This window comes from Lonchura striata, chromosome 4A (genome assembly GCF_050655825.1).
Source record: "Lonchura striata isolate lonStrDom1 chromosome 4A, ASM5065582v1, whole genome shotgun sequence".
Taxonomy (NCBI): Eukaryota; Metazoa; Chordata; class Aves; order Passeriformes; family Estrildidae; genus Lonchura; species Lonchura striata.
In genome coordinates this window covers 7,889,433-8,033,611 of record NC_140742.1, presented here as the reverse complement: position 1 = coordinate 8,033,611, position 144,179 = coordinate 7,889,433, and the positions used below count along the sequence as shown (strand labels likewise).

General features: G+C 43.2%; 1 protein-coding gene, 1 long non-coding RNA gene and 1 pseudogene across 5 annotated transcripts; all 3 read right to left on the bottom strand.

The window, feature by feature from the left end:
* Positions 1-10,733: 10,733 nt before the first annotated feature.
* LOC146763279 (uncharacterized) lies at positions 10,734-21,489 on the bottom strand. Its single transcript, XR_014952435.1, has 2 exons — positions 16,349-21,489; positions 10,734-15,061 (listed from the first exon to the last, which is right to left on the bottom strand). It is a non-coding gene; the product is annotated as an uncharacterized LOC146763279 (long non-coding RNA).
* Positions 21,490-50,466: 28,977 nt separating this feature from the next.
* LOC144247123 (protein FAM162B-like) lies at positions 50,467-107,729 on the bottom strand (annotated as a pseudogene). Its single transcript, XR_014952434.1, has 5 exons — positions 107,582-107,729; positions 106,287-106,392; positions 104,959-105,067; positions 101,347-104,309; positions 50,467-55,118 (listed from the first exon to the last, which is right to left on the bottom strand). The product of XR_014952434.1 is annotated as a protein FAM162B-like (transcript).
* A 53-nt stretch (positions 107,730-107,782) lies between these two features.
* Positions 107,783-133,116, bottom strand: SLC6A14 (solute carrier family 6 member 14). 3 transcript variants are annotated; one of them, XM_085570600.1, is made up of 15 exons: positions 132,973-133,095; positions 131,901-131,965; positions 131,648-131,816; positions 129,759-129,890; positions 128,088-128,249; positions 126,608-126,743; positions 125,748-125,880; positions 123,800-123,940; positions 122,628-122,856; positions 122,418-122,543; positions 122,208-122,326; positions 120,309-120,408; positions 119,804-119,913; positions 118,689-118,856; positions 107,783-118,093 (listed from the first exon to the last, which is right to left on the bottom strand). In XM_085570600.1, exons 1-15 carry the CDS (start codon positions 133,016-133,018, stop codon positions 117,944-117,946), a joined length of 1,986 nt encoding a protein of 661 aa, XP_085426726.1. In that variant the 5' UTR covers positions 133,019-133,095; the 3' UTR covers positions 107,783-117,943. The 3 variants fall into 3 exon arrangements, with proteins under 3 accessions (XP_085426726.1, XP_085426727.1, XP_077642738.1); XM_085570601.1 differs by lacking the exon at positions 131,901-131,965 and having other exon boundaries at positions 132,973-133,116; XM_077786612.2 differs by lacking the exons at positions 131,901-131,965; positions 132,973-133,095 and adding an exon at positions 132,438-132,511 and having other exon boundaries at positions 107,784-118,093.
* Positions 133,117-144,179: the final 11,063 nt, after the last annotated feature.

Sequence of the window (144,179 nt, the reverse complement as noted above, 5' to 3'; positions counted from 1 at the left end):
TTTTCAAATGTTCTGCTGTCCAGATTAATTAATGGGTGGCAGGTTCCTGCTTACTATTTTCCTTTATTTGGCAATGGATGGGGAATAGAAAGGCAGATGAGAACAAAAAACCTCAAGTTAGATTAACATAAACATTAAAGCTTTTAAAGGAGAGCTGACACTGTATGCACATGGTAATTATTAGAAAATACATGCACAGATTAAAGAAAGCTGGATAAGAGTTGTAAAATCTAGGGAAGCAGCTCCAGTGTTTTTATTTATAGAGGAAAATACCTGGGGTGGCAAGGAGCAGCATTCCCTGAGTTGCTGTAGGTTAAGGACTGTGGAAGAGTTTGCTATTTAACCTTGTAGGCAGGGGAATGCTGGAGATATGAAAAGTCCACAGGGTGAAAGGTGCACAAGAAGACAGTAAAAACTGTCCAGAAGGAAATAGGTAATATGAGGGGAAACATGCTTAAACCTATTCTGGAATACTCTAGGCTGATTTGTATTGAATGCTCCCTTTTTCCTCCCCTCTTTTTGGCTTTTACTAGCTTCTGTCTATTTCAAGGTTTAAAAAATGTATATCTATTTATTTTCTAAGCACAAGAAGTCAAAGAGCTGAATTTTAGCTGTTAAGCTAAAGCAGCCTAAATAAATGATCACTGCTACATCAGGCAACAAGTGTGCACCCATCCATGCGGCCTTGAGAGGGGAAAATTGCTTTTTTTTCATAGGAGGACTGAGTTGGTTAAAATATTTAGTAGTTCCTTCTGTTCAGGTTTTATCATGAATATTGGCATTCTCCTCTCAGTAGGAAGGCAGCACAGATTCCCTTGGCAGCAATTTTAAAAACAGCCCCTTTCACCTGCACCCACCTTTGTCAGGCAGCCTGTGCTGTGCTTGTGGCCAGAGGTTCACGCAGATGTTCATGCCTGTCCACGGTTTCATTCTGTCTCTGTCCTGCAGCTGCTGTTTTGGCCAGGGCATCCATCTGTGGGGTTTAGCAAGGCTTCACCCCACACCTTCAGGAAGCCCCTGGATCCTCAGTTTGACAGGAAGGTCTCTTGAGCCACCCTCAGAGTGCTTGGCTCTGCTAGACATGAGTGCCTCTGGACAAAAGGTGTTTTCCATAGGTCTGTCTTGCTCCCACTGATAGATGAGGTTTAATTGAGACATTTTAGCGAGTCCCTCAAAGGACACACTCCTGGCTGCCTGCAGGGGAGGTGCAGGAGAGCCATTTCTTCAATTGTGAGTCAATTTGCCCAGTCAAAATTCCTTGGAAACATTCCTACCTTTTTGTCCTGGCAGACTTACAGCTCAAGTGCCCTAACAGATTCAAAACACCTGAATGATCACAGTATTAACAAAGTATAAAGAGTTCTATCCTTCTCTGTCATCTCATGGCAGCTAAGAGAAGTGTAATGCCAAATGTAGTGCCAGTGACAAATGCAGAATAGCTCCAGTTGCTGATGGTACAAATTGGATTCAGCTGCAGCTTCACACATGCTAAACAAGCTGGAGAAAATCAAAAGTCTGTTTAACATACTTGAGTGTTTGGGAGTAGTTATAAGGTAGATGGTGTTTCATGCTCATTAATCAAGGACTAGGGGAGAAATTCAATTGTTCAACACTCATTAAACCTGTCCTTGCTACTCTAACTAAAATACACTTTCACTTTGGAGCCTTCCTTAAAAAGATAATGCATCTAGGTTGTATTAAACAGAGTCATGTTTGGGTTTTGCTGGGTAATATTTTAATTTGCAAAATTGCAAGAAAGGCAACACTTGGCTCATACAAAGTGTGAGATGAAGTCTTTGGTTTGAAAAGTCCTCTCTTGAATTGACCCATCTGAGGTCAGTTCTTCCCCCTGGAAAGCCAGGAAATAAAGGAATCATGCCAGAGACAGGAGAGGGAGAGGCTCCCAGGCTGCTCCAGGGTCTGCAGAGACAGAGCCCATCCCTGGCAGTGCTGGGAGCTGGGAATCCAGCTTTGTCTGTGCTAAGAAATTTGGCCACTGTAGCAAAACACAAACACAGTTCCAAAGCTGTTTTAGTGAGCAGAATAGGCTCAGTTAGCAAATGGAATTAATGCTGGCACTATGTATCTCTGCTATTTTATTTTGCCAGCAGAGAAATGTGGCAGATAGAAGGAAGTGTATTTTTTTTTTAATTCCACCACCAGTAGAGCTTGGCAGAGCCTGGTGCAAGCCTGGTGTGAGTTGCCAACCCCATGGCTCCAGGCATGGAGGGAGGGATTGAAGCAAGCATCAGATCTTTCCTGGGCTCACTGATAAGCTGAATGTGGGCACTAAGCAGAGGAAAAACCTCTCTCAAACTCTCTGCCAAAGGACTCCTTGTTCCCAGAGGTATCTGGGAGAGGAAATATTATGCAAACTTCAATTCTCCAGTGTGGTTTTAGGAGTATATCTGCTAAATTCAGGGGTCTGGGGATGGGGGGGAAGATCTCCACAAGCAAAACATGCCAGAAGAGTGTCCAGAGCTGGTCACTGCAGGCTTGTGTCTCTGTTGGGTTCACGTGGCTGCTGTTGCTGTGTTGGTCCAGGTGCCTCAGATTCCCCAGAGTCATCCATTTCAAGGGGAAAGAAAGGCTCTTAAATATTTTTTTTTCCTAGATTTCTGCAGAGTGTGGTCTCCAAATCCCTTTGGAAAGGGAAATTGCATACTGGGTTTGTTGTTGGGCTTCATGAGTGGGGCATTTTTCTGCTCTATGGTGCAGCATGTTCTGTTTCTCACAGCTGTTAACCTTGTAAATGTGGGGATTTGAGACTCAGCCATTTAAGCAGTTTTAGCTCTTTCCTGGGGCTTGATATATTTTTCCTGAAAATGCATTATTACAAAATTTATTAAGAGAAACTGCCATTGGCAGAGGTCTCTTCCACCATAGCCCAGATCAGGTATGTGATGTGTTGAGGTTTATTCATCTCATTGCACATATTTTTAAAAGTCAGGCTCCTGGGCTGGAGAGGGAGAGATCTGCCCTCTTTTACCTGCTGAAATTAGTAATGACTAGAAGCTGTCAAGTGGTGATGGGATAGGGATGAATCTGAGTAAGGAATAGAAATCAGGAAAGGATTAGGAATAGGAATCAGGAAAGAAATGTCAATAAAGGAAGGCTGAAAAGAAAGGCAAAGAATCCATTTGCTTTATGAGACAGGAAAGACCTGTGGGATATTCACTGGAGTTTGTTGGGTGAGATGTCACCTCCATGGCTCAGGGTAGCTCACTTGCCTGAGGGCAGTGCTGTGCTCCTTGAGAGATCAAACCCATGGAGCAGTGGTGCAGCCTTTGCTGTTCCCATCCCACTCAAGAGGCAGGATTTTCTTTTCTCATTTTAATTTGTGCCACTGCTGACAGCAGCATTTGCCCAGGCAGAAGTTGCTCTTGCAAGAATTACGTTCCTTTTCTAAAATTGCTTCCACCACCGAGTGCTTAAAAAGAAATGGAATGGCTGCCATGCCAGCCCTTAAATGAGAGCTGCTCAGAGAGTAGCTCAAGAGGTCTCCAGACAAGCAGCAAATAAAAAGTATTTTCTGTTTCTGGATTCCTATCCTGATCTGAAGCAGGGCTGGGAGCCAGCAGGGTTGGGGGAGCCCTGTCTGTGGATATGGAGCTGAGGACTGGGCAGGCTGGCTGGGCTGGCTTGTATTGAGAGCTGACTTGCTCCTTCTCCCTCCATGCTTGGCTTTCCTTTTGATTTTAAAAATTCCATTTGGAGCCAGAGCAGCAAATTGGAGGCCAGTTGTGTGAAGACAGTGTGGGGAGAGACCTGGACCAGAGCAGGGCTGTGAGCCAGGATGTGACTGGTGGAGATGAAGCCTGCAGGGGAGGGAGAAAAAAAACAAATGCTTTGGGCTGGGAATAAGGTTGTTCTTTTCTGCCTTGGCTGCCAGAGGGATGCTGGGGGTTGAGCGCTACTGAAAAGCAGAGTTTTTCTGGCAGAGGGATGCAAGCCTCCTGACTACACCCCACTGCAAGGAGGATTTGGCACCCAAAGTAATGCTGTGCTGAGGCACTCTCTCCCAAAGACTTGTCTCAGGGGAGAAAAATAAAAGGAAGGGGAAAAAAAACAGCCAGAAGAAAACCCTTAGAAAGAGCAACTCCTGGTTAATGCTGCCCTGCAAGCTTTGAGAACCATGGTGACAATTGCAAGGAGCTGCACGAGGAGGCAGCGGGCACAGAGCTCCGGGTTACTTTGCAGACACTGGGCCAGGCTGCTGGGAGCTGGCTGAAAAGCCACGTCACCAAATGCAGAAGTAGAAATGTCACATTGCAAATCATGGGACAGGTGACAGCCCTCAAAATGTCACAGTGACACTGCTAAAGAGGAGGCCCAAAGTTGAAGGGTGCCCTGCAGAGGCGCTTGCTGCTGTTTGGTGACCGAGCACAGGGGCTGTCACAAGGGCAAGCAGTGACAGGACAAGGGGCAATGGCTTCAAGCTGAAGCATGGCAGGTTTAGATCAGATATTAGGAACAAATTAGGGAGATGTTGGCTAAAGAGACTCCAGAGAGCCCATTTTTCTGAAGGAAACTCTTTGAACAGCTCTTTTCCACATCCATGCAGATTGAAACACCATTTTTTTTCAGTAAGGGGGTAGAATTAGCAAAATTAAAATTTTTACTTTGAATCCATCACATTGTAGGAAATGGAAGCAAAAAATTAATATTAAAAAAGGTGTTTTCAAACATGATGCTTATTTAACATTATTTTCTATTCTCAAAACCAGTATGTTGACTTTATTATCAGCCAGGTGTCTGTAAGCCTAATAATGACTGCTGTACCCCCACTGTGTATCTCCCAAAATTTTTTGATTGCTGCTGAGAAGACATTGCTGGCAATTCAGGACTAGGATTTCAGAGAGCACCAATTTTTCAGCAGAATATTATGAAGTGTTGAAGAGTTACTGAGAGCCACCAGTCTAAGGCTGATGTTATTTATATCCTCCATGTCTGGTAAAAGTGATAAATCTGCAAAGACAGGGAGGATCATATCCTGCAGCCCATACTGTAAGGGCATTTCTTACCCATAAATTGAAAACTAATGTTTATTTCTCTTTAATTAAATACTCCATTAGCCAAAGACTGTGTTAAAATATTTAAAATGAAGTAATGTAATCAATGTACCAACTGTGCCACTGTAAACATATCTCACATGCAGTAAGTGCCAGGTTTTCTTTCCTTGGTGAATTATGACTGCTTTGAAAAAGACAGGTGGGACATTGTGGGTTGAGATGATCTGTAAATGCAAAAATAGAATTTTTTTCTTGCCTCTCATGAGGACACTTCATCAAGCTGGTGTCTTGGTAATACTCAGTGTATTAATTCATTCAATTTTTTTGGGGGTATAGGCAACATTTCTCCTAAAATCTTCATCTGCTTCTTAGGTATGTTTGTGTGTGTATACATAAAATTATTGTCCAAAGCAGAGGATTTTGTGCTCCCATTAGTTTTACTCTTCATGTTGATTACATTGCTCCTGTCCCTGCTCCTGTGTGGCCACTGATTGCCACTCAAGCAGAAGAGACTTCACATCTCAGAGGCACCAGGGCCTTTCCAAAATATGCCCAAAATAGAAGGGGAGGGAGCAGAAGCCTGGCAGTAACCAGGGGAAGGAATGCAGAGATTATTTTCTTCTTCAGTCTGGTTAAAATCAGGCTTTAAACCACTGAGGAAATAAATGCTTTTTTTCCCCCAATAAAAGAAATATTCTGCAGCCCTTCCTCTCCCTTACTGGTACCTGGAGGAGCTCAACCAGAATCATGAAGTGCCTGATTTATTGTCCACATGTTCTCAGCAGATACTTTCTCCCCTTGTGCTATTGTCTTGCAAAGCATCCATTGTACTGGGGTAATCAAGGGGAATTTTTGCAGCCACTTTCTTTCCTCAGAAAAATATTCCCAGTAGTGTGATGATAGGAAAAAAAAATGCCTTTTGTGAAGATAATCTATCAGATGATTCGTTTACATGTGATTTTAATGCCAAGAACCTCAGACTGCTTAAAAATAATAAAAAATGAAATGTCAAGCAAATAAAAGTTAATTAAACACACAGTGAGAGAGGCTTAATTTTAGCCCTAAAAGGAGCTGAAGCTTTTGCAGAACATCTCTACAAAGGTAACACAATCCCTCACTGCAAGGTGTAAAATATCCCCCACTCCCTGGCAAGAAATGAGCACAGCACCTGAAGAGCATCTGTACTCCAGACACCACCAGATGTGGAAGAGGACATTTGCTGGGGGGTTGGAGAAATAAAAAAGCAGTGAACTAACGCAGACCCTCCATGAATTGTTGTATATTACTAATATTCTTGAAAATTATCACACAGAAAAAGCTCTGAGTTACTCCAAGCCCAATGCAACACAAGATTTAAAGGTCAGTTCTTTTCCTATGGCAGTCCATGGAGGTGTGTGTTTCACAGGAAGCCAGGCTGAGCTCCAGGCTCTCCCCAGCATGCCTTTTTTTTTATTATTTATTCCAGCATATCAGCTGTGCTGAAGCAGAGGAGAGCCAGAAGAGCAAACGAGACAAGGCAGCATGGGCAGGTGGGTTTCTACTGAGACAAGTGTTTGCCTGGGCACAGCAGCAGAGGTTTTCATAGGAATGTTCACTTCCCTTGCTGAGACTCCTAAGAGAGGTAATAAATCAGTAATTAAAGGCTTCCTCATCACCACAGCTCAATCAAGGATGCAGCCAACAGGTTTGTGCTCTGGTCCAGGCAGCTCCTGGAGCTTTGGGGTTTGGGAGGGGGCAGAGCTGCAGGAAGGGGGGAAATCCAATATCTGGGTCTGTGCCTGGCCCTTCAGGACCACAGCTGGGATAGGGAATGTCCTAAAAAAAGAAAAAAAAAAAACAGAGGTATGAAAGCCACAGAGCAAGGGCTGTCAAACCAAAATGAAGGGATACCAAAGCAAAATAACAGTGGTGGGTGGGGCTCTTCTGGTGAGAAACCTCCTGCCCTGGCCAGGATCCCAAGCCTGCTTAAATGTCTCCAACCAGTGGAGAAGGCTTGAGACTATGGCCAAAATAAAGATGCCAGGACTTGTTCACAAACACCCCTAAAAGCCACCATGAGGGTTGTATCTTCAGGCAGCACAAATGCCAGGAAGAAATGGAGAGAGAAGAGAGATTTACTCCCCATTTTATTTATATTAAATGGCTGTGTGCTACATTTCCTGATTAATTTTGAAAATATATAAGTTAGCAGCAGAAGATATGAGACATGCTCTATTTAATCTTGGAGTCTACAAGGCTTTCCTCACCCTTGACCCATCACTGATTTATGTGTGCTGTGGAATGTGCTGACTTTCTTAATGGATGGGTAACATAATTTCATATCCCAGGAAGTGAGAAGCTGCCCAAAATGTCAGAGCTTCAGACTGGCGGGTTTCAGTCAGGCTCTTTTCTTTAGTCTTTCTCTGCATTCTGCATGCTTTTTCTTAGCACCATCTAGAAAACATTTGCACAAAGTGGATGGTATTTTGGTAAACACATGTAATCTTTAACAATATAACAACTTTGTTAATCACTGTAACACATAAAATGCTCCTTCTCTGTGCTGGCCTAGTTTGGAGGTTAAAATTACACAGCCTAAAAGAGAAAAAAATACGGGGGGGAAAAATGTGCTCGCATTCTGTTTGTATTATTTTGCAATACAAAAAAAAAAGAGAAGACCAGCATCATCGGGAAAGCAGAATTCATCTTGACAGGTAAGTTTATTTTGAAATGTAATTATTGGGTCAGACTCACAGCATGGGTAACCCCTAAGACTGTGTGTCCTTGGAGCATGGGAGAAGGAGCAGGGATGAGCAAGGGGATAATAATGCAATGGCTGTTTTCTTCATTTTGCTTTCTCTGCACTTACAAAGAAGTCGACCTTGTTGTCCTGTTGATGAGCTTGCAGTGCAATGCAAAGAAAAGCAGCCAACATTTGCTGTTAGATGCACAGTGCATTAAATCCATGAAGACATGAGCATACAGGTCCTTTGCTGGGTATGGCAGGCAGACAGCAAATACAGTCATATACCAAAACTTTTTTTTTGTGGGTGAGCTGTGGGATTACCTGTACAACTTTATATGATCACTCAGTTAAAGATAAGGAGCACTTTGGTGGCTTTCCCACCCATGACAGATGGCGTGGGCTGGCAGTGGGAGCGTGCAGTGAGCCAGGGGCAGCCCTGCTGTCCGTGCCATGCTCTCCTCTCCATGGCTGTCCTTTCTGGATGCCCTGACTGCCTGTGGCTCCCACTTGCAGGGAAGGACCTGCACAGAGCTGCCAGCCAGCCCAAGGCAGGCAGGGGTGGCACTGATTAAGTGCCTTTGCTAATGATGTGCTATTAGAGGGGGTTTAACCAATCCTGGAAAAGGACTTTTGTTTTGCTGTTGAACTAGTAAAGATTAGGTGGCATTTGAATTACTGTTTTCCCCTTTCATTTCCAAAGACTATGAACATGTTGGCATTAGTTTCACCACTCAAGAGGTTTGTGTACCCCATGCTTCATCTGGCAGGACTGGCCATCAATCTCTCCTGATGCTGTCTGTTGTCCCAGAATATCCACTGACTATGCAAAGTGCTGGATGCTGCATGCTCATTCCAGATTTATCAGTGCAATTTGCATAGACTTAATATTTGTGCCTCACTGATGTAAAACTTGAATATTATTGGTTTATTAACTTTTTCGGGGGGGAAGGTCATTACTTCTGCTTTATGGAGGTGTTTAAAATGTGCAGAACCTGATGTAGATGCTTTGATTGCATGCATAAAACTTGTAGGAAATACTGTAATAAAGCTAATAGAGCAGATAGTAAATGTCTTCATGTTTGGAAGGATGTGGATGTGCTTTGTGTTTCCTGATGAGTGGTTCATCAGTGTTAAGAAACAATTTTTCCATAATCAGGGTGTATTTCAGCTGCAACCTTCCTCACATGTCTGTGTGGGTTGGTAAAGGAGCAAGTGTCACTTTTTGTGAGGCTGGGTCTGCTTCTGGGAGCCTTCCACCACTGCCCCTTTCAAGCCATGGTCTCTCCTCTCACATACCATGCAATTCTTCAAATTTTCTCTTTCAGCAAGCAAGCAAACATTAAAACTGGCAAAGATTTAGTACTGAAGATGCTTTCATTTTACATGCTGGCAGGATGTGGTTGTGTCAAAAATATATATATTAAAAAAAAAAGAATTGTGCTTTTTGGAGTAAGAGAACAAATCAAAAAAGCATGAAGGGAAAATTCTCCTGCCAGATGAAATATATCCATCCAAACAAACCTTTGTGTTTGTGATCTTCTACAGCTGCTGAGGGTGCAAGGTGAGGAAGAATAGGACTGGACAAGGTTAAATAATCCTTCAATCCTCCTCTGATACTGAACTCTACAATATCCTAAAAGATATTGTAGTAATTTATCTTCCATATATAGAGGTTTGTAGTGACTTATTTTCAGTTTGTGTGTTCTGAAGTAGTGAAATTAATGAATGGTGCACAATTAATTAATTTATCAATCACATTCAGTAAATGGATTGTCTGATCTGAAACACAGAGGGAGAAATTAAACAGATTAATGTCTTTTCTCAGCTGAAGCAAAAGCAGTGATCAGAGCTGGATGAATTAACTTTGAAATGAATTGACATCATTTCTGCAGACACAAGTAGTTTCTGTCATGTTTGAGGTCATGTTATTCAATGTCCATGAAGCAGTCAGGCATGCTGGCAAAGCTGGGACTTTTCAGAACATCAGCCTGCGTGGTAATTCATGCCAGTCTGCCAACATCCATCTTTTATTGGCCTTTATCCTTTCAGAGGAGGAGGAATGACTTGGTGTTTTCATCCCTCTCTGTCCGTGCCCAGTCATTACAGGAGAAACGGATGATGGAGCCAGGGTGTTTAATTCACAGATCACAGGAGTGCAGCAGGGAAACCTCCCTCCCTCCCTCGCTCAGGAGGAGCCTCCATCTGCCTCCCAGCCAGGAGCCCAAGCAGTCCCTGCAGAGGCACCCCTCCAGCACTCAGGGGGGAGCAGGAGGGGAGCTGACACACTCTGCATCGACAGACGTGTTCAGGACTGGGGACTCCATAAGGAAGGTGTTTTCTGGGCAAGCTGAACCAGGTATGGTCCTAGAAATAAACACTGCTGGGGGTAGCAGACATTCCATGAGCCAGGCAGAGCGTGCCTTACCCTGTGTCCCATCACCTATTGGAAGGGGCTGTCACCCCACTGAGCTCACCTTCCTGGTGCCCTGCTGCTGGGAGAGGGGGGAAGACCTGCTCGAGGAGTGGAAAGCAGAGGGAGAATGGCTGAGAACTTGGGAGATGCAAACTGAAAGATTTGAGTTCTTGGTGAGCTCAGAAAACACATTGAAATAGGCCAGTGTATGCAGGCTGCCTGCTTGTTATCAGCTCCTGCGGTGGCAACCAAAATTTGTGGAGAGACCTGAAAGGTCTGGTTTTGGTTCTTCTGGGCCTCTGAACTGGTGAAAAACAGATCCACTCAGGAGAGAGAAGCCTGAACTGGCAGAGGCAGTGACTTCCCTGCCATGGGCAGTGGTGTTTGACTGCTGCCCAGAACTCTTGGGTCACCTCTGGGGAACCAGGCTGAGGGGAGAGGAGCAGCCAAGCTGGGCCATCACCTCCCTTTTCCTCCTGAGTGAGCTCACAGCAAGTGGAGCTCCTGTCATGATCTGCTGGTAACGGGGTGTCATGATGGTTTGTTAACTGATCCCAAAAATGCAAAAAAAAAAAGGCAAACAGCAGGGGACTATCAGTTTAATTACAACTAATTATTAGGGGCCAAAACAATAAATGCGATAGTGGGGCCAGAAAAGAAATAGAAGGATAGAGAGAGAGAGAAAAGAGCAGGATGGGAATAGCTACCAACACACAACACAGGCGAGGTCCTCACTGGTCCAGATGATGGGGATCCATCCTGTTGTGTCGGGGAGAGGCTCCAAAGTCCTGCTTAACCTAGTTATAGTCCACCAAGAAAAAAAAAGGGGGAACATACAGAACAATGAGGGTCTATTGAAATTGCTGCAGGGGAGTCCACTGAACCACCAAGGCAGGACAAACACAATGAAGAATAAGTCCATTTGAGTTACTGGAGAAGAACAGGTATTGTCATCAGTGGTGTGACCACCAGAGTCACCCCAACAGTTCATTGGGCTCGAGGATGGAGAGTGAAGCAGGCCCTGCAGCAGGCTGGGTCCATGCCAGGTCTTTGCCAAGTTCTTGCCAAGTTCTTGCTGGGCCTCGTTCGGAACCACCTGAGGGCACAGCAGCTGCCCCTCCACTGTCGCCTTCTCCAAGCCAGAGCTGCACTGGGGGAAGGGGTTTCCTCCTCGTGGCAGGGAAATGGGGAACGAGGGGGTTCAGACAGCCTCTTACAGCTCCCAAAGCAGGAGCCTGCCCAGAGCTGAGAGCAGCTCCCTGCCAGCCACGCTCCCCTCCCTGCCCAGCCCCTGGCAGGCTCTGCCAGCTGAGCTGCTCCTGCTGCCAGGCTCTGGCTTTACTTGTGTGCAAGCAAGTTGCTCTCTGAGAACACAGAACTGCGGAGCTAATCTCTGTTCTTAATTTGCCATTAAGGTTTATTTTCAGCAAATTATTCAAAAAATCCACAGCACAGCTGTTGCACATTAATCTCTTCCTTCTTGCAGTTCTTTTCCTTAGGCAGAAGGCAGTTTCTGTCTCTGTTTGTTGCAGAGCCATGTACAAGAGACAGGAGCCTGAGAGAGGTCTGTGGAGGTGGGTTTCACCTAACAGGAATTTGGAGAGGAGGTGGGGAAGGGTATCCCATCACCTGAGACATCCCTGCCCCAGTGCAGGTTAGGGCAGGGATTTCTGGAGCAGAGACACACCAGGCTGCTCTGAGGAGAGAGGACTCAATCTGAATTATCCTGCCAGCTTCATCACTAACAGCTGTAAAGGCAGTGCATGGGCCAGCTCATTTCCTTTACTGATGACAAGAGGAATTAAAACTGAATGCTTCCTGAAAATCAGATTAGTGCTGTGTTAGTCAGTGGGCAATAGAAGGTTGCCTCTGGGTAACAGTGTAAGCTCAGAAATTTAGGTTTAACTTTTGAAATCACCCTTTGGGCAGCTAAAAAATGATGATACAATAGCTCATTGATACTGTAATCTTGGAAGTAAGTTCTCTTTACATAGGTCCTTTAGACATTAAATAGGTGATTTGAATTAACCATTAACTATTATTGAATTTCATTATTTAATATGTGTATTAAATAATAATGATTTAAAATAATAATGATATATCATATTTATTTATTTAATTTTTCTATTGGATTAATTACTAACTGTAATGGAATATTATTAACTACTACTTGAATTGACTACTAACACAATACAAATTGATGCCTTTGAATAGCAAAGGCCCAATTTGTAATGCAAAGCCAATTTGTGTAGGTACTTTTAAGTACATGGTTTGCAGTTGTTGTCCCCTTTCTCAACCCAGTTACTCAGAAACATGCCTGCACTACTGTGATAGTTTTTAAAAAGTAATTTATTTTTCTGAGCAGCTCTATCTTTCCTTGTTAACAGACCCTGAAACAGTTCAAAGCAGAAGGTGAATGGGCATTCAAAGTGGGAAATGTAAAATGTGTGAGCTGGTAAATGTTGCATATCTCAAGATGGAGAGTTTAGCACAGACAAGAACTGGGAAATATGTACAGTATTATTTTTTGCTACAAATTTAAGACTGAACTCTTCTGACCCATCCATCCTGTATGCTGCCATATTATTTGATGCAGCATGACACTGGCAGTGCCAGAACTGGAAGGGAAATATGTGTATTATTAGAAAATGTACCTGGTTGGAAATCAGGTTAATCTATTGCATTTTTTAAAAAATCTTTAGATTCAATTTATATTTACCCCATTCAGTGGCCTAGAAGCCATGGGGGATATTTTCCTGTACATTGAATCCCACTGGAGTCTAAGACAGAACAGTGTGGCTTTCAACCAGAATTGTGTGGCAGTGCTGTTTGGGGAGTGGAAGCCATGTACAATAACATTGAATTAGGACCAGTCTAGGAAAAATACATTTGAGCAAATTTCATGTCTGCTAGTTCAGACTCCTCTTAGGGCCAAAACACTCACGAGGTACTTGGATAAGAAAAAGGAGATAGATCTTGATTTCTCCTGCCTCCTTTGGTTGGCACGATGCTGCACAGTAAAGGTTACATTTTCTTCAGTTGCTTTGAAAAAGATGCAGAAGGAGAAGTGAAAGGAAATGGCAGCTGATAAAGATATACAGCAGGTGGGGTAATGTGGTGCCTGGCAAATCAACTTTATAAAATAAATCTTAAATGGAGGAAGGATGAAGTTAGGAGGATGGCATGTAAAGAGTGATACTAGAGCAGGAAAGTGTCAGTGCAGGAAGGCAGAGATGTGGCCAATGTTTCAGGAGGAAGATCTGGCATCTCCTAAGTTTATGGGAACATTTTTGCTGATTCTATGGAACCAACATTCCCACCTTTTAGCTGGTGGTGCCATGTTTTGAATCTTGAGCAAGGTGCTTTTCTCCCTCTGAGCACAACTTGCAGTGAATAGTAACACACCTTCCAGGACCTTAGGTGCTAAAATTGTCTTTAATGTTTCTTACCTTCCCTTTAGTTCAAAGGTTTAATCTTGGCCTCTGAACCACCCACTCTCAGAAACATGTCCTCCAAGCAGACTTAATTCCTATTTAATTCCTATTTCCTTAATTCCTATTTCCTTATCCATTTAGGCCTGTGTGAATATCTACAGGAAGAGAAAACCCACCTGGTTCTCCCATCTGGCTGTATTTGATATGGAGCTAGGAAGAGTGGTTGGTAAGCATAATCTGGGATAAAAGTGCTCTAAAAATTTTCTTGTATTAAATCTTTTCCAAAGAGCAGAAAAAAACCTATCAGATGTCAATTTTGATAAAGTTAAGGAAAAATTGTGGTTTGGGTACTATTTAATGAAATATGTTTCTACATCTGTTAAATAGAATTAATTCTTTAATTAGCTGCAGTAAGAGAAGCTTTAAAAAAGACACAAAGTCCAATTTGAGCCACTGCAAATGAAAGAAACTTCAAAAATTTAAAATATGTTGCGTCCTTCCCGCAGTTTCACTTATAGCTTGGTATTTTTGATTCATCTTGTTATTCTGAGCTAAAGGGTTCATGGGCCTAGAAAGCTGTAAGCAAGGAGAGACCAGCTGGGGGAAAAGGAGGCTCTCCAGAGGATTTGTAGGAAGGTGGATTTTCTGACATCCAGGTTGTTGTGGAGAGCTGCTTTATCTCCCCACTGCACCCCCCTGACACCAGGGCTTTGTGTGCTAAGTCCAGCAACCAAATTTCTGCCCCAGTCACGAAGTGTTGCCTTCCTCTGGGGACACTTTGTGGCTTCTGCAAAAACACATCCTGAAAGCATTTTCCTTTCATTTTGCTGAGGAATGGGAATACTTTGAAATCTCAGAAAATGCTCAGGTTAAATCATACCCCACTGAGGTAGCACCTTATCAAACAGCACAGGAAGGACATGCCCTTTCTTTAGGCAAGTGGACTCTTTCCTGAGCTGTCCCTCTCTGTACATCAGAGCAGAGCTGAATCTCTCCAGGTAAAATGGAAATAATTTCCTCTTGACACAAGTTTATCCTGATGTAAGGCTTAATTGATAGCTTGCAGGGCACTTGTGTTTTCCAGGCTGTTGGTTTTGCTCTAAGCACAAATTTACTCAGTGATGTGAATATTTTGACAACTCTGCCTATCTGTGCTCAGGAACTGCAGTTTGGTGTGAATTTCCAGGGTGTGTTGACCCAGTTTTAAAGCCTAAAATGAGCATGCTCTAGACTGATATGGAAATACTGTAGTTGGCAAAATAAAACAAAGAAATGGTAAATAATCAGAAGTAGACTACATTCTGCACAAGAACTTTTAGAGGAGTTTTACTTAGCTGGCAGAGGTGTGTTTTTGTCCTTAGACTTTCTCCAGAAGGTAATTTTTTAAAAAATGGTGCAATTCAGCTTGAAGAAACTTGTCATTCTGACCCACTTGCATGTCCTCACGGATACCTCTCTTTAGCAAATCCCTGCCTAGCTGTAAACACATAAAAATCAACATGTCAAATCAAAGAGAATTAGTTTTCACATGTTACTTCCTTATTCTTTTGCCATCCCAAGTCTAATAAATGTCTCATATAGAATTCTCTCTCACTCATATTTGTGGTGTTTATTTTTATGTGCTTATGAAAGCTTATTTTTAGGCAACTCAAGGCTCATTCTTTAAGAATAAAGAAATCCTTTTTGATTTTATGTGGTGTTGTGTGAGCAGAGCTGGGAAGCCTGCGATTGTTTTCTTTAGATTATGTAACAAATTAGCTTCTTCCAAAATATTATGCTCTGGGGACTGATCACAGGAAGCATGGGAGAGCATTTGGGAAAATTACCAGATTTCTGCAATACATACGTGTGTTTTTTTGTATATAGAACAGGATTTTAAAGAAGGAGTGTTCAAACCATTTTGCTACAAATTCTCCTGACATTGTGTTTGTGCTATCCATACAGTCAGAAAAACATTTACATGCTGGAAGATAGTTGATTTTGGTACATGATTTGAATGTGGAAAAACATTTGTACTAATTATGCACACACACACACAAAAAAAATAGTAAGGAAGTTCTGTGTTCATCTCTTTTATTTTTGTGATCCAAAATCTGGCTATAAATAAGAGTGCATTTGCTTAATAAAGAAGTATTATCACTTTGCTTCACCATTTCCCTCTTAGGTAAAATTAGCTGTGTTGCTAAGCCATCAAAATGCAGCTGAGAGGGTAACAATGATGAGCCCAGCTGTGCCCCTCGTGCTCCCACAGAGCTGCTCCTGGCCCTTGGTTCATCACTGCCTTTTGTCTCTCCTCATCGAGGAGCACATAAATTATGGTATTGCCATTAAATGTAAATTCTCCTTGGCCACTTTTTATTCCAGCAGCTGCTGGGAAGGTGACATGGATACCTGCTCACTGCTCCTCCCCAGAGCCTTTTTGATGGGGTGGAATGAGGAATAATAACTAGATTATTGCTGCTGTTTGAAGGCAACCAATTACTGGTTGAAGCAGGTAATTATGATGCTGAACACAGCTAGGAAAGTTAAGATCTTGGCAACTAGTTGAAATTTGAAATAAAACCTCAGTCTGATTATGTTCTGTATGCAGAGGAACTGAGCAAATAGTGTTGGCTCAAGCCAAAATAACAAATTTGGATCAGACTTGCCTTGTACCGGGATAATAAGTGTGGGATTTCACATCTGGCCTTTCAGGCTGGGCTGGTTTAAAAAAAACATCATCAGTAAATTCCATTTTTTACTAAAGCCATCAGAAATTGCTTACCAGGGTTCTGCAGTGTGGTGAATAGCTTCTTGTGACTTCTGACTTTGGCTTGATGAGTTTCCTGTTCACCCTGATAGCTTTCAAAATGGGAGATTCTAAAATGACAAAAACATCAAGGAATAAAAATCCTGTTGGCAACTGCAAGCTGTGTGAGCATTCAGACCGCCCCAAATGTGGGTGTCTGCAGAGTTACTGCAGAGAACGGCAATGTTCATAAGCAGATTACTGAGTCATGAGCATGTTTTGAATGTGATTACAAGCAGAGAGACAGAATTAGTCTTTGATTTCCATAAAAAATTAATGAGAGAGACAGACAGGGACAGACAAATTGAAGAGTTCACTTGGTTAATTTTCTACCCAGCAGCTATTGTAAATGTTCCTCTTATTTAGCAAAGAAAGATATTAAGTCTATATTGGTTGTGCTGGCCAAGAAAAACTATTAGTGTGCTGGAGGTTTACCTGGGGGCAAACTGTCAGCAAATTATAAAAGCGATGATGTACTAATTTTGGGACATTTTGATGCATCTTTCACAAGTGCAGTCAATTAAGGGCTCCTCTGGAAATGATGTTTGGCTGCTGTGCTCCTGAACGACAGCTCTGTCGTTGTGTGGGCACCAGTGGACTGATTCCCTCCCTTGAAAGTAGAGTCTAGTTGTGTTTTAAAAGGGTGTTAGTGAAATTATGCCCTGCTACAGATGGGATAAGATGGGATGAAATCATCATTAATGCTATAAATGCAGCAAGTGCTACATCTCTAGGATGTAATTTTATTTTTTTTATTCATGGCTGCTGGGCAGCTTATAATTGAAATGATACAACCCTAGCAGTGGGTCTCTGAAGCAGGGCTGTGAGGTTCACACCCTTTCCCATGGATTCTGGTTTGAATCTTGCCAACGTCTAGCTACTGACTTTAGCCAGAATTTAAGTACACTTTACCTCAGCCATACTCCCTCAACTTTCACTCAAGGCAGCCAAAATGCCACCATTTGGCAGAAATATCAACTCTTCCAGATAATTTGTGAGGAACAAAGAGTTCTGATGTTGTCTACAAAATGGAGTTTGCTCCAATTTGCACTAAATACCAATGAACAAATTTGCAGAGATTTCTTATCCGGATCTAATGTCCTGTATTTAGACTATTTACAGATGGTTAAACGGTGAGATGATGAGTTCATTCCCTATTTAAATGCAACTCACAACAGAACATTGGAAGCTATACTTTAAAAGGAATAATTGCCCTGACTATAGAAGACTTTGTTCCCATGGAAAATGGCTAGGAAACTTGTGTTGTTTAATAGTTTTCAATTTCTTCTTTTTTCTCTATTTTTTTTCCCCTTTAAATCTTGCAAAATGCTGACTTTTCAGTGAGAGGCAATAAAACTCTCATAAAGCTTATGATGGAAATGGGCATATCTGTCTGGATGTAATCAACAGGTATTTTCTCTGTTTAATAACAATAATAAAGATTCAGCTTTGGAGTGGAAATATTTAGTATGAATATATAAGGTATTCTAGTTGACTTTGGGCTGAAATATGGAAAAACTCACATCCACTGTGTGTTGGGAGGAACAGCTCACTACAGTAAACAAGGTACTATTTCTTTAGATATCTCATAGAATTACTGGCAGGTAAGACACATGTTTAGTTTCTGCTTTTATGTTCCCTGTTATGATAGTGTCTGCATCAGCATCTTTGTGTTACAGAAGTGCCATAAATAATTCATATCTTTATTTAAATAAATGTGGGTTTATTTCCAATTGGCATGGAAAAGACCTTTATTTTCTGTATCATTGTGTACAGTTGTCATACCAGCCCCTTATTTCAAAATGTTTGTGAGTCACTCAGAACACATCAGTAAATCAAACTGCAGCAAACTTAGCCTGAAATTTAATTAGATGATCAACAATTGTAGTTCTGTACTTTCCTAATAAAATGTGTCTCATTTCAGACAGTTTACAAGGCATTGTCAACTCACCTAAACCCATTATTCTTGAAACAACATGGCAAAACATGAAGCAATTCTGTTGATTGTGCTCTGTTGAGTAACAGGGGTCCTTGAGAGTCATTCTAGATTAGTTGGTGATATGTAACCCAGCAAAGCAGGAAGGAACATAAAACTCTGGCAATCCTTGCTCCTGTGGGATGGGAACCACAATAAAAATAACCTCCACGGTCAGCAAGCATGGCCTGGGTAGAGAAAGGATTCACTTAATTATGTGAAGAGAAATCAAATGGGTAAATTAGAGAAATCAGATGTGGGAGGCAGCTCCTGCCACACACAGCAACATATATCTGGAATACAGACTGTTTGTATTCACATTAGTTTGTGCTAAGCTAGGAAGATGGACATCTACATGAGTTAGAAGATAATAAAAAAATTCCACAGATTAAAGCATGCCGGATAGGTTAGAGGAGAATAGAAGACGAGGCAGGAAAATCAGCACTGCCTAGAGGAATATAAATCAATGGAGATTGCAAAAAAATGTGAAGAGGAACACGTGCCTTGATTTCATACTGCAAAGCCCAAAAAGAGCAGAGGAAAAAGTAAAAAACCTGCTGACCAACCATAAGGAAACAAAGAGTCTTTCAGTATATTTAGTTTTTCTGTTTCTAGGGGGAAAGCATCACAGTAACTAGGATTTTCCCTAACTTTCTCTTCCGTTTTTATGATAATGGGAAATTGTTTCACAGTTTTTCTTATAGGATTTTCTGGACTTTTTGTTTAAGTCTCTTTGTCAGCGTGGATATGGAGTCATGGATAAGAGTGCTTCTAAAAAATTTATCTTTGGTGGAATTACTCACATCCAGATCTCAAGTCCTAACTCACTGATAAGAAGCAGTAAAACCTGGGTCTTGTTGTAAGTGGACCTGAAACCTGCTGGGAACAGGGTGTCAGAGAGGAGCCATGGCTTGGAGACCATTCCTGCAGCTGGGGTGGAGCCCAGGCTGCAGATAAATAAGGTATGGAAACAGGGAGCTGCTGCCTCTCACTGGGTGCCTCTGAACTCTTAATCTTTTAATTTATTGTGCACAGTCTGTCTGTTTCTCCTCTCCTAGAAATATTATAACTTGTCTTCCTCTGCTAAAATACCTAACCTATGTCAAATGGTCTAATATTATTGATTATATATGCCATCAACCTTGCTTATTTAGCAAAGAGTATCAGTGCCCCTTGTTTGTCTAACAAAGGTTAAGTTTAACCTTCAAGGCACACTGCAAAGAACATCTGTTTATTCAGACTTCTAGCCTGGGGTCTGAGAAGCACAGTTTGTATTTGGGACTTCTGGCTGACATTTGTTAACTCAGTTTGCATGCATTTTAATGTGGTTTCTTGTACCCCAAGGCAGTTGTTTAGAATATAATATGATGGGATATAAATATATATATATGACCAAATTATTATTTTCCAAGTTATTCCTGCTGGAATATGAAGGAGAAAATTAGTTTTTGAGATTTTAAAACTCTCAGAGTCACCAAGATTTTCATCAAGATTGGGAAGTGGCACTGGACACACTAGAATTCAGCAGCATACAAAGCAGAGAAAAAGAGGAAAAAGACCAAATCTGACTGGTCTGAGCCTTTTGCTTCTGTGGGGAGAAGCTGCTGTTGGGGAGCAAAGGATGGTGACTTTGTGCTGGGGCATGGAGGAGCTCAGACCTCTGGAAATGGAACCTCTCAGCCCCAAAGCTCTTCTGCCTGTGTGGCTCCGTGGCCTCACCAGTGTCACAGTGTCACAGCGTGGTGCCGTGCTGGCAGCAGTGCTGGGGTGGGACACGTGTCACATGCTGGGGGACACCTGGTCCCTCCAGGGTGACCAAATCCCTGTGAGACCTCTCAGCCCCATCCTCGCTGGGTGTGATTTCTTATCTGCCAACACACTTCTGCATGAAGATTGCAAGGAAATGTGGGTTTGCAAGAAAATCCCATTTCCAGTAGAAATCATGCTAAAAATGTAATTTTTAAAATTGTACTTATGATTGAACTTCTCTTAATGACATTTAAATATGGGGCCAAACTTGAGCTGATGGCATCTCATTAAAGCCAAGGGAATAGAAATTCAAATGTGCATCTTCCTCCAAGTGGTTTATCTAGCAGCAGGAGCTTATTATCTGGTGTGACACTGTTATCTGCCAGGAACTGTGTATCTGTACCAAGCTGAAGACAGATACATTTAAACACAGAGAGTTCTGAGTGTTTTTGATGACTGAGATAACAAAAAACTTGTTTAAGGGTTCAGTACAGTTTACTTAATGGCATCAAATATTCAAACAGGCCTCTTTGTTGGTAGGATTATGGCACTGCAGAAGTCAAATGGGGCGTCTTATAATGCCTTAAGAAACCTAGGAATGGAACAACACATACTTTTAGATAATATTAGTATAGGTGGTAATATAAAGCCTGGCCTTTATTGGAAGACTCCAGGGGCAAAACCAGAAAATGTCCACAAAAGCCCACTTCCCACAGGGGTGCATACAATTTTATAAGTTTATTAAATTAGTATAATTGACAAAAATCACTGATTAAGAACACAGGTGGCGATGCAATTCCCTTCCAGTTCAAGCCCCTGCTAAATCCTCTTCCCTCAGATGGAAACTGAACCTGTTGATGAAAATGTGTCTCTAAGAGCTGTTTTTTGACCTTGAGTCACAGGGAGAACAAAGATAGGATAGGGGCTTTGGAATATATTTTCTTTCTGCCTATCAGGGCAAGGAAAAGTACTGGGAAAACTAGCTCTGAGTGCAATAATAGGCTACAGAGCTACAAAAAAAGAAAACAAAAAAAATATATAAAAGGAAAAAAGGCAAAAGTCAGTATGGCATCACTTAATGCAATGATTTGTATGCAGAGGGCTCAGACAGAAATGGATGTGTGTGCAGAACTGTACCCTGCCTGTACTACCCCTCTTGGAGAACTTCACTTTTCTGTGGCAGCACTGCCCAAGGAAAAAAGGAAGCTATTGCTGTGCCCCTTTTCAGCTGTTTTCATTCACAAAGATTTAAACTACAAACTCTCAGTTCTGTTCCTTTGCAGGGTTTATCCCAGTGGCTCTGGCAGCCCCTCACTCCCTCTGTGCTGCCAGATTGGAGATGTGCCTGCAGCCCCTCATGTGCTGCTTACATTTCCCTGCACCCTCTCCTTAAACATCTCCCTGGCAGCAAAAGGGCTCTGTTCCCTTTTGCTCAGGCCCCAGGTGACTCTTTTGTTCTCCACTACCTTATGGGCAAAGAACTGTTTCCTTCTCTGGAGCTCACTCACAATCTTCCTCCACAGCATCACTCTGGGAAGAATCTCAGAAACAGGGAAGTCTTGTATTTCTTTCTGATGGAGCCACCTCATGAAGCCCCAAACCATTTGCAAGGTTGCCTCTAATTTCCATATTCTAATTTCTACCATAATATGCTGTAGGACAAGCAATCTGAATATTTCCCTTGGAGCAGTAGATGGAGATGTCTTTCAAGATATCCTCTGAACCTGTTACCATAAATGTCAAAAACTCCTGATGAATATGCCCTCCCTGGCAAGAAAGCAGTTTGCTTTCAGGTGTTACTAAACATTTTCCCCTGCAAGAAGGTCTTGTGCCTTCCTGGTCCCAGGCAAGCAAGAGCAAACTAATTCATCCTTGGCTTGGTATTTAAGCACATAAAATTATCACCTCCAGAGATGGAGTATTTGTGAACCTTTCTTGGGAAAAGCCATGTTATTGCTTGGAAATCACACGCCCACGTAAGGATGATCATCTGCAGTGGAGCTGTGTATCCTCCAGCAATAGATGCTTAGGGAAAAAAACAAACCCACCTCTTCAGAGGGGAACAGAGACAAAATATTCATCCCAATGTGAAAGGGACAGGAAGGATCTCCACAGAAGATATTTAGGTGCAGGAGGCATCACAGCTGAATGTCTCATCTGAGGTGGGTGCTCCACTGCAGGGAGGGAGCTCTGGGGGCTGCTCCAAATTGCAGGAGCACCATGGCTCCTCTCCATTGCCATTTCCCATTCCTCTGTGATGCTCCAGGAATAGGTCAGGGGCACTGTCTTTGCTCTCTATTTCAGCTCAGAGGGATCTCTGCTTTCCAGGGCAGAAAATCTGCCTTCTTGGTCTTCCATTTCACAGCATGATTCTCTGTGTGAGAGTTTCAAAAATGCACAGCTGAGCCAATGCACTCACTGGGGCAGCATGTGAGAGTTGCACAGCCAGTCGATGTCCTCTGCCTTCAGGGTCCCATGGCCCTTGAGGTGCATTTCATCAGCTCTGTATACATTTCACTATCACTCAATAGGGTGAAAGCTTATTGTCATTAATTGTGAAGGTTTATGTTGGCAACCACTTAGTTCCTATGGTTACATCTCTAAGAAATTGTGAAATAAGCACTTCAAGGCTCTGGGCAGAGAAACAAATTGACTGTTACAGAATTCATGAATGATAATAACTCATTTACTTATAATGCTAATAAATAATTGGTGTAAAATCTTCTAGTACAGCTTTAAAATACTTAGGGTATTTAAAGGTCAGCACTGCTCTTAACTCTCCATTAAAACCTCCATATTGCAATAATGCAGCCCAGATGCAATTACAGAGTTTCAGAGTGTTCAATTAGCAAATCCATAACCTGGTCCTGCTCTGCAGGGCTGCCCTGCCTGTGTTCCCCTAACACCACAGCAGGGCTTTCCAGTCTGTGCTAGGTCAGGGTTAGAAACCCCCATGTTTCTGGATATGCTAAAGCTGTGCCATGGGAACAATACCCACTGTCTTTTTGTCTCATGCAGCCCTTGGTCTAGGCCATAGCAGGATCCTAAAATAAACAGCGTTTTGTGGCAGATAAATACTCTGCAATTTGTCTACAAGGTCACCCCTACTACCCCACCCCACCAGGGAATCTGAATCCTTCTGGTCTTTGAGTTATTTTCCTAGCTGTGTTTCTCATTATCCCTATCTTTCAGTGTTTCTGAGTCCTGAGTATCTGCTTTGTGTTGCTGCTTTCCTAACTCCTTTTCCCCTATGTTTTTTTTCCAGCTTGTGTGCTTTCCCTTTTTGTCACCTGTCCTCTGTCTCATGTGCAAGCAGGCAAGCACCAGGCTTTGCACTGTTTTAGGATGCTCTGCCACGTCCTGTCCTATTTGTCTCATCAGTATTTGTAGCAGTTCAATTTTTGTCACTCTTTCCCTGCACAGATCTTGCTTTGCCTAGAATAAATTTTTTATGCCTTTTCTCTACCTTGTTTCTTTTTCTACCTTGTCCTGTGAGAGCTTTCCACAGTGAACCATGGGTGGGGGAAAATAATCCTTTTCTGTAACTATGCTTCCATCTTTGCACAGGATAGCCCCACACTTTGCTTTTGTCCATCAGCAATGTGTACTAAGAACAGGCTTTCCCACTTACAGCTTACAATATATTGAGTTGGCTTTAAATTATTCCTTCGTGATTCCTGGTGTGGGATGAATCAAGATGAATCACACGGTGGTGGAGGTAATTCCTCCCATCAGCTGAACAATGAATCAGTCTCTATTTTTCTCACAGTTAAGATGCCAATTTGCATGTGGTACTAAATAATGTTCCCTGTTAAAATCAAGAGGCTGAATAAAGTGGTCAGTTTGTTACAAGGTTACAGGCTGAGAGACAGAATGCATATCAGCTATACTGCATTCAGTGTAAACAAACAGTGTTTAATCATTTGGAGGGGGAAGTCTGGGCGCAGGTCTGGAAAAACCATCTTCTAGAAACATATGAATGAGCAGTTGCTTGAGACAGAAAAAAAGCCCATGCCCACCCAAGTTTCCTAAAGTCTCTGCAATTTTGCTCTAAAAGCAAACCCAGGACTTAGCTCTGCAGTGCATATCTGACAGAAGACAGTCTTGTCTGTTGGTGAAACAGTATATTAAAAAAAAAAAAAAAAAAGGCAGAGATTGATATTACTTCAAAAATATTCATAGAAATGTAATGATGCTTGTAGTATCATTAGAAATGTAAGGATACTTGTAGTATCCTAATTGTAGCCTGTGTGTTGTGTATTTAATGAGTTAGAGCTGGGGGAAAAAAGGTTCTTCTCTTTTTCTATGGGCCAAAACCAAGGAGTGGACTCTCTTGAGAGAAGGATGAGAAGCCCAGGGATGCTCTGGCAAGCTGGTTGCTTGTTCTCGAGCAGTTCAGATTAGCGGGCTGTGATATGGAAGGATAGGAGATATCAAAGCCATGTGGAGAAGTTGTGCTGTTGGGAGTGTGGGGTAGCAGGAGATAACCTTGGAGATAAGCCAAGGATCAGAGTGTTAGAGTGGGTTTGGAGGTGCTCAGCCCAGCACACAAAGCCCTGGATTTCCTATAGCCAGGCACAGATTTTCTGTGGTGCTGCTTTGTGGAACAGCAGAGGTCTGGCTGAATGAGCTCTGTGGGGCTCTCCTGGCTGGGAGGTGCTGGCACAGCAAGGCCAGGGGCTGCAGGGTCTCCTGGCTTAGATGGGGCAGGAAAAGGGAGGAGGAGGAGATGGCCAAAGTCCCCAGGGCCCAAAGGGTCTGATAGGTCCCATGTCTGCTACACATCTCTGGGACAAACCAGCAGATTAGCCTATGACCTGACTTGTTTTGGAAATGCCTTCACCTTTTCTAGGTTAAAGGCTGAAAGATTTGCAACACAAACAAGGAGCTTGTGCCCTTTATTCATTATGTCACTTCCAGTGTTAGCCAAATAAAGAAAATCCTTGCTTCACTTGAATTTAAAATGACACCAAGTCATGATTCAAACTTGCAGTGACATTTATCCAGTTAGCTGGTGTTTGCTATAGGTTAAAGGGACACATAAATACATAAATACAGTTGTCTTAATATCTCATGCACATTTCTCAGTGTTCTTTGTCAGTTATTAAGTGCATTAATTCTTCTGATACTAATTTCTGTGTGGTACTGATGAAAAATGCATTTTTCCCAGGGAGCTGGCACTTGGCAAATATCTCGATGGCAATAAATTAACATAGGAACTAAATTTCTGTTGCCATGGTTTTCTTCTCCACTGATACTCACAGTTCCTCTATCTTTACTGTATCTTGACTCCAGCAAGGGTGGAGAAGCAAAGCCACATCCCAGATCACCTGGATGCCCCAAACCCTCTCCTCCCGTGGCTCTCTCCCATGGTTTGCCCTGACAGTGCTCCTGCTCTCTGCAGTTCTGTACAAGTCTCGCTTCATCCCAGACCTGGCAGGGCTCCAGGCTCCTGAGGAGCCAGAAGAACAACAGGGATGTTGCTGAGGAGTGTTCAGGCTCTGGAGTGCTCCCCTGCACCCCTCCCCTGCCTCTCCGTGCTCTCACCCCACTGCAAGGCAAACTTTGCCAACAGCACTTCCCTCCTCGGGTGATGAGGCTAAAAGCAAAGAGCTTGAACTCAAAGCATCAAGGGACTGGGTTCAGTGCTTGGTGCCCTTACATTATTTAAGCTTCCTGAGGCTTCCCAGAGGCTTTTGAGGGTATGCAGATAAAATTCAATGGATCATCTGAGATGTGCCCTGCAGCAGAGGTTCAGCTAACAGGCCCATGCTGCACAAACACATTTCTGTTTCCCAAGGTTGAGATGACACAGGGCTGTAAACCATGCTGCTCTTCCCAAAAGAGTAAAGAGAAGCCATGGAGATGGCAGTGGTCAGACTATGCCCTCAGACTCTGTATGAAAGCAAAATATTGATTTGACAGGACCTTCTCCTGCACCTGCAGTACTTCAGCTGTAGCACCATGCCAGTCCCACGTGCCCCAGGAGAGCTTTACTCTGCCTGGTAAATGGTGGCTGGAGGAAAAACAAGTCCCCAGGACTGCTGCTGGGGTCTTCCATCAAGCACTGGTGCTGCTATTGATGGCATGGCTGATGAAGCCTGTACTGTCTTTCTTTGATGGACTGGAAATAGTTTTGTTCTCTACAGCTGGAGGCAAAAATGTTTTTCTCCCTTAAAAGAAAGACTGGAAATAAATTAGGTGTTCTCTTTCTTTCAAATTTTGAGTATATCCTTGCTGCTGTCTGTATAGAATCACAGTTCTATTTTTCCTTCAATTTTGTCTTACTTTGTTGGCTTCATTAAGGAAGAGGTTTTAACTATTTTTGCTAATAATGCTAAATCTAAACAAGGCCTTCTGGAACCATTTTAGCTCGTCTGACTGGTTAAATATTTGTCTTTGAAATGTACACATCTCTGTTTCTGAATCAAAGGGAATAAACTCTCTGCTTTGCCCTGATTCAGAGATAGGTCCTCTCTCTGGAACAAACAGAAATGATGGAGTGGCAGAATTTCTAGTCTTAAGATACATCAGTTTTACAAAATATATTTGTATGCTTCCAGCAGAAATAAAATACCTCTAAGAAACAAGGCAGAAGACAAGTACATCATAAATTATTCTGGGTGATATTTTTGGGTGGCTGTGCTGGGCTCCTTGGCAGTTCTCAGGGTAGCTGGAGCACTGCCTGCACCTCATCCTGCCACATTCCAGTATGTGTGGGTGGGAAGATGTGCTGCAGAGGGTGCTTCGTCTGCGCTCATGAGATGTTCACATTACCAAAATTTGCTTTGTGTGTTTACAACTTCAGAAAAAGGCAAATGGCTCTCAGGAAAACCTGGAGCCTACAACAAGTATTTGAGGTGCTGCTGCCATTCTTCTCTCTGTGGGTCAAATCCCCATGTGTTAAAATTCCTCATTATTCCAGCACCTTTCCAGACTTGGGCACTGCATTTATTGCTGTGTCTAAAGCAAGTTCTGGCTCTTTGACATTCTGGACTGGTGCTGCTGGGTTCTCCCACTCTGCTCAGAGAGATCTGGGGAGGTGGCACCAAACAGCTCTTCCCTGAGATGCTCCTGCTGTTGCTGCCTTAGTGCAGCCAGGGCTTGCTCTGCACTGGTGCCCCAGGGTCTCTCTGGGTGAGGAGTTTGCAAGATGAAGCCCTTGCAGAGCTCCTGGCTGTGTATTCTCCCTCTGCCATGACCCGCCCTGGAAAACAATGTCTGATAATATCAGCAGGAAAGGTCAAAGGAACATAATCTACATTAGCTGAAGCAAACAGAAGTCCTGCTCTAGCCAGTGCAAGAGCAGAAATACCAATCCTGGGTGCCAGGGTACGATTGCTGCCAGGTTACTGATGGCAGCCTCCTCAGACCCCATCAGGATTACAGCACTCAGCTGCTATGCAATTTATATTTATTAATACACACAGAGCTTGATTTAAGCACAGCAGCTCAGCAGCAAAACTGCCTCTGATTTATGGTGCAGGCAGGAGGTGACAGTGAGATACAACCCCTGACATGGGTGTGCAGCCTGAATAGAAAGGAGAGGCAAGGGGAAATGATCTGCATTGTTGCAGGTAACTGGCAGTTAATTTATGATACCCAGATATTTCATTCTATAGAATACTTACTTAAAGGTTTGATCATAGAGATTTGGTTATGATTTTTTAAAATAATATTTGTTAATAGCACAAAATCATTTCCTTTACCTTGTATCCATTTGTCAGTGTAAAAAAAAAAAAATCATTCCAGCTCTTTAACCAATGGCACATCTATGCTTCATACAATATTGAATGTTTCTATTTTTTTCCTGGTGAGGTTTCTTTAAATTCTAATATCACCTGATCTTTGTGCAGTTAATTCCCTTGTCATCAAGCTATGTAAGTACTGACCTCAGATCTCAGAATAGCCTTTGCAAAAAAATAAAAACCACAGTAATTTGCATCACTGTTGCTGAGGGCTCTGCATATTTCCATTATAAAGTCCCAGTTTCAGCAGGCTGGACAATACAGATTGGTGTGACTGTTTTCAGCTTTCAGGAGGAAATTTATTCTTAGAAATTGGGTCAAAGAATTTGGTTTGGCAGGGCCGACTGAGAGTGACTCCAGTTGAAAATAGAAAATTTGCAGAGCATCTCATTAATTTAAACAATTAGGTTAAAACTTTCTTTATTTAAAAAATGAGAATAAACTTTCAGCAGCCAAGTTACCTAAAGCTGAACTGAGATGTACAGGTGGAATAAGCAAATGGGAGATGTGCAGAAGACAAAAACTAGCAAACCGATGCACTTTTTTTTTTTTTTTAATTCTTTTCCTATCTTGCTTCCTTAGTATTTCATAGTGTCAGTAAAGTTAGGTCTTTCTCAATATTGCATGTCCTTTATGTTGTTGGCTTTGACATTGAAGAAAGGGAGTTATAAATTACACATCTGGCTGGTGGAGATGGGTTCTGAGCCCCCATGGACACAGACCTCCTCAGAGAGCTGGTTGGAAGATCAAGGTCTGAAAACAAACACTCACATTGAAATCCTGTTTATCTTTGCTTCCTTCTCATCTCAATCAGAGAGATTTCCTAGGGGAAATTTCCCTGCAGGAAATGTGGAAGTGGCAGTGCCAGGCTGGCTTGTTCCTCCTACCATGACCAGAGCAGTTCTGTCGCAGGCTCCTTGTTCCCTTTGTGCCTTCTCCATCCCTTCTTGGATCTGTCAGAGGCTCTTCAGGATCTTGAATCCACTTGGCTGAGAGCCATTCCTCTGAGATGGTCAAGCACACACCATTCCTTTGTGAACTCTTGTCAGTTAACTTTCCCAATCAAGGGCTAATGACTCTAAACAGCACCTTGAGCTCATCATTGGGGAAGGAGGGGTGACCCTGCAGCCAGCACAGCTCCAGATCTGGAAAGGTACCTGCTAAGAAGATTAAGTCTGCAATGCTGAGCATTAAGGCCATCAATATTTATGCAGCAGGCAAAATTCATATCAGGCCTGTCAGGCAGAATCTGTCATCGTGATGTTTCTAAAAGGTTACCAGCCTCGAGATACCTGTTTCTCACTTATGAATGAGGTTGAAGATGAATTGTTTTGCAATTTGAGTCTTAGTCTACTGGTAAACTGCAGGATTCATCACTGAATTAATAATTTGCTTGGGTCCATCTGCAGGCACTCCTCTAGTGCACGCAAGGAATAGCAATCTGAAGGATCAAGAGGGTAAGCTGGAAATGTTTTCACCTCAGAAAAAATGCTTGATTAGTTCAAGTTCCCTTTATCAGAGTTCCCATATGAAAGGCAAACCCTCAGTGGGCAGTTCTGGCCTACAAAATAGGGTCTTTGTTCAGTGGCACCTGGCCTTGACAGCAGCTGCTGTGGGGAGCCTGGAGAAGAGCACAGGTACCTTGTCTAATATACTGAAAACCTGAGTGGAGCATTACTTCAACAATTATCAGCTGGCACATCTGCCCCCAGCACCTCCCTGCCTGTGCTCCCTTCCCCCAGAACTGGGCTGAGGAGTGGAGCTATTAGAGCTTTCAGATAAAAAGAAGCAGGAGAGGAGCCTCTGCTCTCATCAAGTAGAAAGAGAAGATTCACAGCAAAAAGGAGCAGCAGAGCACAGAGAGCACAGCAAAATCTGGCATGCAAAGGGTGCTAAATGCAATTCTTCTTCTGACTCATGGTTATGTGATGAACACAAAACCAAGGAGGTGGTTATGCAAGTTTATATCCATGGTCTGGACAGTGTCCTTTTAATTCCTGCTACCCCTGACAGATACTTTCAGCTCACTGTTCAGCATCCCAGTCCCTGCAGGGATATCTGTCCTTTTCCTTTTACCAGAAGACATGCAGACTAAGGAAGGGAAATTTTTCTGATGTGTAATTTATATGGTGCGAGAAGGAAAATCAGCATGTGAGAAAACTATCTAGGTGATGTATTTTGGGGAGCAGAATCCCTCTGCCAGCTCATGCCCTCCCCACGCTGCTGCAGATCATTGCTGCAGTGTGCAGGCAGTGTGCTGGTGAGCAGGTGATGTGTGAGGACTGCAGGCAGTGATGATGCTGGACATTTTCTATTTTCTTCCCTTCAGGCTGCAATTCTGTAGTTTTGACTTGTCTTCTGTTTGCAATAAAACTTATTAACCAACTGTTTTGTCAGAGCATTACCTTATTAGTGTGGCACAAGAGTTTCCAGTCTCCTGACAATAATCTGCCGTAAAGGCAGAATCCCACTGAGGCACTGCATGATAAACACCCTCAGGATGCTGAAAATAATTGATATGAGCTGCAGCTGTGGCTAAGGAGGAGCCCTGCAGAGGACTGTCAGGATTCTCTGTATCTCCTGCAAAATGTGGCCCTGGAAAGGCTGGTTTAGAAGCCACAGGTACAGGATCTCCAAAGGTCCTGGGACTTTTTTTTTTATTGCTCCAGAAGCTGGGTGAGGAGGGAGTGAGGGCCAGGTGGGCTCTCTGATATCCCAAAGCCATGTTTTCTCTGCTGTAGCTTGCAGGGGCATGGACAAAAGTCATGGTGCAAACATCAGCCTTGCTCTTTCCTCTGTGTAAAATTTCTGTATGAGTAGAAAATGAAGAAAAGATTGAAAAACCCAACATGGTATTATCACTTGATATATTACCTAGGTGCTGCCTCCCCTTTGTAATCCTTCTGCTCTGTTACATAAAATTTGCTCTGCTTTTTTCCCCCAGGCCTACAAAAAAACCCCTGTAATTTCCTTCTCATGGGAAATTAGTTGTACAGTAAAAATATATATTGAGGCATGGACACCTTGATCTATTTCCCGTTTGAATCAATAGAAAGGTTGTTATTGATTTTGGTGGTCTTTTTTGAGACAGGCTCTTAAGTTTATCCATTTTTCAGTAGATTAATTCCCTGCCGATGCATGCTTTGTCCTGGTTAGTCCTCATTGTGGTTTTTTATGACTATTGGGAAGGAATAGGAACATAACAGAGAGTAAAAATGGCCATTTTATAAAATAGAATATGAAAATGTGGCTTGGAGTTAGTGACTAGAATTGCTTTATCCTGAATACTTACAGGTATGATGGTAGAACTTGGTATTTTTCATCTGTGGTATAAAACCTGCCAACTCCATTAAAATCTGATTCAACATGACATTTGTGTCACATTTTATCTGCTTGCATTGGTTAACATTATGTCAGCTGATGTGATGTAACCAGACACAGCCTAATAGCAAGTGATGTGCAAAACAGGCATTCTTCTTCTTCCTGCGCTCAGGACTAGTGTAAGATAACACAAAAGGCAAAATAATCTTCAACTTCATGAATGTCACATTTTCAGGGGATGGCTACCATGGGGTATACTCTATGTCCTACCCCATAATGTTATTCATCTAAATACATGAAATCTCCTCATGGCATTCATGATTCCCTGTATTCAGGAGTCTGCTGGAGTTGGTGTCTGGTGGTTTAGATCAATGAATCTCTATGGAAGGGCTTTTTCAGGCCAGCAAGTGTATAAAGAGGTGGGGCATGCAAAGGAGCCACATCACAGGTTTGGGAAACCCCAAGTGACAGAGCAGTAGCCAAATCTGAAAGGAGATGGAGTTTGTGTCCTGCTGGTGCTTTGATCCCAGCAAGTGTCCTGCATCCTGGGACTCCTCTGAGCACAGCTTCAACTGGAGGTTCTGTGTTTAAGTTTGTCTATGACAAAGTCCTTTGCAGGTGTTTAGGGGCAGTGTCTGACTGCTGAGAAGGGAGTGAAGGTGGCCCTGTCAGGGAGGGTGCAGGGAACAGCTCTTGGGGCTAGAAATCCTCCCAGACTCCAAAGGCATGGTGTGACCTGCTGAGATCCTTTTACAGATTTGATTCAAGTGAGTCTACATCCCATAACTCACCAGCACAGTACTTATTGTGTTTATATTTTGTGACTCTGCACTTGTTTTGGCTGGTGTAGAGTTAATTTTCTCCACAGTAGCTGGTATGGGGCTGTGGCTTGGATTTGTGCTGGAAACAGGGATGGTTTTGGTGAAATCGAGTTCCTTTCTGCTCCTCAGCCCAGCAGCCACAAGGTTGGGGGTGCACAAGGAGCTGGGAGAGGACAGAGCCAGGACAGCTGAGCCCAGCTGAGCCCAGGGACTCCCAGACTATGTGGCACCATGTCCCTGGCATAAAGCTGGGGAAGGAGGAGGAATTGGGGATGTTCAGAGGGATGGTGTTTGCCTGCCCAAGTCACTGTTCAGTGTGACAGAGCCCTGCTGTTCTGGGAATGGCTGAACACCCATCAGCCTGCCCTGAGGAAAGATGAATTCCCTGGTTTCCTTCTGCTGCATGTGAAACTTTTGCTTTGCCTATTAAATTGTCTTTATTTTGACCCATAAGCTTTCTGAGTTTTAGCCTTCCCATTCTCTCCCCCATTCCACTGGAGGGAGTGAGCCAGAAGCCATAAAAGAATCTATCAAATAACCTTGGTGTCCATCCCATTACAAACTTCAGGCACAACAAAAACCCTGGGCAGTCAGGTATTCTTGGAAACTGAGCCAAGGCAGCATGATCATTCTGAAACACCTACATTTCTATGGGACTGCTGCTCCTCTAAGTGATGGGTTCAGCCCATCTGGCCATCACGTTTTACCTCAGAGACTACACATTTTGTCAATATTCTTCTTTTTGCAAGATAAAATACTGCTGGAAGAAAGATCTCTAGGCACACTTAACACATATAATGCCAAGTGATGTATTTAAGCTGATCAATAAAATAGCTAGAAAAGATATTTGAAAGGGAAGCAGTGGGCAAGGTAATTTATATTTTGTATGAAATGCCACTTAAGAACACTTAAAATCATCACAATGCCTGTTTTTCTGCAGTAAACTGGTCCTTGTAGTCATACAACCAGACTTCCAGCCCAACACAGAGGCAAAAGGTAACTGTCTCAAGGCTGCCAACAGGAAATCAGGAATATTTTCACTGTTGGAGCATGGCAGGATCCTGCCTGCTCTTCACCCTCCTTGGTCCTGGGTGGCGCAGCTGGGGCTGTTCTGGATAACTCAGCCTGGAGACAGGCTAAACTCAGAGCTGACAGTGGCAGAGAATATGAGGATTAAAGGCCTCAGGAGATGCAGTATCCAAACTCAGCTGGGGCATTGGTACCTCTGCTGCCTTGCTCAGCACTGTTCTATGAATTGATGGCATCTGAGTGCATCTGCAGTGCTGTCACCAGAGCTCTCCTGGACAGCTTCATCTGCTGCACATCTGCCCTTCCTTCATGAGTGACAGCAGCATCCTATTAGACTAGAAAGTCTTGATAAAACCAGACTTAGCAGTGCTTATAGGAAATAAAAATAAAATAAAACAACCCAAAAACATCAGTTCTGCTGGGAATTTCATGCACAAGCAAGGAAAATGGGGTGGGTCACACAGACACCCCACTCCCCCAAGACCATGCCAAGGCTAGAGCTGCTCTGCACAAGCACAGCTGGGCAGGACCCTACAGCAGCTGCCCTCTGCATGGGCACAGCTCAGCAAAGGTGGGGGAAACAGGGCTCAGCCTGGGCTCCCTCCACTCACCCAGGTCTCTGTGGGTCTTGTCAGGGTTGGAACTGAGATCTCCTAAAATTTGGTACCATCCCTGTCCTGAAACCCGTGAAGATCAGAGGGCAATTGTTTTCTTCTTTTTGCTCTGACTTGAGCTGCACACACACTTGCCAGCTTGAAGCCAGCTAGGATAAATATGCTTTATAAGTGGTGCTAGTCTGATTAGGCTGGAGACAGAGCAGACAAACATAAATACTTCCTATTAGTCAGTACTATCTCAAAAATGTGACACCTTAAAGGTCCTTTTTATTTTGGCTAGCTGCTTTCCCAGTACAAGCCTATGATTAATTTCCATGCATTGCTAATTATTTATTTCAATTTAGAAACTTACAGGAATTGTTGTGATAACATTTAAATGGCAAGAGGGGGCTGAACTGTCCCAGCATTCATCCTTGAATCCCTGCTCAACCTGCTGACATTTCAGGGGCTAGAACTCTTATTATCCATGCTGCTCAGCTGTTTCCAGCAAGATCACTTCTGTAACTTTTTCCTATGGACATAATTTCTTCCCTGACACTATCTTGTGCTTCCTGTAACTCCAGCAACTGTGATGGGTAGATGCAATTTGGACGCAGCAAAGGTTGTAGCACACTGGTAAATGAATTGGCAAGTTCCAATTTCTCCTGGCTGCTTTGAGATGGCTGCTGAGCAGATTGTGCAGGGTATAACCAGGATGGTGTCTTGAAATTATAAATAGTGATCAGATGGGTATGTTCAGGTATTAACAACATTTTTCTACTTACAGCAAAAAAATCTTACAAATGCAGCTTCCTTCTTCGTTTGGCCATTTATAGGCATACACACTTCTCCCTTCATGTTTTCTCCTGGTGATATTTGTAGCTGCTGAAACAGATGAAGCTACAAACTTTTCTCCTACTTTATCTGATATCAATGTCTGCTTCCTTCCTCTGGAGAACAGTACAAAGCACCTCACTGAGACATCATCACCCAGCAAGGTAAAACACTGAAGGGTAGAGAAAGGCTTTGCAAACTCCCCCGAAGGAACAGGGGATCCACTTAGGGGTCCCTCACATTAACATTTGCTGTTCCTCTATATTACATCTCTAATATGTGAACATTTGGAAGTGCTGGTTCTCCATTTCCATGTGTTACATGCACCAGGGAGAAGATCTAAACAACATCTGCAATGCCAAGAGAGGTTGCCACTCTGTGCTGAAGCCCAAAATTTTTTGCTAACTATGAAGGATAAATGATGGATAGGAGTTGCTCCTTTTGACCATTTTTGGGAATGATGCCTTTTCTGTGCTAAGAACTCTGCCAAAATGTTGCAAGAAAAAGAAATCAGCTTTGAAGTAATCAATTTTCTCAGCTCTAAAAATGTTGGCACAGTAATTCACTTATTCCTGGTAATTTTGATCTGCAGTGGGGCAACTACACACTGGACACTGCACCTACTGCAGGGAAGGGGACTGCAGCAAAATCTCTGCAGCAAAATATCTGTGAGGAGATCCCACTGCTGACCATAAGGATTTTTGGGCTCAGTGACCTGGGTATTCCAAACCTCTTCAATTTGAAGCTTGGATCCATCCACTGAGCCATGGGATTAATCCAGAGGCTGAATCCTTAAATGCATTCCTGCTGTAGATGGGGCTGGGGCCTCCCAAGACTCTGAGCAATTTAAGCTCTTCTAATTTCACTTCAAATTCAAGGATGGAATTTTATATGCAGTAAGGTGTTAGGTGTAGTATGTGAGAACTGAATACTTGGAGGGAGTGAAAAAGAACAAGCATTTGGAAAAAGTACTTAATATTTTAGTCAGAATTTGCTTATAAAAGGGCATATTTTACATGAAGTAAGCTGTGTTAAAACCCAGTATCCAGTACGCTGTTTAAAGAAGAAAAGGTCAGCACTTCCAGAGCTGAACCAGTGAGTTCCACTGTCCTGCAGTGACACTGTCATATCTGTGGTGCTTCTTGCATGTGTGTCACTGGAGGGAGTTTCAATGGAGCAGGTATTATCATCTACAGATGATACAGAGCCAATGTTAGGCACACCTATGAGGCTGTAGGTTCCAATTACTTTCTTCTGAATAACTGGAAATCTATGGAAACCAGACTCAGATTTCAGACTCCCGAGTCTGTAAATCCTTCCATTGTCATTGTTTGGTTTTAGATCAAAGAAAAGTCTAAGAGTCTTGATAATGAAAAATATGTATCTGTCTATCTACAAGTCCCTTGTCTTGTTTTGAAATCCCACTTGTGTGCTGCATGCCCCTCCAAAATGCTTTTACTCTCTTTGTTCACTGTAAACCTTTTGTAAAAGGACTCTTCATTATTTTCTTTTATGCTAAGTCTGCAATATCAGCTATTTCCCTCTAAAGCCCAGCTTAGAAAACTGGGAATTTCTTTTCTCCTGTGATTTTCTCCACTGTGCTTTTCATCTCATCACTGAAATGGAAATATTTTACTAGTTAAATGGGAGGAAAAAAGCAGTTAAGGCAGATGCTGTTTCATCATCTGCCTAATACAGACCTCCTCAGCATTCAGAGTAGCAGTTTACTGCAACAAATTAAGTGCACAAATTTTTCATGTGGAAGAAATGATTCCTGAATTCCCTCTGAAACCTCATTTCTTCAGTAGAAAGATGAGTTAATGAAGAAATTTACAATTTAGTGCCTATTAGTGCTTATTCTGGCTCTCAGAAGCAGTTTTATGTTAGTTCCCATTATTTTAAACTCCTTCAGCCACGATTTGGAAACAGCAGCTGTGGTCATTCCTATAGATTTACTTTTTAATTACCTGCCTTCATTTGCTCAAGCCCTAAACTGACCACTGGGTCTTTAGCCATGTGTTTTTATTGCTAGTCAAAAAACTAGGAAAAGGGAGAGGAAAAAAAGGCTGAGTAAAGCCAGCATTTCTTGGTCTGCCTGGCTGGGGGCTCATCCCAGGTGTTTTGGTCCTGTCCCTCCCTGCTGTGCCAATGCACCACATTCCCAGAGGTGAAGAATCCAATTCATAAGGGTTTTGTCTGGGAAAAGAAGCTGATGCCATTCCAGGTCTGTAAGTCTTGCAGGAAATGATGCCACAGAGCATGGTTTTTCCTGTGAGGCAGTAAATACATTCTTTGTGCTTTCAGAAATGGATGCACCTGGGGATTTTATTGAAAGGAAGAATATGGATGTCATGGGGGAAAAAAATATTTCAGACTAAAAATATAAATTTTGTTTTATTTCTATTTTAATGCTTTGGAGGTTTTCTTTCTTACTATCTTCTTGATAACATTATGTACTTTACTTCTGTCATGTCCTTCCTAACTGGGAAATAATTAGATGGATAAACTGAATAGTTCAATAATAATGCTTTGCTCCAGTTTGATTTCCTGTGACACAGAACACTTGACAGCTTTGTCTCAGGCACCACCAGGATCAGTCATCTGTTACACATTTCTGCACTGCACCACCAGATACCAGGGCTGGCCTTTCCCTTTCCCTTTCCCTTTCCCTTTCCCTTTCCCTTTCCCTTTCCCTTTCCCTTTCCCTTTCCCTTTCCCTTTCCTGCTTGCATGGCTCAGGCAAAATGCTCCAGCTCAGGTGCAGATCTGGGAGGGAAAGAAGGTGCTGTTTGAAATGTAGATACAGAAGTTTTCCAAAGGCTAAAGAGAAATACTAAGTAAATTAGGAGTGGAAAATAGAAGCAGGAGAAAAAAGTTTAAATACATTAACCAAGAAATACCAAGCAGGGAAGTGCAGAGATTTCTGTGTGCAGGGCAAAGGTTGAATGCTCATTGAAACACAATTCAAGGAACTTCAGATTGAAGCCACTCTTTCAACTTAAGAAGGAGGAACAATTGAGAGAGTGCTTTCCAAAATATAAAGCAATGAATTCCATTTTTTTGTGGAATGAATTATTCTTCTAAGTCTAACTAAAGAGATAAATCTGAAAAGAATTCAAGAAAACTTTGAACGATTTTAGAGATGCAGAACATGACATTGTGAAATGAAGTGAACAGAGAAACACCATCCCCTTAAGGAATGGGACTCGGGGGAGGCACCTCTGTCTGCAGCCTGTGCTCCAGAGTCAGGGTAGCAGGTGCAAGCTAAAGGACCAAAAATAAAGTCTTTAAAGCAGCAGTAATTGAACACCCAAGGCCCCAGCTATGCAGTGGGATGTTCTCCTGCCATGCTGCATCCCCGAGTGCTACCTGCATCATTTGGCTGCGTGAAAGCTGGGAAACAGCAAGCCAAGGCACTCATTTCCTGCTGTGGTTCTTTATAGAAAACTTTCAGTTGTCAAATTAATATTTTTTAACCCAACCATTTATTTACAAACCTGATTTTGGGGCCTTAATTAATCTGTCAGTGTTCTTCTTCAGCAGAAAGAGCATTTAGACAATTGGCCTACTGCTGAGGGACATAGAGGGATTGTTGTCATCAGTTCTAATGATGCTCCTATATTAAGAATGCTTTAGGAATAAGAAATCAATGAGACAGTGGTTTGAAATGACCCAAGGACTTTCCAACCCAGTGATTTAATAACACAGTGAATAAAAAAATGAATCTTGGTAAATACTAGTGGCCTAGAACAGAATCTGCCCAAAGGAATTTTCTGATATTACTTTTATTTGCTTGTCATAATCCATTTCAGCTATATTTCCCCCTTTCTGTTCCATACACTATATTAAAGAAGAAAAAAAGGTTTTCTATTCAGTTTGAATTCTTCATGAGCCTTTTTCCTCTCTGGTTGACTAGAAAGACATTAAAATAAAAATATGTAATTAACTGACAGAACAATTTAAGACAAGTTTTAAAGTGGTTCTTCTAGCTGTGATGTATGCCTGGAGAAGCAAAAAGGAGAAAATCCCTTATTTTGAGACTACTTTTTTTTTTTTGTGGGTTTTTTTTGTTTGTTTTTGTTTCTTTTTCTCGGAATTTTTAGGTATTGTTTTGTTTTGTTTGCTTGGTTTTTTGGGCAGACTTGAACCTTTTTGATCTCTCTCTTTTGTAAAGTATCTATCTCTTTGTCAGATTAAATATGAAGATCCCTATCAGAATGCACTTGGCTTTGACAAGTCTGGCAGAGTCTTGTGTAGCCTGAAACATGGTAATGGCTGGCACTGAAATGAAAAGGTCTTGGATAATGAATAAAGAATATTTTAGCAGCATGACTCATAAGTAATACAAAGGCAGCTCTGGCAATGTCTGTTCTAATTACAGACTAGTTGCTCTGCTGTAACAATCATGGGTATTAAGTGTGTGGGATGCTGAAATGTGTGGGCATCCCGCTAAGCTTGATCTCAGTTCCTTGCAACTCAAATCCTGTCTGTCCCAGCTGGAAAGTAGGTGCCTAAAAATATACTGAGGTGGACTAAATATGTGTTATCTATTTTTTAATATATTTTGTTGGGCCCTCCGGGCCACAAACTTTTTGAGCTGTCAGAATCACAGAGATGTGCTGCTCAGTGCAGCTGTCCTGTTGAAGCCTGGTGCTCTGGGGCTGCTCCTCATCCCCCAGCACTGCCACAGGGCAGCATTTCCAGGGCATCTTTGTGGGATCAAAGAGCAGGAGCAGCAGCAATTCCAAGGTATGTTAGGTCTGTACAGGTTTGTTTTACCTCTGGGATTTCAGGGAATGAGGTAATGTGGGCTGCTGTGCCTTTGAGCAGCAGAGCTGCTGATAAATCTTGGATGGGAAACCTGGAGCTGCTTGAGGGGTGTGTGTGAGATGGGACAGCACTGCTGAGCACTGCCTGCTGAGAGATTGGCTCCCTGGTCTGGTTAGAGAGGCATGGGCTTAGGCAGTAAGATGTCAATGTGAGTCAATCCTGCAATTTAATGAAGGCAGGTCCAGATGTAGAATTTGCTCCATTTCAACAGTTAATGAGTTGGAAAATTATCCAAGCTCAATTTTCTGTTTCCTTCAAGGTTCTTGCTTCCTGAGTTTGGGTGATTATTTCCCTGGGCACCACTTGCCCTTGTCCACTGCTTGTCTTTCTGTTCTTCAGAGTTAAAGGATTTTTCTCCCTTTTCTGAATGGGGGCACCCTCTGCCTATTTCCCAGAATTTTTATGGGTGTTAAACATGGTACATGACTGCACAGGAGAGTGCTCAAAAGCTCTGACTTCACAATACCATGGGATCCTCTTACAGGTGAAGATTTCTGTATTTAGGTGGTATGTAATAAGGAAGGCAGTCCCTGGGCTGGAAAACCTATGCACAGAAAATATATCCACGGGTATTAACACTCCATGAATACCATGTGATGATGGTGCTTTAAAAATACATCTGTGGGTATTAACTATCCACAGCTACCATCTGATGATGTTTTAAATATTAACTGAAGCATGCCAGCAAGCTGAAGGATCACAGACTGCAGCAGGAAAGGAGAACGAACAACATAAGTAAGATTTTGGTAAGGAGGGGTTGGGTTGGTTTTGGATTAATGCCCTCATAATAGAGAACTGTGAGAAGACAAAAAATGCCTCTTGCACTGTGAACACCTCTAATCATGCTAATGTGTCTGTAATAGTAATAACATTTATCCTGCCCTTATTCCTCCTTGGATGCTCCCCTAGATTCCCTGTTTGTTGTGACCACCCTGGTGCACAAGGAGAAGGGTGTTTTTCCACACCTCTGCTGTGATAGCTGCCAGCAAATTGTGCTAATGCATTGGCTTTGGAACCAGCCCTCCCTCCTGTGTGGCACAGGGTGCCAGCAAGGGCAGAGCTGGAGCAGAGCCTGGCTGCAGTGCCAGGCACTGGGGAGCAGTGGGGAGAGCCCCAAAGGGCCAGCACAGAGGATTTGCAGGCTGTGCTGTGAGTAAATCATGTTGAAGCTGAAGATGCTGCCTGTTTGAATGCCTGATCACCACTTGGGTAAAGGAGGCTCCTTCTTGTTTAGTAGGTTCACAACAGCACTGCTTGCAATGAGCATTTTTATTAAGTTAAACAGAACACACTGTGCTATAAAGCACCATAATCCCATTAGATGCTCTGCAGGTTCAGACTGGACTACATGTCCTTCACTATTTCTCCTTAAAGGGAGAGAGGCAGTGAACAACCACCAAAACATTTTCCAGCTCTTTCTACCAGCATATTACAAACATATAACTACAAAATCCAAATCAATTCTGCTTTTGTTTTGAAGAAAATAATTTCCTATATGCATTGAAATTAATATTTGCAACTACAGAGGCAATGCAAGTAATTATTTGGACCCCAAGTACACATGCAAAGTATCCTAAAGAATATTTTTTGCCCAACACCTTAATTCAGGAGCTGAATCTAACCAAAGCTCAAACTTCATGTAAATGAATATTCATGTGTTTGCACCACTGAAATGTTAATATTATGAATAAGCTTAAAAGCACTTACAGTAATACTTTAATTCCAAAAGCATAGAGTGAGGTTTCCCAGAAGAGTACCTAGATGTAAAAATTATGAACAATACACAGGATTTTGCTTAGAGGGTGTTTTGAACAGACAGTAATGTTCTAAATGAAGTCTGTGGTAACAGTGAACAAAAAGATGTCCCCAGTCACTGCATGGCTGTCATCTGCATGACTCAAATCCACCCCAACATGGCCAAAGGTGGCACTGGGTTATTTTTCCCATACATGAGGCTGTCATGATGTTGCCAGAGGTGACAAAAATCTCCAAATATTGCAATGTATTGGTAAAATTTACGTGACAGGCAAAGCTACTCACAGTGTGATTTCCAGGGGTTGTAAATATGGAGAGCTTTTCAAACACAGAGAACACTCTCCAAACAAGAGCCACTGCAACAAAAGAACCAAGGAAGCACAGGGATATGGAGAGAAGCCAGTCCCCTCTGTCACAACTGTCCCTGTGACACCCCAGTTTCCACTCACAGGGAGCAAAAAGCAATCCAGGAGAAAGGAGAGGAGCTGCCACCTGACTTTGAGAGTACTGTAAGAAAGTGTAGATGGGAAAATACACCTGATAAGTGTTTTGCCTAAGTCTTGCTACTTCCCTGTAGTAACTGAAAGGTGCAAGGGCCTTGGAAAGCTGGCAGAAATCTTTGGCTTTCAAATGCACTGCGGGGAATGGGAGCTGTAAACTGAGCACAGAGCCAGGATGGTTCTGGACAATGGGGACAAAGCAATGTGACCTGCAGAGGGGAATTGGAGGGTGTTCAGCATCCTTCTTGCTGCTCTTAGCAGCACCCTGGGGCAGTCACATTTTCATGGCAGAGTCCCCAGACCAAGGAGGGAGCAGAGCCATGGCTCAGCCCAGGGGACATGGCAGTCCCACAGGTGGAGTGGATGGAGGGAGGGAGGATATGGCAGGACATAGCTCCCTGTAAGGGTGACAGCCCCATTCCCTCCAGCCTGTCCTTCCTTTGCAGGCTGAATTATTTTCAGTACTCAGCCAGGATGTGCAGAATCAGACAGGGATTGCTTTTGCATGGGCAGTGCTCAGCTACAAAGCCACGTGGCAAAGGCAGGTGCTATTAATAACCCCAGTGTCCCTGTCCTTCCTACATCATGTGCATATTCCAGGAGCTCTGCAGCACAAACCCCACAGGCACTAGGGACAGATTACTGTGTTTTGTTTTTCTGACAGTTGGATCATAGGCCAGGATTATGTCCAAGAGGTTGTAATGAGAAGAATACATAAATGAAGTATCAAATTTGCTTTATGTATGTATATATATATATGACTGTCTCTCTTTATATATATAGATCTTGCTTGAGAAGGTTAACAGGTGGCCCTGCAGGCAGTGTGGTGTCATTTCAATAAACAAACAAATTACCTGGTGTCCCCATTCAGAGGTGTCTTGAAATGCCTTTTGCTACCAGTGCTGTCACACAAGGTGAGTGCATTGGTGCAGAAACCAGCTCTGACTTGGCTGACATGCAGACACAGCTGTGCCACTGCCCCAGCTGCAGAGCTGCCCTCTCCAGAGCAGCAAAATGCCAGGCAGACCCTGGCACTGAGGGAAGATCTCTGCAAGGTCCAGCTGTTGCTCTGGGGTGGTGAATCTCCCACTGGAGGCTGAGCCAACCCTGTGCCCTTCATATTTGGTACCAGCACCCACACTTAACTCCTGCCCCAGCTAACATTCCTGCACTGAAATAAGGAGAGGCTGTAATAGGACTGCAAGATTTGTATCACATTTTAGGCAAGTTCCAAAGGCTTATTGATGAGAGTTCAATTCAACCCACACCCCAAAGCAGCATTTTCAGTATTACCTTTTTACAGACTACCCAGTTCTGTGTCCCTTCACCACCTGTGTGCTGCATATCCACTTCCCCTCCTGTGCTGCAGTGTGCTTGTGTTAGATTTTGAACAAGAGATGAGAGCAGACACCACCTTAAATATTCACAAGGAAATGTCAGCACAGATGAGTCTGTACAGGGGGAAGGATGGAGGTGGGCTCAGCATAAATCATTTATGGCCAGGAGACATGAATAGAGGTCACATCATTTTCAGCAACATTATGTTAATAATGTGATGCAAATCTTCACTTCAACAGCAACCTGAAAATAATGCAAGCACTTATTGGAAACATATTGGTTTCCTAAAGCTGGCTAGAAGCTTGCAATTTGAAGGCTGTCAAGGGACTTGCACTGAATAACCCAGTGGAGTGAGTCCTCCCTACTGCAAGCCCCGACAAAGCTTGTTTTCAGAAAGGAACCAGCTCTGCTTCTGGTGAACCACCTGAACATCTCATTGTTTCAGAAACACCTGCAATTCCTTGGCACTGAAAAGCACAGAGCAGCCCTAGATAGGTGATATGTACTCAGGCAAGGGTGAATATTTTATTCCTTTCACGTGCAGTGCAGCTGTACTGGTGATTCATGGGCTTTAAGGTGTCGGGTATATTAGGTTAAAACAACAAATCTCCTCAGAGACAGTTTCAGAGACCTTTGGTTTCTCGTAATTTCATGTCTGCCTTTGCTTTCAGCAACCACCACTAATTCTGAATTGCTGGCTCAGCCTGGCTTTACAATCAGCCTTGGCACAGCCCAGATGTCACACAGCTGCATTACAGAGCATCCAATAAACTTACCCACAGGTACTCACCTGCCTGTGGGTGACCTCCTGCAGCTCCTCCTTGGGGGCTGTAAGGGCAGTTCTTGCATCAGAGGACAGCTGAATGGACACAATTGATTTCTGCTGTTGCTGAGATATTGTCAAGAACTTGTACAGTCACCTTGTCTGCATCACTGCTCACTTCCTGTGCTATTTTTCCCTGTCCTTTTTTCTCTGCAGGCTTTGATAGAATGGTTTCTCTTGCAACATCCATTTGGCTCCACCTATACTTCCATAACCATGTTTTTTCCAATGTAGTAGCAATGCTTTCTTTCCAGTTTATCTCCTGTTCTGTGCTTTTTCAAGGTGTTATATTGACTTTGTGATGTGCTAACAGGCTTGTATTTTCAAGTTTTTCTTAGACTTCTTGGAAAAGTCAGGGTTTTTTTGCTTCTAGACTGTGAACATAAACTTTCCCTGCAACATATACTGTGATAGACCTGGCTCAGCTTCTTGTTTTAACCTTCTCCCACCATTTATCAGAAATATCTTAATAGGGTAGAAAAGGCAAAGAGCTGTCTGGTCTTAGCTGAGTGTGCAGTTGATTATTTGGGTAATGCCATCTCTGTCTCCCCTGTGAAAATCGTGGCTGGGTAACCAACAAGGCAACTGTCAGAAGCAGAGTACTGTTGATGCTTAGACTGATGCTTGTAGTTATTGTATAGCAGGGAATACCAAAATTATTTGAGGAAATCAATGATGAAAGACACATCAGTGTTTCACATGACATTAGAGGGAAAGTGCTGGTTTATGCGATTAAAAACCCTGGAACTGAGGCCAAAAAATAAGACACAAGATTAGGAAGTTAGCTGTTCTCTATTAAGAGCTGTCATTAAAAAAGTTGCGCCTGTGACATTTGCTGATGTGGAAAATCTAAGCTGCCAAGGTGCCATCTTAAACTATTCCAGCTATCCCAAAGGAAAAAAAAATCTGAACACATTAGGCTTATGTCTTAACTAGTGAGACATCTGAGAAAGGCTCACATAGCTAAGAACAATGCTTTGAATTTTTGTAATACCTGGGATAATTTTATCAGAGAGGGATTTAAGTGGTGATGCATTACATTATCCTAGTGCTGTGCAAGACATATGGAAATTAGTAATGGATTAGATTTAAGAAAGCTTATAAAAATAGACTTGCAAGACCTTTAACCTAAAAATCGTTCATAGCTGAGAAATCCATTAAAATAAGTATTGAAGTAATCCTTGGCCACCACAGTAGTGAGAAATATGCTAGTGATTAATGGCTTTTGGTTATTTTCTTAAAAGTTTAATATGCAGCTGTACAGAAAATATCCGTGATAATGGCAGCCACAAGTCCTCACTCTGCTGTAAGAAAAGTTGGATGTAGAGCTGCTGCTGTTCCTGTGGTTTTTGCTAAGAGCAAAAGCAGAGCCAGGCCCCTGTGCAGCCCTGCAGCGTCTGTCCCAGAGCCTGGCTCAGGCACTGCCCCACCTCTGCTGTCCTGGGGCTCTGCCTCAGGGTGCTGTGCTCACCCACAAAAGTCAGTGAAGGAACTTTGGCTGTGCCTGGGGACCCCTGGAGCTGGGCAAGTCCCCACCCTGGTGGCACCTGTGGCACCCTGGGCTCTCGTGGTGGCAGCGCTGGTGCTTCACACTCGTGCATGTCCCCGGCCGGGTCAGGGCTCGGGTGTGCAGTGCAGGATTTTCTCAGTGTCAGAGCAGATTATTCTGCCAAGGCAGCAGTGTGACAGTCTTGTCTACACTGTTTTACGGAGCTGGGCTTCCTCTTGTCACCCAGCATAATTTTCTGGGCTGGAAATAGAATCTTAATGGTGGAAATACAAATCAGATTTTCCTGTCGGACGCTCACAGAACTGGCAGCACGTGGCATTTGCTGACTTTGCAGGGAACAAGATGCTGTGCAAAGAATCATCACCAGTCCTGAGTGCTGGAATATATATGTCTGCACCAAAACTCATGCCAGTGGTCTGCCTTTTGAGTTGCTGATGAGAGGCCCAATGCTGCAGGAAAAGAATTTCTCTGGTGATGCAAAGAAAACTGATCTGACAATGTCACTGGCCTCCACTAAAGGGAGAACAAGGGTGAAGTGGTGGCTGTTCCCAAATCACACCCACCTGAGCTGTACCCACCAGAGAAAAGCAGGTCCATCTATGTCTCCCTTTTCAGCTGGGCACAAGGCAGATGTGTGATCTGTGCAGCTGCTGCAGAAGCAATATGACCTGCACAGCACCAGACTGCCAGGGATCACCATCTAGCAAGGGCATCCCTTGTTAGATGAATTAGAAATGCTTTTTTTTTTTTTACAGTTTTGCTGGTATAACAATCTTCTATTTAAAAAGCTATAACAATAATTTCTGTTCTGATACAGGCCTTCAATTTGATGTACACTTGCACACTCTATGCATGCTTTATCTTCTTTTTAAAATAATTCTCCAACTCATCCACCTGCTTCTGATACATTACCTTAGTTCAAATAAGGATCTGCTGCTCCTTGCTGTTGCTGCCTATTCAGCACAGCACACTGCTGGATGATATTTTCCGTCAGTAATCACAAGAGTTATTGGTTTATCATCACAAGAATTGCATTAACTCTGCTGACCAACAAAGGCCATTACCCTTGGCTGCAGCAACTGCTGGAACAAATGAAGAGACCATCAGTGTGCATCACACAGCAACTTTGAGAGCTTGCTTTGCCTCCCACCTTTCTCTTCCAGATGTCAGGTGTTAGTGAAATGTGCCAGGGTTTCAGAGTAGTAATCATCAATTTGAGCACAGAACAAGCTGTTATAATTCACTGTACTAATGAAAATTATGATGACACCACAACAGAAATCCTTGCCAATCTAATCATCTCACACCACCACAGCACAACGTTATTTAAAGACTAATGTCCTTAGTAGCACATACAAGTTTAGCAACAATTTCTGAAGATGATTAAACACCAAAGCAAAGTGGAGCTGTATGGAAAGTTTAGCTGTTGCTTGGAGAGAATGGATTCTTCTAAGCACCAGCATGATTCCCACTGTATTAAAGCAAACAAGTTCAATAAAGATCATGGAGAAAAAGCTGGGGAAAAGTAATTTTTGGCCACAAAAATGCTGGGAAATCAATGTTGCTGCCAAGCAGCATTTCTCTAGTAAAAAGATGAAAATGGGGATGCATACTCAATTTGCTACCTCTGAATTCTTCACCTTGGGTCATAAATTAATTGGAGGAGAAAAGGGTTAGAGAAGAGTTCTGAGGAAGAAGATGTGATTCAGGTTTTCTGTGGTGGGTTATCTCAGCATCTGTTCACAAAGAAAAGGGAGGAAGTTGTGGGTCCCCTCCATCCCCAGCACACAGTCATCACCATGTGCAAAAAATACACGTATTTACTTCATTATTGTTCAGGGGGAGGGTGTGGATGAAAGAATCCATAAAGGTTTGTCAAAAAAGAGCATAAAATCAAATTAGATTTAGGGAGCTGTTAGAACTAGTTTGTGTGATTTAATCTGCCTCAAACTCTATCTGCAGCAGTGACTCATAAAACAGCATGTCAAACTATAGTAAATTTAAGGAATAGATACTGCATTAAAAGACTGAAGGAAAGCTAAAATTAATGTGAAAGTGGGCAGTCAAAAGGAAAAAGAACAAACAGGGAGGCTGGTGGGAGGATGGAGGGGGAACAAAGGGAATCTGAGGCAAAGAGGTGAATTGGGAACATGGGATTACGATGGACTCCACAGAAATATTCCCATATGTCATTATATATTCTCTACTTCTTTATTTAGAGGTATTGTTTCGGGAATGAAATTTGAAAAGGTGATTTGAAAGAGAAATGAGAGCCTCAGGTGAGTGAAGGCAGAAGTCTGTTCAGCTCAGTTCCTCCTTGGCTTGTAGTCCAGGAGAATAATACTTGGCAAGTGTGGTCCCGTGAAGCTTGCCAAATAAATATCCAGTTCCTGTGATATACAGAAACACAACATCTCACATCGGATCCAAGGCACTGGTGGTACATTCTCCAGAGGAGAGGTGGCCTGTGGTCCTGCAGATGGCCTCTGGCAGCCCAGGGCCAGCAGCCCTGGGGGCACCTGGGTGGCTTTGTGCAGCTTCCTGGCCTGGTGCTCCCCTGGGATGAACTCACATGGGCTGGGAAAAGGGAGCTGAGCAGCCATAACTACCTCAAAGGAGGAGATGACAACTGAAGAATTAAAAGGAAAACCCTGGAAATCCACAGGACAGGCTGGGCTGCTGCTGAGGAAAGGAAAGGCTCTGGATCTCAGCAGCTCCCAGTGTTCCACTCCCGCTGGGCTCAGCAGGCGCCGTTCTCTACCCACACACCCAGAGCTGCTCACACCTAGCCTGTGTGTGCTGGGGAGATTTTTGTCTGATTTCTCAAGGAAATGAGGCATTCACAACCACCCTAACTTCTTCTCCCCATGCCCATCCATGGGCATCCTCTAATGAAGTGTTGCAGGATGGATTTGATTTCCATCAGCTGCACTCCATGGAACTCTGGGACTGCTTGGCCCCGAAGGCACAGCTGCCTTGCTTAGGATAACTCACCAGCTCAGCTCTGCAGATGTTTCTGGAGATCCCTCACACGAAGATGCTGCAACTGTCACTCTACAGTCACAGATCTTTGTTGCTATTCCTTATATCCTGGCAGCCTGTGTGTCACCAGCAGAGTAAGAGGGATTTCTGAGTTGTTCAGGGTAATGAGAATAGCTGCTCCTGGTTTTAAACATAAGCCAGACCTGCAGAGAACCAGCACAGGTTTCTCTGCCCTGCATCCCCCAGTATGCCCTGGTCCAGGAGAGTGGCACTAGCTCTTCCCAGAGTCACCCTCAGTCCAATTTATATCACCAATAAGGAGAAACATAAAAAGACAGTGTCAGTGGCTGCAGACCCGCCCAGCTCTGTGCCCTTCAAATAGTTTGTGGATACTGAAGAACTGTGTGTATGCTTTTAATTCAAGCACATGATAAGTTAAGTGTCTGTATTTGTGAGATATAGGGCTCTTTTTATTGCACAACATACTAAAGTGTTTACTGTATATGCCTCTCTCCTCATCTAGAATGACTGTATATCCTTTCTTGGGACTTTAAGTCTCATTTATTTGAGGCAAAAATAATACATTTTTTCCTGTGCAAAAAGGCATTAAATTGGCAGTAAAGCTGTGCGCTAGAGACTCCAAGAATGTGCCTGGAGCCAGCACTCCCAACCGTGGTAAAGAAGCAGTAACAGTATTTAACTGTGCAGCATTTTCTGAAGTGAGGGTGAGCTCCAGCTTCTCACCTGAAGTGACACCTGTCAGTTCTGAGACTCATTAGCCACAGGGACAAACTTACCATCCTGGACAAAAATTTTTGGCGGAAGAGTTAGCTAAGTACTGTTCCATGCACAGGCTGAATTGCTGGACTCTCTTGCTGGGAATCTCCCTTCCAGGAAAATCCTAGGATTTAACCAAGAGAGATGACAGATGTCTTTTCAAGGAGGATATGAGGGAAATGCAAATTGGAGAACTCTTTCAGAAGATAATCAGATATATGATGGTGCTCTTCAAGTCCTGTCTTGCATCCTAAATGTAGCTTAAAGGTTAACAAAATCCACAGACAGGCACACTGGGAGTGCTGAATCGTTACATTTTACACAGTCCTTCACACTAGGAAACCTGGATGGCTCCCAAGAGCAAGCAATTTGGAAATAAAAATGTGTCTGATCAATAAAATGAAATGGCTTGAAGAAATTTGAGTTTAGTGCTCTGTAAGTCCTAATTTGCTTTGTGTGTCTCAGAGTTGACCTTGCCCTTCACAGCTCTTTCAATGTGTGCAGGTAACAACAGTGCAGTGGTGAGCTCAGTGCTCTTAACAGCCCAAAAGACACCAACCACAGGAAAAATCAACACTGGGAAGGGCAGCAAGAATGGAAAAATGCCCCAGTGGCATCTGAGATTTTTATGCCTTGCTTGGGCTAGCAGGCTATAACATCAACTCCCTCTATATCAGACATGGACTAATTCCTATTTGCATCCCTACCTGCCCCCTTCTTATTTTATGTCAAAGATACAAAATATAGACATACTTGCCACTAACATGGGTGGGATAATAAAGACAAGTATAAATATTCAAACAGCATGAGCTATTTAAATAGGGAAGTTAAACAAAATCCATCCCAACTGGCTTTCAAGTCTCAGCCCTATGATGTAAAAATCATTCTGTTTTACTTACAGAATGTTAAAATCTCCAGAGGAATTGCTCCTCACTTCTCAGCATATACAGGCAGGATGAACTTCAGAGGCTTTACAAGGGTGAGTCAAGGGAGACAGCTCAGCAGAGCCCAGGCATCTTCCACAAGTGCTCCAGTCCCCTCTAGCATACACACCTGCCCTTTCATCAGTTTTGTAAGAAAATCAGGGAAATTTACAGAGCAAAACATACTGTAAGCCCTCACAAGGGGGAATTGGAAACTCAGTAGATTTTAACACATTGCTTGGCTTCAAAGAGTCAGGTTTGAATGGGATTTCCAGCAATGCCCAGAGGTATCCCCAAAGATATGTTTTAAACTTCTCTGCCACAGGACGAGCCAAAGCTCTCAGTTTTCTTTCCCTTGCCACGTGCATTTGAGCTGACAAAGAGGTTTGCTTCTCTGAGAACATGCAGCCCTGCCAGGCTTCCCTTCACTACCCTTTTTAAAAGTCTGCATATTTCATTACCGCTGTTTTGTAACCTGGCATTGACAACACTCTTTGAGCTAAAATGTGACATTTCTCCCTTGTAATGAGAATATTGCATCCTTGTCCACTTAAAAATTCTAATAATACAAATCTGAAATGAGTTTTGCATATTTAAACACTTTTAAATAAAACACTTGATGTTAGTGAGGAGCAAATGATGACTCTTCAGAGGGGAGCAGAAGAGAAGAGCTCTGCTGTTTGTGCTTCCACTGCTGCAGGCAAAGTATTTGGGATGTTGAGTGCTGATGACCCATTCCATGGCCACAGGCAGCCCCATAACCTGGGGGACTCAAAAAATTATTATTATTTTTCCACCCATATGTATTCTGTGTTTCCGTTACTGCTCTGACTTGCCACAAAAGACATTGCACGATGGGGTATCTGCCAACATCCACCCCAACACAGACACTGGACTGTGCCCTGGGCTGATCCCAGGGTTTCCAGAGCTGGAAGTGCAAACCAGAGTCCAGATGGATCCATAAAAATGTTGTAACTGGGGGCAGCTAGTAGGATTTCTTAAAAGGCATGGAAGTATGGAGACTTCATTACCACGGGCAGGTCTTCCCAGAGCCACTGCAAAGCACAGCTGACCTCAAGGTCACATTTACCCCCACTGTGAGAGCTGTGAAACCAGGGCTTTCAATCAAGCAGCTTTCACAGGGACTCCACAACTTCTGCAGGAAGGCAATCCGTGCCAGCCTGAAGGCTTTTATCCAATTTGACAACACAGTGGTCATAGCTATGAGATTTGCTAAGCCTTGGGAACGTGGAATTGTCAACAAAGGGATGGAGATATCTTTTATTTGAAGTCTTCTCTTCCACCCCCTCCAAAAAGTATTCTATAACTCTAGCAACATTTCTACAACTCTAGCAACATTTTTAATAACTCTAGCAATAAATTCTTAAGCCTCCAAGGGCAAAAATGGAAACTAGTGGCAAGCCATGGTGCCTGGGGTGATGATATGCTACTGTGTAATCTCACCATGTCATGGTAAATAACTAGTGTCATTTTCTTGTAATGTTCTTATTGCTTTATCAGAATAAACATTAGAGAATACATCACATTCCTTTGTGTCTTTCAATTCTTATTAAACTCCTGGCTGCTTCAATGTGGCCTCTGCATGCAGCTTGGCTGCAGACTGGTGAGCTGTGACTTTCTGCAGTACAATATTATCATTTCTCAACTCCTGTTCAACTCCAACTGCAACATTTCATGGGTAAAGATGGATGCCATGAGCAAAATCCAGGCTCAGGCAAAATTTATCTCAATTTATCCTGGACAGAAAAAGTAACTGAGGGTACCTTATTGAAAGCAAAATATACTGCTTGAATGAATTTACAGTAAATAATAAAATGCATCAGAGAGAGACCATTTACTGTAGGAGAAGAATGTAATATATGATGTTGGTAATTCCCTTTAAAACTATATTAAGCAAATATTAAGGTGATAATCACCTTTTTTAGGCATTAATATTACATTTCTAAGCCAGTTGATGTGTGGCATCTACCAATATAAACCAGCCACTTTTAATTTCTTCCAGAAAAATGTATATATGCTTTATATATAACAGCCCAGTTCCTTCTTCACTCCATTTGCTGAGTCCTTCCTACTCCTAGAGGTCACTTGGATCCCTGTTATACACATTTCTGTCATGGATTTATTTGTTTTTGGGGGTTTTTTTTTGAATATGTGCACTGGGAATTACACAGAATATTCCTGCACACCACCAGTAGCATGTCCCAGTCACCACAGGGAACACATTGCCTGCTGCAGAGGAATGAGCCAGCTCTGAACCTCTGTGATTTCAAAAGCTCTGCTGACACCTGGATACCTCATTTATGGAGCTGCAGATTCCTGAGGCAGATGATTACAGGGAGGATCTCAGCATCTCTTTTGCTTCTCCAAAAGGCTCAGAGTAAAGCCTAAGTATGTGCATTTTGAAGACTTAAATCCTAAAAGGGAAAAAAATAAAACCCAAACAAATCACTAGTTGTATTACTTTCTACATATTTCACGATTTGTAAGTCAATATCATGATACCATCATTGCATTTTGGCTTTGCAAACAGACTCAGAGCAGAATTATCCCCTACACACCCTGGGCAGGGAGCTCTTCCAACATAGGCTTGATCCTTCTGTCTCTGCACAAGCAAATGCTGATGTGTTCAGAGACCTGGTGACTTTATTGCATTTAAATCAATAGCTCCTTTTCCCATCTAGAAATCAGGCTTTAGCTGCACAGGGCAGAGACAACCTTCAGTCTCCAGGCAAGGCATTCCTGTTGATCCCAATTCCTGTAAGCACATTATAAATCTTGCTTTTACAGTTAAACTCCCCTCATCAAGGCAGAAGTATCCTTATTAGATTATTTAGAAAAGCCCATAATTACCAGGGTCTAATTTATTAATGAGATGGGCAATTTACACACCATCTTTGGAGATAATGAAACTGTGCTATCTCTGAGACTGAGGGAACACCAACACCATGGAAACTGTCACCAACAAAAGCCATGGTACTGCAGAGACGTGGTTTGCCCGCCTGCTGAAAACACCCAGCACATTCAATCTCTTAAAATGGAAACAGGAGAAATATTACTCAGGCTGCATGTGATGCTGGCAGAGAACAGAAGTGCAGTTTGTGGGCTGCCACAGCAGCTTCCCTTGGCTGCTGCCCCAGCTGTGGCTGTGGCATTGACATCCCAGAGTGTCCCAGAGGTGAGGCAGAAGGGATTCACTAGAAGCCCCACATGTGTTAAAGACAGCTGCTCTCTCCAGGCACTTTCCAGAAATATGTTCATTCTTCAGGGGCCTATTGGGAAAAATGGTTGAAAAGGAAAAAACAATTTGGTCTGTTTTGCCTTTCCTGCTGGTATAAAGCTGTTCACTTACCAAGATTTATAATGTTGGGCTCTTTCTGTAGAGCCCCAGGAACAGCAAGCAATGCATCTCTGCTCCCCATAGTGTTTCTCTCCCAACAGGAGAGAAACCTCAGGGGCTCCTGCAAGGGAAGGAGCCAGTGTCAGGAGCTGTCTGCAGTGCCCCTGTTCTGCAGGACCTCAGAGACAAGTGCCAGCTGCCATCAGCATAAGCTCTTCCCTGGACAAAAAAGTTGCTGCTAGTGGGGTAAGCAGAGCATTGAAGAAAGTGTATTTAACTTTAGGGCCCTGACAGCAAGACTTCAAGCCATGCTGCAAGACAAGCAGAGGTTTCAGAGGATGCAGGAGCATCCCAGCACTGGTGTAAGGGCAGCCTGCTCTTGCAGGGCCCAGGGAGATGTGCTGCCCCATAAACCACCCCAGCACTTGGAAAAGGCAGCATGAGACGTGAGGAAAGCCTTATTTTCTGGTGATAGAAATACTTCTGCCTTTTAGCTGAGAAGCAAAACATTGCCCTGTAATTATTCCTGATGCAGAGTACCAGGCAGCAGCTACATGCAAACCAGGCTTCTCCATCAGATACTTTAATGAGGAGGTCAGTGCATTTTGCATTGAGGGATTTGGGATTTGAACATTAACTGGAGTGGCATGTGTTAGAAGGACATGTGAATTAATGACACTATTTATAACCCATCTCATTATCACACACAGCTTGATGCCTCAGCCAGCCACTAATTCTCTTAACAAATTTATTTCACTGGAAATAAAACTGCTTTGCTTCAGCTGTGATCAGTTAGAAGAATGCTGCTATTGTTATTGTTTGTTTTTTAATGTAAACAGCCCTTTTCAAAGGAAGGTTCCATGGCTGCACAGTGTAACTCAGCCCCAAGTCTAGGTTTCAGATATGAAAATATTCATGCTGAAGCTGATAAATGAACAATGAACAAATTATATGCTTGAATCCCCTCCTTTGTTTTATTTTTGATCTCTAATATTGGAATGCTATAATTGTTTTGAAGCTCCTTGTGTGCACATTACCAATGCATATGTTACTACAGAAATGTAAAATTCATAATCTTGTCCTTTAAATTTTAAAAGAAATGTGCCCTTCCTTTTATTTATGTCCTATTCTTTGAAACAAACGAGAAAAGAAACCATCATCTGATAAATATTAAACACTTGGATATGATTCCAGCCTTTTTCCCTCAGAGGCTGTAGCATGGCACTGGCTTTTTGACTTTTTCAGCTGAAAGAGGACACTGAATCCTAATCATGTTTTTATAGAAAACAAGTTAAAAGGCACTTTTTTGGTTGTTATTCTAGATACCTATTATTTTATATGTGTTTTTAAAATCCAGACACATAAGGGAGAGATATAAGAAAATCAAATCCTCTTCTTAAACACAGACATCCAAGAGTAAAATCCATTCTTCCTCCTTTTCCCTGCTAAAACAAATCACTATTTGCAAGGTTGGCTGCCTGGGGCAACCTCTCTGACCTGTCTTCAGTTTCCTCCTGCATTTGGAAATGACTTTTGAAGCAAGGAACAGAAAGTGTCAGTGCATCTGCTATGGGCTAATTAATGCTTGCCCACGAACCAGGGTGGATTTCTGCTCCTCCTGTGTTCTTTGAGCTGGTACTGACAGCCCTTGGAGGACCCTGGTGCCAGTACAGAAAAAATGTCACCTCCCTATGTCTCTTCTTACCAGCCCCTCAGGGGTGTGCAGAGGACAGGGTTTCATTACTCTTGAGTTGGATGTCTTCATCTGGCCCTGAGTGATCAGGAAGAGAGAGGAGAGACCACATCCTGGTGGAGAAAGAACAGGGCTGAGGGTGGAGGCAACTTCTGCTTGGCAATGAGTGATGCTTTTTCTGTGTCTGAGAAAATAAACACAGGGAATCAATTAGCACTAAATATAAGTGGCAATAATACGACTGATCAGGCATCAGAATTGTTTTAGTGATGGGAGTGAAAAGGAATCCACTATAACTGACAATAGTGTTAATAAAGATCCATTTCCAGAGGTCTGGAGAAGTGGAAAGGGCTGTAATCACAGAATTGCTTTCCCACCCTCCTCTTTTCCAAAGGGATGAAAGCAGAGCTCCTCACTTGCTGCAACTGTTAAGACAGAGGAGAAAAAGACACCAGGAGGATGAATCCCATGCAAGGAAGGTGTGAAGGCACCAGTGATGGAGCCTCTGCTCCCTCAGTCCCTCTGTGCTCACCAGTCAGATCAGAGCCAGCCTCAATCTAAAGGGAAGTACAGGAGAGAGTTCCTGCCTCATTGGTGGAAAAACCTTTGCTGGAAGGTATTTTCAGAAGTCTTTCCCAGCATGCAGGTGCTGTGCTTAATTACAGCTTCCATCAGGTGGCAAATCTACTGCCTTGCAGATAATTTTCCATTGCTGCTGCACCACTGGGAATCATCTTTGTGCAAAGCCTTGCCCAGCTTGGTTACATCTCAGAAGCCTCCTTTCCTTCACACACAGCAATTTCCAGACTACTCAGGGCTTAGCAAGAAGAGGGATAAGCATATGATGCATTGCAGGGAAGGTAGGAGTTGATTTACATCTCTTGTGTCACTGTGAGACTTCCAGGATGGAGCATGGAGGAGGAGGATTTAACAATACATGATGTCTTTAGGCTAAAATGGCATGGACAAAGAGGACCCCACTAAAACCCAGCTAAAGATGGCCTTTTGCAGGTCTTTCAAAGAACTCTGCTCCCAGTGAGCTGTTCCAGACATCTTCCCCCTCAACGAGCCACTGCTGTGAGCTGATCTGTCATGTTAATTTAATGCAGCAGAATGTGAATAGATTAAAATCCATTCTTGAAAAAGAACCAAGTGTTTGCTGGTGGCTTTTTCCATGGAGGGAAGTCTTTTAGGCACATTTATACCCCTTCTTCTCTCCATCCAGACTGGCCAGGCAGTTTTCTTGCAGATGGCTCAGTGTGCAGCCAGGACTGAGACTAGATCCAGGAGTGTGGCTGTGACCAAGTGTGTGATGATTCCCTGGGTTTTGCTGCCTCTGGCTTCAGAAGAGCTATTGGCGCTTTTCCTGGGGCTCTGTAAGGCACAGCCTGACACCTTTCACAGGGTGACTTACCCAACTCAGCTGGGGCAAGTCAGGGTCCTGCTGTTTCTCCTTGGTGGAGGAGCTCTCTCTCCATCCTGTCATACTGGGAATAGCACCTCACTGATTAACCTGACAATGGGTTTGCAGGGTAAAATAATGTTCTCTTCATTCCTCCCTTCCAGAAGTAGCACAGTGAGTGTGCCATCACCCCCTGCTAACTCCTCTAAGGGCATGGAGCAGCCTGATAACCATTTGAAAATCCATTTTCCCATTTCCACCTCCACCAGAGTCCAATCTCTGGCTCCACAGCTTTGTCTCCTTGCATTTTCTCTGTGGCACAGTTTCCTGCTGAACACATGGAAAAGATCAAGTCTGTCTGTGTGTCCCAAAGATTTCCTTTTTGAGGCAGCAGTTGCCAGTAAAGGCACTAACTGGTGCTGCTTCTCCAAAACAGCAGGGATAAACTGGAGAGTGGTACTGGTATATGGTGTACAGGGTAATATTCAGCAATAATTAAAGCACAAGCAAACACGTAACAATATGCCTCACAGTCTGACTCTGGTGTATTAGCCAAGTAACCTTGAATACAAAAACTCTCCCAATTTCCGCCAAATTAGGGGTCAAAATTCTGCTGCTGCAACTAAATGAGATGCCACTGAAACTGGAACATTTGTCACTTGGATCTAATTAAACATTGATTAGCTGCTCTGACCCGCAGTGTCCTCAAACACGTAAAGTTGAAATCTCACTCCAAAGATCATTCCTAAGCAAGTGCTGGTTTCTGGAAAGCTGCACTTTCCTCCTGAGCTCTGTAAAGTAGCTCTGAGAAGTCATTTTACAAATGAAGTTCTGAAGCCAGACCTGTCTGTCCCAGGTGCTGTACTGCAACCCCAGCTGCCAAACCTGGCACCTAAAGGGATTTCCCGTGGCTCTGAGGAGCCCAAAAAGAGGGGGCAGATATCAGTTTGGCCTCAGATTACACCTAACCATCACAAGACAGGGCTCTGAGGCACCCAACATCCATAAAGACAAAGCTGCAATGAAAACATCTCACTCCGAATAAGGCCAGGACCAAGAAAGGATCTCCTCTCAGGGACTGCACCAGTGCAAAAGACCATCAGAAAAACATTCCTCTCTTTGTTACAGCTCTTGCTTCTCCTTTAGCGTAATCTTTGTCTAAAGACGGTTCTGCCACAAGTCCTGTAGCTGTAGGATCCAGAGCACAGATTTCAGAGAGACAAATCTGGCTATGTTTGGGAAAATTTCCAGTTATAATGACTTGACCACAACTCCTCTGCAAATTGGTGCCAGAGTTAATTTCCCTTTTCCCAGGAAAAGCACTACTTTTTCAGTGTGAAGTAGCTTCAGTTTCCACCAAATTTTATTATATTTCATCTACTACCCGGCAGTGCCAGCTGTTACCAAGCTGCCCTCCATTACAAAGACAAGTGTAGATGGTCTTGTAGTCCAGCCAGAATTAATCATACCCAGGAAAATAACTCATTTTCAGTTCTTAGAAACATATCTGTCCCTATCAGGAGCAGGTCAAACACAGATTCCTCCTGTGCCAAATCCATTGCTTTTTGAGTTAGGAGATTGTCATCTATAGTTATCAAATATTTTCAAGACATTTTAGCAGTGACAGCCTGAGACCTCTGAGTGTCAGCCAGGCTGAAATCACTTGTGATAACTCAGTTTTCCTCCCCAGAGATTACCAGAGGGTTCATGAGGATACCATCACCTGGATTTCTGTGGGACAAAGTGGCCTGCAGCAGTGGTCAGTGCCCAATTTCTGGGCCATCTTCAAGCATTTATGTCCCCAGGTATCCTGGTCATCTACTTCTACAGTGTCAGAAAACGTCTTGCCATGGCAGGACCTGCTCATCCTTCCTGTTTTCAAGATAAACAGATTGTAGTCAAAGGCAACACTGATATCTTTACCTTGATGTACTCTCTCTTTAGTTTTATGCACTTAGAACAACGAAAGCATCACCTGGATTTTGGAAAAAATATTCTGTATTAATTGCAGATAGAAAAATTATCTGCAGATAACATTTCTATGGATTTGATGATTGTTGTATTGAGATGCTCTTGAAAACAATTTTAAACCATCACTGAAACACTTAGCAATTATTTTTCACAAATAGTATCTAGTTTGGCACCTATTTTTTATTAATAATACCTAGTTTCTTATAAAAACTAAAAACTACAATTTGAGAAACAGAATTTTTTCCAAAGTAAAAAATATCATGAATGTTGCTGAGGGTTTCATCAGTGAGAGCTTAAGTCTTCTTGGGAAGCTATAAAGTGTTCAAAAAAAAATGGTAGAAATTGGAAGTAGTTGAATTTGCTGGCAAGGTGTCTCAGTTTACCAGAGACAGAGGCAAAACTCACACAAATAAAGATTCCATCTGAAAACAATGGCTCCTGATGCTGCTCAGGGACCAGGGTTGTCTCTCTTCCATGGTGTGGGCAGCACACAGAGGTGGCATACTGGTCTCCTTCACGTGCTCTGCCACCACCCCAGATAAATGTGGGGAAATAATTAACAAGATATCAGGTGAAATAATTATACCTGACAGATACTACATATTCAGGAAAGCCAATAAGCAGTGCTTTGGCTCTCCTTTCCTCTGGCTTAAACTCAGATTTTCCAGGTGATGCATGGGATTGCACTGGAGACTTGAACAGGTAATTACCTCTCTCTGTTTCCTGCCCTTCCTCTGCATCATAAGCATATTTAAAGGGCACTTAGAAAAAGCAGCCACAACCCAAATTAAAATGTAATATGCAAACATAATGTTGGTAGGCTGTCTGGGAAAGTGATGCAGCAGGTATTAGACACTGGACAAAATGTGGCTTTCTCCTCCCCAGAGCTTTGCCCCTGAGTTTCTGGGCTTGCCTGTTTCTATCAGCTCTTCTTGGCTGCTGTGGCAGAAGAGGAGCTGCAGCCACACTTGGGTGGTTGCAGGGGAGCTGCCACCCTCCCACCTGTGTGCAGAACAGGGCAGCTCATCAGAGTGACCCCAGAGCCTCCCCCCTGCCCTGGGACTGGGACTGAGCTCCCCTGCCAACTTTGCCTGTCCCCCAGCATCCACTTCAGAGCATCTCCCTGGCAGGAGGAAAATGTCAGATCTGCTGTTCCTCAGCTAAAAAACTTTTCTGTCTCAGTGGCTGATGACATAGCACAAGACACAGGTGCAGAACAGCTTAGGAAAAGAAAATACAAATCCACACAGATATAACCCACACAGGCAACAAGAAAGGGGCAATGTAGAAGCAACCAAAAACCATTGACACCAGCAAAATTTTGGTTTGGTTATAAATGAAACTGATTTAGCATTGCAACTACAAAAGGCATGTCAAGGGCAGCATGGCCCTAACATTGCTCCCTGAACAGAAGGCTTCTTTTATTGTTCAGACTGGGGTTATGGTACAGGTTCAAAAAGCCCCAGGGCTTAGAGCTCCAGGGACATTGCAACTACATAATAACCTAAAAGCAAACCATGGAAGATGGGAAAAATTAAATATTTGATGGGATCTGGTGCCACTGAAAAACTGCTGTGTAAATAAATATTTGTTACTTCCTCAAGTGGGACCAAATCTGCCCTGAAACTCCCTAGCTAGCATTGGCTTTAATAACAATAAGCCTGCAGAAAGTGAAGATTAAAAATTTATTCTGAACTAAATGAAGCTATTAAAAGAACAGTTTTCTGCCATTACAAATTTAGGATACATAATATACTAAAACAGCTGCCTTCTTTTGAGAACTCCAAGCCACATTGGTCAGCCTCTCTGATCACCCAGTTCTGCTGCATCCCACCTTTGCTGCTCACTGCTGGACTCTAACACTGGAGGAACAATGAAAACACTTACTTTTTTTTGAATTCTTTAATTAATAAAAAGCTTACATTTCCCTAATTGAAACATTGTGGGAAAGTGTTGGAAGGGATCATCACTAAGTTCAAGATATTTTATTTCTGCCTTTTTTTCACGGAATTTTCCAAGCATAAAATTCCTTTAAAACATCTGCTATAGAATATTCCATTATAAATGATGGAATATTTAGTATAACCTGGAGTAATGAGAAATAAAAACCCATACAGTAAAAAAACTCTGTAAATCAGTCCTCTTAAAGGAATCCAGAAAGAACTGGAGGTGAGGAGGCAACACTGAGTTACAGGAACAAGTAAATAAAAGAGAAGCATGGCATTATTCATGTTGTAGTGACTGCAGACGCCCTGTGATGTGCTCTGTTAGCATGATCAGGGCCCAGGCTCAGCAGGGGCTGGATCAGAGGCAGGGACACCCAGGGCTGCTGTCCCTGCACCCCTGGGAGCCCCTGGGGTCCCCCTTTGCCCACCAGGCCAATTCTGGTCCCACTGGCCCAAAAATCCCAGTGGCACCAGCCCCACATCTCAGGTGCTTGGTAGAACTGCTGAGAAACAATCAGCACCAAAAGGAGCCACCAGGTTTTAAATACAGCAAGATATTGAATTTCTGGCCACACACGTGAGCTGTGAACGCTTTGCTGCTTCTCTGCACACCTCCAGTCCCTCTGCTCCCTTCAGAATTTTGGGGGTAAGGCTGTGGTCATGTGGACCAAGTAGGTTTTTGTATTTCTTCCTTTTCTGACACACTGTAACAGCACTCTCAGTTTTATCTAACACTGTGGATAATTCTACTGAAGACAAAAATAACCTTAAATGAAAAAACGTTTTAAAAAAAGAGTAAATTGTTTTCTGGTTGAGGTGCTTGCCAGTACATATAAATTCAGGACAGCGTCTACTTCCCTATAAAATTTTGATGGTGTTCTCTGCTGGAAGGCTGACAAGACATAGAATTCCACATTCAGGAAATGTTTGACTCCATGATGTGTTTATAATTAAATTTATTTCCCTTGAATGCAACTGAGCATCTCCCTGGCTTATTGCACAAGACAGCTGCATGTTATGGATTATGTCTGCAGAATCAAATAGATTGATGACATGATTTAGGATCTATCTGAAAAGATTAATTTATTTAAATATATCTTACATAATTTGCCTTAATCCTCTGAGGAGAACCAGATCAACTTTACACCTTTGTTTTGCTCTAGAAACCTCATTGAAAGAGAGGGGGGGAGGAATGCTTGTTTCATAGAGTTAAGATCTCTATGTTCAATAAATTACTATTCTTTGGAGGAAAAATGTGAAATACTTATTGTCTTATTCCTTGTTGCCTAGTTCACTTTTTGTTTTGTTTTGTGAGGGTTTTTTTTTGTTGTTGTTTTATTTTGTTTGTTTTGTTTTTTTTTTCTTTTTGCTTATTTATGAATCAGCAAGGTGACTGCAGCCCTCATGGTGGGACTTCCAGGTCCCAACAATTTACCTGACCAGATCTCCACCACAATGCCCACACCACACACAGGCAAAAGGAAATATAAATTTTGTATCTCTGGGAATTTTGTGCTGCTCTACACAGCTAATCCCACAGATTTGTCTGGACAATGAGAGATGAGATGTGAGGCTTGCCCTGAGCTCAAGGATCTCCAAGGTTGGTGCAGCCCATGGAACACTCACACAGCTGACACTGTCATTTCCCACATTACTGCTTTGCCTTTGAGCTCAAAATTGCACAGACAATTAATAAATTTAATTACAATATTACAATCTTTTCTCTCAGTAATGTTTAGAGGTCTTTCCCTGCAATGTCCATTTTCCATCATACAGAGCTTTTCCAGGGTTTTTTGGTGCTTGTTGGACAATACAGAAGCTCACAGCCAGCTCTGAGCTTGCACATCAGGTTCACTTTGGCTCCCAGTGAATACAAAAGTTCAATAATGGCTTGGTGGAGTTACAAACCCTCAGGCTACCAAGCTGCACATACCAGGGTTCCCTGGCAGAGGCTCTAGAGATGGCAAAACATCACTCATTATATTGCTCAGGTCCTCTGTCACATCACTTGCCTTTGGAGTAGACAGAAAAAGCAACATTACACCACATCTTCAGGAGAAACCAGCAAGAAATACATTCAGCTGTAGCAGCAGGGGCATGTTGGTATGCAGAAGCTCACTCTTGGGCTTGGATTTGGGCCAGAAAACAATATCTAACATCCCTACTGGGGTGGGAAATGGGATTTTAAATCTCAGAGTCTTCAGCCAAGTAATTAGATGGACAATAAAATTCACACCCCCTCTCCCAATAGGTAGCCAGAGGCTTTTCAGTGATTTTTTCTTTGTAATATCTTTAATGAATGCAGCATTGAAATGTAATATCACATCACCTACAGTTTGAACAGAACTTTAAACTGCACAGTCTTTAAATTAATTATATATTTAATTACTGTGTCCTTGTAGATACATTTATAACTATCTGCAAAAATGACAAGTTAGCCATAAAAACAATGAGGTGTAAAGACTTACAAGGGCAACATCATTTAGCATCAAAGTGTGTGATGTGGCTGTTCCAGTACAAATGCCTGAAAGTTTAGTGCCACGGTTTCTCTGCTATATAGTCATCACATAAATATTTGTGTCTGTAGAAAGAGTGATGTTCTTGCAAGGACACAATTTGTACAACATTTATATATAATTTGGCTTCAAAATAAACAGCCCCCATTTGCTTTCAGTTCAGATCTGGCATAAAGCCACTAAATTTGCTCCAGATTTGTACTGCAAGCGGGAATTTTGCCCACTGCTTCTGTAAGGCAGCTAATTTGCCAGTATTGTGTTTTTGTTCTGTGCCAGCTAATTTGGATACAACAGATTGGATTTAAGGGTCAAAAAGTCAAGAAAATTGACTGACTGAAGATGATTAAATATTTTTTCAAAACTGATTTAAGATAACTGAAACAGCTCAGAGAATCACAGAGCATTTTATGAAATCTGTATTTCATAGAAGGTAAAATTGAATCTAGGTACCAGCAGCAGCCTGACATTGGGCTTAGCATGCCTGCCTCAAATCAGTGTTTTCATCAGAAACTATTTTACTTCTGCAATGCTGATGAGAAAAAAAAAAAAAAAATTCATCTGCACTCTAAGGTCTACAAAAACAGACACCAGAAAAAGAGCAAAGAACCAAAGAGCTTTCCTGACCCAAGTTACAGATCTGTTTGGAAACCACCTGTAGCCAGATGTCAGACTGCACACAAGACTTTTCTCCAGCACAGCAATGATGAACCAAAGTCTGGAATCCCAGCAGCCTGGAAAAAGCGGTTTTCTTTCCTTACAACCCAACCCCATGTGCAGCATTTCTCAACAACCCAATACAACTTCTCTTTCCACGGTGATGAGAACAGTCAGTGTGTGTGTTTCTATTGCAATAGAAGTTATGAAGACAAGCAAAATGGCTTTCTAACCTGGGGTGGTACAAGGGGAATCACTAACTCCACATGGCAGGCAACAGCAGCAGAGCTTGGAGGGACTCTCCATTTCTCTGGGGCTGTGGCAGGATGACAAGAGCCCTGACTAGGAGTCCTGGTGATGTGAGGAGGATTTACAAAGCACAAAGGAAATGGGCCTTGGCATCAGACTAAAGTCACTGAACACCAACTGGGCTAATTAGTGTTTATTGACACTTTGTGTCTCAGAAACTCATACTCTTGCCTGGGAGTAAATCAGCAATTCCATTTGCAGGCCAGCAAGCCACTCTGGGGACAAGAGCTGGCACCTGGGTGAATTGTTCATCCTTGTGACAAGACACAAAGAATGGCAGCCAGTTTGTGGCTCCTCCAGTTTTTCTGAAAAAGGTGCTGCGTCTCATTGTGCTCTTCTTGTCCCACAAAGTGCTCTCTGGGTGTGGGATGAGAAAAATGCCATCCCACCTGCTGTCCTCAAACGCTGCTGCCTTTCAGTGAGCTGGGAGCCCCCAGTGCTCTGGACCCTCACCTGGCCCTGCTGCAGAGCACTGCAAGGGCAGCTTTTCATCCTGTGCTGAGGGACACCAGCAGGGCCACCAGGCTGCTCAGCCCTGGCACGCTGGTTGTATGGGAAATTCCTCCTGGTTACCTCTCCTAAGGCATCTCCACCAGGCAGAGCCCTCGGGCTGAGCGTGCCATGCAGCTCTCCAGTGCTCAGCAGAGTGAGGGGCCCCTGAGGGCTGAGAGCCATCAAACCACCTGGGAGCACCAGCAGTGCCATGTGAGCCTCAAGGACAGACCTGCAGGATCACAGGAAACAGGGCTGGGAGGCACCTTGAAGGTCCAGCTCTTACATTTTCTTGCCTAGGGCAGGAATAGTTGAACCTCTGCCTGTGAGATGTCTCATCTGTCCTTAACCACCTCCTCAGACTACTCAAGTATTATGTTGCTCACTAGGAAGTTTTTACAGCTGTCTTGTTACGATTGTCCCTTTACAGCTCACCTCTTGCCTTTCCTTCTTTGCTGATGCCAAAAATTTGCTGTGCCACATTTAATGTATTTGCTCCTGGGAGGGGTCCCAGTGTTTGGACAGATAACCCAGGAGCTGAACCACAGCCCACTTTGCCAGAACCCCAGAAGAGCAGAGGGGCAGGGACAGGGGAGGAAGATGAGGGGTTCTGCCATTGGAGAAGCACAACGACCCAGAGCAAGGCAAACAAAGGGTCACAGCCAGCATTGGTTCTGATCCCAGGAAAATGAGAATTACCTGCTAAACACTTTGTGGTTCTGTAGTTATCTAACACAGACCCAAGGAAGGCCCATTTCTGCAGAAATTTGTGCTAAAATAATCCAGAAATGAAATTTGTGCTAAAATAATCCAGAAATGCTGTTTTTTCAGTGCTGCTGTCAGAGCTCTGGTTGCAGTAGCATCAAATGCCACTGCATCATTCCTCCATTGCATCACCAGCACAAGTCCCATTCTAGACAGGGTTGCCAGCCCAGAATAATGCCAGAGACTGTGCTGACCATCTGCCATCCTGTTACATGCACCACAGTTAATGTGTCTTGTGCAAATCTCACATATACCAAAGTGTTGCAGCCAAAGGTTTTTCAGCAGTCCAGTAGTACAAATGTATCTGCTCCAGTCCAAAAACCCCCACACAGAGGGAGATTAAAGATGTTACACCTAACAGCAAAAAATATCTTCTGTTTCTAGTGACAGCTCAATAAATGTTACCCAGAGAATATGATCTAGGTTTTTCAGGGTGGTGGAGAGCTGTTCTAGACAATTATCATACCAAGAAGGTAAATGTACTTGGAGCCCTTTGTTTTCTATATAGAAACATGAAATCATTTAGATTGGAAAAGGCTTTTAAGATGATGAAGTCCAACCAAGAACATAACACTGCCAAGTACCTCTACCATCTCCCTAAGTGCCACATATCACACACTGGGGACAAAGTAAAAGCTGTTCTATGTGATTGGAAGTAGTCCTGAGTGTATCTGTACACATAAACACCTATCCTGACAGTCTTTGCTTGGAGGAACCCTTTTTCAAAGTCTGTCTATATGAGGCAGGTAGGTTTTGGTAAATCAGAGAGGAGCTTGGATACAGCCACTGAACAGCACCAGAGGAGGCTGCAGGTCCCAAGGGGGTTGAATCCAGTCACACAGCCAGCTGAGGCACTGCACTATAGCCATCTTGCCCCAAAACCCCATCCTGGCAGCACTCAGCATAACATCCACCAGGAAATTCCAGCTTTCCCTCTTCCAGGAGTCTCCAGCTGCTAAATGGCACTATGGATCTGAATTCAAGGTGGGAACTTCCATCACATCTCTATCATTGGCTACTGACTAAAATTACTTTAGGCTTTGTCCATAGCAAGAATTTCTCCATCCATCTTCCAGAATGCATGATCACTCTTGATAAGGGCTTTCCAAGTCACCAGTCTCATTGGAGAGGAAGGCCAGCTGATCCATGAATGCTGCAGCTCTAAAGGCTCTTTGCTAGAAACACCATCCAGGAGGCACAAGGGCAGGAAGGCTGAGTAGAGACCCCTGGGTGACATGCACTGGACTGACCCTGTCCCTCAGGCCATCTGTCCCTGTCCCATGCATGCTGAGTGCACTGAGCACCTACAGGGAGCTGCAGAAGCAGGGGGAAAGGAGACTACACCTTTGTGGAGGTATCAGGGACAGAGTCAAGAAACAGGGGATCGCCAAATGTCTCTTGGGGCTTCCCAAATCCCACACAGTAAGATTAAATTTAGCATATTAAGTTTTCTTGGAATGGGTAGCAAGAGGATGTTTAGGGGCCAGTAGAATAGGCACTGAGAGAAAGCCACTGATAATTTTGTGAGGCATGCTCTAGAAGTGTATACACATACACTACAGCAAAATGCATGACCCTATCTTACCTTCTGTACTGTAATAGCAAATTTCTTATTTCGCCAATGGAATGTGCAAATGCGGTGGGAAGTCTGAACCCAGACTCACAGGGGCTATTTTTACAGCTTGTAGAACCAGAGAAAAATACCTCCCAGAGACACAAGGCAATGCAATCAGCCATGGCCAGCAGTTGGCTGCTCCCTTAATGAGCAGACATCTTATCCATGTGTCCAAAAAGGCCACTCCAAGCACAGCTCTGCTCCCACTGTGTTCTAATCCCTCCCCCCATCAAATGGCAAAAATATTTATGCCTGTTGTATTACATTAAAAATTTATATTTCTGAAAATTAATGAGTTATGACATGACACCAGGCATGATAATTGAACCTCAGGGCCCAGCCCTGTTGAAGCTGTTTTAGAGCTGTCTTACTTTTGGGGGTTAGAATAACCTCCAGATGGCATTGGGGATGTTAAAAATAAAGAGACATCCAAGCCTATAGACTGACTTTCCACCAAGGGATATGTCTAATTATACATCCACTTTGCTTTCCCCTGCAATGTATTGGAAGCAATTATTTTAAATAGATAAAGGATGTCAGTGAGGTTCAATTTGCCTCTCTGTCTATCAGCTGTGCAATATGAGCATGCACAGAGTAAAGCCTTAGTCATGGATGTGGATATGTCCTGAAGTTGTATTCTGACATTTGTGAGTCTCATTCAATGTGCTCCCTCCATTGGTTTGTTTTTTATAATTGCAGCATATGAAGATTTTCAAGATTTTTGATTCCACTCTTGGCATTTAATTTGGAGTGATCCTGAGTTTAGTGCCAAGACACGTATTGGAAATGACCTTCAAGCTTGAGAGAAAATAATTTCATTTTTGAATCTGTCAATAAGCAATAGGCAGAAGCCTTATACATTTAGTAGCATCTATCAAACATTTTCCCTTAAGAACTTGCTGACCTTCTTGGCAGAGGCCATTCAACAACGCACCACTTCTATTCACCTCCTTTATCAAAGAGATGGGATTGCTACTAAGCCATTTCTGCACTCAGAAATTAGGTCAGCTATCAGCAGCAACAGATTACAGAGCTCAAATGATCTGTTCTCTGCCTGATGAAAGGGAAGTGTAACGAGGGCCTTTCAGTGCCTTACAGACAGGGCATCCTCATCTCAGCTCTGCTCCTGCATTACATGATTATGCTTTTTAAGGACAACAATTTTAAAAGGAGGCTATTTAGCAGCCAACTGTAAATCCATCCAACAGTTGTTACATTCTGGTTTTGCTAACAGGAGGCTGGCTAACAGCTGATCAGATAATTTGCAATGAATATTCAGAGAAGTATCTCGGGCTTTACAGCTGTGAAAGCAGGATCAGATCCGGAACAGAATTGGTCCCAGTGAATTACACAAGCACATTTGACAGAGAATTCTTTTTGCACATCACAGGAGGGAAGGAGGAAGTTTTGAGTGACAGCCTCTTCAATAATAAGGTTTTGATTGCACAGTAGAAAAACTACAAATTAAAATTTTTAGAAAGCAGGTGATAAATTAAGAAAAGTAAGTGTTCTCAGATGATTTAAAGCTCTAAAAACACATCCCGTGCATACATTAATTTTAGCAGAATGAAATTACCATGTTTCCAAAATTAATTCAGTAGCAACAAGCCTAACAGAAGGTAAACAGTTGCAAGTATGTCCCAGTAATTTATTTCATAGCACACATTCATTTTGTGCAAGAATCCCCTTTGCATTCTCACCAGTAGTCGGCTTTGAAATGTTTGAGTCAGTTAGGGATGCTGCAGACACTCAGCTCACAGATATCCTTGTCACAGGAAGGCAACTTGCAGATGTCCACAAGCCCTGAGCAGATGGTACACTGAAGAATTTCTGCATACTGAGGGGCTGTTCAGAGTTAAAAGGAATTTTTATGAGACCACCAAGAAGTAGCTGCAAGCACAGCTAATTTCTAATTATCAGACTTTCAGCATGATTAGGACAAGTCCTCTGTGTTGTGCTTCAGCACACTGGGGTGGAGAAAAAGCTTCAAAACAAAATATCAGCAACACCAGAGCAGAATCAAACTGGTGTGGTTTTCCTGAGCCCAAATCCTCACTCCTGTCCTCCCCAAGTCTCTGCTGAAAAAGGATGAATCTGTCCCCCAGGAAACCCTTTGGGGTTTATGGGCATTGAAAATGTATGGAACAACAACAAAAACAAACCAACCTACTTTTTAATTTTAAAAAAGTATCAAACTTTTTGAGGCAGTAATTGTAGCCGAGACAGATTTTCTCCAGATGTTGAAAACAATAGCTTCCCCCTTGCATGACAAAATAATTTTGCTAACTTTCTAGTCTACTATTTTTAATGATTCTCAGCAGTGCTGCTAAGTGGAATTTGAGAAGTTAAAACTGACAGGTGGTTGTAAGGAAACCATTGCAAACTTGCAGATGCACCAACAGAATTCAGAGTTTTATACAGGATGTGTTTTGGAATGGAGATACTTAAATCTGGAAGCATAAACTTCTAGAACAGCAAATATATATTTTGTAGGCTTATAAAGATTCGTTGCTATTGTGTTTGTGCCATCCCACAGGCTTAAAAGATTTTTTTAAGGTTATTCTGTTTCAAGATGAAAGTAAAAACATACAATTACATAAAATGTAAATAAGAAATCACTTGCAGTTCTCTATCCTGTGTGTTATCTTTGGCAAGTAAACAGTGTATTCACAAGCAATAGGCATTAAAATGCTCTTTTTCTTTTGTTGTTTCATTTTTTATACATAATGTTAGACATAATTTTTACTCATTGTGAAAACAGGTATTTTCGAATGTTAATTGGTAATAAAATTTTCATTGAAGCAAGCGGACCTAGCAGAAAAATGTTCATTAAAATCTCATTATTTTCTTACCATTTCTAGCCTGAGAGATTTTTTTTTCATTATGTTAAGAGCTAAATAAGAAAAAAATAGGCTTTTTGTAAAAAAAGACAAGGTATACATTTTAACCCTTACTTAAAATGACAGCAGCCTCCCTTACATCCCCAGCCACTTCCACCCCAGGTCTGTACTCTCCTGCCTGCACCATACTTCCTCTATGTACTCCTGTTGAATGTATCCACCTAAGCTGAATTTTTTAAAGAGAAGGTCCTGATCCCCAGATTAAAAAAAGAAAAAGCCCTTTTCAGTCTGAATCTCCATGAAACATTAAACTAGATGCACATACCTTGACCTGGGTGCACATTAAGAGAACTAGAGCAAATTCAGCTGCAAAATAGTTGTGAGTGGAGACAAAACTTTCCCTTTTGGGGTTAATGTAACAGCAGTGAAACCAACGTACCTTCCTGGTTTGTCTGTTTATTATTAACTGAGTTTCCTATTTTAAAAAGTATAAATTTTATTATTAAAACAGTCTATCATGTTTATAAATAATAAAGCAAAATCCAAACATGGTCTTTCTCTCTAGTCAGTTCAGAGCCCTACTATCAAGTGCAGATATTCCCTGCAAAACTTTCAGATTTTTTACTAATTATGTTGTTAATCAAGAGCATGGCTGCACTTTGATTGCACCCAGTTATTGCTCATCTCTTTCTTCTCAAAGCAATAGAAAAAAATCCAGAACAAAAGGTTCACATCTCTCACAGCTGCTCTTTATGCACATCTAATTAATTTTGGGACTATTAAAATTCAATACAATGAGAAAGTGGCCAATACCATAATCAGATAACCAAGCTCACACAGTAGTGAAACAATCAAATCAAACAAGCTTCATCAAATATTGCTCAAAAGTGACAGAACAAATATGTTTCAATGCCTGTCCTCAAATTCCTCGATGATGCTCTGATAGCCTTGTCCAATCCTTCAGGGAACAACAGTGGTGTCTCCTACTGCATGTGGTGCATTATCTACCCTTTCAAACACAGAGAATTATCTCTAGTACCTTTCTGGATCAAATACTTCTCAAAATTCTAAAGCAACTAGAAATGGCTGTTCCTGCTTGAAGACAACTCAGCATCTTCAGATCAAAGGAGCTAAACAAACATTTCCTCTCCCAAACCCAACAAGAAAATCTTTCCAGTAGCAAAGAGATTCGCTATATAATTACCACATGTTCCTTATCTCTCAGCAGCTTTAGATTTTACATTCAGAAGTGTAATGGAAATTATTTGAAATAGAGCATTATTTCTGTCTTGATAATCGAGTTATATTTTGAGCCTGGCATCACAGATTAATGAAATCCTCCTGAAATGCAATGATGAGAGAGTAACTGAGTAGGTTATTTTTACCAGTTACTTAAGACAATTGGGTACAGCATCTCTGAGAATAAATATCTACTCCTCCACTAGAGAACTGTCTCCTATAGGCCTTGCAATAGTCTAATTTCAGTGTTGAAGACAGAAAAAGAATATATGCACAGCCTTGAGCAGGCAGGCTGTGGGTTCCTATGGAATAATGGCTGATTAAGAGGGCTGCTGTTCTTCCTGTGGTGTGTGTGGGTGACATGGTGAAAGGCTCTGTGGTTAATGCCATGTGAGCTCATGAACTGAAATCATGCAAGATCCTCATGGGATGTTGGCATTAATTTATAAGTAGTGGAGGAAAATGGGCCCATCCTTAATTGCTTCCTGTGCTTTACCTCACCTGCTTACCAGCCCTACCAGCCACCATCAGAGGCAGTTTGCTGGGATTGCTGTGCTGGCAAACCTTCCCACCAGAGTTGATGCAGTTTGTACAGACAGCGACCAATTAATTCATACCTCTGAAAAGCACCTCTGAAAACCCACAGGAAACATAGCAAAATCACTTTTGGGTGACCATATTCAGACTAAAATTCTTGCCAGCATCACATACATTGATTGAGCTCATAATCCAAACAGCCCTGGGAGAAAATCATTACCTGTGAGCAGGCATTGAGCAATGTGCTTCCCAGAGCAGCAGTCCCTCTACCTGCCCAAAGCTGTTCCCATTCAGATCAGGAATATTTTTTCCAGTCTCTCCAGCAGATGAGATTTAGATCTCACGTTGGTGTAAGTGGCTACTTTTATGAATCCATTCAATAACACCTTGGGAGAATTTGTCAGTATGATTGAAAATATAAAAGTGCTCAAAATGAGTGCCCTTTCCAGTGTTTCATAATGCACCTGAGAGTTATCAGTAGAAATCTGAAAAGCACATTTTAATTAAAATTAAACTTAAGTATAAACTCAATTTTTTTAAACTTAGATCTCATTACAACCCAGTGCATCCCTCCAGGTGAAGAACTGGAGCTGTTTAAGGTTTCATCATGCAAATCCCTTTCCTTGCTGGGAGGTTTTTACTGCTGTTAAACCCAGTAAAAAGGGGAGATGGCCCAGGCTGCTGCTCCTTTGAGCTTCACATTGGTTCTACTGGGGGTGCAGAAAGCCTTCATGCTATGAAGCCCAGTGCATAAGCAGATGGATAATTTCAACTGACTTGAAAATCTTTGTGCCCTTTCCCCCCCACATTCCTTGCTGTTGGGAGTCATGCTGGGATTGAGGAGACCACAGTTTTATCCTGGTTTCTGCTGCAGTGTCCCTGCATGACCTTGCATATTCTCCACTCACATTATATGCTATAATCCAGAGGAATTCACTCTCCTCTTCATATAACACAAACCCTCAATCCCAGCCTGAAGCAAATCAACAACTGCCTGGATTAGGAGGGAAAAGTACAGCAAAGCACCTACAGACACCAGCACATGTAGCCCAGCACACTTTGCATTTCTCTGGCTTTCCTTGCCCTGGGCACCTTCAGCACCCTGTTTCACTTCTTCCTCAGATGTCAGTGTAGCATCAAAATGGCAATTTCTTCCTCTACTGAACTGCTGTCAGTACCCAGGCACACACAGCCCTTCCAAGAAGGGGAGGGTGACAGCATAATTGCAATTCTCAAGGATGCTTCCAGCTTGTATATGTTTTAGCAGTGCTCATAAATTTCAGGGTTTGGCAAACTTTATCTGTCAGTTCATATTAGTCCCAAGTTAAGAATATGCTATTTTTTACTGTTTTCTTTCTAAAAATCCTCTATTGAAAAAGTTACCATTTTATGTCCAAATATCACTAATATTTAGAGCAGTTGAAATTTACAATCAAGTGTCACAAACTCCATCTCAGCTTTGGGAAAGGCAGAGTGCTTTCCCCTACCCTCATGTCATTAATGAATTAGGCAGTTTCCAGAGAAGCAAAGAACTGGGAAGTTTTTGCACCTGGTTATGAGCACTTTTCATGCTCTCAGCTCTGCTTCTTCAGCAGGAATTCAGCATCAGGAAATAACAGACTCTTTACCCATTTTCCCTCTTTCCTTAAGCCATATCCCTCGTTGCTTCCCACTGAGCAAAGGCTTTACTTTCTCACCCCATGGTCCAATTTCCTGAGTTCACACAGTGCTGTCTGAATAACAGCATCCCAAATTGCCTTTTTCTGGTTGTGTGGTCACACACACACTCCCCATAACAAGCAGTCAAGGTTATGGTTGTCCTGAGGAGAGGAGGAACAAGCTGCATAACTCAGAGGCAGCAGTCCACTGAGAAGCTGGGCTTCCACCAGCAAAGTCTTCTTCATGATTATGGATCCTCCTGAGGATGTGGAGAGACTCTTCTAACAGACCCAAGGGTTTGGGAACAGCCCTGCCACCCTGACTGGTAAATCTGCATTGCTACAGGCTTGGCTTGTCCCCACAGCAGCTGCAAATTTGCCCTTTGTGCCCTTTGCCTGGGAATGTGGAGACAGTCTGGTGTGACTGAGTCAGCAGAGAGGGATGGAGGCACAGGGTCAGCATTACCTCCTCTGCAGTGGGCTTATTCTCCACTGAAAAATGAGAATTTTGTCCCATGGGATTTCTGCCAAAGTCATGGATTGCAAAGGTCAGCCCAGAGGCAACGCAGGATCTTTGCTGTACCTCCATCCCTCCAAAGCCTTTACAGATGCCTGACTTCTACTGCAGGGGCTGTAAGCACAAAACCACCTGCTAACTCAACCAGTGCTGCAGGTCCCCAGTCCCCAAAAGCCGGACAAATGCAGGGCTTAACTCTGCCCATCATGAAAGAAACTGGAGAAACCTCACTGTGCCTGCAGACTGAGCCCCCTGCCACCATAGCAAGCAAATAAATCCCACTGCCTAACCCATTAATGCCTCACACTGTGCATTTCCCAGCACTTTCCTTTTAACTACAAAGCTAAATTAATATGAAAAGGAAAAGGGGACCAGATATGCCACCTTGGTTGCCAGGGAACCTTCAAACACAGAGGTTCCTTTCAGCAGGCAGCAGCCTGGCTGCCATCCTGGTGCAGCAGGGCTGCTCTGTGCTGAGGAGCCTGGTACTTCACTGCATGCTGGAATAGCACAAAGTATTTTTTACAATGAGTGTTGATTTGGCACATTTGGTGTAGTTTTTTGGTAGTGGGGGTTGCACAGAAGTGGCTCCTGTGAGGAGCTGCTGGAAGCTTCCACCATGTCTAACAGAGCCAATCTCTGATGGCTCTGAAGGTGGACAAGCTGCTGGCCTGTTAGAGAGGTTGGTAACACCTCTGTGGTGACATATTTAAGAAGAAAATCAGAACAGCTCACTAGCAGGTTTTTCCAGGGGTGGCAAGGTGCCCTTGGGAAGAGGGAGGTGCTGGAGGTGGGGGGAAGGTGTTTTAAAGGCTTATTTTGCTTCTCATTTTCCCCTCTCTTCTGCCCAACCATAGCAGGAGAAGGTGAGCAAACAGTTTTCATGGGTGCCTGGCATTTGGCCAGTGTCAAACCACAACATCATGGGAAGTCAACATCACAAATACCTGGTGCCTTCAGCATTTTCATGGCACCTGTAAGTATTTAACTTCTCTATGGAGAGTTACACAGCATCCAGAGTGGCTTTGCTGAGACTGCAGCATTTGTCCCCTCCCCTGCAGTCCTGGAACCCAGAAGAGCTGCTGCAAAACCCTAATGCACCAACACAGACTGTCAGAAAGGCAGAAAGACAAGATGTCCCACGTGCACCCTCCTCCTCCTCAGAGGCCTCTTCCAGCCTTCTCCTGAGCAAGCAACAGGGCTTGGAGACAGCAGCCATTCCCAGCAGCTGATTCTCCCAAGAGCAGGAAAGAAGCCTGTAGCACTTCCTGCACTGGAGAAAATCGGTGAGGAGAAACCTGTTTAGTAGTTCTCACCCTAGAGCCTCCCAGAACCTGTTTCTCTAGGAACCAACACTCCTGGTCCTTGAAACCACCAAAACAGATCTCAGCATCTGATGTTTCTCATTCTGGTGTTGTTTCTTTCTGAAAATAGGATTTCCAAGTAGCTTAAGCTCCCAGCAACAGCCAAGGGAGTTGAGTTTATTCATATATATATGCATATAATTGGTTCTGCAGAAACATGTGGAAAGTCAAAATAACACAGTGGGGGTGAAATCATAACATATTGATTTAAGGCATCTGCAGCCTCTTGCTGAGGCAGCAGGCATCCACACAAGATACACAGTCAGTATCCCTGACAGTAATTTAAAATGCCCTGAACTCTTCTCCTTCATGGAAAAGTGGCACAGCTCTGGCTCCCCAGCATATCCTCAGTTCCAGGATCAGCCCCAGCCCTGCAGACAAGCAGTATCACAACTGAAAAACATCAAATAAAGGGTCAAAGTCACCTGGGCAGGGAGCAGGGAGCCAGCCTGCTGCAGAGCCAATGTCTTCCTCCGTGTTTCTTCTTCTGCTCCAGAGCCCCAGGGAGATGTGTGCTTTCTGACAGCACAGTCTAAGATGGGATATCAAGGAAATCCATGTCCTAATTATCCACTGTCCCCAGCACAGTAACCTAAACCCAGAAAGAGGAGAGACTTTTAGTCCTCCCCCCCTGCTTTCTCTCCAGCTAGCCAACTCTCACTAACTCCATCCAGCAATTGAATCTCATTTGTTTAGTAATGACAGAGAACATTTGTTAGTGGTAACAACATACAATGCTTTGATGTACCTTTGATAACAAAAGTTAATGTAGGCTTAAAGGGAGAAGGGAGCAAATCAGCCAAAGGAGAGTTCTGGGACCAAATACAGTTTGTGGTTATCTTCCAATTTCTAGCTCCATAAGCATTAACTCCCAAGTGCCAGAGAAACCCCTGGTAAATCAGTGTCAGGGCAGTGGGAATGCACACCCAGCTGCACTGGCAAGGCCTGCTCCATTTCTGAGCTGTCAATGCCATGGTATTCACCCAGCAGAGATGATGCTCTGACAAAGCTGTTTCCTCATTGCAATGACCTAAAGAGGACAGCTTGGCTCACCAGAGAGTTAAGTTGCTTGGGCAAGGAGACTGCAGCTGCTCGGAGTTTTAAAGAAGGATGTTTTAAAGAGAAGAAGCAAAAAAATACTATTTGTCACTTCAGTTTCCAGAAGTTTGGATGATGTTTCCTTTTGGGAAGGGGTTTATAATCTGAATGGATGCACAAGCCATGAAAGCAAGACACCCATGAAAGTCCAGGTCCTTGCAGGAGCTCTTCTGCAGGCTGGGGTGGAGAAGCTCACAGACCACACGTGCCCTGTCCCCACCACAGTCTGGCTGTGAGCAGCACACCCAGCACATACTCCTTCCCACATGGACAATTTGTCATTCTGATGCTTTTTAGGTCATGCTAGAAGGAGCCACTGCACAGCACACAAATACCTGTTTGATTCATAGAGCCATGAAATGAATGAGGTGAGAAGGTCCCTCACTGAAAGTCTCCTTCAGTTTGTATCTTCCAGATGAAACTTGCTCCTCTTTCCTTATGCCCCACACTTCAGGTAGGTAATGGTGGAAATTAATTTCTGCCCCATCTCTTTATCTCCAGGCTGAACCATCCAGATCCCACACTCCAACCCTGCCAGCTCCTGATATGTGTTTCAATTAAAACAAAAAAAAAAGCAAACCCACCATCAGCAAAAAAATTCAAAATTTACAAAACCTAAACAGCTTCTCCCACCAACAACCCCAAACCAAACGTTTTAGGAAAATAAGAATAAACAATGCTGGCAAATTATCACATCTCTGACTTATATAATGAAAATTTCAGCTTCTAAGTTATATTTCATGCTCTTGGCCTTTGACTGCATTTATATGCTTGGCTCTAACTTAGAAAAAACCTTTTAAGGATGAACAAGCCAAGGCAAAATTTTAACACATTTAGACTGATTCAGATTTCCAGCACTTAGAGAAATTGCAAATTTTGCCATGCTAATCCTGCTCATTCATATTAATGCATGAGAGATCAGTATTAGTACGATCAAAATGCATACTCAGTGTTGTGAGCTTATTTATTTAAAATAGGGTTTCTCATCAGAATGCAACATTGAGAGAACATTAATACTGTGAAGGCAGCAAGACTTGCTAAATTGCTTTCAGGACTTAAAACAACGTTATACAGAATACCTCAGAAGTTAATCAAGTACTTTATGGGAATTATAGCCCAAGGAATTAGAAGTCATACTGGACACAAGGTACAAGTGATAATCTTTGAGTGATTTGGTACAGTAGAACTAATCCCAGAAGAGACAAAATTATGTCCACAGTGCTCAGTGAGAAAGCACAAAAGTCACAAGATCTGTGAGTGTGAAGCCTGAAGTTTCTTAATGTCAGTTTGTCTGAAGAAAAGGAGCAAAGCCACTTAGCTCATGATATGCTTCGAAGTCTTTCATGGAAGATGACTTACAAGAATTCATTTAAAGATAGATCTAAATTCATTTCTGCAAAGATAAAATGTATTTTTTGAAAATTTATGCCAATATTTTGACTCAGAGGAGACACGGGAGATAAGGGCAAACTGAATCTTTCTGTACACAATAGCTCATGTGAAGAAAGCAGCCTGGCAGCCTCGTGCAGTGGAAATGGATATTGTTCTTGTGGATTACATGCTGCTCCAAAACCAATGTTAAGAAGCTAAGAGAGATAAGAATAGTTTGATGGGTACTACCATATCACTTGTCCAGAAAGGATTTTAGAGCTTGCAAAGTTGATTACATTTTTTACATTTTTTGCTGCTAGAATGACAGTTATTTCTGTTCCCACTGCTAGTGGAGACATCTCCCACATAAAGCCAAAGCTGGCTGTTTGGAAATGAGAACTGTGAAATGCTGACTGCCAGGAAGGGCAGCCAAGACAGACACAGTTCAGAGGGTATTAGTGGGAATCACACAGGCTCTTTTTATGTTTGACATCTCAGCTGATTTAGCTGTAATTTCCAGGACCATCCTAGAAGATATACATTTCTTAAATAAGGATTTTTCTGTATTTGTCATTAATAAACCTGGTCTTTTGAAGCTCTGAGGAGCTCAGCTACTCTCTGAATGAAGCTTTGCACTCATTATTCCAGCTCGTTGCTGCAATGTTCTTGGGTAACGAAGCACAGCACATAATATGGCTGATCATTTAGCTCCAGAGGACACAAAGGCAGAAATTGCACTCCTGTTAGAAGATATTTTTATGAGCCATTCTAAAGAATGGATTGGGTTTTTTTTCCCAGAGTTTAATTTACTTTCCCTCAGGAATCTACACAAGCTCCAAATCTAGACGATCATGAGAACAAATGCTACTGAATTCAATGAGCCAAGGAGTTTGGGTTTTTTTTTAAATTCTCCCTCTTCTGCAAGATAGGTGGTATTTTGTCCTCCACCTGGAGCTCATTTCAGCTGGACTGCATAGGCAGTCACAGCAAGGCTTCTTCTCCTTACTCCAGAGCAGAGGGACAGGGTCTCTGCCTAAATCGAGCTCATGCTTCATTAAAGTCTGCTTACAGCAGCCCTGCACAGGCCAAGCCAAGAAAGATGCAATGAGGGTGGAAACCAAGAGTTCCCTGGAGCAGCCCAAAGCAGGTAGCAGTCAGACAGTCAGCAGAGAGACCCCCAGTGCTTTCACTGGATTCCAATTTGATCTCCAGTGATTTCAATTTGCAGAAGTCTCCCTCTGTGAGGCAAGGTGGGAGGGAGAGAGAGGGAGGGAAGGAGGAGAGCCTGGTCACAGCTCCCAGCAGGAGAGCAGCACGGCTGAGCCATGCGCAGGTACCCAGGAGCTTGCTGGGTGCAGAAGGCTGGATTTTGGGGCAGCCTCTGCAATGGCTCAAATTGCTCAAGAACAATGCTGCCCAAGCTGGGGAGCAGGAGCAGCAGTGGAGGGATGAGTTGTCACATCCTACCTTATGTCTGGAAAAGTGTTCTATATATATATGAAAACTTTGCAAAAACAACAAAATGTTGTGCACAACAGTGATCTACAACAAGGCAATATCTTTGTCCTCAGTTGCCCTTCGTGAAATTGCACATCCCTTTTGTAACAGTAGTTAGGGAGCTTCAATTCCACTTCTTGGGCTCCTGCCCAAATTGCAGATTTGAGCCCAGGTGCTCAAATTCAGGCTGCCCCACAGTGGGTTTTAGCCACTCTGTCCCGGGACACTCAGCTCCACAGCAAACCTCACGAGGTTGTTACCACAGGAGCTCTCCTTCCCTTCTGGCAACACGAAATCTGTTTGGGAGCAGGGAGATGGGGCCGAGCTGCAGGCAGCTGTTCTGCATTGCTACAGCAAATCCCACCTGGAGAATCAGCTACAGGGCCAAGGCTTCACCAGGGGGATCGGGGAGCTCCAAGGACCCAGGGAGCCCTGCAAACAGGCACAACACATCACCTGTGTCCCCTGCATCACCACACAACCCTCCCTGCCAGAAGGCAGGAGGGGAAATGCCCAGGGAAAGGCTTGTTTAGAAAATATTTATTATTGTGCAATGCCTCTCTAAATAAGTTCTTTGCTTTTGACTCTGTAGACAGTCCCATGCTGCCTTATGCCTAGGAAATGCTGTCTCTACCACATTCACTTGGGTTTTTGGTTGCTAAGAATTTTAAGCCAAGTTGCAAAAATCTCAGAACAGCTTTCCACAGCACAGGAAAGCTGTTGTGTTGGGTTTTATTTAGCTGCAAGTGTTCAAAAGCAAATGCTATGATTTGTAAATCTGGGGAAACAGAGGTAAGAAAGAGCTGTAAAAATATATCTGACTACTATCCTACTGCTGTTTAGCTCCAAGAGGAATAGTGTAGTTTTCTGTATGCAGCCTAAGCCATTCTGCACGCCATCATTTCATGCCAAATGACAAGGAAATGTTTGACCAAAATAACCCCTAAAAAACTGAAGAACAGTTTCATAGCCCACAGCCATTACCATCACTCAGAACAAAATGATTGCTAACCCTGACACATGTGCATAAACACAACCTTTGTGAAGCCACTGGAGAAGGGACTGAAACAGCAGATCATTAGGAGACTAATTATGGCCAACTCACAGACATTTTTATGACCTAGTTAACATTTGATGGCCAGCATTAGCAAATGCAGCCGCCTGTGTCAGAGAACTTCAGTGATGCCCATCTTTGTGCACTGCTGAGCCCTTGCTGATCCTGTCCCTGCTGCCCTAAAAACATAGCCCTGAGCCAAAGAGAGAAACTCTTGTCCTCTTCAGAGGTAGGTGCTTTTTTTTAATATTAAGAGAGCAGCTGAAAGACACATAGAAGAGTTCCAGTGATCATAAAAAGATCACGAAACTGCCATCTTCTAAAATTAAACACATATCCTATGAGTTCTGCCACTACTTGTAGGAGTAGCAGGGCTTTTCAGAGTGGATTTTTTTCATTTATTTTATTTAATCTTGATTGTTAGTTTTGCGTGACTTAATAAATCTAAACAGCCTTTACTGAACAGAAATGCCAAGACTATCTTCTAACCACAGGGTGTTTAACTCTGTAGTAACACAAAGAAAGATGTTTTTAAAGTCTGTAATTAGCAGAAGTGATATTGCACCAAATAAATTTTCATGATGATCCAGAGCAAAAAGGTTGTGATCCAAAATAAAACAAAAAAGCCCCTATAATTAAATATCAAACTACTAGTGTTGAACACTACTACTAGTGCTGAACAATTAGAGATAGAGAGAGAGAGAGAGAGTAGTTCCTGGCTTAGAAGGCAACCTATGGCTGAAGGAACTTTCAGTCAAACTGACACTCTCATAGGAAAATGTTCAAAATGTATCTATACTCTCAATAGCATGGCAGCTTTTCACAGGAGCAGCTGTGACTTTGCCTTACCTTTAATGATCTCAGGTATAAAAGTAATCATGATGGACTAGTTAATTGCAGCTTTCCTATTCAGTAGTATAAAAGATCCTACTCTGCTTTAAATTTAATGTCAAAAAGGGGAGGTAGAGAATGAAGAGACCTAGGTAAGGAGCATACAATTTTGCTAAATATAATCCATGGCTTTACCAGCCCCCGACTGGCACACATAGAAAAGAAGATATTTCATGCAAATGGGAAGCCCATTTCCTTCCAGCAGTGATACCCAGCTCGTTCAGCAGGGCCATTACCTGCCTTTCCACATGCCAGTGTGGGAGTTCTGCATTTCATCTCCTCCCACACTGGCTACAGCCCCAGTCTGCTCCCTTTGGTGGCAAAAGGGTTTTTGCTCTGAGCTGTGTGGGCTGCTCTGTGCAGATGCTGCGTCTGCAGTTGCAGACCTTCCTGAGCACAAGCCCAGACAGTGGGAGATCAAGCAGAATCACTCTGGCAGTTTTGCCTACCCCATCTTCATCACAGAGGATCTCAGGAAAAGGCTCGCAGTGTTTCCCCAAACCACCGGCTTCTGTATGCAGGTATTTATGAGGGCAAGATAACAGCAAGCAGCAGGGAGCACAGCTCAGCCCAAACCAATACAAAAATGAGCCTCCCTTTTGCTTTCAGAGCACCCTGCCCGTCTCTCTTTGCTATATATTTCAGCCGAGCTAACCCAGCACAGTTTTCAGAGTTGCCCACACGGTAATTGCTCAGGGCCCAATTATCTAGGGATATGGGACATGCTGCCCTCAGCCCCCTAAGAGCTCACGAAAATATTCATGCAAAATGTTTTGTTTGCCTTTGCTTCATTTGGCTTCCACCCTTCAGGCTTACTTCAATGCGCTGAAGGCAGACGGGAGCAGCCCTGAATTTCACCTCGCCTCAGCAGCACAGGAGATTGCTCTGTGCAGAGCTGCGGACACAGGGCGACCTTGCTGCTGTCAAAGCCCAGCCCCAGAGTGGCACAGCCACGGCTGAGCCGAGCTCTGCTCACACCCTCAGTGCCCGTGGGGATCCCCCTGTGCCTGCTCAGGCAGGGAGGGAGCAGCCCTGCACCCCTGAGCCTCTCTGCTGACACAGAGCCCGGGTGGGAGCTGAGCCCTTGGCACAGCGGGGTAAAGGAGGCTTGTTCCAGGGAGGAATTGGGATGCTCACAATCTGTGCTGTCCCAGGGGAGCATGCAGTGCTCTTTCTAGCTGAATGCACATTCTTCGCGGCTCAAAAACATTCAGTTGTGGCATGAAATACCCTGGGAAAAATTCTGCATCCTATTTACACCTGCCACCATTAGCTGGAAATAATTTTCTATAGGTGGGAACATTGAGGTTTCCTATTCTGTCAAAAATATCAGCAACACTGCAAAACTCTTACAAATAAGCATTTTGCCAAACTCTACAAAAAGGAAAATACTTTTGCTTTTTGAGAGGTGAGGATGCTCTGGGAAAGGCAGGAATGCTAGCAGGTCACTGCTCAATGTCAACCCCCCTGCTGCTTATAAGGGGCAATTAACTAATTGCTTCCTAACTAATTGGTAATAGTAATTAGTATTAGTAAGTACTAATACTTACTAATTACATGCTAACTTACATGCCTTATGGACTTCTAATAAGAAATAAATAATAATGATCTCTTCAGAATCTTTTTTGAAAGTCTGAGTTTCATCCTTAGCTTTAAACACTCTTAAATCTTTAGCACAGCTAGAGCCTCCATAAAGGGGAGCACAGTCCATGGGTGGCCATGCCTTTCAATGGAGAAGGTGAGTTCTAAACAGCAGAAAAATATAAAATAGAACATTCAGAAGCATCTTAGAATAGAAGGACTAGGACACCCTGGATGGCAAGACAGGTATAGACAAAACAAGACAGCCTTCTGCAGACAATATGCCCTGTGTATCCCACTCACACCTCATCAAAAACACAATAAAATTAATGTCTTGCAAAATCACCTTTGCAATAAAGCCTCTAGGATAGGGTCTTTTCTCTTGACCTTGATGGTTGCTTTCAGGGAGGATGGGCAGCATCAGAAGAGGGGAGGAAGAGAGAAGCACCACATCCCACTTTTCTCCAAGCAGAAGCATCCTCCTTTAGAGGAGTCAATAGATGTTGCTCATTTTGGGTTCACATCCCACTCACCAGTCTCCTAGCCATTCTGGAGTTGGCCAGCCCCTCTCCCCAGCTCTCAGAAATGCCTGTGTATTTCTCATTTTGTTCCAGCATAGGACAGAAGTGGCTTCTAAAGCCCCAGCTGTGCCCATAAAGCAGAGCCAGACAGCTCCATGCATAGCTCCACTCATGCTTCCGTGCACCACAAGGAAAGAGATGGCACAGAGAAATTATAACCAACTCCTAGGCAGTCTCCCCCAGCTGGGTTCTGCAATGACAGTAGAGTAGCTTGAAAGAAAAACATCGTGTAGCAAGATTTTTCTAAGTTTTGCTAAACACCCAGTGACCTTTAGCAGCGCAAGGCTGGGGAACAGACTGGCAGGGGGTGTATGAAGTGAGCGTATTCACTTGGCTTCACGTGCTGTCTATGTAACAGGGATTTTTAACAATCCAAAGCTGCCCACTCTCCTGTCATATGAAAGTTCAGCTGCTTTCCCCGTTTCAGGATGAATCACAGGGTGATGAATTTGCCTACTAGCTAAGGGCACAATCCAGCACTGGGCTGGCTGGCTCCTAGCTCTGCCCTAAACCCCACAAGCTTTGTTAAGACCCTCTGAACTGAGTCAACATGCAGGGCTGGGATTTTTGTGCTGGCTCCCACAAAGCAAAGTTATTTCCTTTTGAAATTCTCCAGCCGTGCATTCAAGAAAGATTAACCTGTGTTAGTAGGTAGAGGAAATGAGACAGACAAATGGATGTCTCTGCCTGATGCCCAGAGAGCTCAGGAGGTCTGTACCAACAGAGGCTGAAAATCCACAGCCAGACAAAATGTCATCTGTATTACTCAGCTTCTAACTATGGGAGCATTTAGCATGTAAATTCGCTACAGTCAGAGTAAAGGGTTTCCTGATCCATCCAGATTCACACAGAATTAAAAAGAGCAAATAATTAAAAAGTGGTAAATTCCCAGTGTGTAAATCTGGGCAGTTCCCAGAAGCGACAGAAGAGAAGGGACATGTCAGAGCAGACTGGTGATCTGTTAGATCAGCTTCCACTGATGGTACTGAAACTGCTCTGTGGTTTTGGATACAGATCTGGTTCACTGCAGTCACACATGCTCTTGGTTCCTGCACAGCCAGAACATGACTTAGAGGGTGGAATCCCTGCTGATCCATAAGAAAGGAGCAAACCTGTTGAAATCCCATGGAATCAGGACACTCACTGCCAACAACCTTCTAGTTCTTGTGAAGGAACTGAACTAGTTTCTCCTAGCTGTATCTGCCTTTCTCTTGCAAATGCATCATGAACCTTCCTGTCATTTTCTCATAAAATTGTTCAGTCAAGATTTCCATACAGCTGGCTTGAGTGCATCCTTCCTATCACATTTATATATGCAAACAGATGGCATTATTGATGCAAGCAAGGGGATAAAAGGTCACTGAAGCAAGTTTAATTAAAGAGAAAGTCTGAAGTTGAGCAAGACTTAGTTAAGCTGAGACATATTGATTAGCTGAGCTAACAGTTTTAATTATTACAACACAACCACAAGTTTGCTTTGTTATTGAACAGAGACAATCCTTCAGATCACACTATCACATCTCTCTGACATTTCTAATCACTTGGGAGATTGCTTAGACTAAAATCAACAAACGACAACTGCAAGTGAGCAGAGGTCTCCAGCCCAGTGTGGGCAGAGCTCCTGTTCTAGATGAAATTCAAACAGATGCTCCTGCAGAGCACCCTTCTCTGGGGTAAATAAGTCATAGCCATCTGTGTGAAAACTGGCCCCTTGGAACAAGACAGCAATGGCAGAATGGCTTAATTAATGTAATTATTCAGCTAACACATATTAAAAATATTTTTTAAAAAAATTACATCTTCAAACATCACCCTATAATTTGAAATCAATAAAAAAAAGAAGACAAAGGGGGGTATACAGTCATCTTAGATCCATAAATTGTGTAGAGAAGGGTAACAAAATACAGTGGGATTTTGTTTTTTTCTTTTAAACTTTGTACAAACCAAGTTCTGGGCAGTGTTCAGCGGCAACCAGCCAGTGGCACCATTCCTGAACAGAAAATTCATTCACAAGACCCTTCTGCCACTATCAGCTTCTCAAGGGAAGGCTATTCCTCCCATTATTGCACCATGAGACAACCCTGAATGCAAGTTAATATTTTTGGGTAAAGTTTTAAAATTATCTTATCCCATAGAAACAGGTCACTTTTCACCAAAGGTCACAGAAGTTTTCTTTACTTCATCTCCCTCATTTTCAAAGCACTCTTTCCCCTGAATAAAGAGATATAGCTTACACATTAGCTCCATCACACATGTGACACTGCAGATATGCACTGATAAAGGAGCACCAAAGGGAAAGGACTCTGAGAAAGTCTGATCATCTGAGAGGATATATCCAACTGAGATTTGATGCTGGTGAGAGAGGCAGAGAAATACACCTCTGCACCACAGATATAATTTAATCAAAAGGAAACTGCTTCCCATAAATTGTTTCAATTTCCTGAACAATCTGATAAACAATGAGACTCAGAGATAAATACAAAGAACCTGGAGAACGGGTGAGACTTTTAGTCATGGCAAACTCCAGCACAAGAGCAAAAATATTCAGGGCAAATGCTGCCTAAGCAGAACAGGAGAGATAGCATCAGATGTGAAGAGCTAATTGAAATTATCCCAGTGTAGCTAAAATAATTAAGTTGAAGCTTCATTCTAATAGGAGCTAATTCTCCTCTGGGGAGGCTGCCCTCTGTGCCAGCTGGGCAGTATCCCCTTTGTCCCTGCCTGCCCCCACTGCTACACAAATCCACCCATCTCACCACAGCCTCTGCAATGCCACAGACTGGACACTGCCTTCCCCAGCTTCAGCCCCCTGCTCACCTCTGGAATCCGAGGGCTCTGGACTTCAAGTCAGAAGCCCCTGCATGGCACAGGGCTGGAGAGAAGGGGCCCCAGCAGCAGAGGCTGGTCCCCATCACCCGGGTGGATGCCAGAAGGTAGCAAAGACCATGCTTTGAGGCTTAGGAGTTCAGCTGCTGCCTCAAGAAAAGGTCCTCCTACCTAAAGCAAGGGTGCTTCAAGCTCACCCTTGACAGTGAAGGTAAACCCAGCAGAACCTCTGTTAACTGGTGGTTCATACACAGCAAATAACATTACAAAGAGCTGAGCCCCTCCACCTCCCGAGGGAAGAGGCTCCTGCTACATCCTTGCCATTTCACCCCCAGTCCCTGGCAATAACCAAGCCATCATTTCTCTCCACACCTGAGGATCATATTAATTCCTCACAGCTCTTCCCTCAGTCCATCAGCTCCTGCTTGTATTTTCCCAGTAATCTGCTGGAGCCAGAGGGACAAAGCCATCTGGTGCTCATCTCCATGAGGCTGTTCCATCCTGCCCTGTCGTCAGCATTGGGTCTTGGCTTGCTGAAGCCCAGAATTTAATGACCTGCAGGCTGCAGTGATGAGGAGTGATTGTACTTCAATCAGCAGCCAGCCCTGTGAAGATCAGCAGCTTTGATTTTTCTTGGTAGGAGAAAGAGAAGTTAGAAATATTCTAGTCTTGATCCCAGCTGGTCAGGTAAATTTTTAAAAGGTGAAATAGAGCAAAGATTGTGTTAGGAATTAGACTTTTGTGGTTTTTCCCCACGTACAGAGTGATCAGTGATATTGTAAATAATATGATGAAGGCACCTGAACTGGAGTAACCCAAATGATGCTCTGAGCTGTACAGAGGACAAGGACTCCACCAGACAAGGAGTTTTTGCAATGAGAAATTGCACTTTAAGGCCATCATTATAGTCACTGCATGAAGATGAGAGGCTGGATCCATATTTAGCTACATCCCTGAAAAACAGCTAACAAAGTGGTTCCAGCTGATTAGTGAAACCAGAGATGAAGAGAGGGTTACAATCATGTCCTCAGCATGAGAGGGGAGAGCTGCTCTGCACAGGACAGCGAGGGAGCAGCCATGGACTGCCACAGAATACCAGCCTCATCTCCTCTGAAACCACCCGATTGCTGCTGCACACTTTCCATTAAATGGAAATTCAAATGCAGGCTGAGTCCTTGTTGGCTTCCCTTGGCTAAGTCAAGAGAGCTAAAACCCATTCACAAGTACTCTACAGTTCAGCCACTGCTGTTTGTACAGCAGAGCCAGCAATAAAACATCTCAGAGTCAAGAATTCGAGGAGCCTGTCTCCAATCCCCCATGGTGGCAATCAGGCTGATCTCAAGCTCATATTTTTCTAATTGAAAGTTAAATTTTAAAAGTTTACAACTAATCTGTCCTGTCTCTTCAAAACAACACATTAAGAAATAATAATTATTTCCTGTATGTGACTTCAGCTTTTTACCTTCATAACTACAAGGTAGAGCTGAGCTTTCTGCAAGGCTGAACCTCCCCTGACCTCCAGGCCTACCTGGCACCCAGGCTGCTCTCTACTAGGAAAAGCTTATTGTTCCGTTTGCTAAAATTCATGCAGTAAGGGCATCCTGACATAAAATATCACAACAGAACATTTCTGGTATTCAGTTATTGCAGAGAAACAGACCTTCAGTCCCAATGTTAGCTGTATGGTTGCAGGAGAGCAAACAGCTGCTAAAATTAATGATATCCACGCTCTTCACTTCTAGGTTTTGGGCTTTCCACAAATAAAAAATCTTCCATTAAAAGTTTTTAGTCACTTGAACTTGCATCTTTTCATTTTATGTGTAATTTTTCTTACTGTTACTGTAGCCTGAGTTTTTCTGACTAGGGATTCTTTCCACTATACCATGCTCCATGTCAAATCCTGCTTTGAAAACATGATATACCAAATGTCATAGTACCACACAGGATATCTGTCTAATAGATTTTCACTCCTTTCATCTTCTTTCACATCAAAACACAAAGTATTTCAAGGCACTTTAGAAAGTCAGCATGGTCTCTGCAGCACACCAAGATCAATCTATAATTTTAATGTAGTTTTGTCAAAAAATGTTAATGTACCTAATGGCAACATAATGAGGCAAGGCTTAACCCAGCTGCATGAAAATTAAAGCAGATGAATATTATTTCACAAGATCTAGTCCTTTAGCAAAGCAGTTACTTGCCTGTCTGCATGCCAGATTTGAAGCTATGGTTGTCTCTGATGTGAAATTCTACTTTCTGATTAAAACATCTACATCAGACATGAAAAATTTGAGCCAACTTGATTTGAGCTGATAATCGATGGTTTTCAGGAAGTTGCCATGTGGACCATCTAGTAGAATCATCAGAAAATCCTGGGGTGGGGTAAAGGATAGCCTCTCTGGACTATGTTTTCAGGTGAAGAATGCTGTACAGAGGCAATGCCCCTGCATTTCACTCTTTGCCATTTTCAAAGGTAGGATAAATCTTTCCCACACTGTGCTAGTGTTACTTCACATCACGTCACTTCCATTGCCTTCCCTTTTATTTCTGCCTTTATGTGTTTTGGAGGCTTCTCAAGTCCTTGATATCCACACGTTGCAGCCTTCCACACTTTATTCCATGTGAGTTTCCCAAAAAGAAATGTGGGGTTGTTCTTTGCTGTCTTTGCTCTCCCAGGGAGCTTGACTCTCTCCATGTCCAGCACACAGTGAACTGAAAAGCCCAAGTAATGTTATAAACCAGGCAAATGCTCTGAGACTCCTGGATCTGTTTGTTTTCCCACTGTTTCATTTAATTCATGAAAACTGCAGGATTTCGCAACAGTCCTTTCAAGCACAATAATGCTCCAGACAGAAAGGCAAACACAAACAATAAGAGGGAATTTTGTGCACCAGAGAAAAGAAACAGCAATAACAAAGCAATGCCCTGAAAAAAAGGACAAATTATAAGCAGCTGAAAAAGCAGGAAAGAAAATGAAAAATGCTGGTGATGGAAGTGAGAGTGCAGCAGAGGAAACACTTGCCAGCTGGGGATGCCACAGGGCAGGGAGGTCAGCACACAGGAGCTGGCTCGTCTGTGCTCCACAGGTTTCTGTCCTGGCTGTGAAAAAACCTGTTCTTGCCAGAACAGTAAAACTGGCCCAAGAAACCACCTCTCATGATGTGTCTGCCCAGGAACCTCCAGGAGGCCACACACACTTCTGCTCTATCTACCACAGCAACTCTGCAAAGGGACCAGAGCCCTCTAGTGCCTCCAGCCACCACTTCAGACAGGCTTCCTTGGCTCTCCAACCAACCATGAGAATGTCATTTATAAATAACCCATCAATTATCCATTTGCGAAAATGGCAGAGTCAGACACCTCCTGGGCTGTCTGGGTCACTGAAACATTTCCAAGTGGGTGGGTGCAGCAATGGATAGTTCTTCACATTTTCCATCTTTGTGCCTGTGGGAGTAGGAGCCCCATTCTAGAACTCGTTTTGTTCTCTTCTGTTTGCTTTTCATATTTAATTTCAAATTCAGGACAAATTTAGCCTAAGTCCTGATGCGCAATAAATGCATTTTTTCTGCTGCTAAATTATTAGTTGTCTTTCATCCCATGCTATCTGGTAAACCCAGAGTGAGCTATTTGCTGCTCTCCACCCTGAATCTAAGAGCATTTTCTTAATAGTTCTACACCCAAATGTGTTCAGCAAAGCACAGAGACAGTGTCATTATTTGCCAGTCTGGGAGAATGCCCTTGATCCAGGTCTGCTGCCAGCTGCTGCATGTGCTGCTCTTTAGAAAAATCTGATTTAATGAATGTAAGGCAGTCTCCCACACAAGCCACAGTGCCACCAGCCAGTCCCACCTGCCACCTTGCTCTGAGCATTACCCACACAGAGGCACCAGGTAAGATGGGCACCTGGTCTTTTTCTTATGGAAGACTGGCAATAAATTGACTGGGACATGAACTTTCAGCTGGATTAACTCTTAGTGATTTCACATTTCTAAGATCATTCCTTTCTTTGCAAAAGCTAGAAGCAGGCTACAAATTCACCTCCTGGTGTCCCTGCTGACTTCCTTGCTTAGGCAACTCTCTGGAGCTGGGTTGAACTTCTGTGCTGTTCATTCTTGGTTCTTTTTGTTCTTCACTAGGAACCTATTCTTCTTTGAAATTTCTTATTTTAAAAACAACAAAAAGCTGAAGTTGTATAAGACTGGGCTCTGTTCAAGATAGCTTGAACAGATGGAAGCTCTGTCCAAGTCAAAACAATAACTCTTAGGTTTGTCTTTTAGGAGCTGATGAAACCCCACACTTTCTCATTGCCTCAAAACCAAGATTTAAAATCTGGAAAGGACTGCCTCTGAAATGGTTGCATTATTAACTTCTGCACTAGGACTATTAACTAAACTACAGCTTATTTTATTTCAGTCTGGTTTGCCGTAATTTCTTTAGGAAGCTCTTGAATTCTGGCAGGCAGATCTGCAGTTTGAATTTGCTCTTTTCTACAGAATTTATCACTGTAGTGTTGGCTAGTTTGGAGGCATGAGGTGAGCCCAGCTGGGCACAGCTAAACCTCACCCCAGGTTTTGTTTCAGGCTTGGAAACACCTCCACACAAACCATGGATAATGGGTGCTTCCAGCCATCCCTCCAGGCCAGGTTGTCCTGTGCTGGGGATCCTGAACTTGGCACCAGCTGAGAGACTTGGTGGGGGAATTTGATGAGAAAATTCACTTCAAGGCAGCAAACACTGTATGAGCTCAAAAATCTCATATTTATGCATGGGGAGATATTTGAGGAGATGCCCATGTGCTCCTGCAGTTGCTAGGGGGATGAATATCCAGAGCAGACAGTTGTGTGAAATGTTGTGAAAAAAATTCAGGAAAAGTAACATTTTTTTTCTTGTTTGACCTGGAATGAATGGATGCACTTATCTGCACTCTGCTTTCCAGGAAGGTTGGCTCTGGGTGCAACTTGCTCAAGGCAGCAATATCAAAGATCTGCACATTTGTCAATTCTAAACACATATAGGACTCCCAGTAGAGCCGAATTTCACCCTATTTGGCCCAAGTTTACATCTGCCAAGCTTTGCTCACAGAACAGCAGAAACAGGGATGAAATTTTTAAAGGCTGGATGACATAGATGTTTCAAACCAGGTACTGAAAAGCTCCCAAAAACCCCAATCTATTTATCATCTATAAAAGCTAGGCTCTTGTTTCCACTCTCTGTGAGCCTTGCCCACCTTCTGTGCTAGCAGGGCACTCTCTGGCAGTAGATCTTTGCCAGTGCTGGGAGCTGTGCTGGGGCAACACAACCACTGAGCTTTGCAAACCACAGAAGCAGGCTGGGGGATTTTCATTTGGACTCACAGCACAGAGAAGTATTTTTGAAAAGTCGCTTGACTGAACTATGAAACTTCCTTGTGATAGTCTCACAAAGAATAGTCAAACCCCATAAAATTTACTTTATGTATCTAAGTCATGCACTGGGACATAGCACCCTCTATTAATAATGCAGTGATCAGATTCAGAGAACACTGACATCAGCCAATATTCTCAGCTAGGAAACAAAACATACTGTCCCCAACTTACATGGTTTAGTCTTTTCTCTACGTCCATGGAGGTTATGGATGGATCTGTACCTTTTTATTTTTTTTCTTTTTTTTTTAATATGACTGGATGTGATGAAGATCTACTTTTTAGTGATTGAACCACTGCATTTTCAAAGGCAGATTTTTTGCTCTATTTTTGCCACTGATAAAACGTTATTATGTTGTTTGTAGGAATTATGGTTTTTATCTTCCTGTCAACAAAATATGCATGCAAATAGACTTAGATTATTTATGGAGCAACATCAAATTAAACTGCTTGTATAATGACTTAAAACTGGTTATCACCATCCTGCATAATATCTGTTTAAACACACCACTTGCAACAAGCTTTGCTAATCAGAGGAGGAAACAAAAACAGTGTCACTAATTTTATGCATGCCATAAAGTGCTGTTCCCCTCTGAGCAATGCAGGAGAGGGATGCTGTTTTTACCAGTATGTGCTCTTCAGCCTCTACACAGCCCTTTGGAGAGTCCTGTATAGGCCAAATCCACAATATAGGACTCAGACACATTTGAAAATCTTATGTAGATTTTCAGGCTCATTCTCTTTCTCCAGCCATGAGGTACAGAAATCTTGCATGGATGCTGCAGGAGCAGAGTCTATAGAGATCTATCCTTTCTACTGGGATGGGAGGTCCAGGACAACTGGGATTATTCAGTTAAACCATGGAGCATTTCAAACACCCACAAACCATGTGGAGCATGGCAGGGTAAATGGGCAAAGGCTCCTGCCAGACTCTGGGACAGGCACCTCGTGGCCCATCTGAGCTAGCCAAGGAGCAGCAACAGGTCTGTGTGGCTGGGATATTGTGGGAGGTGGTTACCTCTTCACACCCACTGTCTCTTGTTGCCTACACCACCTGGCCCACCAGCCAGTGTGGTTCCTCAGCATCCCATTTGGCAGAGCAGGGCTGGTTTGCAGCACCTCAGCTGCCCTCCAGAGCTTGGCATTAGGCTGCTTTCCCAAACCTCACATTCTGGGCTGCTCTACCTGGCTCAGCCTCACCTGCTCACATTAACTGAAAGCTATTAAAATCACCAACTGCTTCAGAAATTGCTTTTGTCAGTAATAAAGCTGCATTCTGGCTGCCTTTCCTCTGACGAGAGCTGTAATGCAAGTTGCAAGGAGACTCACCCTGACACCATGAAAGCCTATTCCTACCCAAATTTTCATCCGCAAACACAGCGGTCACTTAAAAACCACAGCAACAAAACAAAATAAAGGCTGCACCCACTGCCTGAGCAGGTGGGAGCTGCATGTGTGGTGCACCAGGGACACAGACTCTGAGCAAGGAGAGGCTGCTCAGTGCTCAGAGGGCAGTCCTCATCACACTGGAGCATGTGAGAATCTGACAGGAAATAAATTGGAGCTTCAGTCAACCATTTAGAAGTGTTAGAAACTCCCCAGCGCAGGTCATTTAATTTGGTAAGAAAGGAAAAATAGAGGTGGAATATTTTTTTCCTGCCTCCCTGACTATTTTTTCCTCTCAGACTCACTCTGGTGGTGATGGAGTTCCTGATGCTCTAGAGTAATTGTGGTGTCTCCAGTCCTCAAAGAAGGAGGAAATTACCTCTTTTTCTGTGAGCTCTTTTTTTTTTTTTTTTTTTTTTTTTTAACAGTTTAATGGTACTGGGTCTAGAATGTTACCATTTACTCATAGAAGAACGTGGCAAATTCTTCCCTGTTTTATCTGTTCTTCATCACAGCCACAGCTCTGGCTTGTGTCACTCCTGCACTCAAAATATTGCTCCAGTTGAGGGGCAGGTGATTCCTTGTAAAATTGATGCCTGGGGCCAGTGATGCCTTAGGCAGGGCAGGCAAGGAGATGCAGAGCCCTCCTGTCCTCCTAAGGTCTTCTGTCATTATCTCATATATGTTCCTACTGGAAAGAGGAGGAAGAAATCATCCCCCACTTCCAAAACTCCCATTGCACAGGAAGAGCAGTGAGAAATTGGAAATACTTTTTCTGTCAAATGGGAAAAGACTGAGGGAAGGATATACAGAGGTGCTTAATGGATCCTACACAAACTCAGTTTTGCACCAGCAAACACCTATTTAGAATGGAAACGTCCTACCCTCAGAGCCTGCCTTCTGCTCAGAGCAAATTTGCTTTATTAACATTTCCTGACAAGATTATGGATTAACTGAACTTTAAAAGTGATTTATCAGCACAATACTGGCCATTAGAAAAGGCAGGAGTGGTTCTGAGGGCATTTCCTGACTGGCAGCCTCCCCTGAAACCCACCTAGGTGCACTGCTGCTTCTCACAATCCTCATGGATAGGTGAGAGTATTTCTAATAATACCTGCCTGCTCCTTGGGTATGTAACAGATGATCTGTCTCTAACAGAAACAAAATTTCACCTGCAGGTGTAAAATAAACCAATGCCAAACTCCTCTGTTTGAGACAAGAGGTATTTATTGACAGCCTAGTTGCTATACAGGCTGAAAAAAAAAAGAGATTATAACACTAAACCCACAGCAGTGGGAAAATCTTTGAGCTCTGAGGGTAGGTTTTACACATCCTGCTGAAAGTTGTGGGCAGACTGCTGGCACAGAAAGGCTTCCTTAAATCAAATTATTCTGTTTCTCTGAAGGCGTAAATGACCTGGTCTGTACCCTTGTGTTGCACCCACATGGAGTGGGTGTGATCTTGGAAAAATCCCTATAGCCAAGGGAGTTCTGTGATGCCTGAGCCAGAGGACCCAGCTCCCTGCACCCCTGCAGCTGGAGGTGGCCCAGGTGGAAAATAAATCAGCCCTGTGACAGGGCTGGGGAGCTCTCACCTCTTGTGCTGTTGTTTGAGACTCACAGCAATGTGAGAGCTGTGCTTCTTAGAAACCATAGCAACAGAGAGTCACTTTTAAAATAAAGAAGTGCTGGTTTTCTGGCAGAGGATGCAGCAGCTCCTGCAAGGTGTGAGCGTGCTGTCTTCCCGAGTCCCTGATCAAACCTGGGCCAGATTCAGCCTCTGCCCTGCTGCGGACCGAAAACTCAGTACTGACAAGGCTGCAGGAGGAAGCAATATCTGCTGCTGATCAAAGGTAAATAAACATCCATTTGGCTGAATCTTGAGTTTCCTACTTAGAAAGGTGAAAGATGGAAAAAATATGGTCAAAACAGGGACTGTAAAGCCTGACTGGATAGAAATTCAGGCCCCACTTTCTCCTCCCTATTTGATAGCTTTCACCTTTTTACTGAACCATAATATTAATAAAGAATGTATTGTGTGCTCTCACTTTCATGGGCTTTTCACTGATACGTTGACATGCAGTTTCTCATCCTTTAATGGAAAGTCTGAGTGGAGCATTGGGACTCTCTAGAGTTAGAGCTGACAGCTTGGAGCTCTCACTCATTGCAGCTAAAGGCACTAATAAAAGCTATTTTGCTCATGTGCATGAGGTTGAATCTGGGCTTAATGGCTTTTTTTTCCTGCCACAAGAAGTAAAAAAATTAAACATTATATTCTGAAACTACTTAAATCTCAAACAACTGAATATAGAAATCCAAAGCAGAAAGTTATTATTAAAATTCACTCAAGCCTCTGAGCAGGACTTCAGACATGCAGAAATGTTATAAAGGAGTTTTCTCTGGAGCAGACTATTGTGCAATGTGCAAACTGTACTGAAACAATTAATTGCTGTATTGTTAGAAGCACTTAAAACACAAAATGGAGCAGAAACAGATTTCTTTACTCTCTTTGTGGGTGGTAGAGAGTTTTGAGATCAATTGTTATGTAAATCTACCTCTAGATTCCACCTAGGTTAAAAACTATTCTCCAGTCACTTAAAATCAGATTCTCTAAAGTGGTTATTGCATGAAACTTAATTTTCCATAGATGTCAAGATGTGGTTTTGCATTTAAAATATATCTGGGAGCCCCATTCCCCTTTCAGAAGACATTTAGGGGACAAATGCATTAATCAAGTGCACCAGAGAACTGAGCTTACCTGAGCAGACACCCCAGCCAGGTCCACCAGAAAATCCCACCTGAAATAAGGGCTGGTGTTCTTCAGGGATGTCACCATCTAAGAGCAAGGCTTTCAGCAGGCTGACACAGGTGGACTGAGATGTGTCAGAGCAATGGATCAGACATGACCCTGGACACAATGCCTGGTTTTATGGCAAGGCCCTGGCTCAGAGCAGTACCCCAGACCAGAGGCCAGGAACAGCTGGCTGCTATGGTGAAGACTGCCATGACTTCTGAAATTAGCCACTTCCATCTGCCAGTTCCCTCAGGGTGGATGCATCTCTTCATGTCCCATGGACTTGTGCACCTTTAGCTTTCCTCAGATGTTCTTGAACCTGATCTACAGTGGAGAGTTCTTCCTTCTCCCAGTCCCTCATTTGCTTTCTATGGCTTGGGCAGTGTGGCTGGAGCACTTGCTTATGAGGCAAAAAGTCATTTAATTCCTCAGCCTTCTCCACATCCCATATACCACACAATCCTCCTCTTTCTTACAGCACTTGGTCTAAAATGAAACATCAAACACTTCATAGCTCAAAACTGCAGAGGTTTGCAATTCTTAGCAGGGGAGTTTACATGAACTTGTGTTCCCAGGTCCCTCATCTCTGACCACAAGCCATTACCTTCACCTCTCCAGAACAAAGCCAACATTTCTGTAAAACTGCTCCTGGGTTTATGGAACCAGACAGCCAGCACACAGCTGATCTAAACACACCATTTTACATCAGGCAGATGGGTTTCCCTGCCAGCAACACACCTACCCAGCCAGTATGCAAGAAAAAACGTGTAAGGATGTTGTCAGTCAGGACACACAATGCATGTGACAAACAGCACACACAGCACTGAGCCCTTCCCTGAGGGAACTGGGCTTGCCTGGCTGCAAACACAGCCATCCTGTGCTCGCTGACACCTGAGTTAAGAGCAGCAACACTCAGCAAACACCACAAGCTGGCAAGCATCAATACTACCCCAACCCCGTAATGTGCAGGGGATCGGTGCTGGGGACTCGGGGACACCGATCACAGCCTGGGAGCTGCTGTATGACACAGCACACACCACAGAGAGCGGTGGGATGGCAGGCAGGATAATGGAGGATAATGGCTGTGGAGTGAGAAATCATAATAGCTCAGCCTACGCAGAGGTTAGATTCCAGGAGGGTCATTATCTCAGCTCTGATGTCTGGGTGTCAGAGCTCCTATGCCTGTTTTATTGGTTAAGTACATGGCTTTATTGCTGTTTATAGAAGTATGCCTGCATTCTGAGCAGCAAGGGAGCACATTAGCAGGGAAGCACTGAGCTTGCACCAGCTGCTGTGGGAGAGTATCCAGACCCCAACCCAGCCTCAGTGAGAAGAATGGTAAGTATGTAAAGGAGGCTGCCTCAAATCTCAGATCCCTGGCTGATGTGTAAAAGCACCTCAAAACACATTTTCTTCTTGATAAAAACATTCTTAACAGGGAAGAGGGAGTCAAATGAAGAGGGGGCAAAGCCATCCCTTTTCTATACTACATTGGGGATGTTTCCTCTATCTCACTTCCAGGTTTGTGAATATTTCTGCACACAGCCACTTCCTACAGTAAGTACCACTACTCATTAGTGATACCCTTTCTAGTACTCCCAGGGGAACCCTAAGGGACTGGCCATTGCAGAAGGGTCTTAGGCAGAGTCCAGCAGCATCTCCAGGTGTCTGGGTGATGGGGAACCCCTTCCCAGCATCCCAAACCACGGGCCCTAAACCTCATTATCCTAAGTCCTCAGCTCTTTTTAGAGCAAATAAAGGGGTGATGCCTATGCCAGTCCCTTATGTCCTCTCAGAGCAGCACTCTTCCCAGGGGTTCAATTTCCCCACCTTGAAAAGTTATGGCTTGGCACTGACTGCCTTTGTGGTGCACTTTGGGAGCTGCTGAGGAAGGCATTGTTATTATTTTTTCTCTCTGACTAATTAAAGCAAAACAAAGTATTTGGGCTCAAGATGCTCTGCCAAACACTCTGTCCTAGTTCTTCCAAAGGAATAGCATCCCTAGGGTAGTCACTGTACATTAATAACTTCTCAAAAAGAAGGCCAGTATCCCACCTGATTATCATTGTAGAGTCTGTGTGTTGTGGGAAGTCTGAAGGGTGATGTACCACAGTGTCTGCCCATGCTGGTGGGCTGGGCAGAGGAAGGCTGTGACATTCCACTGCTCCCACAGCCAGCTCTGCTCCCAGCCCTGTCACCCCATGGGCAGGTGGAAGCCCTGGGCCATGGGACTGTAGCTCACCTGGGGTGGCTGTGCTGATGTTGCCCTGGCAGCCGCAGAGCAGCTGGGCTGTCACAGCCTGGCTTCTGGGAGGATGGCACCATCTGCTGCAGAACACCTGGGTGCCAGGACAGAGTCTGGCCCACAGCAAAGGGCACTGGAAGAGAATCAGCTGCCTTTGGGGAGATGTATGTTAGCAGGACACCTGTGTCCTCCCAGTAGCAGGAGACATCCAGCTGTCACTCATGGAAGTCCACAGACACCTGGACTTCACCTGAAATAAGCTTAAAATCTCTCCCAGGTGCATTCAGCAAAGACAACGAGAGGCAAGTAGATTAAAAAGTCCTCAAACCCTAACCATGAGATACCAAAGAGGCTGTGTGTCTCAGTTTGAAAGATAGGTATCTACCAAGGAAGGCAGGAACCTCCATTGGAATGGAAAAAAATATGACCCCCTTCCCTCCAAATTATTATAACCTTGAAATGAAGGGGCTTTCAGGCAAAGACACGGAGTAGCATGTCCGTGTGTCTCAGTGCCGCCGCAGCGAGCAGAGCCCAAAGCCAGCCCGGCTCCCTGCGCTGCAGTTCCGGGAACGGCCAGCAGGGGCGCTGCTGGCTCCCGGCCGGCCGGGCTGCGCTGCTCCCCCGCGCCTGCAGGGGACGCTGTGGCGCCAGCGCGGCCGCGTCTCCCGCAGCGCCGATGGCGCCGGGCCGGGCGGGGAAATGGCTGCGAGGGGAGCCCGGCGGGGCTGGGACGCCCCAGGGCGCCACACGAAATGCAGCAGCAGCTCCGCAGCCGGACCAGGAGCCGCGGGGCGCCCTGTCGGGCAGGGTGTGGGGGCACGGTGCAGTGAAACAGCCGAGCAGCGGCAGAGGAACGGCGGGGCTGGGCAGCGGCAGCCCGGCTCCTGAGCACGGCCGGGAGAGGCTCCCTCAGAGGGGAAGGGGCTCGGGGCGGTCCCTGGGGCACCCGAGGAGATGGTGAGGGTCCCTTCCAGAGACATCGGCTGTTAATAAGGTCCTGTTCAGTGGCTGCTCCCACGAGCAGAGCTTCACTCATGGCAGAAGACAGCAGAAGATGGAACCCCACAGTGCAAGTGAATTCTCCCCAGAACGACCACAGCCTGTCTCCTCTCCAGTGTTAAGAGCCAGAAAATGAGGAGCTGCCCTTTCCCCTTACCCCCAGCCCAAATCTCATGGTATCTCTGCCCTTCCCAAGAGAATGCCCCTGAGCCAGCTGCACTTCTCTCCCTTCTCCTTGGCTATGTCTTTTGTCTCTCTGAAGTACCCGTCCTATTTGTCTCAGCAGCAAATACAAGAAAATTCCCTGAGAGAAAGAAACAAAAGGAAAAATCCTAACCCCCAACACTGTGGGAGTTGATACATGGGACACTTTGCCCATTTTTGCAGGGTTTCACTGTGCAGTCCGTGGCAGCCCCACTGTATCTGTATGTGCTCACACCACAGCAGTGGGTGCCCAGCAGTCCCCAGTTCACAGCATCCTCTGTGCCACCTGCGCAACGGCTCCGAGGAGAAGAAAAAAACAAATTAGTGGGAAAGAACAACATACAATAGCTGTATTTCTGCTTTCCATTAATGCTTGTTTGTCAAGTAAAATTGCCTTCTCCTGGGGCTTAGAGTCCTGAAATATTACGATATTTAACAGCCTGCCTTTCACAGTTTTCTTCTGCTTCTTAAAACAACTTGGGGCCATTCTGGAGATTGTTCTGTTCCCCCTGCAGCACCATTGCTTTAATGATGTCTTTACAGCCTCAGTGGATGTCCTTGGTACACCCTGCTGATAGAAATTTGTTGCATGACAATGTTTAGACTGATAAAATTGCTTGTGGGGGACAAGAAGTTCAGTGCAAGGGGGTACAATTCATAGAGCTCTGTGTGAGCTGTGTTTGCATTCATACAGTCTGCATACAGAGAAAAATGAACCACTAAGAATAGTTGTGATTCACTTGGCTATTTTGGTTCCCAATTCATTAAGAAAAAGTCACAGGACCATACATCATCTGTGGGATGTGTATTACAGACCAGCATGAAAATCCCTCCATGTTCTGGAGCAGTTTCACCAGCAGTTTCCTATAACTCTGCTCATGCTGCAGAACATACATAAGCCGTGAATGAGCCCAACTCTTCCCTATGAAACCCTGCTCCATGCTGACCTCCTCCCTGCAGTGAGGAGGTGACACACCCAGCAAACAGCAGTCCCTGCCCAAGTAGCTCAAGGCTTGGGTCCTTCACTGAGGAGCACTGCTGCAGGGGAAGAGGCAGATGTGAGGTTTAGGTTTCCATGTAGAAAAGCTTTTGCATGCACAGAGAAGGTGCAGAGCCAGCTTGACTAATGCAGTGCTGGAAGTTGTGTCTGGAACCTTTACAGAGCAGAGAAATTAAATGCTCAGGTCCTTTCAGTGCCCTTCAGGAGCTACTTACTCATTATATGACTGTCACAGAGGTTTTGCAATACATCACTCAGCACTAACAATCATCAAGCTACTTAACCATGGAAAATTGCTTTAATGTTATCTCAATGTGTTAATGAATGATTCATTAATTAATCCCAATTATTGAACACTGGCCTTGCTTTCCTGCTAGGCTAGAATAACTCCATGCCAAAACCAAGCCAGCTCTGTTTAAGCCAGCTCTGAAATTGGGTGGTCATGAGAATCCCAGTGCCAGTGGTGGCAGCAACCACCACTTAACTTGCTGCAATGATGCTGAGCAAAGGAGAAATCAGGAGGCTGCTCCAAGCTGGAAAGATCTTTGTGGTCAGAAGGAGCAGGTCCCTTTACAGATCCAAACCATCACTGCATCTCACCCAGAGAAGACCTTTAGCCTTGAAACTCTTTTGAACTGATCCTTGGCAATCCCAGAAATAAAAGCAGATTTGCAGGCATATCTGGCCATGCTGCTCATGCATGTGCTGATGCCTTGGCCACAGACAGAGGACAACCTGTTTCTGATGCATAACCATTGTGCTTTTTAATTTTCCAGGGCAGTCAGTAAAATCTAGGAAGCTTTTACATCCCTTCTTTCTACAAAGAGTACTAGATTATTGATTCTATGCTAAAACCAACAAGTGCAATCCATTTGGATTGTTTATGATGGGGCTACTAATGTAGTAAATCACTTGATTCAGGAATAAATTCACTATAGTGTCAATCACTTACCTGGCCAGTGAGCCAATGACACCCACCAGGCAATGGTTAAAAACTCCAGGTGTTTTAAGCATAGCAGCCATACAACTGCAAACAGCAGCTGAGGGGTGACTGGTAACACACAGGGAAAAGTTGGGTTGAAAGTTTCCATGTTGAAGACAATGTCCAATGCCTGGAAGCTGAAGCTGTGTGCCTTTAGACTTAAAACAAGCAAGTGTCACTAGACACTTGATTTGTTTATGACCCTGAGAAGGTCAAAACAAGGTAAAATGAAGGGACTGAGATCTCCTGACTAAGCTCAGACTTTTTTTCCTCTGGTATACTGGGAGACTCATGATGCAGAGCCTCCCATAAAAGCTTGATCTCACCACATTGGAGGAAGAAAGCTCAGTGCACCCAGCTCTGCACTGCAGCAGCCTGACTCCCTGGGGAAGCTAAATCTCTGGAAATCACTGAAACTTCAAAAAGTAATGGATGATAACTTTAATCCAGGAGGGACTTCAGCACTGGTTTTAATGGAAGCAGAATTAGATCAACGCCAGCTACTACAGAAGAGCTTCCCCAGTAATTGTTACTGTAATGCAAATCTCTGTGGCACTAACCACCAGTACATTGTTAACCATTGCCATACAAGAATTCATTAAAACAGTAAGGAAGAAGAATCCTTCCCCCCACCACACAGAGCAGTAAATGAGGAGGTGAGAGTTGAAAGGACTCACCTTTGGTCTCTCTGAGCACCACAGCAAACCAGCACAGTCTCAGCTCTATCCCCTGCCTCAGAAAGGAACTGGCCTCTCTCATCAGGGCCAGGCTGGTGAAACACAAGGCACCTTATTAAAAAGGGAAGAATAGCTCCTAGCCAATAACACCTCCCATCCCTTTTTAAATGCCTGGAGGATCAGGTGTGACACTGAAGCAATTCAGATGGGAGGGAAAAATAAAGAAACTCACAACTATAAGGTGGTGAGGATCAGCCAATTATACATTCAGGACTCTGTGTTAATTACAGGCTTTTCAAGAGGAGAGTCAAAGGACTTTGCAGACACAGAAGGAAATGGATTTTAACAAGCAGTGATGAGTCCCAGTGTTGGAGAGGCATGTCCAGTTTATACAGGGGAGACTCCAGCTGGAGGCTATGCTACACCACCAGCCACCCACCACTAACCAAGTGCAAGCCAGGTCAGTCCAATTGATTTTTTGGGGGAGTATTACAATATTGAGATGAATAATGATGTAGGCACTGGTAAGGGATCTTTCCCTACATAATAGTCATAGCTCTTTATTAGAGCCCAAAAGCACCTGGGTCATCTGGTCACTCAGATGCTTTCCCAGTGGCTCAGGGAGGAAGAAATTATTTTTTTCTTAATGACTATGTGTAATGTGGCAGCTTTATGCACTGTAGGCAGAGACTACAGCTGTTTAAGAAGGTCTGATAATAGCTCACAACTGCAGCAGGTTTTTTTCCTAGGCAGAGGGGAGTTCAGAGCAGAGACTGGAACAAGTAACAATTAATTTTCTTGTTGTTTACATATTGCTATGGCCATCTTTCCTGCTTAAGTCAGGGAAGCTCAGAACATGGATATGGATTTGTTTACAAGCATCAAAATGGTTCCTTTAATTGTTACACGCACCTTCTGAAAAAGGCCACATGAAAGTCATTTAAGAATTAAAAAAAAATCTGAGCAATTAAAAAAAAAAAGACTGAGCAAGCTCTTTTATTTTATCCCCAAATGAGCACTAACTTTGAGGTAATTCTTGCAGTTTATTGCACTAACCAAGAAAACCAGGTCATATAAAATGAAAGAGCCCATATTACCTGTGAAGCAAAAGTGCCTTCTCAGCAGAGACTTGTTCACTCTCTTGTCCCAGACCATTATTTCACTTCCCCAAGATGTGCTCTGTGAGGAATACTACAGGGCCCAGACATCACTTTTGGTGAACTGTACTGCATGGGGCTGTGAGTCAGAAACGAGGACTGCAAGCCTGGAGATGTGAAGAGGTAACATCCCTCTGACCTAAACAGGTGTGCAGCATGGAGAGAAGTGCTCCTAAGAAGCACCAGAGGGAAAAAACTGACCAAAAACCACAGGCACAGAAGATGGAATCCCAGAGCCCAGCAACTGCAGCCCACTTGCCAATGCCTCAGCCCAATTTTGCGAGCAGCTTGTTTGTACAGCGACACTTCAGCAACAAATGGACGTGACTTTTGACAGAATAAACCACAGAAACTTGAGCAGGAGTTTCCAAACTCCCTTGGAGCACAAGGTGACTGCTCCAAGTAATAAACCTTGGAAAGGCCAAGTGCCAGTGTGATGCTCAGGACATTGCCCCAAGGCTGAGCATGGCTACAGCATCTCCTGTAGCATCTGGAGTCATACTGGCTGGGTTTTACCATGCTGCTTTCCTTGGGACTCTATGCAGCACATCCAGCTCCACCAGCCAGCATTACAGGTCTTGAGGGGTTTCATGTGACACTTGGGAAATCAGAGCATCAGCACCCACAGGCATGAGCTGGGGCCTGTCTTGAAGTAAAGTCACTTTGTGAAAATGTAATTTTCAATATTTCATTAGGACTTCTCCCATCTGTTAAGCATCATCCCAGGGAGTTTGGTGACACTCTAAATGAAGCTGTGAAGATATGTGTTTGTTTTAGATGTAATTGGACAGCTGTTTTATTATGAGTTAATGAACTATGATGATTAAAAAGAATCCAGTTTTAGCAAACCATGTATTAACAATTACTCTGGACTAAAATCACATCTAAGCAAGTGCTAGACAACTTTAATGACAATGCTTGGAAGCAGAAGATGAAAGGGAAAACCAGTGAGGTCCTACAGGACAAGAGATGTCTCCAGGCCAGGCTTCCTACAGCAGGCATGGATTCTCTGAGCTGCCCCACAGGAACCACTCCACACCACCACCATCTCCTTTTGCCCAAATCCCCTTTTGGCCCAAAACAGTCATCAGAGTCTGTTCACACTCTTCCATCTTTGCAGACCTACTTCATGCTCATGTGCTCCCTTTCCCCTGGCCACAGCATCCCAAGAAATGCTGGGATTTCCCATCTCCAAGAAGGGAGAGGGGACAGTGATGGCAGCAGGCTCAAAGATTATTGAGACAGAGAGATAACTGACAGGTTTGTAGTTGCAAAACATATTTCAGACTGCTTTTCCCCCTGCTCTGGGTCACTTTGGCCAAGGCGGTTTACCCTGGAGGCCTTGCACAGAATGTGTTGCTCCTTGATGTAGGGCCATGTTATTCCTGACTGAAGAGACTTGAGCACAAACAGCACCATAAAAAACTGATCCTGAGCTGGGGAGTCCTGCATTTGTCCTTTCCACAATTTGCAGTTTAAAAGATATTTTTGTATATGAGCTGGGCCTGGTGACAAAGACCAGAAGCCACAAAAAGCAGTTTCCATAGGGGGTTCCCAGTTTGGACAGAGCAGTTTTTAAGCAATTCTCTTTGCTCTGAGAATTTCAGTGAAAAAGCTCTTAAGAGTTAAAGGAAGACAGGTCCATATGCCACATGAGCAAATCACTGATCTTCTTATGTTAAAATAAATCTGTTCCAAATCATTGTGACTTCCCGACAGCTGCCTCCTGACCTTTCTCCACTGCAGCCCTCCATTTGGCCTTTTTTCTGCATTCACCCTCAGCAGAGTCTGATGGTTCTTCACAGCCTGAAAATGATTTGGTGGAAATCATTGCATGCACACAGTTGCCACCACTAAATTTCCCCACGTCTGCACCACCTCCTTTGACACCTCACTGTCCTTTTTGATATTTTGCAGTGATGGAAGTTAATCTGTTTTCTTGTTATACCACATTTTCAGCATTTGCAGCTCTGATTAGCAAGAGAATTACACTGTAAATTGTTTACAGGTGCACTCTGAATTGCAAGTCAAACTGGAGACCCAGCAGTGGGGTGGGATAGGGAGAAGAGTCACAGCTCTTGGTGACCATGGTGGCATCCAGGCCAGGCAGGCAGGACCACAAGAGCCTCATGGCTGACAGATGTCAGGCACAATGAGGTTCCATTGACACTGTATGAGTTATTCCATTATCTTTGGCCCAGGCTCCTGTTGAGACACTGTCATATAGAGCATTGCATTGCACAGGTTTATGGCAGCATGGGTCAGGAGCAAAACATTAAACAGCAGGTTGTGCTTTCCAATGCCAGTGTCTCCTCTAAAGAAGGGGTGATACAGACCTTGTGCATACATTGCCCATGTGTATGTATTCTCAAACCTGTCACCCAGGTGCTTATTTCCAAAGAACATACATAGACCATACATTAAGTGAACCAGTTCCTTCAGAAACAATACTCACTTCTTTGCCTGTGATGATCATGGCCACACAGCCCAGCACAGTCAGTGCAATCATGACGTAGCAAACCTTAATCCCGGCAATGTTCCTTGCGGTGTCAAGGACCTCAGACCTGTGGAGGACAGAGCAGACTTTCCATTCTGCAGCAGCATGTGTGAAATGGGATCATGGGAAGATGGGTAATGAATGCTCAAGTCTTGCAGCTACTTCCTGTCAATGTACAATGGCATTCAGCCTTCACTTTCTGCAGCCGATTAAAGGAGAACTGAAAAAAATAGCCTGTGCGGAAAAGATTTAGGTTAAAAGTCATCAGTAATAATAGGATTAAAAACTCCTACTCTCCTGTATTATTTTAGTCTGTGAGAGAGTGAACACCTGTAAAATGACAGACATGGGAAAGTCTTTCCACTATAATAATAAAGGACCAACCTTTAGGTGCTGCGGGCAGGCCATGGGGTGCTGTGCAGCACCAGGAGACACTGGGGCCCATGCCACAAGAGCCAGGCAATGCCACCCTCAGGGAATTAAAAGCCTATCACAGCACAGCCTCTGCCAGGCAGTTGGCATCAGCCCCACAAGCATCTGCCCATGGTGGGAGGCTGACCAGGTCAGAGCACACAACTGCACCATCCAGGAGTTTTCTTCCCAAGCAGCTGAACAGCCCCATTCATCACTGGAAAATCTCCACCACCTTCTATGAGTAACTCCTGGCATATACCAACGATTCACGTTTGCAAGAAACTGCAGCATGGCAATGAGCCATCCCTGAAATTACATCCAGCCATGGATTTACTCACACCTGCAAGGGGAAGGACAGCTGAAGGAGAACCAGGATGTCACAAGTCAGAAGTATTAGGACTCCAAAATTGAGTGACAATCCTTTAAGAAAATATCTCAACAAGGAGGTGAAACCACAGCCCATACAGGAGGAACTCATTGCACAGGTCTGTCACCAAAGTTGTATGTAGCCCCAGCTTCTAATTAAAATTTATGCAGCATTATTAACCACTAATCAATAAAACCTAGAAAAGCCTGTAAAAACCCAGATTGAATGATATCTTATCATGGTGGCTTCTGACTTTCAAAGCCACTTGTCTTGCAAAAGATGCTTCAGCTTAGTTTGAAATTTGTGATAACTAAAATAAGCAAATCCAGTTTACCTCACAGGGAATAACAAAAAGTTACAAGAGTTAAAATTATTTACAGCTAATTTTGGACACCAGCATGGGGGAGGCACTAACTCCCACAAGAGCACAGTTCTGGGTAATGCAGACTGGGGTCTCAATCTGTGTGCTCACTGCCAAAAGAATCATTCTGACAGGTCCACTTACGATATGTGCCTGGGAATGTCCTCCTCCTTTTTCAAGCGTCCTGACCATACTAGCACCTTTCTATCAAAACTTGTAGGCCTTCTCTCATTCCTGAAAGCTTCTTTACCTGTAAGAGAATTTGTAAAAAGCAATGAGCTAAGCTTCAAAAAGGAAAAAGAGCTGTTGGTACAGAGGGAAAAGAATTGAAAGTTTAAAATTACACTTTTCTATTCTGTGGAAGCTAAATGTGCTTTCTAAAGTCAAAAAGACTCAGCAGCTGGTATGAAGTGCTTTGTTACATTTGCAGCTTATTTTATTTGACTTTCTTTCCTTTAATTTTGGTAGTTTTAAACTAAAATTCTCCTCTAAACTTCCTGATTAAGAGGGCAAATGGTGTGGGGTTGAAGTCCCCAAGCCCACAGCAACATTGAGCACCCTGTGAGCATTGTGCTTTTAAATGGCCCAACTAGTGAGTTAAGCAAACTGCCAGCAGCACAAGTAGCTAACTCCTCAACAGCTTCTCCTGAAATCACTGATGGAGAGATGATGTCTGCTAAAATGCAGCCTGGTGGGAGACTGACAGTTGTTCTCATGCAAGCTGGGTACCACGTTACTGCACTCTAATGATGATACATTACACCCCATCAGGCTACCACGGTGATGCCATTTGCATGCTGTCACCCACAGCACAGTGAGAAAAGTACTCTGGCTCCTCTTGATGGAAACAAGCCCAATAACAGGCAACAACAAGGATAATGGCAGAGAGACCCTGAAAAACATATGAAAGTAGTGGTGCAGGCTAAGAAGAGAAACTGTGTCCATACCAGGAAGCCTGTTCATCTGTGATCAGACAATGCCTGCTCCCTGCCTCATAATCCAGGCCACTGTCTGGCACAAGCTGTGGCTGTAACCTGACAAGGAGCAGAGCAGGAAGCAGAGGGGAGTAAGTCCCCCACTTGCACAGCCCTGCACGTGGAGGGACATGCACTGATCCTCCTCTGGAGACCTGGCAGCTGAGTAAGAGGAGGAACATTTATTTGTTTTAATTGACATATTCCCTGACATGAAGTATCAGTTGATATTTGCTGCCATAGGAGAACAGCTATAGAATAGAAAAAGCTTTACAACCCTGTGCACTGTGCTGGTCAGAGCTCTGGGTGTGCTCCCTGCCCCAGGAGCATTTGTAGCCCCAGGAGACAAAGCACTGCAGTAACTCAGCCATGGCTGAGAATGAGAATAATTTTCTCACCCTTTCCTGCAAATACCCTTTTCCTCCTTGCTGCAGCACGAAACAGTGACCAAGGCTTTCTACTCACCTGGATAAGCCATCTGCAAAGCCATGTCCTGGGCATTCTCTGCTCTGCTGCCAGCACTTCTGGTGGGGCACAGGACCAGCAGAGCCACCCGCTGCCACAGCCCAGCGCTGTGCCCCAGCAGCCTCCCCAGCATCCTGCCCTGGACCACCACAGCCCCACCAGCCTGGGCAGGAGTCCAGGAGGCTGCTTCTAGGACTTATTAAAGTAAAAATAGCCCTTAAATTTATCACTTGTGTTTTTACCAAAATGACACACCCTGGGAGCTGGGCGGGCAGAAATCACCACACCCAGCCCCGACTCTGCCCGAGGCTCTCCATCCCAAGAAGCTGCTCAGGAGAACAGTGGCTATGAACATTTTTTTCTCAGTCCTTACTATGGAAGAACTAAAATAAGACAGTGTTCTGTATTTCCCCAAAGACAGGCTTAGTGAGTGCTAATTATCACAGCTGGTTAAGCTGTTAGAGTTCTCAGCTACAAAATAATCTTGCAAATCAGTTGCTTTAAACAGATTTTCTGAAAAGGAGCAGTGTTTACTGCATTTCAGAATAAATGTGCTTTGGTGGCAGGAAAATAAAGTTGATGTCTGTACCTATAAATGCAGTCTAAGGAGTCCATCTCATGTGCAGACTGCAAACTTTCCTAGCAAAATAATATACTTTAGATATGCTTCAGGTTTAAAACAGTAAACTAAGAAATTATAACAAAAACCTCAGCTGATATAGATTTGTCAGTCAGTAAAACTGTCATTGAAATGTAGTGATACCTATAAAGTATTTGCCCTCCACAAAGTCTGGATAGTGCTGACAAACAAGACATGCAAACAAGACCTGCAAACAAGAAGAAATCAGTGGAAGTGATTATGTTAAAAAAAGCAGAAGGAAAAGCTGGTAAAGTCAGAGACAATATTTGTGTCCTGCTCAGGATTTCCCTGTGGTAAAATGAGTATGAGGAAAGACACATTTATAGCCTGAAGTTTATGGCCAGCATGCCTGAGCATTCCCACGAGCTCCCTTCTCATCTTGTGGAAGAGCTGCTGAGTGAAAAAAGGCATTGTACATCTGGACATCCCTCGGTCCCAGAAGGGCAGGAGGGGCTGTGGGCAGTGGATGGGATGTGCTGCTTTGGTGCTTGTGTCTGATTATGGATTTGAAGAGATAAAAAAGAACATTTTTATATTATGTCTTAATTTCTCAAAAGGTGAGAAAACTGTGGGGGTTGCAGGCCTCTGTTGCTTATCCACCTAGGGGTTGCCAATTGTTTCCTCTAGCAGACACACCAGCTAACAGCTGTATTAATCATGTCTGCTGTGAGCAAAAAGGCACTTCAGGATTTATTATGCCAGCATTTGGAAGTGCAAAGACAGAGAGGTCCTCAGAAAACCACAAAGGCAGTTACTTATTCCTCAATTTTACTTATTTGTCTGGAACCATGAATGCTTAATGACAGGCTGAGTTTTAGTGCAGTGTGTGAAAGCTATAGACACCTCTGTCTTAGGAATTCCAGGAATTTCTCTTCAACACTTTGGCTCTCCCTCTGGCCCAGAGCAACTTAGATCCCTTTCTGAACAGCAGAGAGATGGAGAATGTTCTTGGACCAAGGTAGACTTGTGAGCAGCCTGATGAACTCCAATCTCCTTAGAGATGTGTTCTACCTATCTCAGTGAGTGCACACCCCCCTGCCCAAGTTACAGCAGGAGGCTCATCCAGTCACTCCCCACACTGAGCCATCACTTGATACTCATCAGTGACTCATCAGTGCACCAAAGTGCAGCCAGTATTTCATAACCATTAAGATCATGTGTAAGGAGTTGATTGAATAGGAGTAACAACTTGTTTGGAGATACAGAACTAGCACAACTGGGTCTAAAGCACCATCACCTCTGCCTTCAGCACCCTTCTGCCAGGAGGGGAGCAGGACCCAACTCCTGAGCAAGCCCTGGACAATACAGAAAGCACTGACTAGCTATACAGGCATTGCCCAGGCTTCCTCTGACCTCACTGCAAAGGGAGGGCACAGATCTGAAGGCTTTTGAGTCACAAAGGACCAGACTAGCTCAGACAGAGCAGAGGATGGTCTGCAGCTGTGCTGGTGCAGACTCATGACATTTCTGGTTTCTGTGCGAGAGTGATATGTAGCTGCAACACTTGTTGCACACCGCTGCCAACACTAAAGATTTAAACTAAACAGAAAACCTCACAGGACTCCATCCTGGTTCTGCGTCCTCTTCACGCCCCTTCTGCCACTTCAAACTCTGCTACTTCAGCTGCCTCCACAGCAAGGACTAGCAGCCAGACCCAAAACATACTCAAAAACGTTTGCAGAACTGGAACTGAGAGATCACAATATGAACCCAGTTGGTGTTTGTGAAACTCCATTGCTCTGGTTTATGGCTGACTTCATACTGTTATTTCCAGTGCCTTAAGTCTGATTTTTGTTACAATTATTGCAGCAATGAGAAACTTGGATTCAGGTTCTCTTCACTTGTCTTTCTTCTGCTGCTTTCAACAGCCATAGGAATGAAAGTGTTTATTCCTCCAAGAGCCCCAGGTTCCCACATATCTCTTTACACCTCTTTCTTCATTTCCATAATAATGCATAATAATCTTTTTACTCATACACAGAAAAGAATTCATATAAGTATATTTAAAAAAAAAGTATTACTCTGCAAAGCTGTTTTCAGTGTCCTCAAAAACAAGTGGCTTACCATCAGACTCTGGTTTGCATGCCATGAAAACTTCTTACATGAGAGCTGTGATAGGGAACAGAAGATAATCTTATCTTAAAATTCTTTGCCTTCCTTCATCTAATTAAATATGCAGCAGAGCTCTGTCTTGGTTCCTAGACAAGATAAACAGCAATCCGAGATGGGCTTGTGGCTTATGAAATTCTAAGTGAGTCAGGAAATATTTTTCCATGCATCTGGATGTTCTCCAGCAACACAATTTAACACAGCAAGAAAAACAAATTTCTTTGAAATGTCTCATTCACCTGCCGACTCCCAGCCCAAGAGCTGTCCCTCCTCTCCAGGTCCCCAGGGAGCAGCACTCTCAGGGCTTCAGTTCTCTCCAGATGAGTCACCTCCTCCCCATATCAGGGATTAGTCTACCCTAAGGAAACTCAAATGCAAATCCCAAGAACTAAAAGCTCCTTAACTGTTCCTCACCATGGCCAGGTCAATCAAAGGAATAGTTACAGCATCTCACAACAAAACCAAACTTGAGGATTTGTAAAGAGTTCTTTACACAAGCACCAGCATGAGGTCTTCATCAACTCAGAACACTTGAGTCTGGTCCAGCACAGGGCAACTTGACATGTGCAGCATTTGCCTATGCATGGGCTGAAAGATGGGGTAGCCCCAAGTGCAGCTTCATCATGAGGGAACAGCCAAATGAGAGCAGCAAAGATCACAGAACCCATGGAATATCATCCAAAATATTTGGGGTGTTGTGATGCAGTCACAGCTTTTATTACTAGGGAAAAATAATGCACTAATGAGTTTGCACCAGGTCACTGATTTCTGAAATGGTGCACAGTTGGACTGTAGAGTGATAATGTGTGAAACCCCAAAGAAAAAAAAGCATCAGAATCTTAACAGTTTACATTTTGACTCAGAGTTTGGAGAACCATTTAATTTAAATGTTTTCCACACCTGTTTCCCCAGCTGAGCCAGAAAAACACATTGACAAGGACAGACTCGCTGTTCCCTTGTCACTTAATAATTTTCTTTCCTAAGAAAAATGGCATTGTCTTCAAAAACAGATGCATTTACAAAAAAATTCAGTCCATTAGTCAATAGTTTAGGGAAAAAAAAACTCCTCTCATTTAAAAGGATTGAACAATTCTGTGTGGAAATTTCTTTTCCCTGCACTTGTTTTAATACAAGGATGACTCAAATTTTTTTAGCTCCTGCAGAGAAGTCATATACCATCATTCAGGCCAATAAACTGGCTGGAATCACTAGGACCCCCTCATTTCCCTCTCAGTGACTGGCTGAAAAGATATATAATCAATGCAGAAGCACATGTATCTCAAGTAACACAGTGGGAGGCACTGCCCTGGGCATAATTTGCACCAGTAATGAACAACACAGCAACGATAACAGAGCCAAGTGCCTCCTCAAATATATGAATTGTTTCTTGACAATCCTCCTCAGGAGACAATAAAATGCTCCTGGGTAAAACACGACCTACACATAGGATGAGATTTGCTTCCAGCAGCTTTTACGTGACCAAAGGGACCACAGGGAAACATCTCCTAAGAGATGCATGGCCACCCAAGTGAGCATGGAGAGGGCAGGAGAGTGAAAATCTGTCACACAAGTCTCTACATAGTGGCCTGGGGGCTTTGGTGAAGGAATGTTTTCTTGTTGCCTTGTTAAACCACAGCTCAGGGATGACTTCACTCGTGCTGCTGACTCCTCTGCTCCTTGCTTGTGCAGTGCCTGGCTCAAGGGAGTACCAGGCAGCTCCTGCTGCTCCTATGTAGTCTGGCAAAGCAATAATGAGGAAGGAAACGAGACACTCATCTTGAGAAGATGAATAATGACTGCAGAGGGGCAAGGAGCTGCTTAAAAATAAATTACATCCTACATAAACAGGACTTTAATTCTTCAACAGTAACTCAAAACTGTCCTGCATTTTTTGGACTGTGCATGTCATGGAAACACATACACAACCCATGGCAAAGAGCTGTCTTACCGAAGGAGAGATTTACCCAAGAATAGAGTTTATTATGGATATATGAGATGTTTCCAGTGTGCTACCCACGTTAGATTGGGACCTCTCATTTGCTTAACCTTCAAAATAGTCTCTCACAGATACAAATACTATCCTTGGAGAATGGGGGGTTCCACAAACAAAGACAATTTGGAAAAGGAAGTAGCTAAAGTGGGGGCCTAGGAAGATTAGAAGACCCTCTGATGTTGTATCAGTGGGACAAAAAGCACATGGTGCAAAGTCAATTCTTCAGGTCTAAGGATGAGGATTTCTGACTGCATTTGGTGAACTCGGGATGACACCAAGCTGCCAAATGAATGCTGCCATGGAAAAAGCAGATGTAATTCTAGGATGTACAAGAAAAGTCATTCCAGTAGAGAGAAAACAGTTTTAGAATTCTCATATAAAACATCTGGAATAGCCTGCAGTACTCTGCTTAAGATAATTACTCCAGAAGAAAAGGAATAAAGGAAGGAATAAATGAAGAAATTAGAGGAATATGTATTTTTCTTGGCTAACTGATTATAAATGGAAAGGTATCATGGTAGATGTCTCTCTGAGAAACTCAGTGCCAGAGATGAAGGGCAGTCAGGCTGAAGCACAACACTGATACCTGAACAAAGGGAATAAGCTGCTCCTGGTGCATGCCAAGGGCTGCACCTTTTCTGATGGGGCTCCTTGTACCTTCCAGCACTGGCACAGGAGCTGTCCCCACCCTCCCAGTGAAGCACAGGCAGAACAGCCAGGCCACAAAGCTCTCCAGGCTCCTGCAGTGCTGGTTTCACTTCAGGCCACAGCTGAACAGTCATTAGTGTTTACAAAACAAGTTTCCAGAGAAGTAAAATTACACACCGAGGAAATAATAAGCAGCAATGTAATCAGATGAGAGAAGGAGATCATTTCATTACCTGAACCAGGCTTCATTATTCACCATTTCCCTGGCAAGAGCTGATAAATGCAAGCTAATGAATCTTTGCACTTGGACGAGTAGTTGGAGCTGTGGGCTCAGTGCTGCCACATTCAGAACAGCCCAGGAGATCCAACTGTCAGCTGAAAGCCCAAGAGGTAAAATAAGAACTCATCCATTGCAGCACTGCAGTGAGAAGAGGGAGAGGATTTAACCATGCCTGGCTTGGTCTTACAGAGTCACCTTGGCTGTGGGAATGCTGTGGCTACTATATGGCTCAGGGGAACAAACTCTAAACATCCCAAGAACAATAGTGTGACACTGTGAACACTGGTGATATGTGCAAAAGTCAGAGCCAGATCTTTGGGAAAAGCCTTTCAGGACCAATAGTATCAGTCCTGACAGTTCTTTCCCCATCCCAACTGTTAAATATCATTCGCAGCCTGCTCATGATACAAGATAACTACAAAGACAGAGGCAACAGCATCAACACACAAAAAGCAGGACCTTTGTCCACTTCTTTGGCACTGTCATTTCTTTAACACAGTTCCCTGTTGTTATTCCTCCTCCTAAAAGCAGGGAAACGGGAAACGCACCACTGTAGATAATTATTTAAAAAAACAACCTCGTCCCCCCAGAAATCCCAAAACACAAACAAACAGAAAACAGAAATGCTAAAGAAAATATCCGATAAGGGCAGCAAACTTCCTTAACATTAATGAATTCTCAGAGTTGTGAAGACAATCTCTGCTTGTCCTATACTTTCTGCATGTGTCACCAGCAATGTGGATCCCAAATTTTATATGAAGAAGCAGAACATTTGGCAAGGCTCCTCTGGAAGGAGCTTAGCATCTTAACAGCCCACATAAGATGAAAACCTATTCAGAGAGGAACACATATGTCCTGACATTAAAGGGAAATACTGCCCTCATCTGTCTTCCAGTGACAGGTTTTATTTTCCTGCCTAGTATGCCTAAGCCATTCATCACTTCCAGGATGAAAAGGTGACTCTGTTGTTGCAACCAGCTCCAAGTCCGTGCTCGGACTCAAGCTATTAAGCAATGCTGCTATTGGTAACTGGAATCAATATGACCATGTTGCTGCAACAGAGTTTAAATGTAGAAATTTCTTGATTCTCTACACTGAAGGCAGTGTCTAGGCTCAAAAGAAGAGAATCATTTGTAGATTCTTTATAAAACTAAAACCAAACAAAAAAAAAATTCCTAATGCCAGGAGAACAAGAACACTGAGATGCAGCACAGGGATTCAGCAAGAGCAGAGCAACCCCTGCTCCTGAAGCCATTTGCACACTCATGCAGCAGGCAGGGATTTGGGCTTTGGATGTCTGCAGTCCAGACAGTTATAGAAAGCACTGAGAATTAGGTTGTTTTGCCTCTTTCATCCACACTGGCAAGAATCCATCCTACACACACGCACACATATATACACAGGAGGCACGTTTTAAGCACCCTCAGTTCCCCTCAGGAAGGTGAAATGAAGGAGCAAATAAACACACATTCATTCATATTTCATAAAAGTATAAGCTTTGAAGCTGGAAAATTACATCTAGTAGACAAAGTATAGCACTAGCTGGTTCTGTAAGGGTTTGGGGTGCAGAAGGATCCTCTATTAAATGTTCCTCAGTGAGATAATGCCACTGGCCAGCCCACATCCTCAGAAAGTGCTGTGGCTGGTGAAAGTGAAGTTCCTAGCACATATTTGGTGGCATTTCAGAGTTCTAGAGGAGCACAGCTTTTAAAGCAGATGGAGGTGCTTCTCCACCAATGCCTATGCCTTATGGTACTTTTATTGAAGCTAGCCCTGCTGAAACTCCAGGACAGGAGCTGGACAATCCAACTCTGCTTGTTCTCAGTTTACTGATGTCTCTCCTTGCTTGTGCCTTATTCCCCTTAACTCCCATTCCTTTTGATTTTATTTTTTAAATCCCAGATTTAATTAAAGTCTGCATCTCCAAAGTTGAGTATACAGTTTCACAACATCTTAATGGTAGGACCATCATTCCAGATCATCCCAGCACAAGCAGACAGGTCTCATTTGATGACAACAAACTGACTCTCTGGCAGCTCAGGGCAGGGGTCTACTCTCAACCACAGAGTCTGGATTTCAGGTTTCCTTCAGCAGCATGATTAGCTCTCACCTAGACAAAGCCTGGAGGTGGTCACAGGCATGGCAGGCACAAGCTTTGTCTGACCTGGAAGGCAGGTGATGGAAACAAGGCTGGATACTTCCTGCCCCGTAGCTCCACACTAACATCCAGGCTCTTGTGTCCCCACCTAAGGAAGACAGACTGGCCAAAGCTTGCCTGAAACATTTTTAACTATACAGAAATGCTCATAGGAACATTTTTAAGGGGTTGGGTTTTTTTAAACAACCCTGAAATTAATTTTGTTTCTAATAGCTACCTAGTTTCCTGGATGAAAATTTTCAAAACAGTCCTTCCAAACTGATTTTCATAGAAACATCAATCCAAAATGATCTTTTCCAAGATCACTAAAGAAGCAGTGCACTCAGGGCTCCCTGGCCTCAGACCCCCCTGTGACTCACCATCACAGTAGTTTTTCCCAGGTCACCATCTCCAGAGTTTGGTTCATGTCTCAGCAGTCTCTCACTACAGCCTTTTTACCTGACACCTTAATTTGATCTGTCATTTCAGAGCCCTGCTCAAGTGAGCCCTGTGTGCAGCAGCAGGGGCTTCTTGCAGGGCAGCAGATGGCTGGTATGAGCATTCAGCATCTCCTTTGCAAAAAATTTCCTGAATTCTTTCTGAAGCTTCTTCAGAAATCTCCTTCCAGTCTCCTTCCCCACCATCTCATTGCTCTCACTCATTATTTCATTAACTTCCCTCTCCTTCTCAGTCCTGTCTCTTCCCAGGTAAGAACTGCTGTCAGCTCCAGCAGATGGAGTATCCTCCTGCTCCCAGCCTCTCCAGGCTGACAGCCCTCTTTTCTGGCTAAACCATGATCCTAAAGCAGCTGGAGTGCAGGAAAAGGGTCCTCTTCACCAGCTTCTAGTACAGGCTCCAGTCCCACAGTCCTTTTTATTAATTCACATTTAATTACTTTCTGTACTTTCTGAGTCCACTCCAAAACAAGACTATTGAACTTTCTAAGACAAGACTTCCTGGAGGTTGAATCTTTCCAGTTCAAGCTCTCAACGGCTTAGGATCATAGAAGCATTTGTGGTCACCAACTCCACACACAAAATTAAAAGTTTCTAGGTCCAAACCCATTAAAAACAGAAAATTATATTTTATTTGTCAGTTCCAAAATCATTAAAAACAGAGGGAAAAAATCACATTTTGTTTGCCATAAAGTGTTGATTTGTCAAAAAAAAAAAAAAAAAAAAAAAAAGAAAACACACAAAAACTCCCAGTATTAAATATACACCAAGATATGCAGCTTGGGCAAGAAAGCCACTATCCACACTCCTTCATGTCCAGAAAAAGTGACAAAGCCCTGAGAGGAAGTGACAGCTGAACACCCTGCTGCTTTGTTCCCAAGGAACCATTATCACAGTGAGAGAGATGTTCCTCAGCACAACAAATGTATTCATTCTCTCCATAGTCTTTTTTCCCCCTTTATCTGAATTCACTTGTATTACAAGTGAAGTCAGTTTCTCTTCACCCAAACCCTTCCTGCCTATGTAGATGCTCAAGTCTGTTCCAAACTGCATTACAAACTTCATAACTTTTCATTAATCTCAGGAGTTCAGCAAATTTTGGAAAAACAGCACTACAAGGTAGTTGTAACCTTCACTTTAAGTTCTGTTTCTTTTTGCCCTACCATAACACTGTTTGAGTCTTTGAAAAAAGCACTTTGGGTCTCCTTTGGAAGGGAAAACCCAAATCTGAGTAAAAGAAGCGGAAAACAACTTCATAGGTAAAGCATTGATGAAAATAGGAGAGCAGACAAACCAGAATTCAATGGTTACTCTTTCATTCTGCAGAGCCTAATGACAAAATATGGAAACATGAGGTTTTTGAATTAAAAACAGATGAGGGCTGAGCACAGGGCATGTCACAGAAGATAGCTCTTTAGGGATCCCAAGGGGAATAATGAGAAATAGAAAGCAGCCTGCCTCTCACCATGTTTAAGCCTTATTTCCTGTGATGGCAATTTTTTGTCACTCAATACTTGTATTTGTTTAGACAACATACACACACACACAGAGCATACTCAACATCAAATCCTGAGCAGACACCCAGCACACTGAGCAAGGCTTAAAGAATTATTTGTGTTCCCTGAGCTCCAGTGCCAAGCAGCAGCAGACCCATTCCCTGGGGGGGGCAGAGCACAGCAGAAGGCAGCAACTGCACCTCAGGGCACACACACACACATGCACACACACACAGAGCACCTTTGGGCTCCAGCTGGGGAGCACCAGAATGTCTTTACTCTCCTCCACACCTGTATCTGCAGTCCAGCTGGATACCAGTTGGATGGGGTTAGGCATGGCCAGTCCAGCAGCTGGGGAGCCTGCAATGTATTATCCTGCCCTCTCAACCTACATATCTGGTGAGATCTCAGTGCCTAATTGATGTGTTCCTCCCCAAAGACCAAAGCACTAAAAATAAATAATATGACTTGCTTTCATTTGGGGGCTGGATTTATAGGGCAGGGCTGTAAATTCGCTTTTTTTTTTCTTTTTGCCTAGTACCTTTCCAATATTAAAAGACAAAACCCATATATATACTAAAAAACAGTCATCCAAAGAGCCATCTCAGTGTTGCTTGTATATGATGGCAGACACAGTGGGAATCTCGTGCTCCTTTTTCTTCTGGGGATCCACAATGTGGCTGTATCTCTCTCCTCGGTGACTCTCCAGGTAGGGGCCCCAGTTTGCTGCAGGCCGGCAGCAGCTGACAATGCGCTGCAAAGCAAAACCAAGAGACACTTAATGTTTTTACTTTTAAAGTTCAGTAAAATTATAGCTCTAGACATGCACTCAACAAATGGCAAGTCACCCAAGTTGTTTAAAATCTTTCCAAATATATTTAGGGTTATCATTCCAAATATATTTAGGCCCTATTCTGGACACTGAAGTCAAAGAACAGGGAAAGCTGTGACCAACACAACTGTTTGGGAAACCTCTCCAAGAGCAGAATATTTCAGATCTGTCACTTGCTTCTGTGAGGAACTGGAGGCAAAACTCCAGAAAATTATAAGGGGATAGAAAGCAATAGAAATTCTTCAGAGAATTTAAAGGAGCTAGAATAGCAACAGAACTACTGAAAAATCTTTCTTGAATGGTGTGTGTGCACTCCCAGAGAATTAATCTTCTTATCAGAACATGGTAGGGTAGATGCAACTTTGATGCAGCTACCAGAGATAATGCTTTGGTCTAAAAATCCATTTGAAAAACATGTCAAAGTAGTGGATGTGTTAGAGAAGAAAGCACAGGTGGTCCTGATAATACCAAAGAAATTCAGATTTGAGACTATGACAGTGGGGTTTTTTGCTCTTACCTGAACAATGTTTCCTTCAGCTTTAACTATTTTTACAATAGCAACAATGGGAATCCAGATGACACAGAAGATGATCATGCACCAGCCAACAGCAGTTCCCCAGGTTGGGTATAACACTGAGCCATAAGTGGGATTTGCAAATGTGATCAAAGACCAGACCAAAATAGCCTAGGAACAAATGGCAAAAACAGTAAGAGAGAAAAGCATGTTTCAGCAACATTGAATTTGCACTGCTTCCAATTTGGTTTAATAAAAAGACATCTACAACTCTACAAGTTCTGCACAGTTCCATCTTGTTTTCTGAGTGTGAGAACAATTGTGCAGGATTTGGTGTTTAGTCATCACCAAACAGCATGACTGAAAGCTAGGACTGAAAAATGACACCAGTGCTGAGATGCACTAAGTATATTTGTGTTTAAACATAACATTTAAACATAACATACCCTTCCCTGTATGTTTTATGTGTTCCTGTGTTCCATCATTTACAGGAATACAGGAAAGAAACTAAGATTAGAAATTGGCAAATATTGCTTCAGAAATTGGATAGTTTTATGCAGCATAAACTATAGTCTGGACAGATTACAGGTAATGTGCTGGCCAGAGTGACTTGCCACTGTTCCTGGATTGGGGATGTTAATACATTCTGTTATAGTAACATAACCCAACCATCTATACTCACATTTGGAAGTACAGGAATAACAAAAACCAGACATGCAACAGGACATTAAAAAGTCTCAGTTAGACAGGAGAACAGCAGAACATCTGACCCAAAAATGGGATTTCCCTCAAAAGGTGTTCAAACCAATCTCAGTCTAAAATTAAGACAATCCAGCTGCCAAGGCAGAGGATCTAATTGCCCTGTGTTAGTCTTTGGGAGTGTAGACCCAGCTCACTAGGAGCTGATCTCTGGCTCCAGCCTCTCCTGGAGAGGATCAAAGGAGGAGGGAGTGTATCAGAAAGCAGAGACAGCCCATAGTTCACTTCACTGGCACAGCTGTGCCCCATCTTTATACACAGAGCCTGGGCAGCCAGCCCTGAATCTTTACAAAGAAACCTCGTTAATATTAAGTTACTAAGTTCTGTCACACTAACACAATCCAGTCATGTGCACACACCATTAACAGCACAGGAGTGATGAAAAACCAGCATACTCTCCACCACAGCCAGAATAAACGACTCTTCTTTCCAATCATCATTTCAATGTCTTCAATGAACCTGTTTCCTCCTGTTGGAAGAAAATCATGAGGCTCACTGTAAAGCAGGTACCTCCTTTGCAGGTGGGGTTACTCAAGAACTATCAAAGAAAGGCAATCATCAAAGATAGTGTCTCCAGTTCTGCATTAAAGGTTTTTTTTAATTATATTATTGTTATTCCAATGGTTAACTTATAAATTCTTCATTGGAGTTATTAGTATTTTATATCCCTGGCACTGTTCAAGGCCGGCTGAATGGTGCTTTGAGAAACCTGGTCTATTGGAAGGTGTCCCTGCCCCTTGCACGGGGTTGGGACAGGATGATCTTTCAAGTCCCTTCCACCCAAAACCATACTGTGACTCTATGATATACACTGTTCCTGGGATTGCTTAGTTTAATTATGTATTTTCAATGCAAATAATTTACCATAAATGTAGACGATGCCTACTATCTCCAGAACAGCTGCAATAAGGATTCCCCATCCAGCACAGAAGTGATCTATTAGGTTAACCCAGTAAATTCCTGCCTGCAGAATAAACATTAGAGGTTAAATTTGATGTAATAACATACAAATAAGATGTGTTTGTTCAAGACAATTTAACTAATCATGACTCTGAGTTTTTAAGTTCACAGTTCTCCAGATCTGTTGGAATCTGAGGTATTGATGATTCCAAGATTGTAAAAAGTCTCTGTTTTTTTTTGCCCTGATGCTAAAGAAGAAGCCATAATTCGTCTGTGCTGTATTTAAGGTTGTTTATTCTTGCTTATCTATAACATGTTCTACTGTCTTGCCGCAGGTCTGTCCTGCAGGGTAGCGTGTGGGGCTCCGCCCCTCAGTGGGATGCTATAAACATTATATACTAGAAACTACGTGTGCTATATTTATAATAATGTGCTAATATTTACTATATATGTTGAACAGTGTGTCCCCAGCCTAAACCAATAGAAAAATGCCAACACTACAGTGAAACATGGAGGGCATGAAGAAGGAGAAAAAGGACAAGACACACCCAATTTCCTCCATCTTGTTCCCTTTGAACCCCTAATCTAGAAACTTAAAATTTTACTTTTGCACCTGTGCCAAACTTAATTATTACTTATATCAAACACTCAGAGCTTGCAATTCATCTTGTAAGATTGAAAACTCTTTTCCATGGACAGAGATGAGAGACAGTGTCTCTGGGGGCTCTGTCCAGGGGGGTTCCTGACCCCCTGCCATGGTCCTAGGCCCTCCAGGGCAGCCAGAAGGAAGCCCTAAATTCTCACACAGGTCAAGTAGAGATTTGTGAATATTATTTTCTTTAAATCCTCTATGTAAAGTTGAAAAGCACCTGTAACAAAATACTATAGATGCTAAAACCAAGATCTATGTATATATAGAGCATATATAAACAGCTGAGAGCAAGATTTAAATTTGGAGCTTACAGGAATAAATCTGGGGCTGAAGTTTTAATACTGAACTACAACATCTGTACCAGTTATCAGTTCTGGGAGGCTTCTATCCTCCTACATGCATGACTTCTTCATGGGGTTAACCACAGCTTTTAAACACCAGCCTGCAATAGCAGGATCCCAGAGCAGGAAACAATCTCTGAGGCATTTCAGTCTTGTGTACTAAGTCCCTTGCAAGCTTCCCCACCACCCTGTTTCATGGCTTACTTACTGTGTTTGACCACACAAATGTCTACTCGCCACAATTACCTCCTTCACTTTCTCGGTCTAATTACACACATAAATCTGCATTTCTAGATGGAGTCATTTCAGTGAACCTTTATACCCTTAAAAGCAATTGACTCAAGAAATTTTACACAGTATACTTAAAATTCCTTTTCTGTATATCTATTTATATAAATATACACATGCAGGAGAAGTAACCATGCAATCTACAAATGCTAATAGGGTTTTATCACATTGATAGGCCATTCCTCAATTCCTGTCCTGTTTGGTAGTGAGTTCTGAACAAAAATATCCCATCAGCATTTATTTAGCAGTATCCACTGTGTCACGGACATGTTGTATGTGTGTGTACTTCTGATTACACAAATAAATTCCTGAACTGAGGAACGATAAATCACGCTGATAATTCACAGGCCCTGTAAAGGCCTGCTATTTAAAAGCATGTCTCAGTTCAATAATCACAGAAAACCTTAGGTTCTTCAAGCTTTCACCAGGAATTGCTTACTTGTGTGTTCAGGCACACTGTCAAAATTCAAGGGTCTCTAAAATTTATCCACAAAGACAGGAACAGTTGGAAAGGGTATTTTGATTTGAGTTCATCACTTGCAGCATAACTAAACTCACTACCAATAAAACCTAATTTCTTACCTGAGTAACACAGATAAGCCCAAGAAAAAAGAACATTGCACACAGACCCAGGGTTATAGGCACTCTTAATTTTTTCATCACACTAGGATATATATCTTGAATGGTGGTTGTAAGTGTTTCTGCAAAGGAAGAAGTAGGGAGTTTGAGCAGCACAATTGAGAAAGGCAATGGTCATTTGAAAAGCCGTGAGTCACTTAAAATCCCACTTACCTATGGTGGCAAACTGGGAGTCAAGGCCCAAAAGCAGAAGCATGAAGAAAAACAAGAAGGACCACAGAGGAGAAACTGGTAACTTGGAGAGAGCCTCTGGGTAGGCTACAAAGGCCAGTTCAAACCCTGGAAAGTAGTGGAGAGAAGGATACTATTGTCATGCCTTGGCCAATGCAAGTCCCAGTACCAACAGTGTGACCATCAGCCTACCTGAGTCCACCACCTCTGAGACGGGTCTCTCAGACAAAAATGCCATATGTCCCAGGATGGAGAATATTGCAAACCCAGCAAATACACTGGTGGCACAGTTGGTAACACAAACTAAAATGGCATCTGAGTAGCAGTTGTTGTGGAACTTGTTGTATGAAGACAAAGCAACAAGTCCACCCCACGCCACGGACAAGGAGTAAAATATCTGGGTGGCTGCATCTTTCCAAACCTACCACAAAAAAGAACATGAGAATTACTGTATTACTTACAGTATTTATCATAAACATTTAAGTCTGTCCTCCATTGAAGCTCAAGAGTATTTTTTTTCATTCAGCCTGTATATCTAATTCTATTTCAGATGAATTTTAGGGATGATAGAATATAGCATGCTGGTGACCTTGCAGTCTCGATCACAAACAGTATGTCTATTATATCTAAAGTTCACATCCCAAGCATCTTGCCAAATACTTAAATCTTACTGTGCTAACCCTGAAGAAAAGATTAGATTTATTCACATAGGTGACTTGCTGAGCTATGAATCTTGGCACAGAGACAACAAATAAGGACAACCAGGACTGGCTGCAGAAGTGAGAACTTCCATGTACCCTCCCACTTTTGTGACCCAAACAAACCACTCCTGCCCCTGATGTAGCCCCTCAGCTAGTGCCAAGCACTCATAGGAGTACCAAAAATATCACACTTCATGGTTTTTTTTTGATAAAACTGCAATAATACTGGCATAAGACAGAACAAAGAAAGTTGTGGGTTTCTTTGCATGAAGTGCCCTTCCTGATCCACCTAATTACCCAAGGTAATTTCCCAGGCAAGACATGGCCTGAATTTCAAACTCTGGGATCCCTTCAGTCTTATGATAAAGTCCCTTAAAATTATCAGCAAGAACTTTCTTAGCAGATCTTGCTAAGATTAAACTCCAGCATGATCCCCAATAACTATTTAGAGGCAATAGCACCCTTCTCATCACTGGTGTGGCAGGCAGGGGGAAGAAGGTGGCTGTCTTTCAACTTGAAAGTAGCTGGAATAGGGGCTTGGACTTTTTACACAACCAGTTGCTGATACAAAATACACGGCAGGACTGAAGCACCTGACTGGATAAAAAAGAAGCAAGCCCACATATTCAGGAAAGTGTGTCACACTTCCGAACTACCTCTCACCTCAGCCTCCATCAGCTTGGTGATGTTGGACTGTCTCCCAATGTAGTACTCAATGCCATCCAAGGCGCCTTCCAGGGTGGCACCTCGCACCAACAAGATGAACAGGATGAAATATGGGAAGAGTGCAGTAAAGTAGACAACCTGCAGAAATGGGCAGGGACATGCATTAGGTGTGAGGGGATCCACAGACCTTCATGCAGGAAGACTGGACAGGTTTTAGGCTAGGGTCTCCTGGTACAAAAGAAAAACAGGCAACCAGGGAAAGGAGCACATGTCTACCACCAAAGCATCTGGCTTAGCCGGTTCTGGAGCTGCATTCCAGCAGAAGCAGAAGGCCCAAGCCACATATCCACATTTCAGATAGCACTTGATCTGTTTCAGAAATGTGTTTTTCGGGCATAATTTATGGCTGTAGCAAGGTCTGGACTCAGCTACCCCAGACATCTCTTGCTAGGTAGTGCTTCTAGCAAGAACAAACCGAGAGTCACAAAAAACTAGGTGACCAGGGTGGAATTATCTCCTGATGAGCTCCCTGCTACTTCCCACCACTACCCCTCCAAAAAAAGTCAAAACAAAAATTTTGAAAAAGTCACTGTTCTGGAAGCTTTCTTTATAAGAACAAGGACTTATAGGTTCTCTCAGACACAAATCTATTTTGTTGTACTAGCACAATTGGACCAAGGCCAGCAGTAGAATTATTGTCACACAGGCTGTGTTCAACAATACTCTGGTTTCTCGAGTCTTAGTTTCAGTGTTATTCAGACAGGTAATTGACCCAAGATTGCTGGTTCCAACAAGCCAGAGTATTGCACCATTGTGTGATGAGTGACATCTCCGAAGACTTCCTTCATCCTTGCTTAGAATGGACAATTATTTCTGCTTTTCATTCATCTTTCTCCTGCCCAGCTAGATTCTTCCAAGTCTCACATTATTCTCCAAAGACTATTGCCTTTGTTCCAGAAAAAAGTGACCATGGGTAGAAGCAACTACCAGGAACCCAAAGAACATGAGGTTAAGAGGAGCTATGCAGCCAAATAACTGAGGTCAGGAAAGCACAGATACTCCATCCCAAAACACTGAAACAAGGGCAGAAAGTTCCAAATAGAAGGCAAAACAGAAGGAGACATCACACTGAGTATAGAAAAGGAGGCAGCAAGGAGCCAAAGAAAAGCACAATGACAGAAGGAAAAGGAGGGAAAAAGATCTGTGCAGAGAAGGTGAACAAAAGAACAAAGGCAACTGAGGCTAAAGAAGTAAATTATGGAGATGCAACATGAAGGTGAGAAAAGAGTATGAGGAGGAAGGAATAAAACCAAGAAAAGGGTGTCAGGTGAGGAAGGATAAAATTCAGCCTGCCTGAAGTCAGTCTAGCCCAAGAAAAACTCCAGAAAACTATGTTGAAGCTTGTGGAAATGGGAGCTCAGCAGAGATAGATTCTGAAAACAAGCATCTAAGTACCTTGTCCCTACAAATAACTTGAACTCTTGGGAACAAACAACATTTCACAACCTGGCAGGAACCTGCACACACACACCTGTTCACGGCACCTGACCTGTATGGTCCAACCATCTCAACCAGACTGGAAGTACAAAATAATCACCGGGTGTTCCCGGGGCGTGTGCCATCACGTGCACGCTTCCACCACGCAGCCCAGACAACGGCTAAAACTCAGCTGGAATCACTGGCATGACAGCAAGGTCCCAAAATACAGGGCAGCCTGGTGGAGTTGAGGCCCAGGAGTTAAGTAATGGCTGTGTAATCAGCACCTTACTCATATTTTATGTAACAGTTATGAAGCCGAGGAGCAGGAGGGAAGCCAAATGCTGAGCCCAGTAGAGGGGGATGTGTTAGCACTGCGTCCTGCCTTGTGCTAAACTTCCCTGGGTCCATCTGACATTGGAAGGGCAGAATCAGGCCATAAGTCATCTCCTTGCTCTCCCTAACATACCTTTCCAGAAGACTTGATTCCTTTAAACAGGGCAGCTGCAATAATTATCCAGGACAGGAGGAGGCAGAGAGCCAGGTACCACACAATCCTGCCGGTCTCGTCCAGCCCACTCGAGCGCTGCAGAGCCACTTTGCTGAAAGCACACAATGCTCCCGTGAGGAGGGGGCGGCAGCAGCGCTCACACACCTCCTCTTCAGCTACTCCTCAGGAAAAAGTGAGCTGCTCTGTGAGGCCATTACGAGAGTCTGCAGTCTCTTCCAAGAGGGTGCAGTTAGAATTGCATGATTGTCAATGAAAACTCTTATTTAACTACCTTTTCCCCCTCTTTCTGAAGCCTACCAGCTCTCATCTCTCCATACATCTCCCATAAGGCCCACCTAAGATATGCTGTGTTAATAATGAAATTCTGACAGGAAGAGTTTCCAGGAACCCAGGGAATATGAGGCAAATTGAGACTGGGGGGCAATAAAGAAATTGCAATTTTACAACAGGCCCAGATTCAGAATAAGGTGAATATATTTTCACACAGTAACTCCTGAGAAAAATAAAATTATATACTATATGTAAAGATGCCAAGTAGTGCCTACCAGGACTCCAGAGAAGAGGAGTTCTTTAAATTGGAGTATTTTTCAATTGGTAAAGGTTGACTCACTTGCTTCTCTTTCTTTACATAATTTCTCTTAAAAAGGCCAAACTTATCAATTAAAATTTAAGTCCCCTCTCTAGTGATTTGCATGCCTGTGTCCCTTGACTAGGTTTTTTCTGGACTGCAAGATAGGACAAAAATATATAAAAGGTACATCCAAAACCACAATGCAGAAAAAGGTATTTTTAGTAATTTCTTTAAAGTATTTACTTACTTCCAGTATTGCTCACTGGGAAATTGCACTGGTTTGTAGCTTATGGTGCCATTTATACACGTGAGATTGTTGCCCGTGACAAATGAGTAGTTTGCATGAATGATTTGCCCATGCAAGGTTGTGTTGCAGTCACTTACTGAAATCAAGAAAAAGGAATCATTAGCACTATCAGACTGATACAGCAAATGTGTTTCCTAAGCAATTACAGCTTCAGTTTGCCTGCTAACAATATTTGGAAACAAACCTGAAATGTCACTTGCAGCTGTGACTTCACTACTTGACTGTAAATCAAAATACCAAGAATCTGGTGTGTTCACCACATTTTATTTATCCTCAAGGATACTTATAAAAATGAGAACTGAGCACAGTTAAAATTGTAGCCTTGATTACTCTATGAAAACATTTGTCCCAAACCAAGGTGACACGTGGATCTTCTGGTATCTGATATTCATCTTATTGTGGCAGAGGGCTTATTAGAGTGCTTTAAATATTTTCCTTGGAGCAGAGTTGGAGGAATGGAAACTGGGGTTGGGAAGTTTTTGCCAGGACATACAATAAAAAACACTTTATCAGTATATGTATCAGCATTTACTAGAAATTCTTGTTGAAGCCTATTTGAGGACAGCTTCTTCAGTTCAGTGTTCCCCCAAAACTTAAAAATTCGGTGCTGAAATCTTTTTTGTTTTGCCAATAATCAATCAACTTTTCGTTAAATAAAGCCTCTTAGAAGATATTTTCAGATATATGGTTGAGATATATTTACATTAATACTGTAAACAATGTATTCATCCTCATCTTGTCCTTGTCATTTTAATAATCACTGGTTTCCTGGCAAAACATTTCCAGATGCTAACTGGTAATTACCTCACCAACTTCACCTTTTGCCTTAAACTGGTCTGATATGGAAACTGGTGAGGTAAGTGCTTGGGCCCTACATCTGCTGTCAAACACAGCAATGGTGTGAGATGCTTTCTGAAGAGTTAATGAAGTGTGAAACCAGTGCCTCAGTGGTGCTCAGGATTACCACAGCCACAGGAGAGGCAAGGGGTGAAGACCACGATTAAAACTACTGCAGTAGTTTGTCACACAGAAGGAAGGTTTTGTTTTTTTTTTGCCACAAATCCCGATGAAATGGAAATGCAGTATTTCATGCATGCACTGTAAAAAAAAAAAAAAAAAAAAAAAAAAAAAAAAAACACACCAAAAACAACCTGATTGCATGCACTGTAAAAAAACTGAGGTTTTAAAGGAGAAAAAAAAAAAGATCCAACAAGGTGATTTCAGCCCAGTTCTCTGTAGATTTCCCAAGCACCCAAACTGGTGGCAAAGTGGATAAGCATCATTCCTCTGTGTTCAGGTGCAAAACTCCAGGAAGGACTTTTAAAGCCATGGTTAGCTGTATTGCTCCTATCTTTTCACCCAGAAAACAGTCCAATCACCAAAACCAATAATATTAAACTCTGTCTGGTAAGTATGGTACCTATTCGTGTCTTGCTGCAGAATTCATCTGCCCAGGAAAAGCAGTCTGACCATGGCAGCACTTGTTGAAATGAGGCAAATAAGTAATAGAGTGCATAAGCAATGATAACATTGTAGTAGATAGTTACAAAGGTTGAGATGATGACCATTGTGATGCCCACTCCTAGGAAAGAGAAACACACAATATCTTAATCACTCCAAACTCGGTTGCAAACCCTCCCCCCACCAAAACAAATTGCCTTCACTTGACTTTTAAAAGGCTACTTGGGAAGAAGTTGAAGTTGGTGAAGTTTGTTTGGTTGTAAAGTATTTTTTAACAGCAAACAAACAGTGAAATATTAAACCCATGAAATTATGGATATGATCCAAACTGACCATCTCAAACTTGGTTTTGAAATAGTTTGAATCAGGCTCATAGAAAAATTGGACTATTTACAAAGTCTAAAGGAGAAATTCAGTGTTATGTTCTCTCCCCATTCAGAGGGAAACTTAGTAAAATAAAACAAACAGGACTGCCAAAGCCATTTTAAAGATTCCACTGTAATGAATGCTTTAAACTACAGTAAATCTTGTAAATATTACTATTCTCCCTCTTGTTGAAATGAGTTTTGTTCTATAAGTTTGGGAAAGCTTGACAATCATCTTAATATCATATCATAGAAGCTATATATATACATCATAGAAACTATATATAAGTTTCTGTCTTCACAGACACATAAAATATATGCTGTGTTTAAAACCTTTTGCTTTAAGATAGACACACTGCTTTCATGAAATTTCTTATGCTGCAGAACAGAGACTGGCAAAAAGAGTAAATGATAGGGTAACCAGTTTCTGTAGGTGACAAGCAAATTCTTGTTGCATCAGAAGGAAACTTCCTTGTTCCTACATTAACTCCTCTGATAGATTAAGACAAACAAAACCATTGCATAGTCCTTTACACCCATGGTACAAGACAAGGTGTGAGTAAAGCCCATGGTTAATAGTTTCCAAACAAATCTCCCTATAAGAGAGTTTGAAATACGAACCCTCACCCAGACAAACTATCACTACATGGAACGATTTCTCTTATTTCAAGAGGCACCTCACTTTACAAAGCCAGAGTCTAGGCTATTTTTTATCACACCTGCAGATGACTCCCAAGGCAGTTGGTGGGTGATTGTGCACAAAATTGCACAAAGCACCCAGACCTGTGTGCCTGTGGCTGCAGTGGCAGCCAAATACAGAATTCACCCATCCAACAATTGACTTACAAGCTACACTGGACATGAAGCATAAAGAAACAGTGATAAAGTCAACTTCTAAAATTTATTTTCAATCTGTTGCACACAGTACACCAGTTGTTTTACGGAGGTTTTCCCTCATACAGCAAAACAGGGATATTTCCTTCTGCCTGGACAGCTGGAGTGAGGGTGATTTGCTGCTTAACACTGGAAGAATCACTGATAAAACCTTTCATAACCAAGAACCTTTTTGGGCAAATCTTTACTCAATATCTGTTTATTAACTGAATAATGAGGAAGTATGTACCTGGGTACATAACACTGACCCTGTAACATTGGGAATAGTTGCAACACAGATATCAGTGTCTCAAAATTAAATAATTTCATGAAGAAATCATTAATTCATAACAGTCTATTACTGGAATACAAGGAAAGATAAGAAAACCAACCTTGAAACAATGGTAGTATTCTCCAGATGGAAACTGGCCCTTGACTGGCAAACTGCCCAAGGGAACATTCCATGAAAAATAAGGGCAAGCCAGCTAATGCCAGCATCAGGGTGTAGGGGATTAGAAAAGCACCTGGGAGAAGGAGATAAAAAAATGGGGGGAGAAGCGCCATCATACACACAGAGAAAACAAAGCATCTTTCAGCATTCACCACAGTTTTATCACATTTTATACTCCCCTTTTCCCCCTGCTCAGATACCCCACTGTAGGGGCTTTTTTCAAAATGCAGAGATTTGTTTCTAAATCCTGTTTTCTGTTAAGACTAAATAGTACCTGCAATGAAAGTCAGAACTGCTGATTTAAAAAGAATGGCTTCTCCTATAGAAAGTAAATTAATTTTACAAAAAACTATTGGAGTTGTGCTCAAATACATGCAGGAATGCTGCTCAGCTGTAGGCACCACCAGCCTTGTCCACTTTCTATTTAATCTTCCAGCTTTTAATTTAAAGATGAACAGAACCATTCCTGTATGTGCTCAGCTGTGTTTTGCAACTGCCCTGTTAAGCAGCTACTGGACATCAAAGCATGAAGATTATTTTCTAAGGTTGGCTGAGTCCTGTGTCAAACAACATCTCAGGATGGCTCTTGTTCAAGTCCATTTAAAAGTGCATGTTAACCTGATATCAGTGAGCTCCTTGTTCTGTGAAAACTTCTTTGTGTGTGCACAGAAGACAGGGAAAGCAAGAGCACGAGTTTCATAAACACAACACGATATCCCTGCAGGAATCTGTCCTCATCACTCTCAGTGAATTTAAAGCAATCAAGGACCCAGTTCTGCAAGGAACTGCAAATACCTGATGTAATTTCAGGAAGCAAATTGTTCCAGAGAATTAACTGGATTACTCCTGTGTTTCAAAACAAGGATGCAACAGGTGTCTTTATCAATCATGGGCAAGGGGCACAGAAAATTATGCAAGCACCAGCACAAATATGCTTTAAATGCAAAGTCTCTGCTGCAGCAGGTAAGAAAAAAGATCTAGGACAGATCCAAGGGCTGACATCACAACTTATTTTGTTTTCACAATTTTCTTCAACAAAACTCTAAGTAATGCAAACCAGCCCAGCTCACTCCAATAAAAATTCTGTACTGGGAATGCCTTCTTATGTCCCATGTGCAGCTGTGTGGGCTGTACTGCATTTACAGCCCAGAATTTGACTTCAACTAGTGTTAGGCAGAGCAAACAGGTACATATAAGTAAATTCTCTGCAGTTACTATTTATGTCCTCTTTAATTACCAGTGGTAGCCTGGCAAGTAGATAAAGCTCTGGAATATAAGCCAAGGAAACCAGTGCCTCTGCTTGGCTTTGCCACTAGTTCATTGTGTAAGCAGGTAGAGGCTCTGTCTCACACTTCCCAGGTGTTTGATCTGGGCAATTATTGAGCTGAGATAATTATTCCAGCTTAGATTGTTTGCATGGAAAAACAAAGGTGTAGAGGTGATTCAACAGTTCTCTATATACATACCAGGTATAGTGTATAACAAACTTTCCGGGAGGTAAGCACTGGGGAGGGAGAACAGCTATTTAGACAAGTAGAGGGTATTGGCACATGGACAAAAGGGTATGTGTTGGTTCTGAGTAATTCTGAAGATGAAATTCTCAGGTAGAAATTTGTAACTCAAACTAAATACTATTTCCCTTCTCAGCTGGTACCCCAAAAGCACATAGGTGCCTCTTACTCCCCTTTCCCATGAGCGGGCTCTATCCCAGTTCCCAGGGTGATGTTCACAGAACTTGCCCAGCCTCAGAGCTGGCCCTTGGAGCTTGCTCTCCTCTCTCCCGAGGAGAGCAGGGTGTGCCCACCCGACCCTGCCATTCAGCACAGGTACCTCCTCCATTCTGGTAGGTGAGGTAGGGAAAGCGCCAGACGTTGCCCAGGCCCACGGCATAGCCCACCATGGACAGCAGGTAGTCGCCTTTGTTTGACCAGTTGCCACGCTCTGAGTTCTCATCACTGTCACTGGAATGGGCACCTTTTTCATTTGTCAAACTGAAGTCCTTGGAAGAGAAGAGGGAAGGCTTGTGATCACCCACCAGGCAAGAAGGGCAATCATATCAGCATTTCTCTGTCCAGAGACGCACCTTGGCACAGGTGGGCAGCCAGAAAGGATGGGCACAGCCAGTTGGGCTGCCAGTCCAGCTGATCCCTGGCAGGACAGCACAGATCTGTGAGAGAGGGTCCCACCAGAGAGCCCAAACACCTCCACAGACAGTTTTGCCTTACTCCTGCCTTAGTCCTTTGTGCTATCAGTCCCAGGAGACTCCCCTATTCTGCCCCTGCACATGCCCAGATGCCCCTGTAGTTGTTCAGATGCTCACATCAGCACATACCTGTATGGCCACTTTAAAAAACACCTGTCCTAGTGCCTTATATGCCGAGGTGCTCATCCCACTTTACCTTCCACTACGCGTTTGGATCTCACCTGTCCAGACAACTCCATACCTGCCCACAGCTGCCGCCGTACCTGCACCCTGCTTGCCCGAGTGCCGCTACGCCCACCTGGGCACCTCCACAACCCACCCGCTCAGGTGCGCCCACACTCGCCTACATTCTGGCGCACCTGCCCAAGTGCCTCCGCACCCCGGGAGCCTCGGGCCAGCCTCCCCCCGCCGCCTCACCTTCTTCTTCCCGCAGGACAGAAAGCCGGGCAGGCTGAGCATCCCCATCTCTGCCGCCGCAGCCGCTGCGCTCTGCCCGCGCCGCCCTTCGCCCGGCGCTTTATCGGACCGGCTGCCGCCCGCCCCTCGCTGCCCTGCCGGGAACCGCGGCCCCTGGGCTGCCCCAGGGCCCGGGCGGGGCCGCCTCCCGCCCCCGGGGCAGCCCCTCGCAGCCCGTGCCCGCTTCCCCGCCGCACCCCGCCCGCCGACCCTCCTCCGGCCCCGCGCCCACTTCCTCGGGAACACCCACCTGCCTAACACCTTGCCCGGCCGCCTGCCCACTTCCCCTGCTAAACACCGCCTGCCCTCCGCACGCCCTCGCTCCTCGCCTTACCCCGACCCACTTCCCCTGCCACCAACCTGCCTGGGCTCGCTCCCCCAGTCAGGGCTCTTCAGCTCTCATTGCACCCCTGCCTGGCCGCCTCTCTGGCACCCACCTTCACTTCTAGCATGTCCCCCCACTCCTTCCCCTCTCCCTCCTCTTTCCAGTACCTACCTATACACTCTCTTTGTCTTGTACCTCCAGGCTGCCAGTTCCCCATAAACACTGCCCCTCACCTGAGCAGCTCACCCCGCTGCTCCCTGTGCCTCCCGGCGGAGGCACTGCCTGTCCGCCTCACCTCTGCTCAGTGCCCCGGGGACCCTGCTCCACCCCCACCTGCGCCACGCTCGAGCCCAGGCTCGGCAGAGCAGCAAAGCAAAGGGCACAAGGGGGTTAAACACCATGGGAATTTCAGCTTCTGAGCACGCTTTTCAGGTACAGGCACAGAAAGGGCAGGTCATAAAAGTAAAGTCATCTCCAGAGGAAGAATTTGAGCAGAAAGACTTAAGGATTTTTCTACAGCACTTCCCTGCTTCAATCACCAATGTGGCTGTGACATTTCACCCTTTATGGGAAGCGATGTCACAGTGACCTTCCCCAGGCATTCCATAACACATGAGGACACTGCTCAAAGCACACTCTGTGTACAGACATAAGGAGACACAGATCATCTGGTTGCTTAATGGCTCTCCCCTATTTATAAATGGTCTTTTCCATTATTCTTTCAGATCCACACCTTGACAAATACCTTTTCTGTCCAAATTAGTGGGACTTTTCATTTAGCGAAGTGCTACCAGCATGTCTCAATCTAGCCACAACTAAGAGGTACACCAGGACTGAGGACTGTGTGGGACAACATCTGAAAGGTGGGAAGCTAAAATAAGATTGTATTCTATCACCCTGTGCAGCAGACTCTCAAGGAGAGTTATATTTTAGATAATGCAAAAATGCCAGAATAATCTTATCTTTGGAACAAAAAGCAAGTACATGTGCACTGTCCTGATAGGACACAGGCTTTGGGAGAAAATTATAAATGAAAATTAAAGGAAACACTCATCTACAGGTGTCTGCAGTGAGCAGTGGAGAAATTAGTATCCCCAGAGAGGATCATGCCTGAAGCAGGGCTGTATTTCTCCTGTTGGCTCTGCAGCTGAGCAGCACAGCAGCTCCACTGCAATCACTAGGACGGAGTCCATCAGGCTGATCCCTGAAGGCTGGTTTCTCACAGCTGGGACAGCCACTCACCAACCAAGCACCACGTCAGCCAGTCACCCCTGGAATGTCTCAGCTATGAATACAGAATCATCAGCCAGCAAACCAGAGCCAGTTTGGCTCTGCCATAGATGAGATGTCTCATCTCCTGACCAGCAGCCTAACTGACGTCATCTTTCTAGTTTGGAAAGCACCCCTGGATTACTATCAATGCAATTTACTGAATCTTCTGTTAATCCAATGGGGAGGAAAAGTAATTTAGAAATAATTATAATCTTAACATGCTGAGAATACAACAAACAATTCTGACATTTCCTAGGAGCAGTGAGATACCCATGTTTTCCATTTGGTTGCACCAGTGCTATTATCAGATGTTGGGTATTGCCCTTAGCTAACACAAACAGCTCTGGTGATACAGCAGATTGTGTTTGATCTGCTTATTTAAGAATACCATGAGTAAATTCTGTTCTTAACCTATACCTCCTGCGATAGCAGTGCTTACTAATATTGCCACCTGACATCCAAAAGTGATCCAGCAGACAAAGCTGGGGCTCATTTACCTCCCCACTTCCCAACTGGCGTGAGCTAAAGACCAGAAAACCCACTTTGCAAATCACTTTAGAATGCACTAAATCCTGGCAGGCTAACACACACAGACCAACCAACCAATAACAACAAAAGAACCCCATGCTGGCCTTCAGGAAGACTAAATCATTTAACTGTCTATCAACAGCATGTAATTACTCTCATCCAGAGCTCAACTGGCAATGTTACACTCTTTAGAGGAGAGGATCAGACAGGTGAAGCAAGGCAGAAAACTTAGAATGTTGGCTCCTGCAGCAGCAGGAATTATCTTCTCCTCTGCAGTTGAACAGAACCAAGCCCTACAGTTCACATTTAAATTAAGGCTTTCTCCTAAGAAAGCATCAATCTTGATTTAAAGACAAAGTGATTAAAAATGAGACAATCTCCTTGGTGTTGAACTGATCTACAGGCAACTTAGACCAAACCTTTACCACTAACTTAAAAAAAAAAAAAAAAACAAAAAACAAACCAACCAGTCACTGGTCTAGTAGCCCATGAAGGCAAGACAGCATTCTCCAGCTGGTGAGAAGTGTCTTATTTCACTGTGAGCCTGCTGTAAGCAAGGTGGAAGAGTATCTACAAGGAGGGCATGTCAAGAAGTGGCCCTTCTGCTTAGAAGACAGAATGAGAGACAAAGATGGTGTTGTCAAGGGAAAATTACAAAGCCAACAGTGTCTGAAATGGCCATCAGGTTTATAGCAAAACACAGTGTGGGAATTATTTGCTGAAGAGGCCTCGTGCCAATACTGGCTTGCCTGGTTCTAATGGTTCATCCAACCATTTATACAACAAAGGTAGGAAGCAAATTTTCCTCCCAATGCTGCCAATTCCTTCGGGGTGATGAGGTTTTGTTCATGGGAAAAGGAGTTGACATATTATATATCCTTCCTGGATTTTTTTTTTTCTTCATCAGTTTTTGCTTTTCTCCATAACTGGGATGTTCACTCCTGTTGCTCAACAGGCCACCAAGACACACACATCTACCCAATATGGATCTCTACCCACAAATTTGTTTTCATTAAAAGGAAATCCTGAAATAATTTGATTCAGAAAAACACAAAAGTTTTCAGTACTGTGTGTAAGTTTGGTTCACTAATAAGAGTAATTTATAATCATATTAAAGACTGTATTGATAAAATCACAATGAGGTACTTAATTCAATTTTCCTCCAACTTCAGGACTTTTGGATTCATCTCTAAAGTCATCTCAGAGGTGAGAAATGCAGCAAAGTCACTCCTACTTGTCTCTATGGACAGTCTGCTATCATAATTCAAAAGAAGCAGCTGAAACCTCACTCATTTTTCTCCTTACAATGGAACAGTTGCAAAAGTGCTATAAATGCAAAGTGCTTAAGCCTTCAAAGTCATGCTCATAGGATGGGTGGAGACTTGAAACTATATGGAAAGCAAATTTGCCCTCAGGCCTTTTCAGCAGGTTGCAACCTGCAAATCATTAATATTATATGCAGTAATCAAGTTAGTGATGGGGAAGTTTTACATATGCATGTAGAGAAAACTTATAAGGCAGAATTAAATTAAAATATGGCAATAAAACTGAAAGGTTCTGCAGAACTGCTCTTCTACTACACTCAGCCTGGAAGATTTTGTTGTCCCAGCCACTCAAGAGGAAGCCACAGGTCTCCATCCACAAAATTAATCAAGGTGTTTTCATGACTCTTGGCAAGATTGACAGATCTGCGTCTATGGAACATTAATCTCAACTTTAGTTAATTTTATTCAACGGTTGGAATGTGCTCCTCAATAACTTCACCCTCTGATCAAAACTCCAGGATAACATGGTCTTTCTTGTATCACTGCTTCTCTCCAGTCCCTGAGAACTCAATCTGTCAGAGATTACTGAAGTGCCATACAGGAAAAAAAAAGTTGTTCTCAAACACAGAGCTCCATCTAAAATAAAGAGAAAGGCAACCAAGAAAGGACTAAATGCTGATAAAGGTCGAAGCTGTTCAAATCACACAACCATATGAAAATCTCTGCTGAAATCCAAACTTGCATTAGAGTTACCAAAGCACAGTGAATAGCAGCCTGTGCGGCCCATCCTAATTCCCCCAGTTCTGCTTCTGCTTTTGGCACAGAGCATCTCAGTTTTCCATGAATCATTGGCACCTTGTGCCAAACAAACATCCAAGCCTTTCCAAGATGCATCAGGCAGGTGTCACTCTACCTGCCCCCTCTCTGACCATCCTAGAGGCAGGTTCCAAACACGTTCAACTTGTCTTTGAGCAACTGAAACTCTCTGTAAACACAAAACCTCAGGAATCGCATGAGCAAAGATGTAACAACAGATATAGCGAAGAAAAGGGAAGAGATAAAGTATGGGAAAATGAAAAACTGGAAGCATGCAGTTAACAAAACTTAATGATCAGGGAGAGCATTGGTGTCAGAATATAATGACTTTTCTCTTAGGAAATATTTCAGAGGTGGGGCCAGTAGAAACTAAGGAGTCATTTTTAATTGAGTAAAATAAAGCATAGGAGGGAGAACAGTAGTAATTTTCAAATATGCTGTACTGAGTTCCTCAATCATTAACAGTTTAATTTTTAAATTCTTCCCCAGCACTAAGTGCCAATATTTCTGGAGGTCAGCACTGCCAAGAGATGCTGGTAGGTAGTTTATCTTCCCCAGCCCCCCAGTTCTATACTGTCTTGCTAGTTACAAAAAAAAAAAAAAAAAAAAAAAAGCTTTTCACTGAAGATAACATAAATGCATATTCTTGAGAAGCTTTTGACTAAGAGAAAAGCTTTGAAATACAGGTATTGGCTATCACACAGCAAAAAGAAGACCTTTCAGCTCAGTCCTTTCCTTGAGGTAATTTTACATATTGACATGCAGTCTTGCTATGTGATAGCCAAGAGAATTATCTTTGTGATTGTCCTCCTTCACAAAAGGACAAAAGCTGGGCTGTTAGTCCTGCCTGATATCTTTGGAATGGAAATACCTCCATCAACACTTTCCTCTGTGTGATACCTGTTCCTGCAGGTTAGCAATTACTCTCAGAAAGATCTCATCTAAGTCACTGGGGCTTCTCATGTGAGAAAAAACAGCCTCATATCAAGTAGTAATGCCATAAAGTCACCTGCTGTAATAACAAGATTCTGAGTCCAAAACGAAAAAGCAAGATTTGCAGGGACACTAGAACAATTACTTAGCTGAGCATTTTCACAATTTGGGAAAGAAAAAAAAAAGCGTTTAAAAGAATTTAAATACTAGAGGTATTAATATTATTGCTTCTGCTATCTGGATCTCCTACAATTCTTTTCATCATTAGACTTAGAAATCCTTTCTGAAAGAAACTGGTCTTTTTACCTTTTTTCAAGGATGGTAGCAGAGGTAGGGCTCAGGTATTAATATAGCACAAGTTTTGCAGAGAGCATGTGAACTGCAGTGGTCACAAGCATTAGACCCTGTCATTTCTTTAGTTTCACCACAGGACCTCCTCCCCTCTAAAATCAGGGAGTGCATTTGCATTCCCCTTAAGCAGGGAAGAAAACTGACCACCCCAAAATAATCCATAACTGACTGGGAAGAAAAGCTTTAAGAATCACTATAAGTTATTGTACTACCCACAACACTCACCCTGGTTGCCACAAATCTGGTCACTCCCCTGACATTCCTTTCCAGGCCCTCAGGCTCTCTCCCTCTGGCTCAGGCTCTCCTGAACAGGCATCCCCACAGCCCAGACCTGCAGTACCAGGAGCAGCCATATCTGGGCCCAAAAGCCCAGAGAATGGCTGGGTGGAAGGGACGTGAAGGCAACTCCCATGGCCCTGCCATTAGCAAGGCAGCAGTGGCAACACCTGCTCTGGGGTGGATCCTCTCAGCTCGCTCTCACCTGACACAGCAGCCAAAGAGAAGTCATTTTCTAATGAAACACTGATTTTGACCAAGCCTCTCAGAACTCCCAACACTGAGGATTTTCTGGACTTTGCCTGACCTCCTAGGCCTAAACTCAGGGCCCACAGATTTTAAACTTGTTAGGCAGCATCTCAGCATGAAGCTTCTAGAATTAGTTTTGCATTCGTGTTTCACATAATTGCCACTTTAATTTATTTGAGGGAAGGGCTGAAGTCTCTATCAGACTTCAAGGAGTCTCAGGATAGAAAGGTAAGGGACTGAGTACTGTCCTGGTGTGAGGTCTCAGTGCAGCTGTACCTCTGAAAGGTGACTTGCTGAAATTATTGGTATTCCCAATGGCAACAAGCTGCTTCCACTAAGTTACAGCTTCTCTGTAGTGCTAAGGGTGCCTACTCCTACAAACGTTTTACTCCAGAGGATAAAAAAAAGTACACTTTCCTGAAAGCTGAAGACTAATGTGTAAGGTTTTACACTGTTATGTTTTCATTCTAGAAGGACCTGCATTTTCTGTGGCTGGTTTTAGTGTTCAAGTGAAAAAAAGTATTATGAAGCCATGTTTTTTTTTCCTTAAAGCTCGGGCAATTATAAAAAGGCTGATATCTGGTATATCAACATTTGGCACTCATCTGGACACCTCTGGATTGTGAAGCTTTGCGAACTTTTATACAGTCATGAGTTTCTTTGCATAATCTTGGTCTGGCAATCCTATAGTCTCCTACACTCCACATTACAAACTTCTCCTTGACTGGCAAACAAGGGAGTAAAGTTTGAACAGGAGTGCAGGAAGGCAAAGTAAGGAAGTGCACTGACGTCCTTCCCGTGAGATGAAGCAGGACACCAGGACGTGTGTTTATGCACTTGGCAGGGAACACCAGGGCAAGCCAGAGACACTACAAAAACAGTGGATTGGGCAGTCCCTGGAAAGGTGGACAGCAAGTACTGATCCACAGGGGACTAGCTGTGCGAAATGCTCTGCTTTATGGTGACAGTCTGGGTGTGATGGCTGTACCATGTTCTGTTTCTTATCCCCAAAGGCTCACCTTCTCTCTGTTGGTTTGGTTTTGGTTTTTTATGAAGAGCTGCAAAAGCCAAAGGAGAGAACCTGATTTTCTTGTCTGTGATAGGAAGTCTCCAGGACTATTCCACACAGCACAGAGCACCTGGAACTGCTTTTAGGACTATGTGAAAAAATGCCCTACAGATTTATTGCTGAGTTGTGGTATCCAGTAAGAAATTAAAAATAGTAGCAAGCCCCAGATTTTACACAGAATGGCTACTTCAAACCCAAGAAATGTGCACAGAGATTGTATTTGTTTGCATATCCAGATACATACTTTGCAGCCATAAATCTCACACTAGTACACGTAAGAGTATTTGCCCTGTTTTAGCAGCCTGAGGCATGCAGTTAAAACACATCATATTTTCAGGCTACTGAGTAGACCCACCTTGATTAAAGAATTTAATCAAGTAATATGATTAGATGATTTCGTCAAAGCAGATCCTGTCCTACTGACATCATGTAACATGATAATTTTCCCAGTTGCACAGTGCAGCACCTGGGAAAAGTCCCAGGAAACTTCCCTTTGTTATTCCACCCAATCGCATGCCCTTCTGAGCTGATAATTCAAGGCTTAGTACAATCACTCCAGAGCTGTTGCAGTATGGAGAAAATTTGAAACAGTAATTTTTGAAAGCTGATTTTCATTTAAAAATTGATGGTTTATGTCCAAACCACAAGATTCCATGTTTATTGATCATCACTTTGCAGAATTTCATTAACTAAGTACAAATCACTTCCTTCTACAGATGTTTCAAGGTAGCATTTCATTTAGGACATTCTGGTGGTAGATATTAACCAAAAGGTAAATTTACAGCATTGTTTCCAGTGGTGCTTGTAGTGCCAGCAATTGTCCAGTTTGTGGAAGAAATGCCAACCTTGCTTATACAAGTTTCTCTGGTTATGAAACACTCCTGTGAGGCAGGGCTTTGTTAGTTACATGAAAATTTGCTTTCACTTTGAAATTAGGGGATCCTTTGCTGTTGTTATTTTTTTATTTGCTCCCTGGAATGTGAATGTTGGTGTTGGAATACAGTTCCATTTAAGAGGAATTGTTCAGCATGTTACTTGGTTCACCTCTATTCTGATACATGTGCATGGAAACAAAACAAAATTTGCCTGAATTGGAATCTTCCTAGGGTATAAATCATGCTTGCCTTCTTTCAGGGAGGCTGAGAAATGGTCCCAGATCTGTCTGAAGCATTAAGATGACACTGATACTAAACCAGGCACTGTAGTAAAAGGGACAACACATGGACACAAGTCCTTCCAGCAAGGGCTCAATACTGGCTGCTTCCTTCTTCTAATGTTCAGTGCTCCCTACGTCTTGGCTTTTGTCCATATACAGTGTGGCTTTACAGGCTAAATTACACAGCTTTGTGTCCTTCCTTTTAGTGTCCTTCCTTTTAGTGTCCTTCCTAGCTGAGTGTTGAAGCAGGGGAGGAAACATTGTGTAGAACGTAAAGCCAGACAAGAGAACTGTGTTTACTCCCCTGCTTAACTAAGAACACAATCACATTTTTTCCTTTGTATTCAAATTTCATGCACTAGGGACTTACCCTGGGTGTATACACCTGAAACACTAAATAAATAGATTTTTTTTCAACCTCAACAAGATTACAAGGAGGTTGATGGTGCTATAAGAAAAACATTTAACCATCAAAGACTAAAAGACTACTGGTGATATGAGTTCAATCAGAAATCCTGGTACATTTATCTTGACTGTTTCCTCAGGCTTTCCAGGGTTCACTTGACAATGAATATTCTTTCTCCATGGGCATGCACTGGCTGATGAAGTGGATGTGGATGGTGGAGAGGAAATTGAAACCTAGAGAAGAGTTCCATCTGCCACGCTAGCAGACTTACTGCTGTGCTGCTGGCTGTTTATATAAAGACTGAGGTCAGGTCCTTCCTTATTTGCCTAAATCAAAGCCAGATAACATCTCTACTAGTTTGAATATTTCAAGAACAATATTTAATGACATGGACACTTGTTTTAGGCCTTTCGTTTTGAAAGATAATGATTGCAAACACAAGAACACAATCACCACATGGCACTCTGAGCAAGGTCAGGAGATTCACAGGCACACTAAGGTCACAAATGATAAAACAGACTGCAAATGGCTAACTTGCTAGCTTTGCTCCAAAATAGAAAGGATATTTGCCAACTTGGCACCTGGATCTTCTTTACTAAAAGAAGGTATCAAGCATTCCTATTACAGGGTGAGGAAAAAGGAAGTAAATGTTTCTATTTTAAAAAAATGTTAGAATGGATCATCTGCAAGGGTTCATCCTAGTTGTCTTCTTTAGAAGGAAGGGTCACTGTGGTGCCAGAAGGCACCAAGCAGGAGTTAGGAGACAGGCAGATCTAGGTTGTGCAATCCAATATTCTGTGGACAGTATCATCATTTCATTCCTCTCAAAATGATTAAACCTCAATTTAACCTGTTAAGATTTTACCTGCTACTCCAGATAGAGCATTTCCACAATCTGATACCTCTGAAGACAAAATGTACCTTTCACAACTGTATTGGTGCTTAATTCACTTCCTTTTCCTCCTTTGCTTTTCCCCCCTTCTCTCCTTTCCTTCTGTCTTTCCTTTTGCTCTTTTCTACTGTCATAACTCTTCTCATGCAGGCATTTCTAAGGTAAATAAACCAAATTCCTCTAGTCACATCTCAGTTCCTCTAGTTATTCTGACATCCCTTCTCTGCACATCTTCCAGTCTGGATTAAGCTCCTTTGAACACAGGTAACCACAGGCAGGGACAAAGTGCAGGGAGGCCAAGGATTCAAACTTTGAAGACAACACAAGCATCCTGTTTACATGAGAACCCAAATAGAAAAGGCACATTCTCCAGCCATTTGAAAAGCTGTTGATCCTAGCAGGGTGATAAAGTAGAACCAATAAGTCTAAAGTCTTTATCAGTTTAATACATTTATTTATTAAGGTGTTTCTCTGTTTGAAGGTAGTTCCCAGCTGGAAACAAAACAAACAACTATATTTGCAGAGGATTAGATCATATTAGTCTGTTATATAAAGAGAAAAGTATTTAGGAGGAAGTCACTGGAGGTGAGATACCTTTTCTAAATGGTAAACTCAATAGAACTGACTTTCCAAAGAACTAACTCATCTCAAATTCAACAAAAAGCTCAGGCATTGAAAAAAAAATTAAAAGAGAAAAATACTGTAACCAGTTTTTAAACATTTATTTGCAAAATGTCTTTTAAATGTTGTTGTAATTCCTTTATTTTTTTTTCTTTCAACTTAACCTGAGCCTTTATATGACAACAGGCTCAGAAACAGAACAACTCAGGCAGGAAAGTACCTGTAGTCCAAACTCCTGCCTATCAGGTTTTTGCCTTTTTTATTTGAAATTAGGTAAAGAGGATGGAAATCTAGGCTGAAGCAAGCAGTCAGGTTTTGCTTTACACTGAAACTATTTTTACCTTCAGAAGACAGCCAGGAGAAACAGCTTATCCTCATCTCAGAGTAAGCAGAAGCAATCACAGGTAGCCTTTTTTAATATTGTCACAGCAAACATTTCTGGTAAAAGTCCTGAGATCTGTTTTACTGAACCTGTAGTAGTGGAAATGAGATTCCTGAAAGACAGAAATTGAGAAAAAACTTCCATACTTAAAAAATCAATGCCAAAGCAAAAGCCTACTGGAGATGAGGGAAAGAAAAAATAGTGAAATAGAAATACTAAAAGCTTCTAACATCTTAAAAACATTTAAAGTTATAGAAAAAAATTAAAACACAGCTTTGATAGTCACAGAGAAACAATTCAGCAGGAAAAGGCAGAAAAAAAGTCACTAATGTTCCTGAAGCCCAGAGATGCAGTTAGGATATATTATGGCACTTCACAGGCTCAGCAGGCTGAAAGCAGAACATAAGTCATCTCCTCTTGGCCCACGAAACAGAAATTCTTGCCCAACTAATGCCAGCAAAAGAGAAGATACTTTTCTTCTGAGGAAAACAAAACCAAACCCAGTAAAGACCTGAAGCATTTCTCCACCCTCAGATCTTCTGCTGAGATGACATTTGAGATAACATGGGACTCCAAAGATTTGAGAGCAGGCATTAGAACAAGAAATCACAGCTGCTATTGCTCCAGAGTCGCTGCTGTGTATCCCATGCCTAAACAATATGGTAGATTCATCACATACTCAAATGTTGTGATGACGCTATGACACCTTACAATAATGAAATAATAACACTGTGATGTCATCCAAACCCTTCAGTTGTCTTTCTGCAAAACTCTGAGTCAATTGGCTGTATCTACCTCATTGGATTGAAATGTATTTCTAAGTCTCTTTTATCTGGTCACAATACCTCATTTCCCACTGTTACTGAAATCTGCCAGGCTCTAAATTTGTGGCCACATTTATTTTGGGTCGCGAATGAAGAAGAATTTGCAAATGAACTAGAAAAAGTGTTGGGGAGGTTTGTGTTGACTATTTTCTTTTCTCTTTGAGAAATTCTTTTGCATATGTTCTTGTTTTTATCAGTTTGCACCGATATATAACCCAGACACACTTTAACCAACATACACAAAACCTAAGCCACATGCAATCACAACAGAAATTCCAATTTCACAGCAGGATGGTGAGAAGGAGGCAAAGTTCAAGCTTGATTGTGGAAGAAGGACA

What these genes read in the sequence shown, in the direction of transcription:
- SLC6A14 (XM_085570600.1), bottom strand. Translation starts at nt 133,018, where the DNA reads ATGGGGAACTGGCAGCCTGGAGGTACAAGACAAAGAGAGTGTATAG. An exon ending in CCCAGTGAGCAATACTGGAA is followed by an intron (nt 125,881 to 126,607) that starts GTAAGTAAATAC and finishes GTGTGCTTTCAG; the next exon opens with CAAAGTGGCTCTGCAGCGCT. An exon ending in GAATCAAGTCTTCTGGAAAG is followed by an intron (nt 123,941 to 125,747) that starts GTATGTTAGGGA and finishes CCATTTCTGCAG; the next exon opens with GTTGTCTACTTTACTGCACT.